General features: G+C 38.6%; 16 protein-coding genes, 4 long non-coding RNA genes, 2 other non-coding genes and 2 pseudogenes across 43 annotated transcripts; 16 read left to right on the plus strand and 8 right to left on the minus strand.

Annotated features, from left to right (window-relative positions):
- Window positions 1-2,605: 2,605 nt before the first annotated feature.
- LOC133741568 (small nucleolar RNA Z101) lies at window positions 2,606-2,699 on the plus strand. The gene has a single exon (XR_009862013.1). It is a non-coding gene; the product is annotated as a small nucleolar RNA Z101 (small nucleolar RNA).
- Window positions 2,700-11,453: 8,754 nt separating this feature from the next.
- Window positions 11,454-11,526, plus strand: TRNAA-AGC (transfer RNA alanine (anticodon AGC)). The gene has a single exon. It is a non-coding gene; the product is annotated as a tRNA-Ala (tRNA).
- Window positions 11,527-12,059: 533 nt separating this feature from the next.
- LOC133739307 (protein RADIALIS-like 6) lies at window positions 12,060-13,938 on the minus strand. Its single transcript, XM_062167056.1, has 2 exons — window positions 13,503-13,938; window positions 12,060-12,267 (listed from the first exon to the last, which is right to left on the minus strand). The coding sequence occupies exons 1-2, from the start codon at window positions 13,775-13,777 to the stop codon at window positions 12,243-12,245; spliced, it is 300 nt and encodes a 99-aa protein (XP_062023040.1). The 5' UTR covers window positions 13,778-13,938; the 3' UTR covers window positions 12,060-12,242.
- Window positions 13,939-15,844: 1,906 nt separating this feature from the next.
- On the plus strand, window positions 15,845-16,710 carry LOC133735934 (uncharacterized). Of its 3 annotated transcripts, none has more exons than XR_009859348.1 (3): window positions 15,845-16,114; window positions 16,334-16,431; window positions 16,573-16,710. It is a non-coding gene; the product is annotated as an uncharacterized LOC133735934 (long non-coding RNA). The 3 variants fall into 3 exon arrangements; XR_009859350.1 differs by having other exon boundaries at window positions 16,354-16,431; XR_009859349.1 differs by having other exon boundaries at window positions 16,363-16,431.
- On the minus strand, window positions 16,344-17,885 carry LOC133735933 (CBS domain-containing protein CBSX3, mitochondrial-like). Its single transcript, XM_062163379.1, has 6 exons — window positions 17,749-17,885; window positions 17,359-17,615; window positions 17,184-17,265; window positions 17,006-17,079; window positions 16,858-16,918; window positions 16,344-16,752 (listed from the first exon to the last, which is right to left on the minus strand). The coding sequence occupies exons 2-6, from the start codon at window positions 17,605-17,607 to the stop codon at window positions 16,610-16,612; spliced, it is 609 nt and encodes a 202-aa protein (XP_062019363.1). The 5' UTR covers window positions 17,608-17,615; window positions 17,749-17,885; the 3' UTR covers window positions 16,344-16,609.
- Window positions 17,886-18,473: 588 nt separating this feature from the next.
- Window positions 18,474-20,420, plus strand: LOC133735931 (uncharacterized). Its single transcript, XM_062163377.1, has one exon. The coding sequence runs from the start codon at window positions 18,474-18,476 to the stop codon at window positions 20,268-20,270; it is 1,797 nt and encodes a 598-aa protein (XP_062019361.1). The 3' UTR covers window positions 20,271-20,420.
- A 30-nt stretch (window positions 20,421-20,450) lies between these two features.
- On the minus strand, window positions 20,451-23,061 carry LOC133735932 (tubby-like F-box protein 5). Its single transcript, XM_062163378.1, has 5 exons — window positions 22,604-23,061; window positions 21,954-22,483; window positions 21,762-21,849; window positions 21,508-21,640; window positions 20,451-21,403 (listed from the first exon to the last, which is right to left on the minus strand). Exons 2-5 carry the CDS (start codon window positions 22,323-22,325, stop codon window positions 20,734-20,736), a joined length of 1,263 nt encoding a protein of 420 aa, XP_062019362.1. The 5' UTR covers window positions 22,326-22,483; window positions 22,604-23,061; the 3' UTR covers window positions 20,451-20,733.
- Window positions 23,062-26,022: 2,961 nt separating this feature from the next.
- LOC133735579 (uncharacterized) lies at window positions 26,023-27,129 on the plus strand. 2 transcript variants are annotated; one of them, XR_009859139.1, is made up of 3 exons: window positions 26,023-26,231; window positions 26,322-26,417; window positions 26,573-27,129. It is a non-coding gene; the product is annotated as an uncharacterized LOC133735579 (long non-coding RNA). The 2 variants fall into 2 exon arrangements; XR_009859138.1 differs by having other exon boundaries at window positions 26,023-26,417.
- A 3,114-nt stretch (window positions 27,130-30,243) lies between these two features.
- Window positions 30,244-31,403, plus strand: LOC133735132 (uncharacterized). Its single transcript, XM_062162549.1, has 4 exons — window positions 30,244-30,403; window positions 30,490-30,605; window positions 30,722-30,882; window positions 30,987-31,403. Exons 1-4 carry the CDS (start codon window positions 30,367-30,369, stop codon window positions 31,018-31,020), a joined length of 348 nt encoding a protein of 115 aa, XP_062018533.1. The 5' UTR covers window positions 30,244-30,366; the 3' UTR covers window positions 31,021-31,403.
- A 6,858-nt stretch (window positions 31,404-38,261) lies between these two features.
- On the plus strand, window positions 38,262-39,450 carry LOC133738667 (uncharacterized). 2 transcript variants are annotated; one of them, XR_009860197.1, is made up of 5 exons: window positions 38,262-38,424; window positions 38,511-38,626; window positions 38,739-38,899; window positions 39,004-39,273; window positions 39,375-39,450. XR_009860197.1 is itself a non-coding variant. In XM_062166247.1 (4 exons), the coding sequence occupies exons 1-4, from the start codon at window positions 38,388-38,390 to the stop codon at window positions 39,158-39,160; spliced, it is 471 nt and encodes a 156-aa protein (XP_062022231.1). In that variant the 5' UTR covers window positions 38,262-38,387; the 3' UTR covers window positions 39,161-39,450. The 2 variants fall into 2 exon arrangements, 1 of the variants encoding a protein (XP_062022231.1); XM_062166247.1 differs by having other exon boundaries at window positions 39,004-39,450.
- A 6,361-nt stretch (window positions 39,451-45,811) lies between these two features.
- LOC133741022 (phenylcoumaran benzylic ether reductase Betv6) lies at window positions 45,812-48,839 on the plus strand. The gene is made up of 5 exons (XM_062168954.1): window positions 45,812-46,107; window positions 46,197-46,331; window positions 46,463-46,700; window positions 46,872-47,075; window positions 48,461-48,839. The coding sequence occupies exons 1-5, from the start codon at window positions 45,922-45,924 to the stop codon at window positions 48,625-48,627; spliced, it is 930 nt and encodes a 309-aa protein (XP_062024938.1). The 5' UTR covers window positions 45,812-45,921; the 3' UTR covers window positions 48,628-48,839.
- Window positions 48,840-54,912: 6,073 nt separating this feature from the next.
- On the plus strand, window positions 54,913-56,922 carry LOC133740774 (phenylcoumaran benzylic ether reductase Betv6-like; annotated as a pseudogene).
- An 841-nt stretch (window positions 56,923-57,763) lies between these two features.
- On the minus strand, window positions 57,764-59,998 carry LOC133740773 (protein RER1B-like). Its single transcript, XM_062168723.1, has 4 exons — window positions 59,841-59,998; window positions 59,173-59,545; window positions 58,202-58,382; window positions 57,764-58,013 (listed from the first exon to the last, which is right to left on the minus strand). The coding sequence occupies exons 2-4, from the start codon at window positions 59,520-59,522 to the stop codon at window positions 57,966-57,968; spliced, it is 579 nt and encodes a 192-aa protein (XP_062024707.1). The 5' UTR covers window positions 59,523-59,545; window positions 59,841-59,998; the 3' UTR covers window positions 57,764-57,965.
- Window positions 59,999-60,399: 401 nt separating this feature from the next.
- LOC133740396 (gamma carbonic anhydrase 1, mitochondrial) lies at window positions 60,400-63,556 on the plus strand. Its single transcript, XM_062168344.1, has 5 exons — window positions 60,400-60,604; window positions 61,221-61,364; window positions 61,934-62,059; window positions 62,152-62,303; window positions 63,019-63,556. The coding sequence occupies exons 1-5, from the start codon at window positions 60,490-60,492 to the stop codon at window positions 63,298-63,300; spliced, it is 819 nt and encodes a 272-aa protein (XP_062024328.1). The 5' UTR covers window positions 60,400-60,489; the 3' UTR covers window positions 63,301-63,556.
- A 3,026-nt stretch (window positions 63,557-66,582) lies between these two features.
- LOC133737935 (uncharacterized) lies at window positions 66,583-69,372 on the plus strand. The gene is made up of 8 exons (XM_062165394.1): window positions 66,583-66,876; window positions 67,056-67,319; window positions 67,421-67,498; window positions 67,626-67,664; window positions 67,751-67,858; window positions 68,381-68,478; window positions 68,649-68,769; window positions 68,878-69,372. Exons 1-8 carry the CDS (start codon window positions 66,718-66,720, stop codon window positions 69,124-69,126), a joined length of 1,116 nt encoding a protein of 371 aa, XP_062021378.1. The 5' UTR covers window positions 66,583-66,717; the 3' UTR covers window positions 69,127-69,372.
- Window positions 69,373-69,776: 404 nt separating this feature from the next.
- LOC133739254 (proteasome subunit alpha type-1-B-like) lies at window positions 69,777-72,713 on the minus strand. Its single transcript, XM_062166999.1, has 2 exons — window positions 72,194-72,713; window positions 69,777-70,514 (listed from the first exon to the last, which is right to left on the minus strand). The coding sequence occupies exons 1-2, from the start codon at window positions 72,542-72,544 to the stop codon at window positions 70,008-70,010; spliced, it is 858 nt and encodes a 285-aa protein (XP_062022983.1). The 5' UTR covers window positions 72,545-72,713; the 3' UTR covers window positions 69,777-70,007.
- A 3,914-nt stretch (window positions 72,714-76,627) lies between these two features.
- LOC133739688 (protein OXIDATIVE STRESS 3 LIKE 2-like) lies at window positions 76,628-79,113 on the plus strand. Of its 10 annotated transcripts, none has more exons than XM_062167466.1 (3): window positions 76,628-77,152; window positions 77,263-77,597; window positions 78,654-79,113. In XM_062167466.1, exons 2-3 carry the CDS (start codon window positions 77,311-77,313, stop codon window positions 78,898-78,900), a joined length of 534 nt encoding a protein of 177 aa, XP_062023450.1. In that variant the 5' UTR covers window positions 76,628-77,152; window positions 77,263-77,310; the 3' UTR covers window positions 78,901-79,113. The 10 variants fall into 10 exon arrangements, with proteins under 10 accessions (XP_062023450.1, XP_062023452.1, XP_062023457.1 ...); XM_062167468.1 differs by having other exon boundaries at window positions 78,676-79,113; XM_062167473.1 differs by having other exon boundaries at window positions 77,331-77,597.
- Window positions 79,114-79,816: 703 nt separating this feature from the next.
- LOC133738117 (auxilin-like protein 1) lies at window positions 79,817-86,757 on the plus strand. The gene is made up of 8 exons (XM_062165566.1): window positions 79,817-80,433; window positions 80,625-84,981; window positions 85,075-85,135; window positions 85,251-85,348; window positions 85,461-85,526; window positions 85,607-85,696; window positions 85,922-86,098; window positions 86,460-86,757. Exons 1-8 carry the CDS (start codon window positions 80,084-80,086, stop codon window positions 86,493-86,495), a joined length of 5,235 nt encoding a protein of 1,744 aa, XP_062021550.1. The 5' UTR covers window positions 79,817-80,083; the 3' UTR covers window positions 86,496-86,757.
- Window positions 86,758-86,804: 47 nt separating this feature from the next.
- Window positions 86,805-89,578, minus strand: LOC133738118 (ornithine transcarbamylase, chloroplastic). The gene is made up of 5 exons (XM_062165567.1): window positions 89,293-89,578; window positions 88,356-88,690; window positions 88,074-88,205; window positions 87,701-87,976; window positions 86,805-87,184 (listed from the first exon to the last, which is right to left on the minus strand). The coding sequence occupies exons 1-5, from the start codon at window positions 89,504-89,506 to the stop codon at window positions 87,002-87,004; spliced, it is 1,140 nt and encodes a 379-aa protein (XP_062021551.1). The 5' UTR covers window positions 89,507-89,578; the 3' UTR covers window positions 86,805-87,001.
- Window positions 89,579-92,241: 2,663 nt separating this feature from the next.
- On the minus strand, window positions 92,242-94,356 carry LOC133739521 (bifunctional dihydroflavonol 4-reductase/flavanone 4-reductase-like; annotated as a pseudogene).
- Window positions 94,357-97,939: 3,583 nt separating this feature from the next.
- Window positions 97,940-100,184, minus strand: LOC133739207 (bifunctional dihydroflavonol 4-reductase/flavanone 4-reductase). The gene is made up of 6 exons (XM_062166944.1): window positions 99,964-100,184; window positions 99,721-99,890; window positions 98,945-99,139; window positions 98,681-98,840; window positions 98,406-98,598; window positions 97,940-98,323 (listed from the first exon to the last, which is right to left on the minus strand). Exons 1-6 carry the CDS (start codon window positions 100,079-100,081, stop codon window positions 98,110-98,112), a joined length of 1,050 nt encoding a protein of 349 aa, XP_062022928.1. The 5' UTR covers window positions 100,082-100,184; the 3' UTR covers window positions 97,940-98,109.
- A 5,918-nt stretch (window positions 100,185-106,102) lies between these two features.
- Window positions 106,103-106,924, plus strand: LOC133737012 (uncharacterized). The gene is made up of 3 exons (XR_009859792.1): window positions 106,103-106,188; window positions 106,426-106,490; window positions 106,863-106,924. It is a non-coding gene; the product is annotated as an uncharacterized LOC133737012 (long non-coding RNA).
- A 205-nt stretch (window positions 106,925-107,129) lies between these two features.
- Window positions 107,130-108,560, plus strand: LOC133740867 (uncharacterized). The gene is made up of 4 exons (XR_009861479.1): window positions 107,130-107,735; window positions 107,810-107,924; window positions 108,027-108,136; window positions 108,472-108,560. It is a non-coding gene; the product is annotated as an uncharacterized LOC133740867 (long non-coding RNA).
- A 9,450-nt stretch (window positions 108,561-118,010) lies between these two features.
- On the plus strand, window positions 118,011-120,942 carry LOC133741021 (uncharacterized). Of its 9 annotated transcripts, none has more exons than XM_062168951.1 (7): window positions 118,011-118,210; window positions 118,281-118,369; window positions 119,234-119,288; window positions 119,431-119,467; window positions 119,793-119,837; window positions 120,481-120,597; window positions 120,766-120,942. In XM_062168951.1, the coding sequence occupies exons 3-7, from the start codon at window positions 119,261-119,263 to the stop codon at window positions 120,911-120,913; spliced, it is 375 nt and encodes a 124-aa protein (XP_062024935.1). In that variant the 5' UTR covers window positions 118,011-118,210; window positions 118,281-118,369; window positions 119,234-119,260; the 3' UTR covers window positions 120,914-120,942. The 9 variants fall into 9 exon arrangements, 3 of the variants coding, with proteins under 3 accessions (XP_062024935.1, XP_062024934.1, XP_062024936.1); XR_009861554.1 differs by adding an exon at window positions 119,952-120,015 and having other exon boundaries at window positions 118,017-118,369; window positions 119,793-119,841; XR_009861555.1 differs by adding an exon at window positions 119,952-120,015 and having other exon boundaries at window positions 118,017-118,369.
- The last annotated feature ends 3,783 nt before the right edge of the window (window positions 120,943-124,725 follow it).

The raw sequence follows: 124,725 nt of genomic DNA on the forward strand, positions 1-124,725 counted from the left end.
ATGAGTGTCATCAACAGATGACGTAGAGGGGAGACCGATACTTGCCGCCATGGCGAAGGACTAGGGTTTAGGCTTCTATGAGTATTTTATCATCATAGCAATGCTTGAATATTTGTGGGATGAAAAAAGATGGAGGAAAAAAAATTGAAATTATTGAGTTTTCATTTTTGATGCAATTCCTAATTGCTAGCAAGGTTTATCATCTAAGTGACAATTATATTCATTCTAATAATTAAATTGCTTATACCAAAATCTCTCACACGAACCTTAGAGCTTCTCATTTTTTTCGGGAATGAAATAAAATAGTTGATGCCTTGACAAATCATAGAACGTCTTGTTCTAATTTAGTGTGCTGGGATGATCCTCCACCTTTTATAGTATCGTATTGTAATAACGATATTAGAGGTCTGCTTAAATTTCGTTTTTGTTCATTTATTGTTATTGTTGTTGTTTTTTTTTTTATTGGTTTTGATCCCCCTCTTTCATTCTTCTTCTTTTGACTAATAAAATGGTGCGATAGGAAGACTTTATTCCTCTCCTATCTGCGATCTTTTAGCCAAAAAAAAAATTATTTGAAATTTTCTTTTTTTACTTCTATATAATAGTTTTTTTTTTCTAGAAGGAAAATAATAAATTAAAGCTCAAAACCTCTTACAACACTACACCAGTAGGGCTGTCAATGGGTCGTGTCGGGTCAAGGTATTTGTCGTGTCACAAGAAACAAACTCAAACCCAACTCATTTAATAATCGTGTCGAAAATTTAAACTCAAATCCAACTTATTTATTAAACGGGTTACCCATTTCTAACCCATTTAATAAATAGATCGTGTCGTGTTAGACAAAATGACTCATTTAAGGGTTTGCAGTGTTACACATTTAACTAAAAAAAATGCATAAATTCATTAAAAACTCCATAAGACGAAGAATATAAATAATTATATATAATTCATAAATAATTAAATCCAATAATGATGAACAAAATATTTCAAATTGTCTAATCCTAGGATCAAATACTCCCAATGTCTAAAATTTCAAGAAGAAGTATAGCATAATCGGGTTATACGGGTTCACTTCGTGTTGGCAGGTTGACCCGCGGCCGACCTGTTTATTAAATGGGTCATGACGGGTTGACCCGCGACCGACCCAATTTTTAATCGTGCGGGTTTCGAGTTGTGTGATCGGGTCGTGTCGGAATTGACAGCCCTAACCACCACTAATGTCAAAAGTAAAAATAGAAGAGACTGAAATAGGGAGCTCATTTCGCCAAATACTCCACTCAGGAGAGAAAGGCCCTGTGCAGTAATTGTATCTGCAAGGAAATTAGCTTCACGTGGGATGTGAGTGAAAGAAATAGACTCAAAAAATCAACAAGACGCTGAATGTCTTTAGCCAGCATCTTGATTTTCCAAGGAGGGTCGCAAAGCTTGTTGATACAATCAATAACAAGCTTGAAATCGCCTTCCACCAACAACCTGTTACAGTTGCATTGCAGTGCATGGATTAAACCATATTTGAGGGCACTACATTCTACAACTGTAATAGTAGTCGTCCCAAACTTTTTAGCCCCAGCAATGATTGTATTTCCCAAATGATTAAAGGTAACAAAGCCAACAGCAGCCATCTCGGAACTGTTGACCAAACCATCGAAGTTAAGCTTCAAGCAATTTTCTAGTGGCGGAATCCGCTTTATCAAGCCATAATCCATTTAAGAACCTTGGCTGTTGGGCTGATTGTGAGTTTTGTAGTTTCTCCAAGCTGCAATGGCATAATAAAGTAGGGCTAGGCATCCAAAACCAAAGGCCCGGTCCCGTTCCGAAACCGTCCCAAAAACCACGGATACGGGCTGGTATAAAAATCTGAAATTCATTGTTTAGGCCCGTCCCATCCCGAGAAAACGGGCCCGGTACCGGTACTAGCCCAATAGATACCGATTGGTCTCGTCCCATCCCGTTTAAATTAATTAAATTAAATCTTTAATTTTTTACATTACTTGGCTGAGTTTGATTTGATTGGATAGTTTAGTTGGGAACACAAAGGAATGACCACAGCTGATCACTAACCTTTAACCTAATCGACTAAACCGCTAAACGAAGACGGAAGACCTCGATCACCAATTCACTCTCTTCTCCACTCGATCTCCAGATATTCTTCTGTTCTTCATCTAAATCCCAGATCCCCTCCCCGTCAACGACGGGCTCGTCTGGGACAACGGCACGCCGTTTCCCGAGCCCTGCATCGATCGCATCGCTGACACCGTCGGAAGGTACGGTGACTAATGTGTGATGTTACAGTGAATCCCGACAGGTTTCGATCGCTTTCAATCCGTTTTCCACTTCCAATTCCCCCCACTTTCATGTTTCTGTATTTGGTTGTAGTTGAATTGGTTTTAAGAATTTGTGGACAGATGAAAGAAAGTTAAGTGACGATAAAAATTCATATCTTCAATTCGTTGTCTTACTTTGAATTGGCTGTGGTTCTGATCACAACCAATTGGCTGTGATGTTACTCTGAATTGGTTGTGGTTCTGATCACTTTCTTTCTCATTTTTCCATAACATTCACGCACACATATGGATCTCAAGTTTCTGTCTAGTTTTTCTTTCAATCTGGGCAGCTGATGAGTCTCATGGTATTGTGGGTAATTTGCGTCTGAATATTCAATGATGTTTTACTTTCACCTTGGAGAACTGATGCCCAAGTTTTTTTTTTTGGTTTCCAAGTTCTATCAAGTTTCTGTTATTTTTGGCTCAATTTTGTGGGATTATCTTTGTTGTACTACTCAATTTTGATTTATCAAGTCATTGTTTGCTTTGTTGGCCAAAGTTTTGATCGTCACAGCTGCATCCTGGAATGATTGAAATCTGGAAATTTTGGATACCTGTTAAGTGTTAAGTAATTGAGTACTTAAGTGTGGGCAAAAAAAAAAACAGAGAGAGAGAGAGAGAGAGAGAGAGAGAGAGAGTCGGGTATCCCGAATTGGGCCCGGGCCCGACCCGATCCCGCTCGGTTTCGGTACCTTCAGTACCAACTTTAAAAAAACGTAATCCCGTCCTGGCCCGTCCTGAATAATATTTTTCGTACCGGGCTCGGTATCACTCAGTAACCAGGCCGTACCCAGCCCTATAATAAAGCATAGAGCTTTAAGAAGTATGGGTGTTCCTGAACACCCCATTATTCCTGGCATCCCATAATTTCTAGCAGATCATTAGAGTGATTTCAATCCACATAGAATCTTTAGAAATATTAACCATAAACTCCAACCAATTTGTAATCCTAGTAAAGATAGTTCGGACCATGGTACACCCATTAGTTCAGAACTATAAAATAAATTTTCAAATGATTGTATGTGACATTTTTTTTTTCAATTAGTAAAAGAAATTACAAATAAAATCTCCTAATATGATCTAAACCATGAAAATCAAAATTAAAGGCTTGAGCAGCAGATAGAGGTATAACTTTGTTCCAGCTAACAATATTGACAGTGTTCTAGATTGGCAAGTGCAATTTTAACAAAGTTCGCCGCTCTCCGAACATGCTTGAATTCAATGAATTGAAATTGATTTGCCAGGTAATTAATGTCATGTACAAATAACTTGATACGTCAAGGGACTGATATGACGTTATTTATACAATCAATAAGGATCTTCAAAGATCCTTCTACCTAAATTTTAGAATGACCATGAATATGGGTAACATGAAGGCCTACTCTAAGGGCCAAGGCTTTTGTATGAAGGGCATTTGAGTGACCAATCTTTTTAGAAGAAGTTAATAGAGGAAATCCGTGATCATCTCTTATAACAAATCCAACAAAATTTTGAGGTTGAAGATTCCATTGAATGATATTAGTAGAAGAGAGCTTCCTTATAGTATGTCTATCTATGTAAGAATCATGAGATGATAATTTATTAATTCTAATTAATAAATAATAAAAATAATAAAAAATCAAAATAATAAAAGTGAATATAGATGCTTATCGTTTATTAATGAGAGGTGAACCTTATAATTATGGAGAAAAAGAACAGAAAGCCGAACCAATATACAGAAGTAGCCGCTTCAGGCCAACATATATGCATTTCTGCTCACAAAGCGAGAAGAGTAATCATATTTGAATGATGGTTATGTGAGTGATTTCATAAAAAGATAAATAAGAAGATACATTTCTTTGTGACAATATTAATGACTTTAGGTTTGTGGAAATGTGGTGAAAATTTAAGAGGACATCAAGGTTGTTAAAGAGTTTATGTTGTGCTACCGTATTAAATATGTTGAAATATGCACAATTAAGTACGATTCAATTTAAACACGTTGGGGAATTCAAACTCAACCTGTCCATTAACGGGTTACCCACTTGATCCACACTATCCCGACATTGAAAAGTTGTACTAATATAAATTACAGTCAACCAGCATCACACATATAAATAATTAATGCATTGACTAACTTTGTCATAAAATTACATGAAAAGACTTCTCAAAAAGTATTAGGTACTTGTATTGAAAAAAAAATCCATACAAAAATAAAGGGCTAATCGAGTCATTTTCGAGTTGGGGGTAAACCCAACCGTTTATAAAATGTGTCTTGGAGGTTTGACACGCAAATAACATATTCTTTGAGGGTGGCTTTTTATTTATTTATTTATTATTATTATTATTTTTATGGAAATAGGTCAGCCATTTCATTATAATTTAGCAAGCAGTACAAAAACGAAACACCCTTTTGGGGTCGAAAGAAAGAATCGTTCCTTAGAACCTCATGAAACCCTATTCTAGAAGAATAAAATCCCAAAAAATCCCGAGTACACCCACCTTTTGGTAAATTTACACACCTTTATTCTAACAAAAACCAAGAAGCCTCGAAGCTTACATAAAAAGATTCCAACTAAGCCACTGGTTTTTCCGACCCAAAACAGAATTAAACTAAAGCATTGGTAGAATGTGAGCCATCACATTCCACCGATCCCTCCACAGCAGTAGACGCTGACGAATGAGTAGTCCCATTCACCCCCTCCAGCACTAGAGCATGTTCACCTACCCTGTTAGGATCAGAATCTTCAAGGTTTGAGTCAAAACTCAAAGCTTTTCCCCGACGCTTATACTTATGCAGCTTTTTCACATTCTACTTACTCCCTTTGGGGCGCCCAACCTTCTTCTTCTTCGGTGAAACCCAACTGAAGCTCAAAACCCAGCAGGCCAAAAGGACCTAGTTGAATCCAGATCCAGATTGTGCATCAATGGAAGCTGCCAGAACCCTGTAGCTACCGTCGTTGACACCATACCTCCAAATTTAATATTTAGACCTCCTCTAATTTTTGAACTATTTTATTTCCATTTTCACCATTAATTTGCACCATTTTGCAAAAAAAAAAAAAGGAAAAAAAAAAACCAACTGCTATAATTCTATCCCTTTCTCTCCCTATGGCATTCAACCATTTCTCTGTTCTTCACCCCGTGACTCCCTCTCTCCCTCCCTCCATCACCATTTGATCTGATCTAAAGAAAGGAAAAAAAAAAGAAAAAGGAAGAAACAAAGTAACAAACTTTGATATGAAATTGAAAAGAAAAACGAACCACCATGTGCTCTAAGGTCTCGTTTGGTTCACATAAGGGAAATCAAATCCTTTGTCTTTCCCGTGGGGAAGAGAAACTAAAGTTCCTGTCAGGTATCCTTTCCTGTGTTTGGTAAAGCAGGGAAAGCATCCAGGAAAGACCATTTGATTTCCCTTCCGATGTTTAGTTGGTGCAGGAAAGGAAAGTAAAAATATATCAATGTTTCAATAATACCCTTCTATTTTAAAATAAAAACAACAACCTTGATAGTCAAGTTTCTGGAGCAGTTTACTAGTCATAGTCTTGTTTACATTATCATCATTTGCTACTGCAACACATCTCTCCCTAAAGAATGAAGAGCAGTTCAAAATAGATAATAGCCTTACATTGGTCAAAAGTTCAAAATAGATCATAGTCTTTAATAAAAGTTCAAAATATCTAGATCATTTCTTGAGTCATCATGCTATCCTAGAAGAAAAACAAAAGAAAACTGGGCTGGGAATTCCAAACCGAGATCCCGAAACTGATCCCGTCCGATCTGAGCCGAAACCGATCGGGTCGGTATGATGAGTCGTTTCGCCGGAATCCCGATCCGAACCGTACCGAAACCTCTACAAACGGGTCGGCACCAGTATGGGTGAAAAACATACAGTATTGACCGAATCGAGCCGAAACCAGATCATGACGGCGGTTCCTGTGGCGATCTGTCTCGGATTGAGTTGCTGGGATTCGTGGTGAGTCATGGGTACGGGTTGACGGAAACGGCGGGGTGGTGGTGTCGTGCGCGTGGAAGCCCGGGTGGAATAAGTTGCCGGCGACGGAGAGGGCGAGGCTGAAGTCGAGGCAGGGAGTCAGATCCAACACCAGAAACAAAGCGAAAAACAGCTACCTGAATCGAAAGTGATAAGCACACCAGGATCCACTTGCGCTTCCCATTCCTAACGCTCGTCATCCTCCATCAACACCACAGACTCAGTCCTCCTACTCACTGACGTCGGCGTCGCTTAGCCGCTCGAAAGCCCCTTCAGCCTGCTTTTCATCTCCATCTGCGAACTGTTGAAACCAATTGGTACCGAAACTGTACCGAATCGATCGGTTTCGGGACCAATCGGTATCCCTGCTAAAATTCCGGCATCCCGAACCGATCCGAGCCGACTATAAAGTCGGTATAGGTCTCGGTATAGGCTCATTCCCGAGCCGAGCCAAACCGATCCCACCCCGAGGAAAATCAATCCCATGGAGTTTGAGTGGAATGAGTTTACCCCCAACTTTCCCCTATGTCAGGAAAGCATTTCCGGGCTTTGCGGTTACCAAACAAAGGAAAGGAATAACTTTCCTTTCCGGATCTCTCAAATCCGCGAAACAAACGAGGCCTAAGATTCACAAGCTCAGTTGGGCAATAATCATAAATGCTGATATTCTCAAGACCTCTTTATTAACTAATTTGCTGTAGAAAAAAAATTCAAATTCAAAATTCAACTTCAATTGTGCCCAAGTAATTTCAAAATTCTTGAGGAAGAACACAAAATTAGTTTTGAAACTGAGAGTTTAAAATCTCATCCGATCGTGAAATTGTTTGTGCGTAGTTGTTCTTTTTAATTTCATTTTTGTTGTTGTTTTTCATTGTAGAGATTTAATTTTTTTCTTTGAACAACCATTGTAGAGATTGATATATAGAAGAAACAGGTTCAGAGGTATAACATATAAAAATGGGTAAAACAAGAAGTTTAGTGAAGAAAAAGGGTCCTTAACCCAAAGCACCAAAATAGTCAAAAATCATCCCACTTACGTACGCCAGCAAGAGATTTGTATTCCCACCGACCCAATTTAAAATAAAATGACGATATTACCCTTGACCCAATTAAAAAACTACCATGTGCCACTCAATCATCCTCCTCTCTCTCTCTCTCTCTCCTCGCTCTCTGTGTGCAGACCGGTGACAGCTCTCTCTCTCTCTCGGCCAGCGCTCTCATCCCTCTCCGATCCGGCGATATCTCTCTCAATCTGTGCAGACCGGCAGAATTTCTCTCTCTCTCTCTCTCTCTCTCTCTCTCTCAGCTAGCGCTCTCATCCAACTCTGATCCGGCGACATCTCTCTCTCTCCCTCTCACGCTCTCGGCCAGTGTTCTCATCCCACTCCGATCCGACGACATCTCTCTCTCTCCCCGCCGCTGTCTTCCATTGATGGACCTCCACCGTCTTCTGTCTCTGATCTACTGCTGGAAACAGAGTTTTTCCGGAGCGGTCCGTTTGGTTTTGTGAGAGAGTTTGCTTCGTAGGACTATTTTGTGATTATTTCGGCTTGTTTTCGTTGCTGAGAGAGTTTTCTCCAGCCGGACTAGCGGCTTCACCGACAAGAATTTCATCTTTTGGCTATGTTTCGTTGACGAAGTTTTTTTTTTTTGTAATTTTCACCAAAAAAAATTGCACTTCTTTGTTTTACAAATTAAGCTGTGTTTTTTTTTGGTCAGTTACAAATTAAGCTGCTTGATTGAAGTGAAATGGTAGAAGTAGGCATTTCGGAGTTGGAGCTCCAAATCACCCGCGAGAAACTCTTGACATGGGTGCCCAAATCAATTTTTTTTTTGGTAAAATGTGGGCAGAAGTCCCAGAAGGAAATGTCTATTGGGGGGCAATAGACGTCTATTGGGGACCAACAGAAGTTTTGAATTCATGTAATATTTCCTAAATCAAAGTTTTATTTGTCTAATTTTACAGAGATTAGTTTCCATTTCGGCGACCGAAAGTTTTATTGGGAGCAATAGATGTCTATTGGGGGGCAATAGAGGTTTATTGCCTCTCTATTGGGGGCAATACACGTCTATTGAGGGGCAATAGATCTCTATTGCCCTTTTATTGGGGGACAATAAACTTTTCCGGCAACCTATGAGATCTAAGACGACCTCTTTGGGGACCTCCGACAAGGTTTTCAAAAAAGTCCTGTGGGCGGCAGCCGGTGATCGGAATCGGGCGACCGGTTACCAAATTCCGGCGAAAGTTGGCTAGAATCCGGCGACCGTTAACTAGATTCCGGCGACCGGTGACCTGGCTCCGGCAAAGTCTCTTATGGTTTCTCTTTCTTCCATTTTCTCTCGCTCTCTCTCTCTCTCTAAGTAACAAAGGGGTGAGGATAAAATGGACAAAAACCCGAAGAAAAAAGTGCAAGGAGGTCCAAATATTAAATTGGGAGGTATGAATAGAACCACCCATTCTTTAATCATGTAGATCCGATCATTTTAATTTCGTGAGAGATCTGAATCATTATTAGGCCATATCAAAAATTAATTTCTAGTTGTCAAAGTTAACAACATGTTAATTTCTAGTTGTCAGCTTGTCACATTTAGTACCCTCGTTTATGCACAGTGAAATCTCACCACCTGGAAAATACCCAACAGTAACATCTCTTGACTAGTTCCTTCCCTAATTAAACCATCTTAAAACCCTACCAATCCCATTCCAACCCCTTCTAAAACCCTCCACCATTCTCCAGCCACCCAATCTCAACTTTCCTCTCTCTCACTTCCATGGCCGCCTCTGTTAACAACATCGCAGCAACATTCGCCACCGTCCCAGTTACGTCGTCTTCATCTTCCTCAAATCCTCACCAAACAAACTTCTCAATTTCAACGTCTCACAAAACCATCTCCGCCTCTTGTAACCTCCGCAAACCCAATTTCAGGGCCCAATCGTCCCCCCTTCTCAGCCTTTATGGCCCACCCGGCCCACGACCCGATCGGTCCATCTCGACCAGAACGATCACCAAGCCAACCAAACTCCCATTCTCAGCAGGCGATAAGCTCCCGAATGCATCCCTCTCGTACCTCAACCGAAACGACGTCGTTAAATCCGTCACTCTCTCCAGCCTCTGCAAGGGAAAGAGAGTCGTTTTGGTGGGCGTAACGGCGCCGTTCTCGCCGGGTTGCACTCGGTTCGTCAAACGAGTTAAATCGGCGAGGGAGAAAACTGCGGAGGTGATCGCCTGCTTTGCGGTCAGCGACGTTTTCGAGATGCGTGCCTGGGGAGAGATCCTGGCCGTTGGTGAGAGAGTGATGATGTTGTGCGACGGTCTAGGAGAGCTGACCAGGGCACTTGGCGTCTCTCTCAACGGAGCCGTTAAAGCTTGTCTCGGCTTAGGTGTACGGTCCAGGAGGTTTTGCCTGGCTTCTTTCAACGGCGTGATCACAAACGTTGACTTTGACGAAGAAGAGGAAGAAGACGCCCTGATTGGCTGATTTCTTCCCAGTAATTGTTCATTGAGTCCAGTGGGCCTAAACCCAAACCACTAAATTGCTATGGTATCGCCCATTCGTTTGCATCACCTTGATTTAAATAATTTTGTTTTCTTGTTTTGTCAGAGGATTTAATTATGCTTACATATTCACATATTCACATATTCAGTAAACTGAGCAAGATAATTATGCTTAATCACCATTGGATGTAAATTTAAGGGTGGAAAATAAAACAACTCAATTTAAAATTAATTTTTTGCACTATTAAATTTATATCTATAGATAATTGAGCATAATTTTCTTCGTCAGTTACTAACGTAGTGAAAACCACCGATTGTTGTATTGAGATATTATTCATGCTATTAAACTAAATAAATATTCTTGTAATGAATTTTTTTTTTCTTCTCTTAAAATTAAAAAATGTATTTAAATATGGAATTGAGAGCTTGTTGAATATTGTAGAGCATTGCACTAGCAGATCATTGTATATTATATATCTTCATAATTACAATAATATATCTTCAATCTTTATGCCAATTTGCTACGAGAGTCGAGAGACTCTGAGCAATGTTCTTCAATCTTATTGCTACTCCTAAGACCAATGGGATATCCCAACTCGTTATTCAGTTCTAAACGAGGTTTTACTTGGGCCGGACAGAAAAAACGAAACATAATAGACTATATTGTATGTATCTAAGTTGTCATAGCAACGAGATTAGTTTCCGGAAGGTGAATCTGCATCATCGTCTCCGCCCATATCTCTGAAAAAGAAGAAGAGCGAAACAAGGGTAGACGTAAGTTAGTTGTCAGTATAATAATGCGATTAGGCGTAAATACTTGAATATAATGTTGCACCAAAAGAGTAGGGAAGCAATTAACTTACGAGAATTTGCCTTTAAACCAATCAGCCCATGATGAACCGGTTTCCCTAGCTTCTTGGGCGGCATTGGAAGCCTTGTGTCCAAAATTCTCCGCTGCATTCTTTGCCTTTCCCGCAGCGTCGCTTGCTTTGTCAATCATGTCTTTGTCTTCATCACCAAACACCGAATGAATGTGAACCGATATGATCAGCACCAATGCGAAAATGAACACGAACGAGGTCTTTGCCATCTTTTCTGATATTTGATTAGAGTTTCTTCCCAAATACAATACACAAGGCAATTAAGTTATCTGAACTACTTGCTACGGTGGAAATGGTGCTTGATTTATAGTCTTCGGGTTACTAATCCTGGGGTTATAATTAGTCAATGGCTGGTGTGGAGGTGATAACAAATAGGGAGTTGAGAGGCCACCTTCACTTGCCCATCTCTCGCAAATATTTGTGTCAACAGGAATGTTCCCGTTTTAGAAGTAAAAATGGTAAGAAAAACGAAAAGTCGGGCGTGCAAATGTGATGGGAAGAAATTATTTAAATTATTTTAAAACTACTACGTGTTCATAATTTCTAATAATTTGATTGGTTCATGTGGTCTTGCCTTGATGGTGATAGGTTATTATTATTATTTTTTTTCTTTTTTTTTCCTGATACACGTGGTCATGACTTTATAACCGGGACTATGGAACGTGGTTGTTTCAAACCGCACAATAGTTACTCTCCGGTAGAGACCCTATGATTTGGTTATTGTCACATATTAACCTAAATAAGTTAGTTAAAGTAATTTGACACTGTTCATTGTCAGGGGATGTAGCTCAGATGGTAGAGCGCTCGCTTAGCATGCGAGAGGTACGGGGATCGATACCCCGCATCTCCATAGTTTTGTTCCCTCTTTTTCTTAAGTGTTTTTTTTTTTTTTTGTTCCCGCCTTTCCTGATTCCTCACACTCTTCTCTTCCAATTCAAAAGAAAAACCAGTTGGAGGTTCAGATCTAAATAATACCTGCTTTATTTGTGGCCCTTAAATCTACAAATTTCAAAGTTTCCTTCTCCAGGTAGATGATGACGACCCCAGTGACTGATTCATCCCAATGGAACAATTTGATTTTCTTGATGCTTGTGTTTCACCTTTCCAATTAAAGGTCAGTGGATGGAGGAGAAACCACTTAATTTAATACTGTTTAATTGCCAATTACACTTTTGATAGTGAATCTGATGCGTTCTAATTACCTATTTAATTATATGCTTGATCAGATTCAATGTATTAGTTGTCGATGAAAGATCGACGAATTGTCGGACGCGTACTTTTTCAGTGGATATGTTAGTATATTTACTGGATTTTGTTTTAGTCCATGTAGGATTTCGTTTTATAACAGAGAAAAAAAAAAAAAAAATTCAAACTACACAGAGAGACAGAAACACATAATATATTGCTTAATTTCTTGTAGAAATTCATGCATAACCATAGATAATAAACACAGTGGTTAGTCCTTGAAACTCGCAACACATTCACACTTGGTACTTGGTAGGAAGCAGGAGAAACTAATAGGCAGCATGACAGGGCAATATTGCATATGGTTTTTACATTTCTTCATCAGATCTTCAGATTTTTCATAAGCCTGTATAGATTAGAAGGAATTAGCATTATAAAAAAACTTTAAAACTTTAAGTACGCATAAAAGAAGCTTGTAGAGTAATATAGAAACTTCTAGTTGTCTTAGCTGACTTAACTAACATTATCTTAAACACATCCCATTAATTAGCTAAGGAGACACATGCAATTAGCCAGTTTCTTCTGGGAGCTTCCTTTTGAAGTAAGCTGTCCAATTTAAAAATGATTTGCCCGACTCGATCGTGGTTATTGTATTGTGTGTGATTCTTTAAATCTCTTGAACTACAAAAGCTGCAGAGTGCCTTAGCTAAGATCCAACAATCAGTGTCGCTAGCAAGCCTCTGGGGATCAATGAAGGAATCTGATAATTAAGTAACTTAAAAGGTCATGTATGGCGTCACACGACGGTCCTCATCATCTGTTTTAGAAGAACTGGCTGAGCTAGAGTATATAAATTAAACTAGTTTACTCATAGGAAACCATGTGCATTGAGAACTAACATAAGTAAGGATTAGATTTCATGTGGTGTTTTTCTTAGAAGCGGAAGTTAAATATAGTATGGAGTGTGGATATACTATAAAAAATTATTAGGGAAAAAACATATAAAAATTAAAGAGATATTGAACTGTCGCTGCCAGAATGGGGATGACATAACATAATCGGGAGGGATTACGTGGAAGGGTTATGCTCCCCTAGAGTTTTCTCACCTAATAATGCTGGAAATTAAGCTACCGAAACCCTGTTCATTTTCTTATGATTTGTTAACGAGTTAAGCTGCACGTGTCTTGAATAGACAAGGAGGGTGTCCTATACCTAATGACTATTCTTGATGTAGAAGCTAGATCCTATTCTTGATGTAGAAGCTAGATCCTATTGTACGTGCACCATCTTAATTAGAAATTCTCGATCAAATTACAGTGGATGCTTTCAAACCTTCTGAACTTGGTTTGAAATTTTCATGCATTTTCATACTCGGAAATCCCAAGCCAGAACATCGATCCCCATAACAAAGTTCATATACTGGGGTACCTATTGTGAACCTCCTACTTTATCAAGTCGTTTTTGGATCCATATATAACTTGGTAGAGCGATGACATAAAGGCACTTAAAAGAAGATTCTGACACATGCACTATCTTCTATGCTTAGACACAAAGGGATCGATATCATTACCATGGTTGCTTAAGAAATGAACAAATATATATACCAGAAAATGAAGGAGTTATTAAAGTAGAACTCGATACCTCTGTTCATAATCAGCAATTCCTCTAGAGCTGCTTCCAGTGGCCCTGTAATTGGGTATAGCGACTTGACCAGATTCTATATGCATGAGATCCTGCACCAGAATCTCATAGTGCCTCTTGACTTCCTCAGCTGATTTTCCACCCACAGCCTTGGCCACATTGTGCCACCGGTCCTGCGTGTCCTTGTCGTACACAGCCAGGGCCTTCTCGAACCGCTTGTTCTGCTTCGGCGTCCAGGAGGAGTTGGAATTCCGCGACGAACTCAGGGATGCCATAACTTGATTAGGCAAAGAAATTAAGCAAAAATGAGAGGAGCTGGGATGATGCTGTGGAGTTTGAGAGTGGGGAAGTGAAGGAATGCAGAAAAGGGCTTTGGCTAGAGTCAATGAGTTAGAAGACTGAAGTCAAGGGGAGATGATGGTATGCGAAAGAGATTGCCATGCTGCCTTTATAAGCAGGAGGAAAAGGGCTGTGGGATTGTGCAAGTTGGCGAATATTTTAGGACACAAACAAGATGTGATTCGCTTACCTTGTAGATCAACGCTATGAAGGACAATAAGCAAAAAGTAGATAGATAGCAATAGCTTGTATATTTTCAAACCTCAGTTGTCTTCTCCTTACTGCAAGTGGGATTTTGAGAATTTACAGCCTGGTTGGATTAGATCCCAATTAGTGTAGGTACGTAAGAGCTAGCTTCTAAGTTCCTTACCATTTGGACATCTTGTTATCTTTAATGTACCGTATTTAGACATGGCAAGATGCTATGCACGTAGGTATGATGAAAATCTTGAATGTGCATTATGGCTACGTCATATGTCCGCTCCACTAGTTACGTTTCAGAAACTTAAAACTCTATACACCCAAAATACATATTTTGTACGCGAAATACTTTTGTTTTCTATTAACTTATTACACATAGATTTTGATTCTTAGACAAGTCTATTGGTTGGACCAATTAAGTCTCTTGTAAGCATGACATATAGATAAGTGCTAGGACTTGGGAGTTTGAAGATAGATAAGATACACAATTTAGATGACGATGATTTGAATGAAACGCAAGAAGAAGAAAATGTTGTGTTGTCTTGCATTCATCATCATTCAGACCATGTACTGCGTGCATGAAGGAAATTTATGACGTTTTGTTTTTGTCAATTGCGCGCTTGTTCCATTTACTCTTCCATATCTTTTATCATGTCAGAATCGAACAGCAAGTTTCAAAAAAGCAGCAGATCAGTGGGACCTCATAGTCATAGGGAAAGAAAGACAGTAAAGGAGGTATAGATTTGGACGTAATTGTAAACATTGGTACTTGGAGATAGTGTGTTTGTGATGAGCAACATTCCAAAATGGTTAATTACTTGCGGGATGGTCAATCTGAATTACCAAGTGTAAGGTGTTTGCCCTCTAGATTCTGTGTCAGTTTACTTGCTGCAGTAGTCAAATGAAGAAGATCGATGCATGCATGAAATCTTTTTGTTTGCTAGGGAAGATTGTTTGCCTTGCCCACAGTAATTACCCAGTCTACCATTTACTGTCGGCAAAACAAAAGAACAACCTTTGCCAACATGCACGAACGCTAGCCAGCAACACAAACAATCGAGTGGAGCCAAACCCGCACCGTTAAACACGACAAGAAACCCATGGAATCAACAACTTTCGACCTAGGATCAAATTTCTGAACGTATTAGCTAATTACTTTTGCTCGACTACTTGGTAATATATGTTTGGCCATAATACTTGTGTACCGGGACGGATCCACTTGAGAGGCTAGCCCAAGCCAAGATTCTTAAAGTATTTTAGCTACTATATGTATAAGCATCCACAAATGTAGGTTTGGTTCAGCTGGCAAAATGTAGTGTTGTTTTGCTTTTGCCTTTGTCTTCAGGCTTTCCTTGGTTCGAATCTCCATGGATGTAATTCCTAAAAGCCAATTCTCTCTTTTGACATCATCAGATTGGAAATGTTAAATTTCTCAGTGGAAAAAAACGAAGAAATTCGTTATTTAAATTCATCACTTCAATTTCCATCAAAACAGGTGTCATTTACGAATTCATGTGCAGTATTCAATTTTTATTTCCAAAACAAGACTTTTTTCTATTTTATCTTTTTATTTGTTTTAAACTTTCTTCATTTATTACACATTTCAAATCCTAAATAGATGCAACCAAACAATAGAAATTGCAATTAATTGAATTTTAGATTGATGGAGTTAAAGATTCCATCATTTATAAATTCCTACAGATTTTATAATTTTCTCATTCAAATGCACCCCTATAGTAGTCCTCTGTATTAGCTGGACCAATATGTATTTAGTCTAAAGATGGGCACTAGCAGAACAAGAACCTAAAGCTTTTGATGAACGGGGTCCAATCATATGCCCCCCCCAAAAAGCTGTGAGCTTTGAGGAATTGAGGAGGACCACTCGATGAGGGGAATTTCTGAATAAAGGGATCATATCTAGAATGAGTGAGTATTCTTTTGATTGCTGAATCTACTTGGAGAAAGAATCCTTTGGTGGTAGAATGTTCGAAAAGATAAGGAGGAGAAGAATGATCTCATCTTCGAACCAATGGGAATTATGAAATCTTTATGCTTAAAAGAGGTGATATACGGTTAGTTGAATATGATGCTGGAATTGAAGAATTGAAATTGAATCTACAACTAATCTTTGGTTGAATTCCATGATAGAGTATATATGTTGCTTTCTACTTTGGAGGCAAAGAGTATAACGAATAGTGTTTGCTTGATACTCTTTATTTTTATTTTTCGATGGAACTTGATACTCACTAATTACGACCATATGATCTAGACATTTTCTTTTGCTTGAACAGTGACTACAAGTTGCATGCAGGTTCTTCAGAACCATTCGGCTGATTTGCAGAGATTGGATTGGGCGCTTTGAAATGTGGTCTGGAAAATGAAAAACAAGGTGAGCCCATCACATAATTGCTGGAAACCATTTTTCCTATTCTGCACTTCACTATCTAAAATAGAAGTCCACTGTATGTGTTGAACTAGAAAACTTTTATGTGGGAAGTAGCTTCAAGTTTGTGCTTATGTTTTATTACAGTGATCTTGGTGAACATAAAATGAAATTGCTATGAGCTTCAATAGTAATCTCCTCTAATGTACTCATTTAGTTGCTTCAATTCCCCGCTTTGCTGCTCCACTACTGCTCGAACAACATCTTTGATCGAAATCATGCCAACTAGCTTGCCATCTATGACCGGTACATGCCGAATTTGATTCTCTGTTAGAGTTAAGAGATCATCATTTATTTTGCTTCAAAATTTTCTTATATTCAACCAAATGCTAGGTGACTCTAATTTATGTGGTAATTACAGTATAGAAATACCTGTCATAAGTTGCATTGCCTGAAGAATGTTTGTGTCAGATGTCACTGTTATTAATTTGTTCTGTCAAAAGAAAAGACTTTCTTGAACTTATTGGTAAAAAAATGATTCTATATAGAATAGTGTGTAGAAGGTAAACTTCAAATATACCTCATTAGTCATAATCTCTCCAACCCTAGTGTACATGGGTGATCTGTCCTGTGCAACTATTTTCCTCACATAATCTGCTCAGTTATGCCACCATCAATAGGATCAGTAAAAATTCAATATCAGGTTGGATTCGACAAATTGATAAAACTATATGAAGTTAGTTCTGTAACTAATTTACCTCTTTCTGTGATGATTCCTGCAATATATTGTTGCTCTCCAGGCTTTAGTACAACTAATGACCCGATATTGTTTTTAGCCATCTGTAATTTCATTCTCATCGATATATAAATTAGAAATGGGTTCAGATTTTCCTACTACAGAATACAATACATTGACAGGAGACTCGAACGTACATTTTTTATAGCATCAATAACAGTGTCATTTGTGTGGCACCAGAGCCAAGGTCCAGTTTCTTCGCTCTTTTTCATCAGTACATCTTCCACAGTCACGTTCTCCAATCCTTTTAGGGCTGGAGAGGTAACCCATTTACAACTTGAACCTAACCTTTCTACCCAAGCAATTCGTCTCCTGCAGGAATGCTCCAAAGCTGCAGCTTTGAGTATCTCATGGCATGATCTCACAGCCCTAGCAATTCCTTGCATTTTTATTCCTGATTTACAGAAGTGTTATGAAACTTAATCTTGCTCATTATGATAAGCAGACTTTGCATATGTACAAGTTTATGAATTGAACTCGAAGAAAAATAAAAATAAAACTGCTGGAAATTTTTTGGTAAAACAGACCTTTTGGCAAACAAGAAAGCTGCGGAAAAATGATTGAAACTTCCCCGATGAAGGATGATGGGGTAAGGTTATGAAGCAGAGGATGTAGCAGCAAGTCATGTTATCATACGGTCATCTCTTACTTGACAAAACCTACTTTCCTCATATTCTTTTCTTGAATAACTTCAGGAAGGAAATTTCATTTCTTTCGAGATTAGTTTCTTCTTTGCATCAGATTACTTGTTCAGGTGGGGACTGGATTTGATGTGCCTAAGTTTACTTCTTGCTTGATGAGGAAAGTGAAGTATTCTGATGACTTCAATTTTCAATTTCATAACAATGGGAATCATTTGTTGAAATAGTAGCAACCCATCTTAACACGTGCACTAAGCCGATGCTTTTGAAGGCAGCGTTCCGGCAAGTATATATACTTTGCATGCCTTTTGGAGATCTGCTAAAACAAGGTGGAGAAGCAGAATAAAATCCAAACATGAAGTAATTGAAGCCAAGAGATGCTAGACCTATTAGATAAGGAAAATCTGCCTTAAGCAATTGCTTAATTTCCCATTTAAGTCATAAACGATGCGTTAGGAAATACTTAATTGTAAGAGAGGGTAACGAAGCAGAAAGACCAGGAAAAGGTAAGGTATCAGATTCAACTTTAATATATACCAGACTTTACATGCTAAGCATCCATCAACTTCTTAAACAAAGCCAACCTTTTCATATCTCATTCCAAACAATTCATGGCAGACAAAAGGCTATCCTTTCGCTTCCGGTTCCCTTGGCGTAATAGTCCCCGTTCTAAAGAAGAACCAGAGCCACGCCCAACACCTAAAACCCAAAACCCTGCCCAGTCAACCACCACAGTAGCCCCTGAGAGGCCACCATTTCGGCCAGCAGGAAAAACTTCGGTAAAGGGCTCTCCATCGCAAGCTCAGGGGCCACAAAAAACTGATCTTCCACCATCTCGTGCAGCCAGTGAGTCCCCAAAGACTCAATCCCCGTCTCGTTTATCTCCATCAAAGAACTCACATCCCACCACTCAACAAAGCTCTCCCCCATCAGCTGCCTCGTCTCAATCTCAACTATTACAAGAGGAAGCAATATCTCAGCCACAGAAACCTCGACGAAAAATACAAATCATATCTGAAACTGATTCCAGTGCTGAGGACAGTACTCCTAGAGAAACAACCTCTCATACTCGTGAAACTTCCCCTAAGAGTATAAAGGTATATGCTTCATCTGATAAATCAGATTCTGATACCCTCATTGGAGATCACAAGCAGCTTTCGGAATCAGAGGCAGAGTCAAAAGAGCACAAAGAAGCGGAGAAAGTAGTGCAGGTACCGGCAGTAGAAGAAAAGACCGATGATCCAGGTTACACAGAACCATTGCAAGAAAGGGTCACTCAACTTCCTGCTGCAGCAAAAGACTCGGGAAATCAGGCCAAAGACCCACTTGGAGATGCATTGCAAGCAGACCAGCGAAAGGAGAAGCAAGAAAAGGTCACTGAACTTCATGCTGGAGCAACAGACCCAGGAAATCACACCAAAGACCCACTTGGAGTTGCATTGCAAGCAGATCAGCAACACGAGAAGCAAGAAAGGGTTGCTGAACTTCATGCTGCAGCAACAGACTCAGGACATCACACCAAAGACCAACTTGGAGTTGCATCGCAAGCAGATCAGCAACACGAGAAGCAAGAAAGGGTCGCTGAACTTCATACTGCAGCAACAGACTCAGGAAATCACACCAAAGACCAACTTGGAGCTGCATTGCAAGCAGATCAGCAACAGGAGAAGAAAGAAAATTTTGACAGAAAGGAGATGCTGGCCACCACCAGCTCTGATAAGAAACCTATCAAAACTGAGAGGAGCTCCTCAAGGGTGTATATTCGAAAGATGGTTGCATCGACTGGGGAACGACCTCCCCCAAATAAAGAAATCAGGGAAGATGTTTCCAAGGTTGATAAGCTGGCCATCGGGCAGCAAATGCTTGATAAGCCAGTTGGTGTTGTGACCTTAACTGGCAAAAACAGAGGAGCAGTAATGCTCTTCAGCTCAGAACCAGAAAAACGAGAAGAACCAGTCCACATACGCCGCGGTTACAAGCTCAATCCAGATGATAATGAAGCTACTACTGATGGAGAGGTAAGCAATGAGGAAGAAATTTTCGAGGACCAGATATTCGAAGGAGATCAACAATACATCAACAGCAATGTCCAGAGCATCAATAACTCTATTGTGTGCAGTAGTTCTGTCACGGAAAGGAATCCAGGTGTTGCTGTTTTTTCTTCAAACCCACCAGAATCCATCGATTCAAATAAAGAATCAGACTCCCTCCAAACACACAAGGCTCAAGTCATCCAAACACCTGCTGATAAGCTTACTCATGAATCCACTGTAAGACGGCGATGCCTTGGAGGGTTATTCATGGAATCCAGTGACTCAGAACCAGATAATCCCGCCAAGCCTCGACGTCATGGCTGCCGCTATATTTGCAGGAAGGAAAGCAAGGAAACAGAGATTGGTATTGTCTAATTAGGTACTATCTGGGCTCATAAGATCTACCAGAGAGATGTAAAAAGAAATGGCATAAATAACAGCAACCATGTTTGTACAAATTGAAAATAATAAGTTTATTGTGTCATCCTCCAGGCATACTATGATGAATCCATGCTAATGATCATAAAAAACATGCATTTGAGTATCAAGATTCACTCACACGAAGTTTCAAATATATAGCTTAACAGGGTCATTATATATAGTCTCTGGAAAGTGAAACACTGGAAGTGGTCGAACAACTAACTGCTTTCATCTAAACAAACAAATTGGCAACTTACATTAATACTGCCATTACACAACCTCGTGCGACTTCAGGTAACGCACTAGCTAATCACCAAAAAGGCATAGCCTACAGTGCTTCGATCCAAAAGAATATTTACAGTTCACGTTAAGGGAAGATGAACATGATAGTCACATGATAAGAATTAATAGACAGTAATCATTCACAGGCTGGTTTTGTGTCAAAGCAGCTCAAGCAAATTGCGAAGGCTTGGAAAGTAGAGAGAGGGTATCGATAATCCATTGTGAAAATGTCTTTACCAATTTTCCCGAATTGCAGTATTACTTTCTCTTGTTCAGCCTCTGAGACATTCTGGGAAGGCTCTGCAGCAGCCACCAATTGGAAATTCTTTACCGAAGCCACCGTAACACGGCCCCTAAAATTTAGACACCAACACTGCAGCTGCTCATGCCATCTAGGAGCTTTGTTTTTCAAAATGAGTGGGTCACTCATGTCATCATACTCCAGATCCAGTCTGGGGCTACCACAGCTCAAATTATCAAGCAGCTTCTTTCCTTGTGAAACTGGCGACAGGGAGGTTTGCTGATTTAGACAATCTTTTAAATCAGTTGGAGTAGGCGCAACACCCCCTTCCTGAACTGCTGAGATGGGGATCGATTGCATGATGCACTGCATTCTTCTTGGTCCCCTTGTTCGAAGGATATTGAGCTCATAAGATACTGTAGCAACATTATAACTACCGGCAGGTATCCTTGAAATTGCATGCTTTGAATTCATTTTTTTATGTGACTTGTGATTTGTTTGGATTGGAGAGCCATGTGGAGGCTGACTATCATATATGGTAAACTTGGATCCCAGAAAATTAGACCTGTTCATCATTTACCAATCAATCGCATAAAAAGAAGAAAAGAATGAGTCCTGTCAGTAAAAAAAGAATCAATCATGGCAATAATAAAGATGCATTGAGCTTGCCTTAGTTTTCCGACATAAGTAGTGCTTGCTCGAGAGAAATCATCTGCAGCCAAGGATATCACAAACTCTGTACTTGTTGCCCGTCTAATTTTCCTGGCTGTCAACAGTAGCTTACTCATGTCCCCGGAGAGAGCTGTAGGTTTATAAAGACAGTAAGTCACATGGATTTAACAGCTAGAGGCCTAGATAACCTTTTACAAAGTCTAAAGGATACTCTTGGAGCAATCAAAAGTTTCTAGCATTGAAACAATTACCAGGGCTTAGACCAAGAAACAGGCGATATGTCGAAGTTTCTCTTTCCCTCTGAATAAAGCACTGGATCAGAGAATCTCTCGGCCCCGGCTAGAAGAAGATTATATGCAATGCAAGTAAAGAGGAAAGTAAATAATCTTCAGTAGGTACATGGCAGACCTAAACGAAGAAACTAAGACTATATATATATATACCTGCTTGAGTGAGATGGGGAAGGTAAGCAAGCCACATTGCTCCGGAGTCTTGACAATCTCGTTTGTAATCTCCCTCCATGATCTGCAAACGGAAGCACAAGCAACGACATCCCTCCGAGCAGGCCAGGAGATCTCGGCTTGTTCCACGCGTTGGATTATGTCATGAAGCAACTCAGGAGGCATGTCTGCCCATTGACTCTGCGGCACAGTTGATGATGGCAATGAAAATGGCTGTTCAGGTGCAATATATGCTTTGGTTCGGCGACGACGACGCATCTGCTTTCTCTCTTCTGCTGCCCCTCCAGCCTTGGGCTTCTTCCTCATCTCATCTCTTATGATCCAGAGATCGCGGATTATGCTTTTCAATGACATTTATGACCGCTTAACAATAATGTGGCCACCGATCAATTGTTTCTCTTTCGAGCTTAAGAAATTCCAATTCACCTGGTAACAAATCGGCGCGCTACACAGTGATTTATTTAGTTACTGAAACTCCACGCTGCACTTTTTTCAGATTTCAGCACAACAATCTGCTCCATCATACGAAATGAAATTAGATCAGAACCATGAAGAAGAATAGGGCAATGTTCATCACGACAACACTAGATCCGATGTCAAAATCTAACACATCGCAGAGAAAAATAATGTACCCGGCCAAATGCGTCTCCGAGGCTTTTGGGAGGGAATGAAAGCCTCGGGAATGTGTGGGAGAGAGAGTAAGTGAAATCTTGTTATGAATGCGAGGGAATGGATCTCTGAGCAACTCTCCTTCTTCTTTCTCCCTCTGTGTCAAAAACAAAGCCTCCTTTTATGGTTATGGAGCGAAACAGTTGGGCCGCATCGGCGGTCAGGCCCTCACCACCTGAGCCACCACCGCCGCTGTGACGTCCCTCACCGCTGCAAACAAAAAAAAAAAAAAAAAAGCAAAAGCAAAAGGCCTTTTCTCTCTCTTGCTCTGTATCTCAATCCCAAAGCCTCTCAAAGCCTCTGTCTTTCTATTAAAACGCCATTTTCTTAACGACCTCTATTTTCGCCGGTTAAATTCCGCGGCTCCGCTCCCGTGATTGCGCTTCCACTATTCCTAATTTGCGCCCCCGTTGTGATCTCTGTGACCCTCTCCTCTATTTATAGCCGTGGCAACATACGGCTGTACCAGGCATATAAATTATCTGAAATTCAAATGGATATTTTTTTTTTATCAAAAAAATAATGTAATGTTAAAAAAAAAAAAAAAGTTAATACAATAATGTTGATTGGCCAGTAATATCGCCATGCATCTCCATTTTTTCTTAAAATTATTTTTGTATTACACGATATTTTTTTCTCAGTGAGTCATTTGTGATTGCACTTACAACTTTTCACTTACAAATAAAACTTGTGTCACTATCTAATGTGAGTTACTTTCTTCTCGTTTTTAAAGGAGCTACTATCAAAGGAAAAAGTTGCCAACTATGAGGCGCTATGAAATGTAAATATAAAAAAAAAAACTATAAATTGAGACGGTGTGTGATTTTAAATTTGAAAATTTTAAGTATCGATAAGGGTTTATATTCGTTATGAAAAGTTATCAGAAACAAAAAATAATAATGACACAATCAAATAATATATAATTTAATAATAAGATAATTTCCTATAATGTATGAGCGAAATTTTAAATTCGATGAAACTATTATGCTAAATAGATAAAAAAAAAAAAAAAAAGAGATAAAGATTTGGTTATAACTTAATTTTTTTTTTATCATTATTTCTAGGGCTGGGATTTGGAACCGTAAAACCGGAGAAACCGCACCGAAAGTCTCGGTTCGGTTCGGTTCTACGACATTTTTGTTTGCATTTTTCTCGGTTCGGTTCCTGGGGTTGTCTATTCGGTTCGGTTCCGGTGCTTGGTTTTAAAACCTCTTTGGAACCGAAATACATATGTCAGTGTATAATAGACCCTTTCTCATGTGATCAGGTCTTCCAAATGCGATCAGAACCTTCCATCCTATATCATAATCTCCCATCCATTCGATCAAAACCCTAAAAATTATCTCTTCCCTCAAACTCTCAGTCTCTTACTCTCTCAGTCTCCATCCTAGATCAGATTCGGAGACGACTCTGACTCTTTCACTCTCTCAGCCCTAATTCAGCAATCCTATGATCAAAACCCAGACGAGCTAGACGAACCCAGAAACATCGCGTCTGCGATTTGGTTGATGCAGCCCCGTCTGGGATTTGGTTGATGATCCGTCTTCGATTTGGGCCATGGCTCAATGTAAGCTTTCAATCCTTTCATTTTTCTCGCTATAGTCTCATCACTCTGCAATTTCCCGTGAATTCTGACCACTTTTTCGGTTTTTCCTTTTCATTTGAACCCAGTCTTGCAGTGAGTGCAGTCCAACGACCATAGCCTGTGATTTCGAGTGAAATTGTTAAGCTCCAGAGTCCATAGCCTGTGATGCCCGTGATCACTTCGAGTGAAATTGGTAAGCTCCAGAGTCCCTTGAAAGCTGTGGTCCTTGAAGTGGGTTTATCGAATCCCTAGTGAAATTTGAGATTTGATGCCCTAGAGTTAATTCTGCTACTTTAATTTGTGTTTAGTTCTTGTTATGTGCCAATTGGGTCTCTGGTTTATATAAATATATGTTCTTTGTATAGTTTTCGAGAAAAATTTAATTTCTTGGAATTGTGATGATTATAACTGAATGTGGTTTGAATCACTGTGGTGGTTAATTTTGTTGATTGCATATTTGCATTGCTTATACTAGTATTAAACTCTTACTGCTGATGTCGGGTTTTAACTAGTTGAGTGGGCACAGTTAGGAAAATGGATACAGTTATTGTTATCCTCATTTTTGTGATTTGTGGGTTGTTGAATCTCTCACAGATCTGAGCTGAAGTACCAATCGCACATTCTCACCTATACTAGCTTGACAGTTGCGGGATGATCATGACTTGCAGATCAAAGGATAGTTTTCTTGTAGAAGCCTTCATTAATTTGGTTTCTATTCATCCAGTAGGAGGCTCCCTTTGGTAGAGGTTATCAAAGTCAAATACCTTAGGGTGTGTCCTGTAACATTTTATGAAACTATTTTGTAATACTGGATTGTAGAATGAAAACAGGGAATTAAACTACAAGTTTTTAAGATGTAAATACATGTTCGGCACAAGTATTTCAAAATTTGAAATATTAAAAACATATCTATCATTCCAAAATATATATATATATATATATATATATATATATATATATATATATATATATATATATATATGTAGCACTCAGTTTATACAATCTGAAGCTCTATTTTTTTTCTTCAAAGAGAAAAAATCATTTTTAGTTTTTCCTCAGTAATCATGAAAGATTGACTATTTTGTTTGTATTGATCATGAATCCTTTATTAGTTGTTATGAGAAAAGAAACAGAGTATTGTGAAGGAGATTGAACAAGAATAACCAAATCCCTCAATTTTGTTTATAAAATATATCATATGAAATTGCAAGCTCCTGAATTTTTAGTTCAAAACGATAATTCAATCAAATGGCTCAACCTTAGTTGTTAATTCCTCTAGCCCATAAGATAATCTAATTATATTGAAGCATAAAATGCCGAAACTTTCACCCTAAATCATCCATATAAATTAGATCTGACACATGAAAGAGGAATTTTCTAAATCCTTCATTCTTCTCCACTGCATGATTCTGCAAGTTTCAATTGATTGAAAAAGACGGGGAAGAAGAAAGTTAAAACAACAAATAAAGTAGATGAGATCATGAGAAGAGAGGATAAGTCTCAATGGAAATTGTGGGAGAGAAAGAGAGAAAGATCGAAAGAGAGGAGAAGAGTTTGTGGATCTATGTGCTTAAAAGTAAAAAAATTAAAATAAATCACTTTCTCTAATTGCAGGGCGGATTGTTTTCAAGAAACAAGGAAAACGTCAAAAAGTCATTTCCTATATTTATTCATAGTTCCTGAATTGTTTCCTAAAATTTGTTTTCTCTGTTTTTCAAATTTAATGCACCGAACGCAAATTACATAAGTTTTTGAATTCGTAAAAATCGCAAAATGATACCGAACGAGCCCATTGCCACAGAATCTGGGTTTCATCCAGTAATAATGGTGCGAATAACAAATGTATTCATTATATTGCATAAAATAGGTTCTTTTGAATAATTAATTGTCGTAGTGCTGTTGAACCACAAGTGTTGTCTAATATGATTTTACTTCTTTTGCTGTTATTCTAGGTGAGAAACAGTGATGGAATTCACTAGGAATCTATCACAGATACTTAGATTTCCGTAAGATGCTCCAAGGCTTATGACCAATATTATCAAATTGGTGTTGTCTTTTGTACCAAATATTTGAGTGATTCAAGGGTATTTTGTCAGCTGTTTGCAGGGAGGAGATTGAAAAACAAAAGGCTCATGAGCGATACATGAGGTTGCAGGAGCAGGGAAAAACTGAACAAGCAAAGAAAGATTTAGGTAATATGCAAAATTGACAAATTATAGCTTCATTTTTTACACTTCATTTTTGTCTATAACAGAAAAATAAGTAAAGATGGTTTAATATGATTTTAAGAAGATGATTGTTGTTCCCAGTTTTGTCTATAACAGAACTGTTTGGATTTTTCTTACAGATTGCTTCTTGCTTATTGCTTTGGAGATCTACTACCATGTCAGAAGCATCTGCTGCTGCATCTGGATCTGCACCAAGTGGCAGAGCAACCAAGAGTTTTGAAGCTTCGGCTTCAGCCCCTACAACCAAGAAAAAAAAGCAGAAAAAATGATCCAATTCACTCAACAATCAAGGCTGCATAAAGGTCTGAACATTTTTGCTTCATTTGAAGTTCAATTTTTTTTAACTGTCCTAATATCATTGATTGCAGCTTCAAATTCTGTATGCATATTTAATATTGATGGAAGCCTTGTTGCATTGAGGAAGCCATGCTGGAAATTTGTTTGAAGTTGTGCACTTTGATGAAATGTTGATGAACTGTTTTAATTTTAAGTTATTTGTTTCCGTTTGAGACTTTCAATTCATTTTAGTTTACTGCAAATTGATGCAGCTGCATTGTTCTGGACTATGGACAATCTATTGCTTATTTTTATTTGCTGCAGTTTGCTGGAATATGTATAATTGTATATTGTTGCATACTTGCAGCTTTGCATTGTTCTACAGTTTTTCAGTTTGTTACTTGGTTCTATTGAACTGTTGTTTGACAGTTAGTTGCTTTCATGAGTTTCATGCTTTGATAGTTTGAGAATTGTTGGAAATTGCTGATTTGCAATTATGATGTTGAATTGTTGATTGTTGAATATGTAGATAATGTTGAGCATGAATGAGTGAATAGATTGTGGCATTGTGCAATGTTGAGTGTATGTCTGGAAAACAGGAAACAGGAAACTAAAAATGGCTAGAAAGTAGTATTTCATGCCAAACTGACAGTTTGGTTAACATAGGAACCGAAGAACTGAAGTACCGAACTAGGAACCGAAAACCGACCCGAACATAGTCGGTTCGGTTCTACCTCGGTTCTTGATCCCAAAAACAGCAAATCCGAACCGATAAGCAATAGTCGGTTTCGGTTCCGGGTTGAGTACTACAAACTGCAGAACCGACCCGAGGCTAGCCCTAATTATTTCCGAGTTTGGGTGGAAAGTGATTCTAAGATATTTATCAATAGTTACTTGGACAAAATAGTAACTCCATGAAGGATCAGAATTATAGTCAATGATATAAAACTATTTGCCCTTAATTTTGATTTTATTCATTTTCGACGTGTTTTTTGAGAGGTTAAACTTGTAACTAATAAGTAAGCAAGTTTAGATAAAAATAGAGATGTTTCTATATGATTTTATTGTCTCTTGTTTTCTATTTTCTCAGCGTTCTATTTCAATCAACTAAAAGAAGGTTGTTGTAGGGGTGTTATTTTGAAAGTTACTTATTTATTTTTTACTTTTCTTGATTAAGAGTTATGTAATGTTTTTTATTTAGTATAAATATTATTATTATTATTTTTTTGCATAAAACCATTTAAGGGGGAAAAGGAAAGAAAAGAAAAGAAATGCTAGAACTGGGCCCAACATTAGTAATTGGATCAACATCGTCCGGTCCACGAAGAGGTTGACAGGGAGCCGAAAGCACACACCAGGAGTCCAACACGTGGGAGCAGATCACGTGGAGGCACTAGTCCCAAGTGTAAGACCCTCGTTTTGTAAATTTCAAATATTTTAAAAATAACAAATTATTTATTCATTTTGCACCCCGAAACAAAAAAAGAAAAAAGAAAAAATTGGCATTTGATCGTGTTGGGAAACCAGGCGAGGAATAATAATGGAATATTACTTGGCAGGCGAGTTCGTGTGAGCCAAATCGCCGGCAACAGTCACGCTCACACGTGTGGACGTCTTTTATCTCCGAGCTTTCCTCAAATCAAAGTGTTTCGCATACAGTGGGAGGGACATGCATGCATGGCTGAAGCTGTGGAGGTTTATCAAATTAAAAGAGCAATCATTGGACCAGATTAGGTCACTAATTGTGCGGAAACACCGTTTGATAATCTCTTTCACTTTCGGTCTTTCGGATAAATTAGATGAAAACTACCAGTAATATCAAAAATGACTAGAGATGGTTTTCGTTATTAACTATTGCATGACGGAAGATAAACATCTCATCTTTCTTTCTTTTTTCTTTTAATTTGCGAAAGATAGAGATCTATAAAAGAAGCGATTAAGCATACATGTGATTAGACATGTGGTAGTGGTTCCTATCTTTTTCTTTGGTTTTAATTCCCTTGAATTGACTGGAATGAATCGATTTTATGGGGATTGCTTGGAAGCTTATCAAACACAAGGGTCCACTCACCAGCTGATCGAATTATAAGTCAGATCTCATGAGTTGGTTGCAACTTGCAACATGGGGTGGGCATCCCATGAATAGGTAGAAGGAAGTATATGTTTGTATGTTTAGGTTACTAGAGTGTCTCTCATTATATCAAACCAAATCTGCATGTCATTTCAAATTATGAAATGGAAACAAGTAGGAGTAACCAAAACACTAAGTCTACGTAGACGCATGTATGCCATATATGTACAAATGAGTATTCAACTGTCAATCTAATTTATATCTTGTTGCAAGTTGTTTTTGAGTCGAACTCGATTCTCTTATTTTTAAGAATGAAACTTAAGTTATCAGATCAAACGATAATTAATGACAATATAATTAAAGATCTGCAGTCGAAAAGTACTAGAGCATGAGTTTTAACTTAAAAGTTATATAAACTTGTTACGACTAAAGTCTTGCCGACGAATTTAGTGAAAGTTGTATACTACATATATATGGAGTTGATTTGTGTCTCGAGATAGATTAGGTTGGGTAGCCATGACCCAATTAGAGTTTCCTCCTACATAGACAGATCTCTGTCCATTTCTCTAATTATATTCGTCGGCACCTTTAGAATCATAAACAATGCCAGCTACATGCGTACGCTTTATGTTAATGGATTTTTGTTAGGTCCTACTAAATAACTACATGCATGGATTATATGTTCAGGATCCAACTTTATGTCCCCTATTAGATCTTGCCTCTCTCCTTTTATCTGCCTTGAAGATTAAAACAGACCGATCGATAGGGAAGCCACAGATATTTAACAAGAAATTTCGTTCAAATTAAAGTTAATTTTCGTTCTCAATTGTTCTTAATTGTTTTTAGATTTAGATTCAAGGGCAAAGATTAACTTGCCTCTGTTAATTCTCTGTCCTTGAATTGTTGGACCCGAATAATAAAGTATGAAATCAGTTAACCACAACATGACTCATCGGACTAGTCCAGCTCATCCTTACCCTTCACAGGCACTATAGTCATGGGCCTAGCGCGTCTTTGTACAAATGAGACCTGAAATCACCGCCTCGTAAGTCTCTCATTCAGGTAGTTAACTAATTTCGTACTCTGATGAAAACTAATTTCATACTCAGTTGTACTCGTCTCTACCTAATCTGCAACGACACCGGTATTGACATCACGCAGCAGATCGCTATGATCGAGTTATCAGTCCTAATGGGACTCGTGTCACATGACTAGTGGACTGTATATTGGTCACCAGCCCATCTATTCCATTTGGGCCTTTGGACCTATCCCAATTATAGAGATAAAAACTTTAACAAAAATCAAAATATCATGGTTTTGGCTGTGCCGACATAAATCTAAAAACTGTGGGCTAGCTACCCGCTATAGCTTTCATTCATACAGTGGAAACATTTAAAAATTTGATCAGAGATAAGAACAGAGTGGAAAAAGATAAAGATATTGAGATAAGACCAGGCCAAAAGGGTTCGATCGTATCATATATAAAGGGGAAAGATTAGTTTGTAAACAAAGTATACATTACAGTGAAGGCCTGTGTTTGCTTGAAGCAATAGATTGGAGGCGGAAATGGGCTCACTAATGCCAGGATGGGAATCAAAGTCAGGTAATTGTTAATCTTAAATCTTTGCTTGCTTCCCCAGCTAGCATGTACATATTTGCTTAGTTATTACGAAACTAATTGGTTTTCAGATATATACGAGAGGAATCATTCACTCACAAACGACGAGATTGAAGCCTTCTGGAGATCAAATAAGAAACCAGACGAGAAACAACATATCATCGATGGTGATACCATCATCTGTGAGGTATACATATATATACTTGTCTTACGTGTGCTTTGTTATATAGTACTTGTACGTGCATCTTTTAATTCGTAAGAACATCTCCAAGTTCTCCAACGGCTTTATTAAACCTACAACAGGGAAAGGCCGCTACCGATAGTAAGTCCGGCAAAAAATTTGAAAAATCAAGCTCTATGCCTCTGGCTAGAACCAAATTTGAGCAGGATCAGAAATACTTCAAGCACGGGGAGACTGAAACCATGGCCAGCACCACTGACAAACTCGTAGATAACAACGGCTGGTAACCTTCTTTTATTGATTTTCTTTTTCATTATATATATTTTTTCAATTTATTTGATTCCTCGTGCATAATCTGGTGATGATCCGGTCAATTAATTTGGTCAGGTGGACTAGGAGCAACTGGGCATTTCTGAATTAAAACTAGTTACGCATCACAGTTTCACGTAGCCAGCTCCTCCGATCCGGCAGGGTCGACGGAATTAGTACTTAATTCATCAGTCCTTCTCCATAGCCTCGTCCCCAAAACCATGGGTTAGTTCGTATGATCAAGATAATGAATTGTATAAACGTACTATACGTAGTAGTGATGAACTGATGATCGACATTGTATGTATATATAGTATAGTACGTAGTGAATACTAAATAGTAATGTATGTATAAGAAATAGTAGGTACGAGCTGTGTCTGATTTAGTGCTTCACCACGAGCTTCTTTCTTGATTTCTAGGTTTTGTTGGGACTAATCATCAGCTACTCTGCATATGAGGGTTGTGTTAATTAAGTGCTCTGTCCTTTCTTCTTTATGCGCATATGTACATATCGTGGAGAATAATAAGGGGTATGGTGTTCTCACTACAATATAGTTCATGTTAATTTGGTAATATGAACTATTTAAGTCGTTGATGAGCAGTCACGACTGATATTTTTTTTTTTTTTTTCATGAAGAATACAAATAATGGTTAAATATAACATCTCTGAAGACAGCTAAAATTTAAAAGATCATGATATAAGGTATTAGAAACTGAAAGAGGAACGAGAGTTTGTAACATTCTGTGTATGTCCAATATTTATAATTTCATTTATTAGGAAGTTTGTTTTTCTCCAAAAATGCTTGCAAGTAATGTGATGAAAATGAGGAGAGCTTCGAACGTATCTTGAAGGAGCTTTTTAATTCTCCATGGTGAAGAAATTCTATTATCTATGTTGTTAATCAAGATTTCGGAATCAACTTTAACTTAGATAAATTCGTATCTATGAATTAGAGCTGCATGATAACCTGCTCTAGAGGCTAGAGTTTATGTAATAAGAAAAATTGACCAATTAAATTGACCAATATGTTCTGAAGAAGCCAGAATCAGTTTATCGATTATATCCATCTCTAATAACAAATGCACCATTATGAACTGAACCATCAAAATACATTTACATAATTAGATGAAGGAGGGAACCATCTAATAAGGTTATGAGCTTTTTTGCACTTGGGTCTTTGATTGGTTGTTATCCACGGTGATTTTGTTTTATGTTAACCTGCACAAAATTAGTGCTCAATTTAAAACTCTATTAATGTAGTAAGAATAAGTAGGGATCGTTCTCAACCTGGGATTAAGACTTAATTAATTTCTGAAAAATAAAACGTTAGTAAAACAAATTAAAGAATATATATATATACAATTTACAATTTACACTTAGGGGATTTAGGATTTTTTATTTTTTAATTTAACAACCAAGTAATTATATACATGTGATACATCAAAACACAGAATCAAGTAGAAATATGAATAGGATGAAATCAGATAGGATTAACCACTATTAACACGTTGGCAATGTTTCAAACATCAAATCACGAATCAAAATATGTCAAAACATAGAATTAATCAAGAACAAAGATGAATGCATACAAAATTCTTTTTACTTCCCTTAATTAAATTAACTAGATGAACGCACCATATATAGTTAATCATATTAATCATGCAATCACTAGTAGTAGCTAATCACTAACAAAAACACTTTTAACGCATTAAGAATCATGGAAGTTTGATTAATTCAAGTTAAGAACACAAGTTAGAACGCTAATCAAGCATGCAAGACTCATTGTTAATTTACCTAAGAAATTTTAGGTTTTCCACCGAAATTATCAAAGCCTAAAACGCTAGCACCTTAATATGGATTCAATTACATGTTCATCAACCTAAATATGCATCCAAAGATCAATTAACACACAAAAGATGGGATTGAAGCTCGAAATTAACAATCATGCAAGAACATATAGAAATTGCAATTTTTCAATTTAAAAACCTAAATCCTAAAACATGCTTCATAGTATTCGAAAATCACATATCTAAAATCAACACTTCATCAACCATAGACATCGCAAATCATAGAACCAAGAAAGAAAACCAAATCGCAATTTATTCAAAAACCCGAAATAGTTTACAATCTAAAACCAAAAACAAAAATAGAGTTTCATGGTTACACTTTTTGATCTTCAAGGACGCAAGAAGCTTCAAAAGGTGGTGGAATGGATGAGAATCACGGCAAGGATGTTTGAGTGGAGAGGAGGATGCTTCACTGACAAGACCCGCCTTGGATTTCACCTTGAAATCCAAAGTGGCCCTGCGGGGCCCACCTTAGAAGAAATTCTACCAACAATTTGGCGAAACTTCCTCTAAAAGTGGACTACCCAAAACCTGTAGAAAGACGTTTACACTTCTAAAATAATCCACCCTTCATCTTCTGGAGCCACCCTGCTCCCTAAATCACAACATCTCCCATTTCACAAAACAATTCTGAACTTAAAAATATAAATCTCATGGGTTATCAGAGCAATCTAATGCACAGGCGTACAAGAAGATAGAATACAAGATAAATGACCGATACTTTTATAATGCGGAAGCTATGACAGCTATGCCTCAACCCCATGTACGCTCGACCTCAAGCTAAACTGGCCTGCAAACTGGGCATTTGAAACCGAAGGGCCCAGGGAAAAAACATTTGAAAATCATTAGAGTGAGTAGACGAAAAATAAGTAATTTCTAATGAAGAAGTGAAACTTAATGCTTTCCCAAGTTATTCTCTAAAACCTCGCATGCAGTAAAAATCTTATAAACACTCTTAATTATCATCTTTATTGAAATCTCAATTATGTAATGTTGATCATCTCGAAATCTCTTTAAAATCTCAAATCCCTCAAATACATAATGATATTTCAAACATCTCGTTAAATTACTCATATCTCAAAACATATCTCAAAATAGACGATGACTAAAGGGGACTGCCGATTAATCATCTCATGCCACCTGGAGGGGACTGCCAACCAGTGACGCATTGGAGGGGACTGCCGACCGGACGAGGAGGTGATGGTTAGAGGGGACTGCCGACTAACTACCTCATGTCATCTGGAGGGAACTGCCGACTAGATGACGCATTGGAGGGGATTGCCGACCGGAATATTCTGGAGGGGACTGCCGACCAGAATATTGTCTGGAGGGGACTGCCGCCCAGACTATTACCTGGAGGGGACTGCCGATCAGGTAATGCATGCATGCACTGACTTATTTACCTCCTCAATGAACTGGAATCGATCTCTTTAAAATAATTGCTTTAAAAAAGAAACCCGATATTAATCCAATAAATCATCAATAATTCACCGAAAACATAACTTAAGAATATCTCGATAACTCAAAGCTCAATGTCTCAATAAATCCTCGAAAGCATAAGTCAAATACTCGATAAATCAATAAATGCTTTCGGAAAGAAATCTCTCAATATAGCTTCAAAGCTGATAAATTCGGAGCTCAAAACTCAAGAAATCTCGATAATTCAATCATGCTCAAATATTTGCTAAATCATTTGTACTCCCATATCATCATAAAAAATCGATATTTGAAATTAATAATTCTCACAATATTTTCTTAATCAATCACTTCCCGAAAATCATTTCCCAACTCAATAACTCATAAATAACTATCTCGAAAATCTACTAAAAGCCCTCGGGAAGGAATTTCAATACTAATCTCGTAATTCATAAATAAATCTCAATAAATCAAAACTCAATAAAACCATAAAACTCAATAATTCAAATCATAAATTAAATCTCAATTGGAAAATAATAATAATACTGCATGCACAATTTATGTAAAATAAATGTCCACTCACAGTACTATTTAGGCGACCACGCGACCGGTTTCCTACGTCGAGCAATAGTCGGCACGATGCCCTGTACACAATTATAATTCGTGAATAACAATCCGGAAATTAAATACGATTCCCACATCAAATCCTCATAAATCAACATTTCTATTTCTTCTCCGATTTAACCAAACCTTCATCATTAACACCAATTCTTTAATTCAAAGTTTATAGGGCAGAATTGAGAGAAATCCGACGGTGGAATTCTCATAAATCAATAACCAAACTATTGAACTTCGGAAATTCCGATCGATACCAAATCTCTTCTGATTCCCACCAAACTCATATCTATAAATTCGTAACAACAAGTACTATCCAACAGACCAAAACAACTCACCAGGAAAGGCCGGACGCGCCCCCACAAGCGGCTACACTTGGGCCCCACGCGCCGCCGGTCAACCACCATATCTAGCTACCAAATTTCATCCACAGCATCGTCTCATCATCCTAAACATCTTTCATAACTGTGGCCAAGCTCAATTTCAAGTTTAAGTAGTCGAAATTACCTCAAATCTGTGAGATCGTTCCCGCCGTCGATTCGTCGTAATCCGGCGAAATTGAGGTTACCCACTGGTATGGGTCCAACCACGAAGATGAGGACTCCATGCTACGGGTGGTGGAACGGCCGGAAAACGCAAAATCGCCAGAGACCAGAAATGCCACCTCGGTCACCACCTTGCTGCACCTCCTACGGCCCAAATCGCGCCACCAAAATACCACAGACGTGAATAGGAGGAAGAGAGGATTCCATAGCCGCCAGCCTTGTCCAAATCCGTTGCCGGACGAGGGAGAAACCGCAGGCCAAAGCCGACGAGGTCGGGGGGGGGGGGGGGGAGAGAGAGAGAGTGGTAGAATCTGATCTACCACAGTAAATTTTTGAATATATACTAATTTACCATGAACAGTAACTTTACATTTTCGCTTATAACTTTCACATACGAACTCCGATTTTTACGTACAACATATGCACACGTTCGGTTTAACGTTCTCTACGACTTTCATGATTGAGAAAATTTTCTCAAATTTTGACCCAAACAAAAAGTCAACTTTTAGGGCCCCCCAAAAGGTCGAAACGGAGCCGAAAATAAAAATAACTCTCGTTTACCGTCCGAAAGACTAGTAAAACGGTAACTTGAGATCTGGGACGTAACATTCACGACCTTGAACTTGGAACTTCTTGAAATTGCCGAAACTTGGAAGAGAAGGGGAAATGTTTGTGGTTTTTGACTCTGAATTCTAGAAGAGCTTCACAAACCTCATTTATATAGTGAACGGAAAGAGCTAGGGTTCCCTTGAATTTCTCTTTAATTGCATCACTAAGCCAATAAGAAAATTTCTTGAGAAGTAGAGAACAAGTCACCTCCTTGTTTGCCGAATTATTCCATGTATGTAGACCTAATTTCGGCCTCCTTGGAATTAGGAATCATATTTCAATACTTATTCCTATATTTTCTTCTCCAAAATTCCATAGAAATCCAAGAATATCCCAAAAATATATTTGCCGAAAATCCCTTGATATTTATTTTAATTATCACGGAAAAAAACAATTAGAATGGGCCATGGACTCCTCAAGACGTAAAGAAGGCTCTAGAGACTCATGTGCAAGTCACATGCTTCAAACTTTGGGCCAGGCTTCCCCAAATTGGGCCAATTCGAAATCCATATACATTGTTGCTGAAATTCTTCTATAATCTAGAACATTCTTGAACTATCTTGAGTCATCTTGAAGACACAGCATCTCCTAGTCTCACCAGGTCTCCTAAAGCATCAGGACTCCTAGTGTCATCAGGTTTCCTAGTCCAATTGGGACTCTGTCATTTCTTCATTTCCAAACATCATTTTTCCGAGTTCTTTCCTAGTTACATTAGGATTCCTACTTCGACTGGAATTCATTTTCCTGGTAGAACTGGGAAAACTTCATTTCTCCATTTCTTCTCATTTCTGCGCAAATAACTCATTGCCTTTCATTTCCAGACTCAAAACTACCTAAAAACACAAAACAAGTTAGAAATGACATTGTTAAGGAGATAACTAAGCAAAATGTAAAGAGAAATGTAGTAGAAATTAGTCTCAACATATGTTAAACAAAATCTTGAGGTCAAGTTCCACGTTGTCAGTTTAGAAGTGGACTCGGCTCTTGTTCTTTTATTTCTTCATTCTCTTTACTTGGTACCTTGGCAGCTACGAATTTAGTGGCATAATTGTTTGCATTGTATCTCTCAGATACATTTCCGTTCTTCACACATCTATCGTGAAGGAAACTAAACTGTAGATCCTCTTGCTAACATGGGTCTCTATTCTAATAGTTTAATGTGGTGGGATATACTCCCGGATCTTATTTTCTCTTATTGTTGGAAGGATTACTTGGGGTTGCCCAATTTTCGATTTCGATAGTTTCACTTTCTTCTTGTATTTATCATTTGTTTTCTTTTCTGATTTATTTCTTTTGAGGAGTTTGATTTTATGTCCTCTTCTCTTTCTTGTACTTTTTTATTTTCTTTTTGTCGGAATAAAATTCAATAAGGGATGAGCCGTCTAGGCTACTCCTCTGTTTATTCAAAAAAAAAAAAAAAAAAATCCACGTTGTCAATAGCACTCGAGTTAAAGGAATTGTATGCAATGAGGCTCCACCTTTTATGTTAATGGATTTTTGTTAGGTCCTACTAAATAACTACATGCATGGATTATATGTTCAGGATCCAACTTCATGTCCCCTATTAGATCTTGCCTCTCTCCTTTTATCTGCCTTGAAGATAAAAAGAGACCGATCGATAGGGAAGCCACAGATATTTAACAAGAAATTTCGTTCAAATTAAAGTTAATTTTCATTCTCAATTGTTCTTAATTGTCTTTAGATTTAGATTCAAGGGCAAAGAATAACAAGCATTGTTTGCCTCTGTTATTCTCTGTCCTAGAATTGTCAAGTATGAAATCAGTTAACCACAACATGACTCATCGGACTAGTCCAGCGCATCCTTACCCTTCACAGGCACTATAGTCATGGGCCTAGCGCATCTTTGTACCCATGAGACCTGAAATCACCGCCTCGTAAGTTTCTCATTCTTTTTTTTTTTTGGCAAAGTCGTATAGTTTTTTTTTTTTTGGTCTGATCTCATTCAGATAGTTAACTAATTTCGTACTCGTACTCTGATAAAAACTAATTTCATACTCAGTTGTACTTATCTGTACCTAATCTGCAACGACACCGGTATTGACATCACGTAGCAGATCACTATGATCGAGTTATCAGTCCTAATGGACTCGTGTCACATGCAAAAACAAGACTAGTGGACCCAGCCCATCTTTTCCATTTGGGCCTTCGGACCTATCCCAATTACAGAGATAAAAACAAAAATTTGGATATCATGGTTTTGGCTGTGCCGACGTAAATCTAAAAACTGTGGGCTAGCTACCCGCTATAGCTTTCATTCATATAGTGGAAACATTTAAAAATTTGATCAGAGATAAGAACAAAGTGGAAAAAGATAAAGATATTGAGATAAGACCAGGCCAAACTTATCATATATAAAAGATTAGTTTGTAAACAAAGTATACAGTGAAGGCCTGTGTTTGCTTGAAGCAATAGATTGGAGGAGGAAATGGGTTCACTAATGGCAGGATGGAAATCAAAGTCAGGTAATTGTTAATCTTAAATCTTTGCTTGCTTCCCCAGCTAGCATGTACATATTTGCTTAGTTATTACGAAACTAATTGGTTTTCAGATATATACAAGAGGAATCATTCACTCACAAAAGAGGAGATTGAAGCCTTCTGGAGATCAAATAAGAAACCATACGAGAAACAACATATCATCGATGGTGATACCATCATCTGTGAGGTATACATATATATACTTGTCTTACGTGTGCTTTGTTAGTACTTGTACGTGCATCTTTTAATTCGTAAGAACATCTCCAAGTTCTCCAACGGCTTTATTAAACCAACAACAGGGAAAGGCCGCTACCGATAGTAAGTCCGGCAAAAAATTTGAAAAATCAAGCTCTATGCCTCTGGCTAGAAGCAAACTTGAGCAGGATCAGAAATACTTCATGCACGGCGAGACTGAAACCATGGCCAGCACCACTGACAAACTCGTAGATAACAACGGCTGGTAACCTTCTTTTATTGATTTTCTTTTTCATTATATATATTTTTTCAATTTATTTGATTACTCGTGCATAATCTGGCGATGATCCGGTCAATTAATTTGGTCAGGTGGACTAGGAGCAACTGGGCATTTCTGAATGAACCGCCTCCATCTGAAGGCGCTCCTAAAACTGGTTACGCATCACAGTTTCACGTAGCCAGCTCCTCCGATCCGGCAGGGTCGACGGAATTAGCTCTTAATTCATCAGTCCTTCTCCATATATAGCCTCATCCCCAAAACCGTGGGTTAGTTCGTATGATCAAGATAATGAACTGTATAAACGTACTATACGTAGTAGTGATGAACTGATGATCGACATTGTATGTATATATAGTATGGTACGTAGTGAATACTAAATAGTAATGTATGTATAAGAAATAGTAGGTACGAGCTGTGTCTGATTTAGTGCTTCACCACGAACTTCTTTCTTGATTTCTAGGTTTTGTTGGGACTAATCATCAGCTACTCTGCATATGAGGGTTGTGTTAATTAAGTGCTCTGTCCTTTCTTCTTCATGCGCATATGTATATATCGTGGAGAATAATAAGGGGTATGGTGTTCTCACTAGTCACTACAATATATATAGTTCATGTTAATTTGGTAATATATATGAACTATTTAAGTTGTTGATGAGCACTCACGACCGATATTTTTTTTTTTTAATGAAGAATGGTTAAATATAACATCTCTTAAGACAGTTAAAATTTATAAGATCATGATATAATGTATTAGAAACTGAAAGAGGAACGAGAGTTTGTAACATTCTGTGTATGTCCAATATTTATAATTGCATTTATTAGGAAGTTTGTTTTTCTCTAAAAATGCTTGTAAGTAATGTGGTGAAAATGAGAAGAGAGATTCGAACGTATCTTGAATGAGCTTTTTAATTCTCCATGGTGAAGAAATTCTATTATCTATGTTGTTAATCAAGATTTTGGAATCACCTTTAACTTAGATAAATTTGCATCTATGAATTAGAGCTGCATGATAACCTGCTCTAGAGGCTAGAGTTTATGTAATAAGAAAATTAAATTGACCAATATGTTCTGAAGAAGCCAGAATCAGTTTATCGATTATATCCATCTCTAATAACAAATGCACCATTATGAACTGAACCATCCCTTTCAAAAAAAAAAAATGAACTGAACCATCAAAATACATTTACATAATTAGATGAAGGAGGGATTCATCTAATAAGGTTATGAGCTTTTTAGCACTTGGGTCTTTGATTGGTTGTTATCCACGGTGATTTTGTTGAGCTACAGACTAAAGAAAGAGAGAAGAGCAGAAATTGAAAGTTCAATTCATTTCATCCATGCCAAAAGTGGCTGAAGTTGACAGCATATAAAGTTGAGATATTTCCGTTACAATCGTGGTTGTCAACACGTGGTCAGGGACCACAACAGCTGTACTACATGATGCTGCAACTATTACTTGGGCTACTGTTAATGGGTCTACTACAAAAGATGGGCCTTATGCTACTGCTACTGGACTACTAAGGAAAATAGAAGTAGGTTGATGTGGTGACCGCAACAAGTGCTTCCCCCAGGAAGAGAGCTTGTCCTCAGGCACAAAAGTCAGGGTATCGAGCTGCAATTGATTGTGCATCTTCCCAGGTAGCATCTGCCTCAGGTAAGCCTTCCCAGTGAATTAACCAAGAAACAGCTTGACATCCCTTCTCATTTTGGGCCATGAAAAATTGCGAGAAAGCCGGATTAAGGTTCGGAGATAACCTGAATGACCAGCCTGCAAAGAGGAGTGGAATTCATGTAGGATTTTCGACCGCCATGGAAGTTTCAGGTACAAAAATTTTGCCTTTATGCATCAATCTGCCATTGAGCACAGAGAATTTCTTGTGTGTTGTGGCACCTTGTTTTAGTGAATGAACAATGTGTTGTGCTTCAGGATCACTCAGGCATGCTTTATCAATAAGGGAGATGCTGTCAAAGATTGGAGCGATCACTGTGTTGATAGCAAAAAGCTCATGTCGTCTTGATAAGAGATCCGGTACAGTGTTTTCACTACCAGCCTTGTACTCAATAGTGTAGTTGTAACCCAAAAGCTTTGCTAGCCACTTGTGTTGTGTTGGAGTGGAAATCCTTTGATCTAGGAGATGCTTTAGGGTTTGATGATCAGTAACAATCTTGAAAGTGTTGCCCAAAAGATATGGCCTCCATTTGTCGATGGAATACATTATAGCAAACATTTCCCTGTCGTATGTAGACATTGCTTGATGCTTAGGAGAGAGGGCTTTGCTAAGAAACGCTACAGGATGTTTGTTTTGAGTTAACACGGCACCAATGCCGAGACCACTTGCATCTGTTTCCACTGCAAATGGTTGTGTAAAATCAGGGAGAGCTAATACTGGTGCCGTTGTCACTGCTTGTTTCAAGAGTTCAAATGCTTGTTCAGATGCAGGGGACCAATGAAACCCATTTGACTTGAGCATATCAGCAAGTGGCCTGGCAATCACACTAAAGGATTTCACAAATCTGCGATAATACCCTGTTAAACCGAGAAAACCTCTCAGCCCTTTAATTGTGGTGGGCTTGGGCCAATCCAGAATACATTTGACCTTGCTTGGATCAACTGTCACACCTTTAGCATTAATAACATGTCCCAAATAATGGACTTCCGGCTGAGCAAAAGAACATTTGGACATCTTGACCTTCAAATTGTTAGCCCTCAATAATTGAAAAACAATTTCAAGATGTTGCAGATGGGTATGCAAATCATTGCTATAAATAAGAATGTCATCAAAAAATACCAAAACAAACTTACGAAGCAATGGCTTGAAGATGTGATTCATTAGGGCTTGGAATGTGGATGGTGCATTTGTTAGGCCAAAAGGCATAACAACAAATTCGTAATGCCCTTTATGTGTCCGAAACGCTGTTTTCTCTATATTGCCCTTGTGCATTCGTATTTGGTGATAACCCGATCGGAGGTCTAATTTAGAGAAATACTTTGCTCCATGTAGCTCATCTAACAACTCATTAACCACCGGAATGGGAAACCGATCTTTGACCGTTACGGCATTAAGATTTCGATAATCCACACAAAAACGCCAAGTCCCCTCCTTTTTTTTTTACTAAAAGCACTGGTGAGGAATATGAGCTATTGCTGGGCCGAATGAGACCCGAAGATAACATATCCCTCACTTGGGCTTCTAACTCGGATTTCTGTGAATGAGCATATCGGTAAGGACAAACGTTGACTGGCCCAGAATGTGGAATAAGATTAATTTTGTGGTCAATGGGCCTCTGTGGTGGAAGCCCAACTGGAGGTTGAAACAGATCATTGAACTTTTGAATGAGAGCTTGAACACAATGAGGTTGGCCTACAAGTGGGTCTGGATTGGGCCCTGGAGAAGTGGGTAAGGTATAGTCCAACTGAGCTGACTGAACCAAAGCAAGGATATCAGGAGTGTCGCCGGTACGGCGTTGGGAACTAATGCCGTGCAAAGTATAGCAGTGCCCATCCACAATAAAAGCCATTATCTTTTCTGCAAAATGCCATCCAATGAATCTCAATTGGTCTAGCCATTTAGCCCCAAGCACCAAGTCACAGCCAGCCACCGGTAAGAGAAGGAAGTCATCTGTGAATGAGTAGCCTTGCATATGGACTGTTACGCTTGAGACAGTACCGAAAGGAATGAGCGTTTGACCTGAAGCCGACGTAAATTGCAACTTTGACTTTGCAGAGATAGGCAAGTTCAATCTCTGGGCCACGGCGGGATTGAGGAAGTTCATCGCGGATCCACAATTGATAAAGACTCGAATTGGGCACCCTTCGATTGACCCATCGAGGCGCATCATGTCGCCGATCTTGGTTTGAGTGATGGCATGTAGAGGAAGTATTTCCTCCGACTCTGACAGAGGATCTTCCAAGGAGGTGGCGGCGTCGTGGAATTCCGGTAATGGTTCTGCAGATTCCGGTGTTGGAGCCTCCAAGATAGCCATAAAGGGCTTTTTGCAGACATGGTATTTGGTGTAGGGCTCATTACACGTATAGCATAGACCTTTTTCCCGTCGATCGCGCTGCTCAGCTGTCGACCACCTTCTATAGGGCCCCGCAGGCCTACCGGTCACAAGGTTTGAATTTGGGTCGGGTTGTACTGAATTCGGTTGCTGGGTTGTCAGGGTGGGGCCATTGGGAACAGCTGGCATTGAAGGATAGTGTGGACCAGTCAGTGGTTTGGCTGTGGACGACCACGATAGTGGCCTGGAATACCGGCTCGAAGTAGTGCGTTGATCCTTGACCTTGGCCTCGTAACGCCGGGCAAGGCGGTGGGCATGGGTAAGGGAACGTGGCTCCATGGCCATCACATCATGGCGTATCTAAGGTTTTAGGCCACCAAGAAAGATGGGAAGTAGGTGCTCGTAGGACCAGTCCGGAGCTTGGCAGGAGAGCTTTGTGAACTCATTAATGAAGTCCTCCACTGAATGTTATTGTTGCAGGTGGGCAAGCTGCGATTTGAGATCTGTGGTGCTGCCGGCGCCGAAATGTTCCAGGAAGGCCTTCGTGAACTGCTCCCAGGTGGAATATGGGTGCCGCTGTTCAAAAGCATTCATCCAGACGGATGCAACAGTACCAAAATGTGAAGAAACAATGGCTACGCGTTCGGTTGCTGGAATCCGATTCACTCTCAGGTAACGTTCAGCCATAGCTATCCAGCCGACGGCGTCGTCACCCGTGAAGCGTGGTAAGTCTATTTTGGGAGGTTTAAAGGTGTGGTCGGTGTGATGTTGGGGTGGTTGCTGCAGGCGATAAGGTGGGAGGGGTTGAAAGGTGAGCTGGTGGGAGGAAGGTGGAGTAAGCACCGAGTTGGGGACGGATGTAATGGTGGAGTGGGCGGGTTCGGTGGTGTAGTAAAAACCAGGAGGGGGTAGAGAAGAGTGGGGTGGTGGCAATGGGTAAAAATGAGGAGGGTATGGCCAGGAGTATTGCGGCTGTGGTGTAGGGGAAGGTGATGTGGTGTTGGGTTGTGAAAGGTTTGGGATGATGGTGGTGGTTGGGGGCAGGGTGGTGGAGGGAGTCATTGTAGAGTCAGAAGAGGCTGATATGGGTGAAGAGGAGTTGAGGGATCCAAAGGTGATCTGCGGGGAGCTAGAGGTAGCAGGCGCTGGTGGCTGTTGACGATGCACCAAGGAGGCGACAATGGTGTTTTGGAGAGCAGCAAATTGGGCGGACAACCGATTCTGAAGAGTATCAAAGGAGTTGTGAAGCTCATCGTTCTGATTTTGGAGAAATTCGATGGTGTTTTGGAAGTTGATGGCCTGGGTCTCGAAGGCAGTGGAGGAGGAAGAGGGTTGGGCTAGTGATGAGGTAGATGGTTTTGGAGGAGGGTCGACGAGGGCGGAGGAGGGTCGACGAGGGCGGAGGAGAAGGGGACGGATGGGGTGAGATTTTGCAGGCCACGAAGGGTCATGGCTTTGATACCAAATGTTGAGCTACAGACTAAAGAAAGAGAGAAGAGCAGAAATTGAAAATGCAGAAATTGAAAGTTCAATTCATTTCATCCATGCCAAAAGTGGCTGAAGTTGACAGCATATAAAGTTGAGATATTTCCGTTACAATCGTGGTTGTCAACACGTGGTCAGGGACCACAACAGCTGTACTACATGATGCTGCAACTATTACTTGGGCTACTGTTAATGGGTCTACTACAAAAGATGGGCCTTATGCTACTGCTACTGGACTAATAAGGAAAATAGAAGTAGGTTGATGTGGTGACTGCAACAGATTTTGTTCTATGTTAAAGTTTAGAAGTGGACTCGCTCTTGTTCTTTTATTTCTTCATTCTCTTTACTTGGTACCTTGGCAGCTACGTATTTAGTGGCATAATTGTTTGCATTGTATCTCTCATATGCATTTCCGTTCTTCACATATCTATCGTGAAGGAAACTAAACTGTAGATGCTCTTGCTAACTTGAGTCTCTATTCTAATAGTTTAATGTGGTGGGATATACTCCCGGATCTTATTTGCTCTTATTGTTGGAAGGACTACTTGGGGTTGCCCAATTTTCGATTTCGTTAGTTTCACTTTCTTCTTGTATTTATCATTTGTTTTCTTTTCTGATTTATTTCTTTTGAGGAGTTTGATTTTATGTCCTCTCCTTTTTCTTGCACTTTTTTTTTTCTTTTTGTCAGAATAAAATTCAATAGGGGATGAGCCGTCTAAGCTACTCCTCTGTTTATTAAAAAAAAAAAAAAAATCCACGTTGTCAATACTCAATAGCACTCGAGTTAAAGGAATTGTATACAATGAGGCTCCACCTTTAGATTAGATTATTAGAACCTACTAGGTATAGCATTTGATCAAAAAGAAAATAGACTAAGCAGAACTTGCGGATGTGCATGGGCAGCGTGGCAAATATTGAATGAATCTGAAGTTGTGAACAAACATATGGAATCATGCTCCCTTGCGCTTCACACTATACTCAATGGGCCCTAAATCCTAAATTCTTATTATTTTAATGGGCCTACCTCGTCCTTGTACCCATGAGGTTGAACTCACCTTTTGGATTGTTGTAAGTCTTCCAGACTGCTCTCTTAAGCTGGAATAATAACAACACACTTTTGCCCCTCACCAAACCCTTCCCCAGCCCTTATATGCGGGTAATACTGACCAAAGCTCCACCTAAAATTGCCTTCAAAATGAAGCGAAAGTATAATCAATAGATTTCCCAACCATACCTTTGCCATGTTAGGTAGATAATGCCATAATGGTGAAGAGTGTTCTCTTTAAAAAGTCATGAGATAAGACTAAAAGGTAAACGGTCTCACCATCATTGTCACCATCAAGCACTTCAGCACCACCAACAATGCAATTACCATTTCCTACAGTTTCTTCCATAAAATGGGCTCCTATATAGAGCACTTTGAGCACTAGCTCAGAAACAAATAAGCAAAAAAAAAAGTTCGACATTCTCTTTGATTCAATCTTCTATATCTCACATTGTTTCAAGTCCAAATTTCCTGCAATGGCCGCTCAGAAAAGCAAGATCTTGATCATCGGAGGCACCGGCTATATTGGCAAGTTCATCGTCGAAGCGAGCGCAAAGGCTAGCCATCCCACCTTTCTTCTTGTTAGGGAGACCACAGTCAATGACCCTGCCAAGGGAGCTCTCATTCAGAACTTCAAGAACTTGGGGGTCACTTTGCTCTATGTATATATCCTAAGCTATACGATTCGCACTTTTTGGATCATTTTGTAGTGTTTCCAATCGGTGTTAACTTTGTACTTTGAATTACATAGGGGGATCTTTATGATCATGAGAGCTTGGTGAAGGCGATCAAACAGGTCGATGTGGTGATATCAGCGGTGGGCCACATGCAGATAGCAGATCAAACCAAGATCATTGCGGCCATCAAAGAAGCTGGTAATGTCAAGGTTGGTGTCTCTATAGCTTATAACTCAAATTAAGCTAATAAAAATTTAGTTTCGTCGAGGCATTTCATCGAGCACCAGTTTTTTAGGCATTATTGATTATTACCTCAATTAACGTGTTTATTGATCTTCAGAGATTCTTCCCCTCGGAATTTGGAAACGATGTGGATCGTGTACATGCGGTTGAGCCAGCAAAATCTGCATTTGCAATGAAAGCCCAAATCCGCCGAGCTATAGAGGCTGAGGGGATACCCTACACTTACGTCTCCAGCAACTGCTTTGCAGCCTATTTTCTGCCCACATTGGCACAGCCAGGAGCCACTTCTCCACCCAGAGACAAAGTCATCATCTTAGGGGATGGAAATGCAAAGGGTATGTTGCCAAAATACTCATCAAATTAAGTTCCTTTATACCCACATTCAGCTCCCAGATTCATGAAGTTTTTATAGTTGGGCCAATATGTAGAAGCTTAAGTTCGTTGAGGCATTTCGGTGGGGTACTAGAAATTTTTGTAGTAAATGTTTCAATGTATTTTTGGTACAGCAATCTTTAACAAGGAAGACGACATTGGCACCTATACGATCCGAGCGGTTGATGATCCAAGAACACTGAACAAGGTCCTCTACCTCAAGCCTCCCAGAAACATTTACTCCTTCAATGAACTCGTTGCCTTGTGGGAGAAGAAAATTGGCAAAGTTCTTGAGAAGGTCTATGTTCCAGAGGACAAACTCCTCAGCGACATTCTTGGTCAGTTATATATATTAAAATTAATTTCAGTTTACCCTCCTGAAGTATGAGGGTGTTATCATTTCACCCCCTCTACTTTCAATTTTGAATTTTTACCCCCTAAACTTTTCAATTTCAATCAGCCGTGTCCAATTTCTCATATTCCGTCCAAAGTCAACGTTAACTTTGACTTTTGAGGGGTAAAATGGTCATTTCAAAATAAAAAAATATATAAAATAAAAATCTTTTTTTTTTTTTTTTTTTTTTTTTTTCTATTTCTTCATTTTTTATATATATATTTTTTTGTCTTCAAACTATACACCAAAAATTATAATAGGTTTATAAAAACAAAAAAAATACTCTAGGTGGTTGAAAGTCACTCGCTGGTCTACGATATTTGTGATATATCTCCGATAAAGTGAAGAATTTTAGGATATATCCCCAATAAAGTGAAGAAATATCTGTAAAAAATAATTTTACACTTTATCTATAAATAAATATCTGTAAAAAATCATTTTACACACTCGCTGGTCTACGATATTTGTGATATATCTCTGATAAAGTGAAGAATTTTAGGATACATCCCCAATAAAGTGAAGATATATCTGTAAAAAATAATTTTACACTTTATCTGTAAATAAATATCTGTAAAAAATGATTTTACACAGATATTTCTTCACTTTATTGGGGATATACAGATATTTACAGATAAATTGTAAAATCATTTTTACAGATATTGCTTCACTTTATTGAGGATATATCCTAAATTTTTTCACTTTATTGGAGATATATCACAAATATTGTATACCGAAAATGATTTTACACAGATATTTCTTCACTTTATTGGGGATATATAGATATTTATTTACAGATAAAGTGTAAAATTATTTTTTACAGATATTTCTTCACTTTATTGGGGATATATCCTAAAATTCTTCACTTTATCGGAGATATATCACAAATATCGTAGACCAGCGAGTGGTTTTTAACCACCTAATGTAATTTTTTTGTTTTTATAAACCTATTATAACTTGTGGTGTATAGGTTGAAAAAAAAAAAAAAAAAAAAAAATTAAAAATGAAGAAACAGAAAAAAAAAAAAAAAAAAATTATTTTTTTGGTCTTGAAATGACCATTTTACCCCTCAAAAGTCAAAGTTAACGTTGACTTTGGACGGAATAGGAGAAATTGACACGGCTGATTGAAATTGGAAAGTTTAGGGGGTAAAAATTCAAAATTGAAAGTAGAGGGGGTGAAATGATGACACCCCCAAACCTCAGGGGGGTAAACTGAAATTAATCCTATATATTATAAGTTTTTAACATTGAAAGCGACCCTTAAACAAATAATGAAAACGAAACTACATGACAACATTGAATGATTCAATTTTTTTCCTTTTTCTTTCAGAGGCTCCAATTCCGATCAATGTGATATTGGCAATCAACCACTCTGTGTTCGTGAAAGGAGATCATACCAACTTCGAGATCGAGCCGTCTTTCGGAGTCGAAGCCTCCGAGCTGTACCCGGATGTTAAGTACACCACTGTGGAGGAGTATCTCGACCAATTTGTTTAAGCATTATTAGGTTGCTGATTAAGATGTTTGCTAAATAAAAGTACTAGCTAGCTTCTTGTGCGAGCGGAAGAGCTGTTGTGCTTTCTAATTATAATTGTTGTATGTTTTCTTTTATGAGGATTTGTACTAAGCTTGAATTCACCTCTTGGATTGTTTCGGAAGCCAAAGTTTTGGCCGACATCAAACAACTTCTCTTGTGCAGTGTTGTATAATGTTTCTTCTAACTTTATTTTCCGAGGTAAGTACGAGAGAGTTGAGGAGAGAAATGTGAGAAAAAAATGACTTTTCCAAACGCTAAAGTTTAAACTCTAAATAATATCGGTAAATTGAATATGAAGTTAAAATTATGTTTTTCGCTCTGACTCTTGCGCGAGAGGCTTCTCGACGGTGGCTAGCCTTGGTTGGTGGCGGTCTTGTACCTGTGACGGTGAAGGGTGTCGTCTCTCTCTTCTCTCATCTACTCCACGGTGGTGACGGGCTTGCTCGATTGCTATCTGTGTCCATAGGCTGTGGCCTTTTTCTTCTTGCTATTATCAAGGTCAATGATGGCAGGGGTCGAGGTTTTATGATTGAAGATTCTCAAGGTGTGGGGACTGAAGATGGTCTGCTGGTTGGGGCGGTGTCGGAGTCTGGAAATCCGCCTTTGGTTGGTGGTGACAGGCTGGTGTTTAGTTGCAGCGATGGAGGCACTTTTAGGCAGCTTTCTTTGATCTGCGGAGGCGACGACTCTGGCATTATTGTTGCTGGAAGTCTTGGACGGACCAGGATCGTAGCGCGGCTGCCGGAAGTGAGGGTGGTGCGGGTTTGCTCGGGGAAAGAACCAACTACGGGTTCCCTACCTTCGTTGGTGGGTTACACCGCTGTTGCTTTCACAAGTAGTGGCGGCGGCGCCGAGTTGGGCATAGGTGCATACATGGTCGAGTTCCGACGTCAAGGGCTGCGGTGGATTACGGCGATGGAGGCGGCAGCATTGTGGAGGAGGTTGGTTTTCTCCCTAGGGTTGCCCTAGTTTGGATGTTTGGGCCTAGCATTGGGATGCTAGGGTTTCTCTGCATTGGGCCTTGTTGGAAATTGCCTATTTGGGTCAGGCTATGGGTCCATTTAGGACTGGTGTTTTTACTTTTTAGTTTAGTGTTGGGCTTTTCTGTTTTTGTAAAAAAAAAGGATAAGGTCCAAACTATTGTGGAGAAGGAGACATGCAAGGATCCTGTCATCCTTAGACTGAACAAATGGAGGAGCTGCATGCAGATGGTGGAACTGTAGGGGAAGCAGGTGCAGCATCCTCAACTAGCAATGTTTAATTTCTCCTTGGGTCGCAAGATCTAGTTGCTCGGTTGTCACATTTATTTTATTTGCTTCTGAGTTTCTAGGTTTTGTTAGAATAAAGGTGCTTGATTGTCCTTAAAAGGTGGGTGTACCCGGAAGTGCAAGACTCTGTTTTCTTAGAATAGGTCATTTGTATGTCTTAAAGGACGGCTCTATCTGTCAGCCTCTCAGGGGTGTGTCGTTTCTAGTACTGCTTGCTGAATTATAAAACTGACTGACCTCATTCGATTCAAAAAAATTTAATATAAAGAAATGACTTCTCCAAATATTGGAGTCAGTTAGCCAATACTAGTCTACTATCCTCTTATTGGAATATATGAAAATGAGCTGCTTATAAATTTACTTAATTTAGTTCTCTTCTAACACAAAACTAAAAATGAAAAAAATGTCTCTATTTTCCGTTCCACTTGTTATTAGCAAATCACTTCATTATGAATTTCTCGACCATATATACGTATGCGTTTTCCGTCGATGTTAGGTGAAAAGTATGCACTAATTAAATAAAATGTCCTAAGATAAGAGACCACGTCGGGAACAGATCAACCGTCATAGCATACGTATGGACATACAGCTTCGCCATTTTAATGTTAGGAAGATGATGATGGTGAAAAGCATCATTAAAGATGTCACAACATAACTAAGACGTGAAGTAGTCCACCATCAAATAATTTAGTTCCATAAAGTAGTACAGCAATATATTTTTATTTTCATATAGTCCGCTCCTATATATATATATATATATATATATGAGGGCAGGCACGGACATAGGGGTGGGCTGAGGTGTGCTGCAGCACACCCCAGTTTTAAAAATGATTATATGTATCTGACCCCAGCATATCTCCCCTTAAAAAAAAAAAAGTCAAACACCTATAAAAGATAACTAAAGTACATGCATCTGACCATATTTCTTCACTGCCTCTTGCCTCGAAAACGAGTGCTGGCACTAGTATAATTAATGTATCGAAGTCTCTCATTTTCTTCTCTTTTCTCCCCTTTTCTGTCCTCTCCTCCTCACCTCTGCCCACTGCTCAGTTCTACGTTTCTCAACTTCTCAAGTTCAGACAGTCAGACTCTCACCTCTCTCTAGTATCTACCAAGTCACTCTATCTCCTCTCCTCAACAATCTGCTCTCATCTCTCAACCTTGTTCATGTATTACATTTTAACTTCTCTTCTATAATGAATTTTTTTTGACGAAATTAGAATGTAATTTAGGTTAGAATTTGAGTATTTCTAGATTTCTTGATGTAATTAATCAAATCTATTGATTCCTAGAAAAAGATATTGAATTTCTATTTTTAATACCCAAATGCCCAATTGCCCATGAGAGTGGCAATTTCTTTATTGTGTTGATTGTTTGAGAGTTGAGTTGATTATAATTTTGATTGGGTGTTTTTTAGCTTTTGAGTAAGTTAAATTTATTTTCCCTTGTGGTGGGGAGAGGTGTGGTGGCCTGGTAGTTGAATTTGTATTGACATTGAATAAAAATTTGGGTGACAAAATGCATTTTGTGGATGATATTTTGATAAGCGCTATGCAATTGAGATATTTCATCAAAACAAAATAGACTCTACCAAATTTTTGAGAATAATTTTTCTTGCCAGCATAAGGTAAATTTTTAGCCCACCTCAAATTTAATTCCTGGTTCGGTGCCTGTATGAGGGCCCTTCCACTAAGGGATCTCTTTTTTTAGTCTTTTCTAGGGATAGACATTAAACAAACTTTTTGATTACATTTCGGCATCTCAACCGTTCAGTTTTTAGATCATAATATGTAGATCATTTCTGTAAATTTTCAGCCAAATCGGTGATCGTTAAGATATCAAACTAGATTAAATCAATGGACGAACTAAATCTGTCAAACCTGAACCGTTCATACTTATAATTTTAAATCGCAGTTTTGAATACCTTAACGATAATCAATTTGGCTAAAAATTTGCAGAAGTGATCTGCACATTAGGACCTAAAAACTGAACGGTTGAGATGCCAAAATATGATCTAAAGTTGATCTAATGCCCTATCTATAGAAAATACCAAAAAAAAAGGATCCCTTACTAGAAATGCCCTATATATATATATAGAGGCCGGATCGAGAGCGGACGTATGCAACCCAGAAAAAGTGCGGACGTCTCTCCTCCGACGTTGGGAAGGAGGCGATCGCTGCGCTGCAGGTGCCGGACGCACCCTCTGGACATCCCGGACAGCCTCGAGCAAGCGGCGAAGGCGAAGGCGATCGGAAACTCAGCGGTGTGCGAAAAGCTCGCCGGAAACCATGGAAGCCCATCGAGCTCGACGTCGAACCCTTCGTCGACGACTCCAGCCGCTTCTGAACTGCTCCACGTCGTGGTCTGGTTCCGTCCGACAACAGAAACGCCGCCGTCGCTGCTCGATCGAGGCCAGAGGAGAGACGTCCGCACTTTTTCTGGGTTGCCGACGTCCGCTCTCGAACGGTTTTGTATATATATATACTATTATTAAGAGAAGTAGAGAACCCACCTTTTTTTTTGAAAAGGAAAAGTTCATTGAATTAGCAATAGAAATCGCTTAAAGGGGCATCCCAATGGGGAGCATACAAAGACCAAACCTGGCTTGATCCTAGAGCTAAGATAGCACAAATCGGAAGGTGTACTACACCAACAATTTGTCCATTTACAATAAAACCCTGCTCTGAAACACTTGTAGAAAAACTAGCAAAAACTGAAGGTAAAACCCCAGTCTCCTCAAGATAATTACCAACAATAGGACTATTGTCATGACCTTGAGATTTGTAAATTAAACCATCAGAATCTGCAATCCGGGCATGCAAGAAGTTGGCAAACCAATCATATCTAAACTCGTCCCCAGCCTAAAATACACTGCTCGCCAAGGCACACAATTGTGGTACTCACAGCGCGATTATACTAAGACTCTTTATAGAGTGTAGAAATAAATAATCTACCTGAAATTAGAATCAGCACACCCAAAGAAGAGATAATTGAACAATCGAACAGAATGTCAACGAACATATCCCCAGGATCCCAAATCCAGCCCCCTGGAGAAGTTAAGCCCAATAGAGGGGTCCTGATTTGGGCCCGAAGGTAGCCCAAGGAGGTGGTCCTATTTGATCTGGACACCCAACCCCTATTACGCACCCAAACACGGCGTCTCCACGCTAGCACCAGCCATAACCGCTGCCACTTCAGAGAGATTCTGTCATCAACGATCTGAACACCCAACCCCTATTGCGCCCACTCAAGCAACATCAACGATCTGAACACCCAAGCCCAGGACATCCAGATGCCACGTCTGACCGCCGCCTGTTCTGGAGACATCTGCAATTCAGGCAAAGACGCCAGCAATAGCGAAACTCTAGATCCCTCGCCCGACATCACCACTGATACCAGTACTAACAAGGCAATCCCAGTACTACCAGTGAAAGTCACCGCAAGATTACTTGGACCTGGATCCCACAAGCCTCTTGGAGCAATAACCAACATGATTTGCATCCACATTTCGGCAAGTATCACTGAAATCAGGTGGAAGCAAAGTGAAATTGTCAAGGAGAGGTACAGGATTGCTTTCACCGTAAACCGACGATCACCTCCAGAGATAAGGAAGCCATGAGGCCTCCTCCTATGCGCCACCAACGAAGGCAAGCAAATACGCGTGCGGTGATGGAGGGTAGAGGAGCGGCGGCCATGGCCGTGCTCCTAAGACTCGACGCTCTGCATAGCGCCGATAGGGTTTTTTTTTTTTAAGAGAACCCACCTTGTTAGCCAAAGTGGGTGTGAATTTACGTAAATATCCTTAATATTAAAATGGTGAAGAGTTTTTCCTCTGGGACATCTTTAATGAACTCGTTGGGTTACTCCTTCAATGAACTTGTTGCCTTGTGGGAGAAGAAAATTGGCAAAGTACTTGACAAGGTCTATGTCCCAGAAGAAAAACTCCTCGACGATATTATAGGTCAGTTTAGTAAGATTTCGAGATTGAGAGAAGGACCTTTGCACAATGAAAATGTAAGTTGTCGATGACATTTTTTGATTCACTATTTTTTTGCAGCGACCCCATTTCCAGAAAATGTGATTTTGGGAATCAACCACTCTGTGTTTGTGAAAGGAGATCTTACTAACTTTGAGATTGAGCCATCGATCGGAGTCGAAGCTTTCGAGCTATACCCAGATGTTGAATACACCACTGTTGAGGACTACCTCGACCGATTTGTTTAAGCATTATTAAGTTAAAGATCGATGTTCGATCGCTAAATAAATTACTTGCTTCTTTTATGAGGACATATATTCAACTTAAACTAGATGTTAATCAATACTTAGGACAATAATGGAATATTGTAAAGTATGATAATAAATTTTGTATGAAAAAATTGACTTCTTCAAGCAGTGGAATCACTACCTATCCTCTTAATCGAATAAATAAAATTTGTTCACTCCAAATTTTCCTTGTGATGAACTTCTTGCAACTTTAATTCTCCTTGAACACCAAGTTGGGAAGTGAATGAAAATAACTCTCTACTTTTAGTTCAACTTTTAGTGAATGACTCCTTTATAAATTTCTCAAATACATAGACAAATTAATTAAACCTTCTTTTGTGAAAAGTAGGCATGAAAATTGTCATAAGATAATTGGCCTAGAAAAAAAAATCTCATAAGATTCGAGTTGATAAAAGGTGAACAGTGCAACATCATTGCATATGTTCTTGATTATACCTTTGCCATGCTAATATTAGGAAGATGATGGTGAAAAGCATCATAAAAAATATCATAAGATTAAGACGTGAGAACAGTCCATCAATAATTTAATTTTTTTCGATGATTTCCATCAATAATTTAATTAGTTTTACCAACTGTACGATTACGATGCCATAGAGATTTTTTTTTTTTTTTTTTTCAATTGCGACTCCTATATAGAGCAGTTGACCCCGTACAACTCAGAGACAAAGAAACTCCCTTATATAGTCTCCTAATTCATTCTTCTGTCTCCACTTGTTGTAATTCCAAGAGTTTGCAATGGCTGATCCTCAGAAAAGCAAGATTTTGGTAATTGGAGGCACCGGCTACATCGGCAAGTTCATCATCGAAGCGAGCGCAAAGGCTAACCATCCTAGCTTTGTTCTTGTTAGGGAAACCAATGTGCCAAGGGAAAACTCATTCAAAATTTCAAGAACTTGGGTGTCAGTTGTCACTGTATATACGGCTATCTGTTTCTGACCGAATTACTTTGTTCTTACATTCAGTTAATTGCTCCACTTTGATCTCATAGGGAGATCTTCATGATGGACATGACTGTTTGGCGAAGGTGATCAAACAGGTAGACGTGGTGATTGCAGCTGTGAATCGCATGCAGTTAGTAGATCAAACCAAGATCATTGCCGCCATTAAAGAAGCCGGTAATGTCAAGGTAGGTTTCTCACTAGCTAAAGGTGGAAGAATTATTTTTGAGTTTGAGTTGTATTTTCACCCTTAAATATTGATTTAAGAGTGAATGACCGTGACTTTTTTTTTAAGACACTGATTAGGAGAACATGACTACTCACTGATTTATTATCCCATTTGATATTATATTCATTGATCATCAGAGATTCTTCCCCTCGGAGTTTGGAAATGATGCTGATCGTGTTCATGCAGTTGAGCCAGCCAAATCTGCATTTGCGACCAAAGCGCAATTCCGGCGTGCTATAGAGGCTGAGGGGATACCCTACACATATGTCTCGAGCAACTGCTTTGCAGGCTATTTTCTACCCACATTGGCACAGCCAGGTGCTACTTCTCCACCAAGAGACAAAGTCATCATCGTAGGGGATAGAAATCCAAAGGGTAATTAACCAAAATACACAACAAATCCAGCTCCTTTATGCCCACATTCAGCGGCAAGATTCATTGGGTCCATATATATAACCTCTCATACAATCTGTGAGAAGAAAATGGAAGTTCAGTGAGGCATTCTATCGAACATGCTGAATGCAGAAATTTGAGTCCTCAATGTCTGACCTTGTTTACTTAATCTTGGTACAGCAATCTTTGTCAAGGAAGAGGACATCGGCACCTACACAATCCGAGCAGTTGATGACCCAAGAACACTGAACAAGGTCCTCTACCTCAAGCCTCCCAAAAACATTTACTCATTCAATGAACTGGTTGCCTTGTGGGAGAAGAAATTTGGCAAAGCCCTCGGGAAGGTCTATGTTCCAGAGGACAAACTCCTCAACGATATTATAGGTCAGTTTAGTAAGATCCAAGATTGAGAGAAGGACCTTTACACAATGAAAATGTGGATGACATATTTTGATTCACTATTTTTCCAGAGACCCCATTTCCCCAAAATGTGATATTGGCGATCAACCACTCTGTGTTTGTGAAAGGAGATCAAACCAACTTCGAGATTGAACCATCGTTCGGAGTCGAAGCTTCCGAGCTATACCCGGATGTTGAATACACAACTGTGGAGGACTACCTCGACCAATTTGTTTAAGGAATATTAGGTTATTGATTAACATGTTTATTGAATATGTAGCCAAATGAAACTACTTGTAATATTCGCAGCTTATGCTTATATATCCTTTGTTTTGTCTCGGTACAATTGATGCCCCAGAAATGAAAATAACACCCAGCTACCTATTTACTTGAAAACCAGGGCAGTTGTTTTCCTTCCCCTTCACATTTACAATTTTCAAAGATGATCATGAGGCTAAAACCATGTGAGCAGCTTGAAGAAGCTTTCATGCATCAACAAAATACTAAACTAATTAAAAGACTCACGTCAACCGGAGTTTAGTCTTTCTGATCACCATTCTCAATGATTCCGAGAAGACTTTTGCAAGATCGATTGGACTAATCACCGAACCTGACTCTGAAATTGGAGTTGGTGCCGGTGCAGGTGAAGGTGAAGGTGAAGAATCTTGTGCAGTTGTTGTGCTCATTCGATGTTTCACAGCATATCCTATCAATCTTCTAGCCTTGATTCCTTCACTTCCCTCATCTGCTAATTACGAAGCAGAAGATGAACAGGTTACATTGATTTCAAGCTACCAAGAAACCAATATGAGAGCAGAAAGGGTAAGACAAAATTTGGATATGTCAGTGGTTCTTACCTTGTAATTCCGAGTAGGGTTTCGAAGTCTCCGACAAGAAAATGAGCGTGGGGGTGATGATAGTAAGGGCAGCCCAGCAGAAGAATATCACAACATAAATTCTCCCACTCATTTGTGGAGAGAGAGCTAAAAAACTGGTTCAATGGGACGGAATGTTATGCTTGGCTTTGAGGGTTTTAAACTTTTTAATGCAATCATTTAGAAGAGAGAAAGAAGAGGGAAGACGACCTTGAGCAAATTAGCTGGCCCTGTCCAAATAATATTGTCATTATAAAATGCTAAACTTCTTTTCATGTGAAATATTCTTATTGAATGATATCATATAAAGTCAAGTAATAACAAATTAACAACCAAACTTGTGCCATCGTTATTAAGTTGTTGGAGGGTTGTTATACCAATTCTGTGTCTGATTAGACATCTATCTGGCACCTAAAGCCCAGGTCAGAATCTCCCCCCTAACCCACTTGGAAATGCTTCCAGGAATTTTATACCATATGAATAATATGATCAGAATTGCTATTCGGAGATCATGTAAAGCTCAACGGCAGACAAGTTGGGGTTATTGTCATTGACTATTTCGATGTTTTTGTTTGAATAAATTTTAACACAAGTTGCTGCTGGAATTGAAAACCATACCATGTGTCTACAGAAACTGACAGCAAGAGCATGCGCAAATAGGCAGTAAGATGTCCTCAACATTCAGAAGTAACGCAGAAAGAGAACGGTAATTACAGGACAAGATCAAGAAAAATCAGATTAAAAAGAGGCGAGGATCTCAAGTTATGCAAGTTACAACTGCTTGTTAAATCCTAATAGCATGCAAAATCGACATATCTATAACTTTTGCAAGAGTTGACAAGAAAGGTGTTTAGAATAACTATAAACATTTGAACACTGCACACACTTCTTCCCGTTCTGTTTTCCTAACTTTCAGTCCGCGGAGCCACTACTACTTGCAGCAGGCTTCCCTACATACCTCTGTAATAATCAAAGGAAATGAGTAAGTAGATTGCAGTTACATAAGATAAGCATGACAACTCTTAGCAACAGAAAAGATCTAGAAATTCTAAGCCACAAAGTGAATTCAAATGGACTTGGAAGGGGGAAGGAGATGGTTCAAGATAAAATAGGGTAATGTCGGGTGAACGATATTCTAGAGCTCTCACCTGCTTTCCAATGCTGAATGGAACATACTTGTACTTGATCATGTGCATGATTTGGCGCTTCATTGTAAGGACAAAAAGAACAATCCAATAACAGAGGAGTATGGGCCAGAAAACAGGGACATCAAATACAGAAAAGAAGGTCATCAGAAAGGCGACACAGAAAGCCTTTGTAATGGAATACCTGAAACCACATAAGTAAAACAATAAGTCATTTTGAGACTCAACTCATAGTCATGGAAACCCACCACACACATACATGCATACATTATTACGTATAAGCACAGATGCTAATGTGTTTAAGCACTGACAATTCATTCACCAAATAACCATCTTGACTACTGAAGTTATTCACACAGATCCTTATTTGCAGTTTAGCTCTATCTAGAGCCGCTTCAATCTCCCCACTATCCATCCTGCCTTATTCCACAATCTATTTTGTCACTCCCTTGTCCATGAGGTGTCTCATCAGCTTGAACCACGTAAATAATTAAATTTCTTGGTGAATTTATCAGGCTTACTATTTTTAGAACAAGGCCAAACAAACCTCAACTTGTGCAGGTCAAAATGTCTCATGAGTAATTAAATTGATGTGCAAAGATCAGCAAGTAACGGAAAGAGGATAAAAGCCTTGTCACTAGAAACAAAAATGTATTAACGACAATACAGAGGCCAGTCACATGACCTCCATCAGCAACATATAAGAATTCAATACTTACTACAGAAAACAAACTTCAGGCAAGGGGTAATGCGTATTCATTACCCAGACACAGAAATTCACCGTTTAATAAGAAAAAAATACTACCTTGTCAGACATTTCATAATAACAATGAAGGCCATAGCAACACAGCCAGTTCCTATTTAGTCAATATGTGCATATAACATTGTAAGTTAGCCAGGCTATATGTCATACTGCAAAAACCCAGAGAGCAGAAAAGGAATCACAACACTTTACAGGGGCATTTTTCAATTACCAGAACTTGAACTCAGGAAGGCGGCGGATGAATGGTTTAAACTCATCTGAGCCTCTCGTTGGCAATGCTGCCCCATCCAAGGCCTCAAGCTCCGGATCAACCTTTGGCGAGAGAAACCCAATCAACAGATTCAAGATATAAATTCCCAGGCCGTATGAGACAATGTAAAACCCCTGAACCAAGTAAAGTCGCAACAGATAAATCGCAGCCACAGCAAGTGTTCCCAGCCACCTATGGACCGGATTAGGAGTCGAACGGTCCAAATAGTACTGAAACGTCCTCGCAAACTCATCCCTCCACTTGGCAAGAGGCGCCACTGCTGAGCCTGCATCACTTGCCACTCCTTCCATGAAAGTATTAGCCTCTAAATTCCCTGATCAACCGAAAACTAGCTCAATTCGATAGATTACATTTCGGTATAGACTCTACACTAAATGAAAATGTCATTTATACAGAAACAAAAACATGCAAGTTCCTAATTCGGACCTTCCCCAATTCATATTCAGCTGAAGCAAAACCCTAGCACAAATGCACCTTGGTGGGATTACTACCAAAATAAGAAAAGCTAGGTTCGAATATTATGGCAACAAGATCAATAATTGAATTCTTGAATTTAAACCAGAGAGAAAAAAAAAAAAAAAAAGCGACGGGAAGACGAGCTGCTTTACCTTGGCGAAACGGCGACGTTTATGAGTCCGATGAGAGACGAATATCAATGGCGGATCTGTGCAAATTCGTAAATCTATATACTAGTTTCTAATAAGACCTCTCCAGTTTGGTTTTAATTTCTCAGAAATAAAAAAAAAAAAAGGAAAAGCTTGAGCATCGAAACGCACCGCTTCGTGCCTTTGCGGATTACCTATTGAAACCCAACACCCACTCATTATTTAAAAAAAAAAAAAAAAAACTCTTTTGCACACAATTGAGTCAAAAAATTGAATCCAGTTTTTACCTTATAACTTGGACGTGACTCGAGCCGAATTGAATCCAACATTTACCACATCAAAATCCGAATCGGTTGATGGGTTGGTGTATTTTCAACCCATTAAAAATCTTAACGGACGTGGACGAGTGGATTTTAAGGGGTCCAGGCCTGCTTTTCCTGACGGGCCTGGGCTGTAGCCGTTGTTAAATCAGGGAGGGATGCTATAGTAAATTTACTCTTTAACCAGGAGACCGAAAAGCCAAATATGCCCTCGCCCTCCCATGGAATATGGATGTGGGATTTTATACAGTGCCATCGCGGTAACCATTTCTTGATGTAGTTCTCATCTCGGAGACAGTGGCAGTGAGCTGGTGGGAGTAACAAAGAAGAAGATGGGGACTTTAGGAAGAGCGATATACACCGTCGGATTCTGGATTAGGGAGACCGGCCAGGCCGTCGATCGCCTCGGCAGCCGCCTCCAAGGAAGCTACTACTTCAAAGAGCAGCGTAAGCGACGCCGTTCTCTAACCCTAGATCCCTCTTTTTGTATGAATCTGTGTGAAATTCGTATCGATTCTGTTCATTACTGATTGTACGGAGTCTGTTTGGTTCTAAGATTTATGGCTTTGCTGAAATTAGGTTTAACATTTCCTTGTATTTTACCTGGACTGTTCTTGGTTTCGTGGGCTATAGATAATGTCTTAAATGTACGAGTGTGCTTCACTATTGGATTATAATCCACCAAAACTATACTTCTTTGATCGTTACCCTCTAGCGTTTACAGAACAAGTGATAGAAGACGGTTTCAATGTCAATAATTATACATGGGCTTTAGCGGGAATCGTGAATTTGGGAATGGTTTTTTTTTTAGTATTGGAAGCCATTAGGTCTTCTTCCTTGTGGTGGTGAAGTGGTGACGGGTTTGGGGTTGGATGAGCATTGAGCAATATGTTTCTTACTTCATAAGGGGGAGGAACTAGAAGACTGAGAATGATAATTTTATAACATGCACCGATTTTGCCAAGCACTTAGTTTTTTTGTGACATTTAGGATTTTTTTTTTTTTTTTGGTTTTGCCTTCTTCCTTCCATTCAAGAGGGCAGTGATGATGTTCTTTTGTGCAGTGTCTAGGCATCGGACTCTTATGAATGTATTCGATAAAGCTCCTGTTGTTGACAAGGATGCATTTGTGGCCCCAAGTGCCTCCGTCATTGGTGATGTTCAAGTGGGAAGAGGATCTTCTATTTGGTATGGATGTGTATTGAGAGGTAAGAACTTCTTTTGAGACGCAATGTCAGTTAAACAATATATGCTTTGGCACTTTTGAAAATTGCATGCTCTTTTTTGACGAGCTGATGTTTTGGATCAGTTCCATTATTTCAATTCGTCATTTATCCTCACTGGCTCAATGTCACACTAACTGCTGTACTTGTTTCATGTTTTTCATAGTTTACACTTGTATCCTTTTCTCATTTGACATGATTGCTATCACTGTTGGAGTTCTAACTATTTCAAAAATAGTTATGTGTACTTAGTTAATCCTAGAAAAAGAAGACCAGTAGCAACTTGGTAAGAATATATTGCTGTATTGTTCGAGGTATTGATACAACTACATAATCATTGAAATAACTTAGCACTTAGTTTGCTAGTCGAATAAGATGGATAAGGGTTAGGTTTAGAGCTTTAGCGTTTATGTCAATTAATAATCTTTGTAACTCGGGTTTATAGTCAATTTTGGGTGATCTCAGATGTATGGTTGCTTATGCATATTTATGTTCTATTCTATATCTATTGTGGACTTTTGTGATATTTATATATATATGTCTTTTGTGCTTAGGTGATGTGAACCACATTGTTATTGGAGCTGGAACTAACATACAGGACAACTCCCTTGTGCATGTGGCAAAGTCTAATTTAAGTGGGAAGGTGTTGCCAACCATTATTGGTGATAATGTCACCGTAGGTGAGTAATGTGCTGACACAGGATAAATGTTATCATAGGTCCATGTGATGTGAATTTCCCTGATGGTTTGTGAATACAATTTAATTGTCTAGGTCACAGTGCTGTTGTACATGGCTGTACGGTTGAGGATGAGTCCTTTGTTGGTATGGGAGCCACACTGCTTGATGGTGTCGTTGTTGAGAAACATGCTATGGTTGCTGCCGGAGCCCTTGTGAGACAGAATACAAGGATCCCCAGTGGAGAGGTATGGGCACCTACTGAACCCTCTTCTATATTTTGTTTATTTTCTCTTGGAAAGTATGATGATTTTAATAAGCATCCAAAGTAGCTCAGAATTTGGATATATTATAGATACCACCATCAGGATCACTGATCTACAACATATCATGCTTTGGATTCCAAAGAACAATAAAAATTAGTTGGCCAAAAATTCGTTATGTTTGTTTGAAAGAGAAGTCAGAGAATAACTACTATCTAGTTGAGGGTTTTAAAACACACACTCTATGTTGAAGTGGAGTTGCATAAAGTAACACAGGGATAGGTGGACTGGGGGTCTTTAAGCTTCTTTTCTTTCTTTCCCACCATTATGATCTGCCTTCATTTATCAACACTATGATCTGTTATTTACTTTATCAAATTGTTTGTTCTTGTTTTTAGTTTGTGAGAGCTATGCCTGGAGCAAATGTGTGATGTTTGATTATTATTTAAAAGTATACGAAGACATGCTAGTTATTTTGATTTTGAGTGCTAAGATTATGGTATAAATCTTTTGATTCAGCTGAAAATAAAAAAGAAAAAAGAAAAACAAAATAATGGCTTAATGATTTGGGTGTCATGCTGTCAGATGCAGCTTTATATGCAGTCTGAATTTAAGTTTTATTTCTAGTGTACCATATACAGTTATTGAACATTTTGCTTCACATAGATTAAGCAGTAAAATATTGTAAAATGTATCACAGGTATGGGCAGGGAATCCAGCTAAGTTCCTGAGGAAGCTCACAGATGAAGAAATAGCTTTCATCTCCCAGTCAGCCACTAATTACATTAACCTTGCACAAGTCCATGCGGCTGAGAATGGGAAGTCCTTTGATGAGATTGAGTTTGAGAAGGCCCTTCGTAAGAAGTTTGCTCATCGTGATGAGGAATATGACTCAATGCTGGGTGTTGTTCGTGAAATTCCCCCAGAACTTATTCTTCCAGATAATGTATTACCAGATAAAGCACTCAAGGCTGAAAAATGATTGCTTAAGTTGTTTTTTTCCTCCCTCAACTCAAATCTTGAGAGATTTGATATTAAGGAGTATTTGTTGTTAAGTGAAAATATGTGGAAAAGGTATCATTTCCTTTCCTAATAATACCCAACATGTTTTAGGGCAGAACGATGAATCTTTTCTAGCCATTGGATCCACTATTTCTGCGGCTTTTCAGAAACTATTATTGCTGCTTTGGCAGTTTGTATGTTGATGATAATTTTTGTATCCAATTACTTTTTCTAGATGCTGTAGTAGTGGATTTGTACATCTATGTGTCTAGTTCTATTGCAACATGCAAATCAAATTCATCCATCAACAAATGGTATAGAGCAATTTTGAGGGCTGCGCGCCAGTTTTTGCATCATCAAACTTCAAACCTTGACTCGACGCTTCGCACTTGAGATGTTGAATGGTATTGCCAGGTGAAAGTATTGTTGTGAAAGAACATTGTAGACTGAACGATCGCCTGCAGAAAACTTAACGTTAAGCCTACCAGCCCAAGGAAGAATCATCACTGTTAAGCATGTTGGAGCTACAATCTTGACCCCAAAACCTACTTTGCCTAGGCACCAAAAGCATCAGATGCTTTTGTTAGTTTAAGACAATCATTCATGGCAAAAGTATAAGCCGCCGCACAATGTGAGCCTATGAATCTTGTTGTACAATTCAATATAAGAAAAAGTTTTGGGGTATTGTAAACGAACATATTCTATTGCTAATGCTCCATTGATTTCAGGAAAAACAAAAAAAAAAAAATTTTGACTGATCGGAATCTTGGAAAGTTGAAAAACATAGTTTTTCGTGATTTCGGTTGAAAGCGACGAAAATAAAATCTGCCCTACCAATCAATCATAAACCCGGTGAAATGTGTGTTATCGGAACCGTTGTTTGTTTCCTTTGTCGCTTTCCTCCAACAATGGAATGTTTATATTCTTGTTTCTTTACGGCCACTTGCAATGCTAATGCTTTCTCACAACAAAAGCCGATGAATGTATGTTATCGGAATTAAGATTAGTAACTTGGAATAAAATTTTCAGAAATAATGTACTTATGCATTTTTAAATATCTAATCGTCCTTTCAAAAAAAAAAATATCTAATCGTTGATTTACCAAAATATGATCAAAATGCAACTATTGATTAAAAAATCTTTATTTTAAAAGTCTTCTTTAGAGTCTCTTCCTTCTTTGTTATATGTCACTCATAAAAAAGGTGACAAATTTTTGTGTGGATGAAAATTAGTGGTTTTTTTTTTTTTTTTTGAGTAAAAAAGTCATCCATTCATTATAATTTAGCAAGCAGTACAAAAACGACGTACCTCTAAAGGTCGTCATAAAACGTCGTTTACAGAGTACCAAAAAATCCTATTCTAAATATAGAATAAGAAGTCAAATACCCCAAGCACACCCACCTTTTAAAGTTACGCACTTTTATTCTAAACAAGAGCTAAAAACTTCGAAGGTTTGAAAAGAACAACAGAGTTAATAGTTCCTGCGAACTGAAGAAGAAGTTAAAGAGTACTAGGAGAAGAGGATGAAAAATCACCCTCAACTCCATCACCTTCTGTATCCAATGCCTCAGCCTCAGCAATAACCGCGTCCTTGGACAAGCTACCTGCGGACTCATGTGCAGCACCAGAGTCAATATGACTCTTCCATTTGCGAGATTTCCTCTCAGGCAGCTCCGGATCCAAAGTCCTAGCAGCCTTCGGCTTATTCTTGCTACCTCGAGGACCACCCAACTTCTTCTTTTTCTTGGGCGAGATTATAAGCTGCCCATTCTTATGTTGTAATACCAAAGCGATGTTTTCATCCACTCTAAGAGCAGGAGCTGGAAGCGACAACATCTTCTTACCCGCATTGAGCAAATCATAGCTCGCTTTTCTCTTGGTACCAGCAGCAACCAAACCAGTCGAACCCAAATCAACCCCCGGCTTCAGAAGGCCTTTCTTCGCAGTGGTCCAAACGTTGGTTGGCAGGGTGGCTGACTTAGCACCTTCTGGGAGTAGCTTCTGCCAATTCTTGAACTAGCCGACACCATTGTTCTCAATCAAACCTAAGGATGCACATATTGTACTTCCATCAAGCTTGGAGCCAGGCAGCACGTCACTACCTTGTGACGCATGGGCTTCCACCACTCCCAACAAATGGGAACCATGCAACTTACCAGCCAGTTGCACCTCCAGTTCCATAACCATTCCCCCAACCTCAGCAGAAGGCATCGGTTCCGTCATAGGAGCTGGCATTGGTTCCAGAGGGAGAACACCCACGTATAATGACAACCCGGCCATCGCCGTTGCTGGAGGCCCATTCTGAATCTCTGCCTTCTCTTTCAGCAAAAAGCCATCACACCCTGAAGCCTCATGCTCAAATAAATCGCAGTCCCTACAGAATCCCTTAACTTTCTCATAAATGAGAGTAATCTCAGGCTGCACCGTGGGAGAGAATTCAAAGAGCATCCAAGTGCGCACCCTCCGACGCGTATCCAAAACCAATCGGATCCTCTGCTCCTCCTCCTTCCTACGAAGAGCCGATTGATCAAATCGAATAACCTGACCAACCGCAGACCCAATTAGGGTTAAGGCATGCTTGTTGCGAAGGGCCAATGGCAAACCCTGGACCGCAGTCCAGATCTCCATCTTCCACAGAGGAACCCTCTCCACTGAGCCAACGCCATCATAATCCCCTACCAACAGCATCATGTTCCTGTAGAACCACGACCCGCCATGCAGCGCTCTATTACGATCAGCTTCATGAGTGAATTGGAAAAGGAATCGATCTCCGGCATCATGAACAGAGAGACCGGACTTGAGACGCCAGATCGAAGCAATGGTGCCCTTGAACCCAGGAAACCGCGACTTTGACCCCAGCAGTCGCCCAACCATATACCAGTTGTTGTCTTGCAGCGCTACCCGCCCCGCCTCGCCCAAAGACACCCTGGCGGAATCAGAAGGAGGACGAACAACCATAGTACCAATAGGAGTTTGCATCATAGAGTCCAGACAAAAGTTTTGGAGATTTTGGTCGAAGAAAATTTCTGCGAAAACCCTGAAAATTAGTGGTTAACAACCTCTAAATAGTTATTTGCCAACTGAATTTTGTCGGTGTAAAAGATAAAAAAAACAAGGAAACACAGTTGATAATGAATATCGTAATTGTCTACAATAAAAAAATAAAAAATGAAAACACTTTTGCGACGAAGTGTTTTTGTGGATGATCTACTTGTCTCATAGTTCTTTTAACCAATGAAAATACGTCGGCAAAAGCTTTCTCACAGCTGGACCGGACCTGCAGAAGAAGCAAGTCTCATGCTGCTTTTGGTCCCAGAGTCTATATATGGCTAAATACTGAGACACTGAAGTCCACCGAGTCCTAGGCATAGCCAAAAAAACCCAGAGGGGCCCAAAAATGGGAGCAGAAGCCACCTTAGTCACCACCACCAACTCCAACAGCGGCGAGGCTCCTCTGGTTCTGGGACTTCAAGCCGCCGCCCTCATCGATCACGTGGCTCGCGTAGACTGGTCCTTGCTCGACCAACTCCCCGGCGAGCGCGGTGGCTCCATCCCCGTAATCACTTTAACTCTGCTTCTTTCATGTTTAGCAAACTTGGGTCTTGTCAATTATGATGTTTTATGTCAATTTGGATTTCATGGCTTGCTTAGTTGCTACTCACTCTTGGTGGGTTTTGCCAAAAGATTCAAACTTTGTGAAGAAAGGTTCAAGCTTTAGCTTTTTGTGACATATAGGTTGCAATTGAAGAGCTTGAGCATATATTGAAAGAGGTGAAGACCCATGTTATATCATCCCCTGATGAATCTCTGCCTATGAAAACCATGGCTGGTGGGAGTGTGGCCAATACTATTAGAGGGTTGAGTGCAGGGTTTGGAGTCTCCTGTGGGATCATTGGCGCATGTGGGGATGATGAGCAAGGCCAGTTATTTGTTAGTAACATGAGCTCTCATGCTGTGAACCTTGAGAGGTTGAGGATGAAGAAGGGATCCACAGCTCAGGTTCGCTTTGCTTTCGGTTTTTGTTTATAACATTGGGTTACTGAGATTGTAGATTATTATTGCTAGGTGCTGAAAGTTTGTTGGTAATTGGTGTAATGCAGTGTGTTTGCTTGGTTGATGAGTCTGGCAATCGGACAATGCGGCCATGTCTCTCTAGTGCTGTGAAGCTTCACCCAAAGGTACATGCTTCTATTTGTGTCAATCTGTGTGGTGAGCTATCGTGTTTGCTTTGAATAGTTAGCTCTCGTTTTCTTTGAATACTTTTTTGAATGAGCTTACAATAATTATTTAAATTACGTTTCACAGGAGGATGACTTGACAAGGGCAGATTTTAAAGGATGTAAGGTTAGTCTCTTTCATACTCGGTACAATTTTGCCTCATTCAGTAATATCTTTCATGCCCTGAACTTGAACTGCCTCTTTTCTTTCAGTGGTTGTTGATGAGGTACGGCATATTTAACATTGAAGTGATTCAGGCAGCTATAAAGGTCGCCAAACAAGAGGGTCTTCTTGTGTCCTTGGATTTGGCCAGCTTTGAGGTACAAGTATTTCTCTTCCAATGCAAATCTTTCGAACAATGGATTTGGCCAGTTTTTGCTTTGAAACAAGTTCAGTTTATACACTTGACTTATTTCTTGGCTGAAGTTGTTATGACACAAGATGATGTCATCTCTCCATGAGTATTTTAGAGAGTATTCTAGACAACTTGCTTAATCAGAGAGCCATATCTTAAGGCTGTTTGACCAACAAACAAAAAACTAATGGAGGTTATTAAGCACTGTAGGACTCTTTGCAATCCTCAACCAAAAGGTTAACTAATGGAGGGAGGAGGGCAATCGAAACCAATCCCTGTCCATAACCTCCTGCTGCATTTCTATGCAAGTAATTGAAACAAATTTGTTTCATTTCTGAAATCAGAAGCAAATGCATTGTCTGTAAATTGTGTTCTACTTTTGAATACAAGTGAAAGCTATATCTTTGACTATTTTTTGTTTCTTACTTTCTCTTTCGTATATAATCTCAGGGATGTATATACTTATGTAGTTTCTTACGTTATCCAGATGGTTCGCAACTATAAATCACCGCTTCTACAGTTGCTGGAGTCAGGGAACATAGACCTCTGCTTTGCCAATGAGGATGAAGCAACAGAGCTGCTAAGGTGACTTTCATTTGCTACAATTTTAACCAGTTAATACAATTAACCTACTTTTTATGATATAAAGTCGAGATCAGGCAATTAAGGATTTTCCTACCAGTAGATACCATTCTGGTCCATTTTTCTGTTCCTTTTTTCCTTTTGGCCTTAATTTTGTTTATTTTGTCCTTCAGAGGTCGTAATGGTGAACATGATGCTGACCCTGAGGCTGCACTTGAATTTTTGGGGAAACACTGCCAGTGGGCAGTGGTAACATTAGGCAGTAATGGATGCATTGCAAAGCACGGAAAAGAGGTTGGTCACTTGGCAAATACTTGGCCCAATGTTGTACTGATTGAGGCATTGTTGCCATTCAATGGTCATTTCTGAATTTTATTTTTTTTCTTTTTCGTTTGGTAACAGATTGTGAGAGTGCCAGCCATTGGGCAATCCAATGCAATAGATGCCACAGGAGCAGGCGACTTGTTTGCCGGTGGGTTTTTGTACGGATTGGTGAAGGGATTATCTCTAGAGGAATGCTGCAAAGTTGGCTCATGCAGTGGGGGAACAGTTATTCGCTCTCTCGGTGGTGAGGTGCCACCTGAGAGTTGGCAATGGATGTACAAGCAGATGCAGATCAAGGGCCTCCCTCTTCCGGACATCCAACTATGATCTTTACAAAGAGATTGTTTTTTGAGACCATGGCTACTAAAAATTATCTTTTCAAAGCAAGGAGCCGATGTGGTTGCATTTTAGGGTCTGGCTCAAATTCATAGACCAGGCTCGGGCAAATCTAGAGTTGGGGGGGGGGGGGGGACTGCAATCCTCAGAGTAGCTTTCCATTTTATTTTTTGCTGCAATTCTGTTTGTTTACAAGTGTTGATTAATCTGTCTAGTAATGCAAGGTTATTCTCAATATCCCGAAAACTCTTGTTGGGCGTTCAAATGAAGGCCGTTGCCCAATGGTCTTGTCTTCAAATTTCAAATTTCAACTATGAAGTATAAAACATCACAGTGTGTATCTAATATAATCCAAGTTAACCTGCAACCTCTCTCTCGGATAAATCTGTTATAATCAAAGTGTAGTTGCCCATCACTGTTCGGCATTTGTGTACAGTTCTGCGTTTATGAGGCTGCCCAGTAGTGATTATGGTGCGTGGTAAATCCATCCACTTTTTAATTATATAAGACCTAGTTTTGGATTTTCCCATTATCAGTATTCCCTTGCTTCCTGGATCGAGTCCGGTGTTTTCTTAGCTCAAAAACCTTCTACATGTACAAAATAAAATATGATAAACTCAACCCAGACCAGATCAAATAACTGTATCTGAACGGTAAATATTAAGCATAAACTTGATCTAATCAGAGGCCACCGTTAAAATGTTTGCACAAATGAGACCAGGTAAACTGCATAGCCTTGTAAGAGAAAAGGAAAAGGAAAAAAGCAAAGGTCCAACAATAGATAGTTATCTTCCACAATACCATCCACAGTCTTAAGAAACACATGATAATATCTCATTGAAAGGATGGAACGACAACTGCTTCTAGCATCTTCAAATATCCATTGGAGCTACATCAACCTCAGGAGCAGCACCCGCGTCAGCTCCAGCTCCAGCACCAGCACCCCCTTCTGCAGGAGCACCCTGCTCGGCCGGAACAGCAGCATCAGGTTCAGCAGCAGGAGCTTCATCCTGCCCCACAATCTCGAAAGCATCAATCAGCTTCTGAACATTGTCCTGATCCAATATATGGAATGCCTCCCCAACTCCCATCACAGCAACCGTGCATATGGAACTTCTGAGTTTTTCCCCCTGCAAGGTTTCCCTTGTTGCAATGAGTGCATCCTTGATCAGATCCTCCCGTGTAGAATCTGTGAAGCTCTGAAACCTGCGTTCCAAGTATGTCTTTGCAGCTTGTGAGCGAGATCCAATTGCAAAAGCCTGGTATTCAAAGTAGTTTCCACTTGGGCAGTTGTAATATAGATGAGCTCCAGATTCATCCAACCCACCTACTAGAAGTCCAACACCGTATGGTCGTTTCCATGAGCGTTGAGTGCAAACCTGCCACCCACAAGAGTAGAAAACTAAGATGATGAAAATCTGTGTATAACATGTAGACCAACATTTGATTGGGAAGATCTTAAGTTGCAATGTTTGAAATTTGATTCAAATCAGTGCCTTCAGAAAAAAAAAATAGATTCACAATTTACTAATATCAAAAGATCACAGCACAGTTAAGTTCAGACTCCAGACAGAGGTTGCTAATACATGTATTTTTATGAGCTTGACATGATATAATGTGTAAGAATACCTAAATCACAATCAGTGATTAAGAGAAATATGGCAATTAAAATAATTTACTATTCTAATTAGTCCATCCACTTATATCCTTGTGTAGGTGGACATTACACATTAGAATAGCACAAAGTTAAGCTTAAGAAACTTGAGCAGACATCATGTTTTGAATATTTCACATACTGCAAGTGCATTTGTCTATCATGCTGAAAGATTAGAAGATTCAAACATTGGAATACAGAAATATCTGTGCATACACATGCACACAAAGATAACAAATGCCAGCATAGAGTATGCAGTGCAACATAAAACTCCACAAGTTCACCAACATGTGGCCAACATTGCAGCAGAAAATATAACAAAAGCTATAAAATGAAATCTTAAAACAATGAGACAATGGGAAACCCTTGATGTACAATATATGTTTTACCAAACACACTTTAACAAGTGCATTATCTGCGCAAGTCATGGAGCCATATTTTCGTTGAAAGATTACATAACAATGAGGAGTTCAAAGAAAGAGCCAGGCTCATGAATTGCTCCCATGTGATTTAGGTTTCAAACCTAGCTATTTGCTACTGTTTAAGATTCCAGGGTTCAGCAGGGGACCTAAGTTTCAAGCTTGAGTCCTCATAGCAAGTTGGGTGATTCTGGGTAAAATAAAGATTACATATTGTATATGTCTAACAAAGGACTACGGGTATCGTTTATTGATCACAAACAACCTTTCGATTAATGATGAACTTGGTTTACCTTGCTAGCACAAAAATTAGTTCAGTTTGTTTAGGTAGTTTACGAAAAAAGATAACACCTGTCAACTATTTCCAAAAGTTTATGAAAACAACATTCAGAATTATATGCATTGAGATAAATAAGTCTTCAGACTTTAAGCTTTTTTATAGTCTATATAATCCAAAAAATCACATTGAGAATTAAAATCACATGTGCATACACAACCAATGCAACAAAAGTCTGTAACAAATGCACAATCTGACACGACCAGCTATCCTACCAAACCCAGAAGTGTTCAACTTCTATAATCTACAAATGTAAAAGAGATAGATTATAAAACTTCAACCTTGCATATCTGTTAATTTGTACAAGCAGACCTTTGACACAACAAGTACTTAAAGTAGCGAACTTTATAACTAAAACCCCCAGTCCAAATCACTCATCTAATTTTTTGGCAATCTTATGTATTCAAGCTCTGGTTTTCCAGTGAGAACACTATAACCCTCCCAAAACCCGAGCAGAATGAAAGTCTACAATTGTATTAAAACACCAAATTTACACACTATATTTCCTTTCTCACCTATCAATTGTCCAAAAAAATAACCCCAATTCCCCGATCCAACAACCACCGCTGATACCGAAAACAACAACGAAATTACAGAAATTGACAACACAAAGATTCAAAATTTAGGGTTTCCGAACACGCAACGCACCTGCGCCTTATCGGCGAGCTGCACGACGAGTCGTCCGACGGGCAGAGGCGACTCATAAGTATAGTTATAGTTGATGCACTCGGATCGCATATACCGCGAGAGAACACGGCCGTCGGCGGTGAGTCCGGCAATGGCGACGCCGATGTGGTCGTCGACCTTGAAAATCTTCTTCTGGTGGGAAGAGAGCTCGGAGTTGGCCTTGTTGACGCAGGCCAAGACCACGTGGGTCTTAGATCGGAGGCCAATCGCCGCCGAGCCTTGCTTCACGGCCTCCATGGCGTACTCGACCTGGAAGAGCCGCCCGGCGGGGCTCCATGTAGTGACGTCAGTGTCGTACTGGTTCCTGAACATGGTTTAGGGTTTTCTTTTTTCTCTCTGCCCTAAATTTCTATTCTTTTTGCTTCACGAAAACCACACTGAGAGAAAAGCTTCGGATTTTATTGTGAGGTTTTTCTTTCTGTTCAAGGCAAGAGTGCGACTCTGACTTTCACTCTCTTCTCTCTATCGAGGGGTTTTTGTGTTTTGCTTTTTCACTCTATTTTACCAAGAAGAAAAGGATATTTCTACCAAAAAAAAAAAAGAAGAAAAGGATATGAATTTTTCTTCTTCTCGTGTTTGGCCCGGATTCAGACTTGGGCTGAGTTTTAAGTCTTGGCCCAAGTTTATTGTCTTTCGATCACAGAGTTTTATATAGTTCTTGGGCTTGTACTCCACACTCTTCTCAACCAAGTCTTCTTGGCCCAACTGCTCCACAAGTGAGAGATTTTTTTTTTTTATTATTATTTTTTTTTTTGAGGAAGCACAAGTGAAAGATTGGTAATTTGAAATTTGATTGAATGATCTTTAATTACATTTTATATTCTAATGCTGCATATTATTTAAAGTGCAAAAAAAAAAAAAAATACTAAAATTTGATGCATAGATGCATGCACTAAATCTGTTATCTTGTGATAATGTCCTATAATGTAGTTAGCAATCTGATACTTGAATTTATAGTACCAACCTTTATCTAATTCATTATTTAGCACGTTTTAATAACTCTACCAACGATTGAACATGATTAATTATATCGTATATATATTTAATCTACGTAATAGTTTTCTTATGCACACGATAAAAGATAAATTAGTGAGATCTGAAATGAAGAGTTAGAACGAGATTAAAACGTTGTTTGCATTAGTGACTATTTTTTTTATTTTTTTTTGAGAGATTGCATTAGTGACTATTGAAAGATCATGTACTTCTATATGTGATTCAAGAATCTTACAAAAATGAAAAGTGTAAGTGCTCATTTTAGTGTGTGATCTATGCATATGCCTAAATGTTAGCATGCACGTGCAGTCTCTTCACTTGTAATGATCACCAAGAATGAGAGTTAACAATGTTTCAATGACTGAAACAGTGAAACATCCCTATTAAACATATCTATCCCTTAATTATTTTCACTTTAAACAGCTCAAGAAGCACAGAGTCATCTTCTTCCTCTTGCAGAGTCCCCCACTTTTCCATTTCTTCAAATTTTCTATTCTACTTAGATCAAGTTCATTACATTTCCCTCCGATTGAGCACTGGGGTATCGTCAGATTCCACGAGCAAAGTTTGGTCTCTGCTGTGCCCAGTTGGTAGTCACCAAGTTAAAGAAAAAGCAAAAGAGCAAAGGGCGTAATATCTAGCTAATATAAGCCTAATGATCACATGCTTTATCCTTTTGTATTGTCGATCACATTATTTAAGTAATCATTTGATCTAAGATTTCTACAAGATTCCACTAAAGGTCTGTCTCCTCGATCCCAAATGGTGTATTAGTTTTTACCAGCCCTCTAATGAATAGTTAATATTGCCAAGACAATTGTTTACTTGTTGTAGCAGGAAATTGCTTGAAACTTTGCACATGTATTGTTGATCATATATATATATGGAATGCTATTCACGAAAATTAGAAAAACGTGCGATAAGTTATGAACGTTATGAAATTAAAACTTATGGATTTAACTTATTTATTTAATGAAATCAATCAAATCTTTTCATGTACCTCACGAAGCTCTTCTTTTCTCTCTTTGATGTGCAACGAAATCAGAAGTTCATTCTTCAATTTCTCACCAAAATGTCTCTTCCATATATAGCTTTGAACTCTTTGTATCGAGTGAGCTAAAATAAATTGCTCGAGTACAGTGCTGATCCGACTAGTTGTAGTTGTTTGAGCCAAACATGAACGAATTGGTAGCATCACAAAATATATCTCTAATCCCACTTCACTGTTGTCTTAGTTTCATTAATTTAGAAAAGTGAAATCCACACTCTTCATTTTACAATCTACACTCCTCATTTCATTTTTTAATAGAAGTTTATATAAAAGACAAACTTTTAAGTTACTAAAAACAAATATAGTTTGTTGATATCTTAATTGGAGTTCATAATATAGTTTGTTGGAAAGATCCTCTTAACTGTAATGATCTTACAGTTAAAATTCAGAAAAAGTTAGCAGGTTGGAAAGCTCATACTCTCTCCAGAGGAGGTACGTTGACCTTACTTAAATGTTAAATCTAATCTTTTTGGAATGCCTAATCATATTCTTTCTTGTTTTAAATGTCCTCGTAGTCTTTCTGACAGAATTAATAAAGAGTTCAGGCAGTTCTTATGAGGTAAGTCACAAGGTCATGTTGATTGGAATCAAATTTGTCTTCCCAAATCTAAAGGTGGTTTAGGGGTACGTTTACCTAGTCATTTTAATAAAGCTGCTTTAGCCAAATTAGGCTGGAAAATCTTAACTCAACCTCATAATTGGTGGGTTTAGTTAGTTACTAGAACTCAAAGTATTTGAAGCATAATCACTTTTTAACTGTTCATAAAAAAGCCTCGAACTCTTTAGCTTGGAAAGGTATTCTAGACGCTAGAGACTTAATTTCCCAGGGCATTAGATGGATTGTGGGAGATGGCCAGAGTATTTTATTTTGGTCTTTCAATTGGGTGTTTCCTTTTCCTTTATATCTCATCTTGCCAGAAGATCAACGAGCTCATCTTAACTGGAATCTTACTGTAGCACAATTCATTACTCATAACACTTGGGATATTACTACACTTCATAATTTATTACCTCAGGATATTGTTCAACAAATTTTAGCGATTCCTATTCCTATTCATCCTACACCTAATAGTTTTGTTTGGGGACCTTCATCTTCAGGGGACTTCTCAATCAAATCTGCCTCTTGGATCCAATCCCAGACTATTCAGTGTCATTCCAGAACTTCAGTTTTAACCAAAATGTGGAAGTTAAACATTTATCCTAAAGTTAAAATTTTTGATTGGACCCTACTTCGAAATGCTTTAAAGACTAGAGATAAGATTTCTTGTTATAATCATAATATTTCCCCACAGTGTCCATTTTGTCTAAACACAGTAGAATCCATTGATCATCTTTTTATGCATTGTCCTTTTGCTGTTCAAGTTTGGTCTTTAGCTCCATCTCCTAATCCTTTATCTTGGAATAACTCATTTTTGTCTTGGATTGAGCATATGAGTAAGAATTCTTCTTCTGCTGAGGCGCTGGCTTCAATTCTCTACACTGCTTGGGCTATTTGGAATTGCAGGAATAACTTAATCTTTAAGCAACGTCAAGTTTCTCCTTCTTCTTGTGTTTTTTCAGGCTTCTATGCTAAGCTCTAGCTATCTTAAAGCTAATCCTAGAACATCTCATCCAAAGGTTTCAAAATTCTTTCATATCAAATGGCAGCCTCCTAATGTGAATCAAGTTAAGTTGAACTTTGATGGTTCTGTCAGAAATGGGACGACCACTATTGGTTTTGTAATTCGCAATGAGGATGGTAATCCTCTGTTTGCAACTAATAGAAAACTTGGGCATACTTATGTACTTGTGGCGGAGGCAACAGCTTTACGAGCCGGTTTACACACTGCTCTTTTGCATCAGCATCCCAATTTAGTTGTGGAAGGGGATTCCAAGCTCTTATTGGATTGTGTTCAAGGCAGATGTCAGATACATTGGTGCATCAGGACTCTAATTAATGACATTAAGGAGCTCACTCTTCAATTTCAGTCAATCATTTTCTGCCATATTTATCGGGAGGCCAATTTTGTTGCAGATCACTTAGCTTCAGCAGCTCCTAATTCTGCTACTCCTTCTGTATGGTTCTTTTGTTTGCCCCTTTCGGTGTCTCCAGCGTTCCAGTTGGATCAGTTGGGAGGGGGTGTTTGTAGAGACTTTGTTTTTTAGTTGTTGTACTTTTTATGTCATTAAAAAAAAAAAAAACAAAATTTAAGTTATCAAAAATATATATATAAAGTGTAGATTTTTACAGTGTAAATTTCACTCCACTTATAAAAATATAAAGTGTAGATTGTAAAATGAAGAGTGCAAAATTCGAACTCACACCTTTTGTACGGTTGGAGATGTGTTCTCATCAACCTACACTAGGCTTAGTTTGGGATTGATTCCTGGAGTGCTTTTGGGACTGCTTCTGCTTTTGAACCAAGAGCATGGTGTTTGGTAAAATCTTTAAAAGCTGCTTTTGGTTGGAATTGCTTCTCCGTAAAGCCGAAGTTGGGAAGCTACAATTTGTAGCTTTTAAAAACTGCTTTGGGAAAACACGGAGGAGCTCTCCACTGTTGTTTAATGAAATTGAACTTCCTGCCAATTCTGTCCTCCTCATCTCTCTTTGCCGTCAGTATCATTATCATTCCACATATCCTCCTTCCTCTTCTTCGGTGCCTGGTTCTCCATCCTCTTCTCTCAGATCGCTTTCTTCTTCAGCTCGTCGCTGTTGACGTCCTTCAATTCCTGGATTCTCGCCGGCCTCGCCTCCTTCCTCTGCGCAGACTTTGGGTCTTCTGGGTTATGCTTCTTCTCTGCAGATAGTTAAAGTCCCTGAATTCGATTCAGATACAACTCCTAGTCACCAACCCATGTGGGTCTTCTCCCTCACCAGCTATTAATACCCAATTCCAGTAATTTTTTTCTCTCTATGTTGATTTTCAATCAAAGCTCTCAACTTTGAAACCAGCTATTAGTTCCCAATTGTCCTCATTTTTCTTCTCTGTTGTTTTTCAATCCAAAGTTTCAGTCTTTAAATCAAAGCTCGCAACTTTGAACCAAAACCCACATCATGTCTATTGCTTTGGACAGAAATGGGAATAGTGGGAATGGTATGATCCCACGGTCCGGGAGGTTCATCCATGGGATGCCTTGTATTTCGATCTACGACACAAAAGGGCTTGATCAGGATCGTCGTTTGGAGTTGGAGGAGGACTCTAGTAGCTCGAGGTCCTCGTCGGTTGGTAATAACAGTGACGAGTCTAATGGGTCATCGGAGGGTGAGGAGGGTGAGGTTCAGAGCTCGTTTAAAGGGCCTTTGGACACCATGGACCAGCTTGAGGAGGTTTTGCCTGTCAAGTAAGTTAGTTGGTACTTTGTTCTTAGTTGGGTTTTGATTTAATTTGGATTTTGATTGCTTGGTGTTGTTGGTTTGCTGAATTAGTGAATTGCGTTTTGGAATTTGGGTTAAAAGTTTGATGCTTTATTGGTTGCTTAGCATGTTAGAGGTGTTTGTTAGATACAGACCTGGTTTAAAAGAGTTACTAGCTTGTGGGTTTTCTTTGTTAGTGATTCCATATTATACAGAAAGCCCCAAATGGGATTTGAAACAAGAAAGAAAAGAAGTACCTACTGGCTAGTATTGGTTGGGGTAATAGTTTAATGCTTGCTTGCTTAGCATATTACTAGTTCTTATTGAATAAAAACTTGACTTCGAGGAATTATTAGCTGGTGTGTTTCTTTGTTCATGATCCAATATGTACTTAAACCCCAAATATTTGTATTGGATATTTAGAATAGAAAGCTCACAACTTCATCATAAATTTGGATTTGCTTGTTTATGCTTTGTTTAGTCTTCGTGAAACTAGAAGGAATGAGAAGAATTTTCTATGTTTGAGCCTTCTGGATGTGGTTGTTATTGTTGTGTTGTGAGAAGTCCCAAGGGAAGTTGATCAAAGCACATTATTGTTTCTGTCTAAGGTTCACTCGGGGTTTGTTTTTTATTTGACTTTTGTCTCTTCCTTGGGCTCTCTCTCCCTCTCTCTCTCTCTCTCTCCCTCCCCCTCACAAGTTGAGAGTGCTTTGGTTTGGTTTCAACTACTTCCTTTATATGATTTTACCAAATGTTAAGCCATTATATAAGTGGAGTTTGGGCGATTTTAGTTGTGTTATAGGCTATTGGGCTATGTATACATATGTATTTCTATTTTATTTAGGTTGCTGCCATTCCATACACTTCTGATTTGGAGGTTGAGCAAATGCATTATATGTTTAATTAGCAGGAGAACTATTCTGTTGGTCAAATTTTTTATCTTCTTAGCTAGCTGCTTTGTAATAAAGTGATTACAACAGGCTAATAGAGTGGATGACATAGGTCGCCTTGGCATAAATTATTTTGAAGCTTGACTGTCACAGTTTGTGTGCTTGTATGTGTCAGAGTATGACGAAGTTGAGGAAGCTAAACCGAACTATGGCTCATTGCCTGTCCATGCTGACGACACAGGTTTCGCAGTTGGTGAAGATCGAACGCATAGAAACCACGGTTGCCAAGATCGACGAGATATTGATTTTGATGAAAGTGGAAATTATTCAAGTGAAGAGACTAGTGAAGAGATGGAGGATAATGAACATGATGGAGATGGTCCAGGAAGACAAGAAATAGAGGTGTTAAGAAATGCAATTGCACAAAGTCTAATGAATGTATCTACTTAGCATTTAGTTGCAAATTTTAAGTGACTTTAATATATTTTGTGTAATGGTTCCCATTGAACTATGGTTGGAAAATTAATCCAAATATTCTAGATGAGATTTTGTGTAATAGTAAAACATAATATGCATATTGAAGGGTTTAAAGTAAATATTTTATTCAGTCCAACCAAGGTTTCAAGAATAATACATGAGAATTTTTTTTATTTGGTATGGTTACATAATCAAAAAATAAAATTATGTATTTTAGTAGCATATCTTAGCATGTATGACTATTTTGGTAATTATACCCAGCCAAAGCACTTTTGCCTTGCAACTTACCAAACACCTAGAAATTGTTTTTGGACCTCACAGCACTTTTAAAAACAGTTTACCAAACACCTCAGCTACTTCTCCTCACAGCAAGTTCGGAAGTGCTTCATCTCACAGCAAAAATGTAGATTTTTACAATGCAAATTTCACTCTACTTAAAAAAATATAAAGTGTAGATTGTAAAATGAAGAGTGCAAAATTCGAACTCACACCTTTTGTACGGTTGGAGATGTGTTCTCATCAACCTACATCTAGACTTCTCTGACGTTAGACTGTTCAAGCACGAAATAATGGCGTGCAAAACTGCTCTTGCAAGCAACCGTTGGGTCCTAATGATTCAATAATAATTCATAATTTCATCTTTTCTGTGTGGACCATAGTCCAATAAGTTCCTTACCCAAAAATATAAAAAGTAATTAATAAACAAAAATAAATGTCGAGGCCCCTCGTCATTTACTATTTATTTAACTTCCAAAACCACCCTCCAATTACAAGAATATTACCAATCCAACCCTGCGCACCGTGTCGGTGTCCTCGTGACAAGAGTCCCCAGGCTACACGACGGCACATTAGCCAGTCATTGTTTTTCGATGCAAGCGAGAGTCAAGCTCACACTCCTCGCCGATCTTTTGCTTCCCCCAAATCGCCGACTTAATCGATTTCCGTACTCCGACAGTTAAACCGCACCATTTTCCACAATTCACTCGCTAAAATTTATTCCCTCTCTTTCTTCTCCTCTCACTCTGTAAATTTTGGTCCGAAGAGAAAGAGAGAGAGAGAGAGGAGGAGGAGGAAGAATAGAAGAAGAAGTGAAGAAGTTCAATTCAATGGAGTACCAGACTTCATCTGTGGCTCTTTCGCAGAAGCTCTCTTCCGGCCACTCCATATACGACGGCGTTTTCACCTCTGCTCCCTCTAAGTTCACTGTGTCGTCTTTCTCGTCCCGCCTCGAAGACTACTGCGAGATTTTCGGCGGCTCCGGCGCCGCCGCCTCCTCGATTCCGGTTCTGGAAGTTCCGGAGCCGAATGAGCGAAAAGCTTCGGTGGATGTTCGGAGCTCGAAGCTTGATTACTCCAATGTCTTCGGTGGCTTTGGCGATTCCGAATTCGCAGTGCCGTATGAGGAGCTCTTTGCTGAGCCGAAGAAAAGGAGGACTAAATTGCACAAAGAAAGCAGGTACATTATATTTCAGAACTAATTTACTTTGAGTCTGCATTTTTTTTTTTTTTTTTTTAAGACTTGTTCTTTGGATTTGTTCTTACAATTAACTTGCTGCGGAAAATAGATCCGCACCTAGAAATGTCAATAGAATTAAGAGTTGTTAGAACGATTCTAGCCTAAATTGAATTTTTTTTTTTTTTTAATAGGAGACAAGCTGAAAGAGTGTCACCTCCAAAAGAGGCAAAACGATCATGTTCAGAGGAAAATATTGATTTACCAAATGAAGCAGCTTATGAGTCATTTGATGGTGTTAAGAAGTTCAGCATGTCATATAATCAAAGCAACAATAGAAGCAAGAGTTTTGCAGGTGTGCATTCTGTTCCAGCATATACCTGCTTGGTTGATGAGACCGCTCCCTTGCGCGCCACTGAAGGAGATAAATCGGTGTCAATGTCAATGTCGTCGGTAGCGAAAGAGAGAACAATGGAGGGCAACCGGTCCGCGAAAGCCATGAGAGACCAACCAGCTGGTGATGCCGGCAAACAGGGTTCTGGAGGAGGAGGTGTCAAGGCTCAGAACAATTCTAATTGGAAAAATTCAATTGATGAGTTATTTAACTCGAATAAAACAGGGCAAGGAACTCCTCCTTCAAGCAGTCCTCCATTAATTTCAAGTCAGGTTTCTGAAGGTGATAAACCAGTGTTGTTAGTAGCAAATGGTGCTAGCAGTGTTAATGGTGTCGAGAGAAAAATGGAGGGCAACCATCACATGAAAGCCGCAGGGGACCACCAAGCTACTGATGCAAGTAAACAGACCTCTGGAGGAGTTGCCAAGTTTCAGAACAATTCCAAGTGGAGAAGTTCCAGCTCAATCGATAAGTTATTTTATTCAGGGGAAATTGCGCAAGAAACTCGTCCTTCAAACGTGCCTCCATTTTCAAGCATGCGTTCTGATGGGAAGGGTGAATTTGAGAAACCAATGGCTTCTATGTTTGGGGTTTTTAATCGTGATACTTTTGAAGGTGCTGACGGTGTTTCCTCACCGCCATACTTTGATGAGGAAGTAGACACAAACTCTGTTGCAGCTGCATCTGTTGCTGCTTTGACAAAGGCAATAGAGGAGGCTCAAGCAAGTATACAAATGGCAAAGGAGTTGATGGATAGAAAGAAGTTTGGTCCTCAAAATCGAGTCAAATTGAGCTTTGACAACAGTATGAAACCTAAGTCGAGAAAGGGCGGTAGATTTGCAGACAAAGCTAGCATATCCAAAGAGACGAAGACTCAGGAACTGTATGACACAGTGGATGTTCCTGTCCATGTTTCCGCTGAGCCAGAACAAGTAACTCCAGTATTTGAAAATGCATCCATAATTAGTGATGTGATGGTAACTGGAGAGGAAGTACGTGAAAAGGAAATTGCTGATAATGCAAGCATATTTTCAAAGAAGAAGACTCAGGAATTACAAGAAGAGGTTCATGTCTCTGCTGGGCCAGAACAAGTATCTGTAGCACTTGAAGACACAGATAAACTTAGTGGTGTGATGGAAACTCGAGAGAAAGTACATGGACAGGAATTTAAACCAACTCCAACAGATCACAGGCATGAAGAAGCTGATGACTCAGAAGCAGCAGAACAGTTTTATGAATTTGCTGACACAAGTGAACAAGATGTATCAGAAGCAACAGAACAGTTCTATGAAGTTGCTGACAGCAGTGAACCTGATGTATCAGAAGCGACAGAAGAATTTTATGAATTTGCTGACTCAAACGGACAGCATGATACAGTATTAGAGAATCAAGAAGGCAACAATACAAGGAAAATGTTCCGATCTGTAGATAATGATGAACAGGAGAAGAAAACGGACATGGAAGCCTTCGAAAATTCAGAGCAAGTTGGCAAGACATTAAAAGCAGCTACAGAAGAAGAACAAAGAGAAGTAGAGAATATATTCAATATTGTTGGAGGGGTTTCTGAGTTTGATGAAAATGAGAATGGATTAGCATCATCTCAAGAGGGTTCTAATCAGGAAGATAATGAGAAGCCACAGGAAGCTCCCAGAGAGCATGAAGAAACTGCAAAGCTTACAACAACACATGTAAAGGAAACATGTGAAGAGAAACAAAATGGAGATGACAAGAGGTTTGAAACTCAGGAATTACAGGAGACTGAACATGTGGATATAAAATTGGTGGCTCAGGAGTGGGTCGAAAATGAGAAGATTGACAGGGAGGCTTGCATGCTGGAAGAAAATGAGACGGAACAAACATATGCCCAGAGTGAAGAAGACACTGACAGGAGTCTCAATGAAGATAACAAGGAAGAAATCATCGAGACAGTGAATGACTTATATGATAAGGAAGATTTTGAAAAGAGACTTAAAGATGACAGCAAGTCTGAAGGAAATGAGAAGCTTCAAGACACCAGACCGAATGAGAAGATACTTGAAGATGCTACTTGTCACAAGGAGTGTGAGAATTGCCAAGAAGAGAGTTTTGAATTTGTCGAAGCTGGGAGAATGCAAATACTGATGGATGAGAGCACAGAAAATGAGAAAGTGCAGGTGACTCAAGAGGATCAAAAGAACCTGGAATGCAATTTTGAGGCAGCAGATAACCTGTATGAGCAGGGTGTAAGTGGGGACCTAAACAGCAAACAGGGATCTGCTAGACATGTAGATTGCGACCATGTACTGATGGATGAGAGCACAGAAAATGAGAAACTGCAGGTGACTCAAGAGGATCAAAAGAACCTGGAGTGCAATTCTGAGGCAGCAGATAACCTGTATGAGCAGGGTGTAAGTGGGGACCTAAACAACAAACAGGGATCTGCTAGACATGTAGATTGCGATCAAGATGTAGAAGAAACTCAGAACTTACCAACAAACAAAGAGGATGGACGGGTGAGAGAAGTTGCTGAAACTTCGATTCAACTCGAAGAGAATGAGCACCAGACAGAACTGGTTGAAGAGGAGAATGGCATGGCAGAGAAAGAGATATGTGAAACAGATGGCTTGACTCCAAGTGTCAAACTTCCTGAGAGGCCGAAGAAAATGGAAGATGCAACAGAGATCCATTCTTTTGACAAAAATGGAATAAGCGCAAGTGAAAGTGACATGAGCTTTGTGCAAAAGCAAGATGACAAGCTTGCTGGAGAGTCCAATGTAGACTACAGTGTAGGAAGGCAGGTTGAAGAATGTGAAGAATTGGGAGATATCAATAGTGATATGATGGGAGCTGAAGTTGCTGTGAATCAGGAAAGGAACAAGAATGGTCCCAAATCTAGGAAAAGGTGGTTTGGTACTAAAGAAGTTTCGGAAACTTTCATTAAACTCGAGGAGGATGGGAATCAATCAGAATTAGTTGAAGAGGAGGATGTTATGGAAGAGAAAGTGATATGTGAAATAGAGGGCTTGGCTTCAGGTGTCAAACTTGCTGAGATACTGAAGCAAATGGAAGATGTAATAGAGATCCATTCTTCGGACAAAAATGGGACGAGTGTAGATGGGCAAAAGCAAGATGCCCAGCTTGCCAGAGAGCCTGAAGTAGCCTGCAACGTAGGAAAGCATGTTGAAGAATTGGGAGATATTAAAAAGAACATGATGGGACCTGAAGTTGCTGCTGTGAATCAGGAGGAGAACGTGAATATTACCAAGTCTTCTCACAGGAAAAGATGGTTTGACAATGGGAAGGATACAAAAGTAGCTCAGGCTCATATATTTGGTAGAAAAGCAGGAAGTGTGCTACTGGATAATGAGACGGACACAAGCCTGTATACAAAGATAGATAAGGAGAATCATCATAAAGTCATGACAAATCAAAGTACAGAAGTAAATGAGGACAGCCAACAAGCAACCTTGAGGCCGAAAGAGAGTGACGCCATTCATAGTTCACTGAAAGAATCGGAACAAGAAAACAATGAAAATCCACAAACAACCTTGTCTGCAGAAGAGAGTGAAACTGACCATAATTCGCAGGAAGTGGAACAAGAGGGTCAAGCAACCCTGACAGCAAAAGAGAGTGAAACGAACTACACTTCTCAAAAAGAAGTGGAACGAGAAAAGGAGAATCAACAAGAATCTCAGACTGCAAACGAGTTTGAAATTAGTGCTAGTTCACAAAAGGTAGTGGAGCTGGAGAAAGAGCACCTGATTCAGAAAGCAGAAAAACGAAGAGAAAGGGAAAGACAAAAAGAGAAAAGAGCTGTTGAACGAGCAATTCGTGAAGCTCGTGAAAGGTCATTTGCTGATGTCAAAGAAAGAGTGGCTGAAACTCGTCAAAAGGTAATGGCTGAGGCCCAAGGAAGGTTAGGGAAGACTTCTGTGCAGGCTAAAGATACTTCATTAGCTGAGCAGGCTTCAAAGGAAGCCAAACAAAAATGGGAACGTGCTGCTGTTGAAAGAGCAACCGCAGAGGCTCGGGATCGTTTCTTAGAAAAAGCATTATCTGCGAAAAAGTCGGTTCCAGAGAAATATTCTGGTGCTTCTACAGAAGGAAAGCAGGCTAAAAGATCTGCTTCTGAGAAATTTTCTGGCGCTTCTAGAGATAATGGGGCAAACCGGTCCTCTGTGAGTTTTCCTGTTAGAATACCCTATTCTTCATAAGCATCAAAAAGCTTTTCCTGTGGCATCATAAATTAATAATTTTTAAATTTCTTGCAGGATCTAGAGTCCAAAGTCTCTTCAAGCGCATCAAGATCCCCAAATTCTTCAAATCAGTCTGGTATGTGATATCCACTGTACATGCATGTAATTATATGCATTGACTTCATTATTGTAGGATTTTTTTAACCATGCAATTCTTTGCTATACTGAAAACTATATTTTTCTTAATGAAGATCCTTCCCCAGCTGAGCGGTCTGCTGGAACTAATGGTGAATCAGCTCAAAGGAGTCAAGCTAGGTTGGAGAGGAATCAACGGACAGCAGAACGTGCGGTATGCTTCCGGATCTTTGGTTGGATAAGAATAACCTGATATTGCTTGGATTTAAATATACATGGCAGATAAATAATGAGCTTTCTTCATGTACTCTTCTCGTCTCCTTCAGGCAAAAGCTCTCGCGGAGAAGAATAATCGTGATCTTCTTGTACAACAAGAGCAAGCTGAGAGAAATGTAATATATTTTTGTTAGGTAGTAATTTTTTTGCAAACACAAAGCTTGTTCTCACTATTGTGAGTTTAATTTTCTGGCAGAGATTAGCAGAAGTGCTTGATGCCGAGGTCAAAAGGTGGTCAAGTGGGAAGGAGAGAAATTTGCGTGCATTGCTCTCAACACTACAATATGTATGTGCTCCTTCTTTCAATTCATATTTTCAGTGATATTACTGTTACGAGTCCCGTTCACCTGCTTCTACGACTTCAAATCTTTTCAGGATATCATAGCATGTGGTTTTATTCTCTGTTATTTTCTTTTTCCCCTACATTTGAAATTCTTTAATAACCAACATAGAGACCGAGCAGATTAATTTTTCAGTTAGCTGGTTTTGACTGAATGGTTATAACTCGCAGATCCTTGGGCCTGATAGTGGTTGGCAGCCGGTTCCTCTTACCGATATTGTTACTGCTGTTGCTGTAAAGAAAGCTTATCGTAAAGCTGCACTCTTTGTTCATCCTGACAAGTTACAGCAACGGGGTGCAAGCATTCAGCAGAAGTACACTTGTGAGAAGGTGTTTGATCTTCTAAAGGTATGTTGCTGATCTGTCCTTGAATGTACAGTTGTACTATAGAAGCATGAAGTGATACAGATAGTAGGGTGTCACCGACATGATGTACAAGGAGATGGGAACCATAGATACCGTAGCTTTGTCCATGATTATTAAGTTACAGAAACACCGTAGCTTTGTCCATGATTATTAAGTTACAGAAACACCGTAGCTTTGTCCATGATTATTTAGTTACAGAAACACCATATCTTTTGAGATTTTATAGGAACTTTTGTTTCTTATTACAGGTCTCAACATCTTGAGATCTTATCTGCCTTTCAAAAGATTAAGATGAAGATTTTTAATCTCAGTTGTATTCTTTCTGGTTTCTGTTTGTCTCCAGGATGCTTGGAATAGATTCAGCACGGAAGAGCGATAAACTGTTTATTTTGTACATATGAAGAAAGACGAATAAAGCATACCATCTCCGGAGAACATGGCAAAATACTTCACCTCCCAAGCCAGCCGCAATTGTTCATCTTGGAATAAATAGTAATTAGGAAATGTATTCTAGGCATTCTTTTGTTTATGTAGCAGCTCTAGCTAGATTCATGCTGCAACTCCAAGAAGCAATTGCACCGAACAGGACTGGCACTGTTAAGCTTATCCTCTTTCAAAGAAATGAGAAATAGCTTATGCTCTGTGACTCTTTCCTTTTTTAGGTATATGCAGAGTAAGATTTAGCATGTGCTTAAAAGCTATTTCCATAACGTCACAAGTACCATAGTTCAAACTTCAGAGTAACCACAATGATTAAAGTTTGCATGTTCTCAAGCCACAGATACTAACAAACAACATTAGGGCTACACTCTTCCACTAAACTCAGAACCTAGTTGTGCTGAAATGCTCTTATATTCCTGTCAATACGACTGGGCTGATAGGCAATTACACACCAAGCAGATAAAGCATTATGGCATTCTGTGCGTGCATGCGATTCTCAGCTTGTGGAAAGACGATGGAATTTGAAGCCTCGATCACTCCATCAGTCACTTCCACTCCTCTTTCTGCTGGCAAGCAATGCATGAAATAAGCGTTTGGCCCTGCTAACTTCATAAGATTCTCATTGATCTGTAAAAACAAAGCATGCAATATTAGTCAAATAAAATACTCAACTACCAACCACTGAAATACTACAAAAAATGACACTTCATATGCAGTATGTAACCAACTTTTTATGCCAAACAAATAGAATGATGCATCCCTTCAAAGTTTTTATTTGCAGGGCCAAACCAATAATGTGAATCAAATTCAGACTAAAGCTGTGTTAAATGAAAAGTTCATGGCAAAGGATTCTTAGCACACAACAAATGTATCTCGGAACTTTTGGAACTTCAAGTTCCACGAAGAACTGTATATATATGTCAACCAAAAAAATTACTATCCCTGAAAGTAAATTTCCTTCTCTTGGATTTATGGCCCTCATCCCTTATGAAGTGAAAACACCTTGGCCTGAGCATCAAGTATTATTTATCAAGTATTCAAGTGAAAGCACAACCAAATTCTTCTCAACAGATACCAAAATGAAGGTTTAATATGACAAAATCACACACAATGTGATTGAAATGGTTTTGAGAAAGCATGTACCTGAAATCCTTGAAATACTTGGTGGCGATACGCAGCCTCTTCCTTTTGCCCCATGCTGGCCCACACATCTGAGTACACAACATCAGCTCCTTTGACTGCTTCCTTGGGATCATTTGTAATCTCAATCTTGCTGATACCAGCCTGTCGTGCCTTCTCAACAGTTTCCTTATCTGGTTCAAAACCTTTAGGGCAAGCACAAACAAAGTGGAAAGGAATAACAGAAGCCATCAACAGCCAAGAGTGCACAATGTTGTTTCCGTCTCCAACATAAACAACCTGAGAGTTGTGTAGAATTCACCACCAAAAAACTACATTCAGAATATATAAGCATGTTAAAAATAACCATATTTAGCAAGCAGATCAGTAGACCAACCTTAGTTCCTTCTAACTGGCCAATGTGTTCAATAATAGTGAGGACATCAGCCATAATTTGACATGGATGGTTGTAGTCTGTCAGGCCATTGACAACAGGCACAGATGCATATTTGGCCAAATCAAGGATGTCCTGCAATAGAACAGGTAAAGTAAAAAAAATTGTAAAAACATGCTTTATAAGGGCACAAGTTCACAAGTTTCCATCCTAAGAACGCTTGGCAAAGCAATTGCCATAGTATCACCTTTACTAAATTCCAAACATCAGAACTCACCAGCATACCTGATGAGCAAATACACGTGCCATAATAATGTCATTATAGCGAGATAAAACTCGTGCAACATCCCGAGTTTCCTCCCTCTTTCCCATCTGGATATCATTAGGTCCTAGGTATATAGCATGACCTCCTAGCCGGGAAAACCCAGTCTCAAATGAAACACGAGTTCTCATGGATGGCTTTGCAAAGATCATAGCCATTGTCTTCCCCTTAAACGGGAGATATGTCTTCTCTCCTGATTTTAGCAGTGCCTTCACTTCCGCTGCTCTATCTAAGATCTTTAGAACTGTGGATTTGTCAAAATCATTTATGTGCAAAAAATCCTTCTGTTCGGCTTTTGCTGGAAAACAAGAAAACACAGAGTCAGAAAAATACTATATCGCGTCTTTACTTGCAACATGTTCAAACAGATAGCGTGCTACAACATCTTTTCAAGTAATATCTGGCACCAATTCACCACTCATCTAAGACAGAGAGTCCGTAAGAGCTCAGAGATTTCTAAAATGAGTTTAATCTGAATCTATACATGGCAAAAATACAATTTGGTTTAACACAGTTGACTTACTTGGTATAAAATAACAGTAATCGCATGAGTACAAACTATCACTTACACATGATATTGGCAAAATCCTACCCAGCCACCCCCCATTTGTTTTACCTATCACTATCACTTACACTCAAAAAACCCTAATTTTCTAAACAAGCAAATCTTCCAACTAACATGACAGATACTCGCCCGAAATTATCCAAGAACAGCACCTACATTATTCAAAAACCCCTCGATTTAATTATCATTGAGTAATTCATGTCCATTCCCTAATCCAAGCACTTCACCATCGCAATTTTGTATCGTAAAAAACTGTGCATAAACCTCATACTAAACATTCATATCTTATTTAAGCAAGTAAGCAATCAGATTAAGAATCAGAGGCGAGACTCGACCTGTTCCAGTTGCCAAGGTTGAAGGCGAAGAGGCAGTAGAGGAGGCCTGGCACGAGATTCTTCGGAACGAGGACGAGGCCGGAGAAGAGACGGAAATGCTGGCGAACTTGCCGGAAAATGGAGGCGATCGTCGGAGGCTCTGGCCGGAGAAGGAGGAGGGAGAGGCTCTGTCTGATCGGAGTAAAAGATGAGAGGAAGAAATCGCCGCCGCCATTTGGTTTGAGTGAGAATTACCGAGTGTCTGCGCTGTTCAAGTTTTCAGGGGTTTTCAAGTTTCAACAGACCCGAATCAAATGAAGGGTTAGGATTTTATAGGGTGGCTCATGACATAGCCCGAGCTATGACCCGAGAGTGGAATTACTTATCCACCCTCAATCTAAACAAATTTCCGTCACACTAATACAAAACTGTTTATTTATTCTCATGATTAAACACTATTCATGCCTCTGGTCGAATTTTGATTTGAGTCCATATTTTCTTTTTATATCTTTGTAATTAGTGTAGAGTAATTGATCGAGATTTAAGATACATAGAAATATAACAGTATGTTTTTTTGAATGAATATCATGTTGATATATTGATAACTCAAGTCATAAATGGTCATTACCTAGTTATATGTAGGGGCGGGGGGGGGGGCGAAAAATGATGAAGTATTTTTGACAAAAAAATCTATTATAAATATTAATTTAACATATGATATATTTATCAATTGTAAATCAAGCTTTAATATTTTAAGTTACGTATTAATGTTTTCTTTTACAGCATTCATGTAGGTATTCTTTTTATTTTTTCACAAGCATTTATTAATAGATTAGATAAACAAATTGTGTGAAATATATTATTATTTCTTATTGCTTTCATCAGTTCATGCATAGCTGAGTAATTGAGGGGGCCAATCATGATGATTATGGTCTCAATCTCATTAAATCCACAACCAATTACAGATGCACACATGTACATTTTCAGAAGTTTGGGGGGGCCAGGGCCATCTCCCGCCCCCATGTAGTTCCGCCTCTGCCTCTACAGTCATAGGGTAGATAAAGACTTTGTGGTAGTAGCACAGTGATACATAGACTATGTCCAATCATTTAACGGTTCCATGCTCATAAATGAAGTCTATAGACTATTAACTACTACATAGTAAATAGGCAGAGTAAACTAGACTCGATAATGCTCACTAAAAAACTAGAAGCATAGTTTCTTAACAAAGTAGGGAATTATTGTAATTAAAAGACTGAACTAAAAAAAGGGCCTAAACCCAAGTTCATTGAGGCCCAATTGGTAGCAGCCCAAAGGAGAGTCCCACTCAAAACCAAGGGCGGATCCAGGAATTCAAGCTTGGTGGGGCTTGAATTTCTTAACAAATGAAAAAAAAAAATGGCTCTACACATCAGCAACATCCATGAACTCCATTCAAGTTTACACACAAATTCAGCAAACCCAACCCAGAAATCAAATTCACGTTTACACACACACAAAAATTCAACAAACCCACAAATTCACGTTTACACAATTTCAGATACCAAAAAACAACCCAGTACCCAGAAGGTCAGAAATCAAAAAGGGTTTAGCTAACTAGCTTTAACAATTTCAATTTGGTTTTATGAATTGGTTATCAGAATACCTATTTAAAATCGGTGATTAGGTATTTCGGTGGACTCACTGATCAAGCCATCAAGGGCCAAAGACAGAGCTAGAGGAGGAGGAGAATAAGAGAAGAGACCTGGAGCAGTAGTCGGTGGAGTGCCTGATCAAGCCATCAACGCATCGAGGGCCGAAGACGGAGAGGAGGAGAAGAAGAAAAGAAGAAACCTGGAGGCCTAGATCTCGGAGTCGAAGATGAGTAGAAGAAGACGAGAAGAATTGGTGGTGGGGCTTGAGAAAGGGAAAGAGACTTCAAAAAAAAAAAAAAACACAGATATATAGACTTAATTTTTTTTTCCGGCCCAACCGAAAAATGGCTGGATCCGCCCTTGCTCAAAACCCTAGCAAAATGGCCCACAAACCGACCCAAGTCTCCATCTCTGTGCATAGTGGTGACAACCACGATCCCGACCACAACGATGCCGCTGCGGCGCCACCATGACCACGTCATTCCGATCCCAGATGCCGCCGACGAAGCTTCTCTGACCATCCATGATCCCCTACTGAATCTCAAGCAAAACCCGAAACCAAAACAGGTTGGAGTTCACCCAAAAGCCAGTATGTCAGAATAGCAAGACATCGAGCAACTCTTTTATATGAGCTTGTGAGAATCTTTTATTTAATTGTAACCGATAGCGATTATGAGGCACCCAAAATCTGAGACATAAATGTTCCTGTGTTTAGGCATGTAGCCCACATTGAGAAATACCTCGTCAACTTTTATCAATTTTGTAGGGGTTATCTTCTCTCCTTTATATTTTTTTCGTTAAAAACATTACAAAATAATAAGATAAAAATAAAAGTTAAATGACAATATATATACACCAAAAAAAAAAGTTTCTAGCTCAATAATGAGTTACACAACTTAATATTTATACTTGATCACAAATTACATATTCAAAAGAAACATAAATAACATTTCTGAATGAATAAGCACACCCTAGCTCATCAAATCAAACAACAATTTATTTGAAATTCTCAACACTCTCACCAGCCCCGAGCTTTTCAGCTTCTTCTTCCTAAGCAGACCCTTTTCTCTACAGCATCAACAGCCCCTATAAACATGTCCTCCAAGCTGTATTTGAACTCAAACCCTATCTCTTTCAGCTTTTTTGAAGAAAAATGGATACTTGTCAACTTCTCCTCAATGCCCTCGCTCGAACCTGCATGTGTGCACATATATACAAAGATTAACAACTAATTAACCAGCTTAAGTAACGATATATACAGGGTAATCAGTGTCGATTGGTTACCTTTTAGGAACATTATACTCGGGGTATTTTTCTCTTAAACAATATCGCAATGTCATAAATTGTAGCAACATGTGATGAACAATGTAGCTGCCCTCGGCTTTCGGATGCTCGTACAGGAATATATGAGATTGGCAGAGGTCGTCCAGGTGAACGAATTGGCGTTGCTTTATATGATCCATAATGAGTTTCATTTCCTTTAATAGTTAATTAATGGTTAATAATGTGTGGTTAGTCACACTCACTTGTCATAATATCTTACTTGTTTAGGGCTGGGGTGGGGCTAATGGTCAAAGAAAAAGCAGTCACAATCCAAAAATACATTTTAAAAAACATATAACTGAAAGTTTTATAGTGAGTCAGAGTGTTGAAATTCTAGAGTCGGAACCTGAGAGCCATTAGATTAGTTATTCTTTTCAAAGCACTATCAAACATCCCATATATAACATGCATGTGACGGCATAGCAAGAGTGCCAGTGAGCGGTGAAAGTCCGGTTATGAGGCTTGGTGGCATAGATGGCATAGAGTTGGGGTAATCGTAATGAAGTCAATGTTGTATCCAATTTTCAAAAAAGTCAATGTTGTATTCTTTGGCAAACTCCCATGCTGCTTGCGCGGCCAGAGTTTTTGATGCAAAATACATCTAAACAGAACAACAAATCAAATCCAGAATTAGGGTTTGCAAATAAAATAAGAAACTATCGAATAGATAGATCAACTTTAGTCTTATTACTTACGCACCCAACCAGTCATCTTTACTTTCCGGCAAAAATCAACATCGCTCCAGTTGTTTTCGTCGTAAATTGCCTTACTCTGTTCTTCAACAACGACAGTTCCGGCCGACGATGTAAATAACATCCTCCGAACAGTCTTTGCTTTGAGACATGTTTTCATGATGTCTAACATCCCATTTATTATTGGCTTTATCACTTCATTCTGCCAATTAAGTGCCAACCATGTTAATTTTCACTTATATATATGTTTTACTCTCATAAAGAATGACCCCTAGCTAATATATAGTTCCTAGTCCAAAAGTACATGCAATTGAAGTATCGATAAAATATTAATATGTACGATCATTAATTTGCCTTCAGTACCTCCATTGGGGTTAACCATTAATTAGGTACGAAACGATATATATATATGTCTGCAAGCGCACGCCGCGCGCGCGCACACACACATACACACACATATCATATCCAGAGTGAGGCCTCACTCTGAAATTAATGTGTGAGGTTGGAGTTTAGGGTCACTTTTCGGTCTCATATCCACATCTCGACCGTTCATTTTTTAGGTACTAATGTATAGATCATCTCTGCAAAATTCAGCAAAATTGATGATAGTTAAGGCATTGATAACTGCCTTAAAGCTAGTACGGTTCATGGTGGACATATTCAGTTCGTACATTGGTTTAAGTGAGTTACATACCTTAAAGATCATCAAAGCTTTAAGGCAGTTATCAATGCCTTAACTGCCATCAATTTGGCTGAAATTTTGCAGAGATGATCTATACATTAGTACCTAAAAACTGAATGGTCGAGATGTGGATATGAGACAGAAAAGTGACCCTAAACTCCAACCTCACACGTTAATTTTAGAGTGAGGCCTCACTATATATATATGTGTGTGTGTGTGTGTGTGTGTGTGGATATGAGACCGAAAAGTGACTCTAAACTCCAACCTCACACGTTAATTTCAGAGTGAGGCCTCACTCTGGATAGGATATGTATATATATATATATGTATATGTATATGTACCTCTGTTTCCTCAGACTCGAAATCCATAGGCGTGGCGACATGAAACACTCCGACACAGCCCTTAATAGCTTCATCAAAGCTTCCCTCCACATCCAGGTCCGCCTAAGTCCAGTAGATGCTTCACCTTCTTCATGTTCGCTGTTACAGTACGTTAGAAACATTATTTCATTAACATGATATCCATCAAACTAACATATCCAATTATCCATACATAATACTACTACTCATTGACGGACCATGGTCTCGCACGGTAGCTCGGACAGTGCAGCTGCGCTCTAGAAGTCTCATGACGAGCCATGAGCCGACGATACCGGAGGTGCCTGTCACACAAACGGCTTCGGACTCTGATCCCAACCCCATGCCTCGGAGAATGATCGACTGTGTAGAGACTCCGGGATATATACATATATAGGGAAAATTTGAGAGGAAATTGTTCGATATGATCTTCTATATACTTGGTCTCCATGCCTATATACTTGGTCCGACTATGTTAGCTGCCTCTAACCGTTGTTCCACATGAGTGGTGCCGTGGTGGTTGTTAGCTGCTTCTAGGGCTAGCATTTTCAGTCGAGACAAACCAACCAACCGAATCCGAGCCGAACCAAAGAAGTTGGTAACCGACACTGTCGGTAACCGAACTCTTGGTACGGTACAACCGTTCCGACTCCACATACACGGTACGGTAATTGTTTCGATTTTCAAATATATATACACGGTATACCGTACCATACCAAAGTCATGTATAATTAGTTAATTACCCATATTTTTTAAAAAATTATTTTTTCTGGACTCTTTCTTCTTTCTTCTTCTTCTTCTCTCTTCTCTGAGCCTCTCAAACTATTCAAAGAAACACCGTCTCTCCTCTCTCTCTCTCTCTCTCTCTCTCTCTCTCTCTCTCTCTCTCTCTCTCTCTCTCTCTCTCTCTCTCTCTCTCTCTCTCTCTCTCTCTCTCTCTCTCTCTCCGGCCATGATGGGATTTCAGTAGCTCTGGTTAAACTGAACTTCCACTCTTCCAGCTCTCCCATGACTCTGGGTTTCTGGGTTCAGTAGCAAAAGTGGTAAGTCGAATTTCTGGTTTTTAGTATTTCAATCGAATTTCTGACTCTCACAATCTCACAATTTATGGGTTTTACACTTTTTAGTAGCAAAGCATAAATTTTGGGTTCGATTTCTGGGTTCAAGCTCGATTTCTGGGTTTTGGATTCAGTGATTCTTCAAACTCGGTGATTCTTCAACTCTTCACTCTTGTTAAAAACTCGGTTGGAGGCCCAACCAACCGATACCAACCGAGCCTCTCGGTATACCGATATGTTGGGATACCGACTTCTGTGGCTGATAATGGGAGAAGATTTTATGTACCAAACTAGTCCTTTACGGTAGCTGGTTTTGGGCATGCAGCTCCGGTACCGAACCGAACCCAGCCCTAGCTGCTTCCACCATTCACTTATCCCTTTTTTTTTTTTTTTTTGTTAATTCACTTGTCCATTTATTTTGGGAAATCACTCCTCATTTTCAATCCTCATAGTACTTGAATTTCCTAATTATATAGTAAACCCTCTGTCAAGAAATATGTCCTTCCACAACAATCGAACTATGCATTATGCACGTGAATCATGCCTTGTGATTTCACTGTTACATACTACATTAATATAGAGGGCCTCAATTTCAGGTGGGGCAAAGAAACGTTCAAACCAAAAGACCAAAAAACAGAAGAAGAAAAAGAAAAAGAAAAAGAAAAAAAACCCAAAAACCTACCAGTAGGAAATCTCGAATCCAAGACACCTAGCTACTGATTGGACAGGCATCCACTATGCTAGACTAGCTACATTGTCCTCACAAACTAACATGTGTATATTAATTTGTTAACTACATATTTCAGAATAAAAAAATAAAATAAAAACTCAAGTGGGTTTAGGGATCTACTTAGCCCCAATGTGGCTCCGCCATTGTTTGCAGGAACTCAATAAACTTTGAATTCATATATATGTGTTTATGCAAGAGATTTCATATATACCCCAAGATGTATATGCAAATCGATTGATCAAATTGCATGTGTATTGTTTTGCTTTTGCACCTTTTTTTTATTTGCATGTTTCAGAAATTTTTTAGAACTATGATTCAACACGATCTGATGTTGGGCAACAACCAATTGTAATCTAAGCATGAGTAGAATGAACAATTTTTTTCTTATCTTGACTGAAGAAAAAAGATTTGTTGTTTAAATTTAAGCATTAGTGTAATGAAAAGAAAAAAAAAAGTGAAATAATTTTTAACCATAAGATTTTGGAAGTGTAATCTGGTTTTTTTTTTTTTTGAGAAAAGTGTAATCTGGTATTTTTCTCAATAATTACATGGCATGATATGACAAATATGTAATGTGTGTACTTGACATGACATGACACTGAGAATTAAGACTACAAATCTTAGGCCTTATTTGAGGCCAACAATCATTTTCCTTTCTAGAATAAAGTCAACTTGCACAAAAAATATGAAGTTTAAAGCATAGAAAACGTTAAATGCACCTCATATGATTAAGGCAATGCTTATCATTGGAAGTAGGAAAATTCTCAACCAGAGTTGACATTAGATTTACCTTCTTAGGATGTAAATAATTTATCTATGTGATAAAAGATTTCTCACTTAACCATAACTTATCAAAACTAGAACAATTAGTAAGATGAAATAACTTGTGAGTTGCATCATTTGCTTATCGGAAGGTGTGTTGATTTTGGATAGAAGGAATAGCTTTAATATATATTTATAGGATGAAGAAATTTCTAAACAATGTTTAGAGACATGTGTTTCAGGGGCATTATTCGATCAGGAGCATCGGTCTCAACACAACGGACCATCTTTATGTAAACTATGTATTGCAACTTTAATCTGATACATTACATTCTTGTGGTCTATGACAAACTTCTGAAATAGTAGCAATTGCCAACAAGTCCCAAGTCCCAACTCTTTACGACATTTTAATTAAAAAAAAAATGTTCAAATGCTGAGATTATAATCGATGATATGTGTAGCGAATAAGGGAATTAGAGAATGACATGTTGAGTTGTCTTTTCAATTATGCTTTCATTGGATATAGAGAATGACAATGATATGTGATGAGTCATAAATTAGAGAGATCCCTCAATATATTTAGCAAATAGAGAAATTAGAGAATAATGCCCCGTTTAGTAGGAATTTAAACACGAAAATTTTTAGGTCCTGGTCTGCCTTTAGAATGGGGGTTGGTGGTGACATTATACCTTCCATTCCCCTTATGGATTGGGTCTTTATGGCCCATGGTATTGCTTAAATTTTGTTTGGGTCGCAAAAACCAGTACCTTAGTTGGAACCTTTTTATGTAAGCTTCGAGGTTTTTTGGTTTTTGTTAGAATAAAGGTGCGTAAATTTACCAAAAGGTGGGTGTACTCGGGATTTTTGGGATTTTATTCTTCTAGAATAGGGTTTCCGGAGGTTCTAAGGAACGATTCTTTCTGTCGACCCCAAAGGGGTGTTTCGTTTTTGTACTACTTGCTGAATTATAATGAAAGGGTTGACCTATTTCCATAAAAAAACACGAAAATTGTTAGCCCCAAATTTCATTTTTTTTTTCCTGCATAAAAATTGAATTTTCCTGTGCTAACTGTCCAAAATGGGGAAATATAATTCCTGAAAATTAAAATGCCGACATTTTCTCAAATTTCGTGATTTTTTTTCTCCGACATTAAAAATTGGAGTATGTGTGATAATGATATATATATTAGTCTTTCAGTCAGGTTTTGGATTTAGTTTGTAGACTCACAGTTATAGTCTTGAGAACTAGTATGGCATTAATGCAAGTAATTAAAAAAAAAAAACATAGGCTACGTGGCCTTATTCGACATGAGCATGCAATTCTTAGAGTAATTATTCGATGGTTTCGGACTACTCAGTGCTACTACACAGTGTCTTTTGGAACAAAATGAGAGCATCGACCTATATTAAGCGAACAATATATCTTCATGGATAGTGAGTCACGTACCCCCTAATATTCATACGTACGTTAATCTCAAATTACATAGAGAAAAGAAGAAGTTGCATTTCTCATTAGGCACACCTATAAAATCAAACAGTAATTTATTTGAAGTTCTCAAACAAAAGAGATACAAATGTAACCAAGACTGATAAAATTTAATTAGCCTGTGACTTTGACACGGACGACACTGCTCTCATCAACCTCCTGCTTTTCAACTCTTTCAGTAGGAGGAGGAAGCAAACCCTTTGCTTTACAAGCATCAACAGCTCCTACAAACATGTCCTCCAAGCTGTATTTGAACTCGAACCCTGTTTCCAATAATTTCTTTGAAGAAAAATGGACCTTTGGCAAGTTCTCCTCAATGCCCTTGAACCTGCACTCACACCAATTTGTCAATTCATAATGTTCATTAACATCTATATGGGGTTATTGAGGCCGGAATTACAATTACTTACGTTGTAGGAACATTGTACTCGGGGTACTTTTCCCTCAGCAATTTCGCAATTTCATGAATCGTAGCATCGTGCGATGAACAAATGTAGCGGCCCTCTGCTTTCGGATGCTCATACAAGTATATATGAGATTGGCAGAGGTCGTCTAGATGAATGAATTGGCCTTGCTTTATGATCGAATAATGACTTTCATTTCCTATTAAAAGTAATAACAGAATGTAAGTTAACTGATTGCCAATTAACAACAATGTGATGTAGTGGTACTGTAGTAGTAGTACCAGTGAGTGGCGAAAGTCCAGTAATGAGGCTCGGCGGCATGGCAGGCATGAGAAATGGACCGATTACGAGAGTTGGGATAATGGTGATGAAATCAATGTTATTTTCTTTGGCAAACTTCCATGCCTCTTGCTCAGCTAGAGTTTTGGATACAAAATACATCTGAAACAGAACAATAAACCCATCCACAGAATTAGAGTTTTGCAAACAAATTAAGAAATTATCTAAGACATTGATCAACATTCATGTTCTTAGTTAGTACTCACCCAACCAGTCATCTTCACTCTCCGGCAAAATTCGACATCACTCCAGTTGCTTTCGTTGTAGACCGGCTTTTGGGTCTCTTCAACATTGACAGATCCAGCCGAAGCTGTAAACACTAGCCTTCTTACAGTCTTTGCTTTTAGACATGCTTTCATGATGTCTAGCACCCCATTTATAGTAGGTTTGATCACTTCGTTCTGCCAAAGAAAACAAATGTCAAGTTTAAACCATGTTTAGTTATCATATAAAATCAAGAGCTACAACTAATAATTCTCAATAAGAACTACAATATTGTAAAAAGAACACTTGCTGATGTTCATCTTGTACAAAAAGAACATACTAATTAGTGATCCTATACTCAAAATTTCAATTTTTTTTTCTGGAAACAACTAAAAAATCTTCAATAAAACTCTCATATCATGTGACTGAAAAAAAAAAGATAAAAGACAGTCGTATCACATTGTGGTCTAGAGTTTTGTACTCATATCACATTATGGTCTAGTTTTTTTGTACCCATAACGTAGCACGACAGCTTCCTCAAAGATATTTAATTATCCACATTTATAATAGAACATGTGGAATGTCCATTATTGAATTTTTAATTGTATGATGGTGTTCATCTTTTGTCTCATCATAAGTTTGACTTTTTTGATCGAGTGCCTAACTTTTTGATGCTCTAACAAACAAGATATTCCGGCAACTAATTATAACTCCACCACCACCGTCAACGGTTGTGTTTTGATTTCTATTACTCTAGAGAGTAAGTTGATTTACATACCTCAGGGTCCTTGGACTCAAAATCCATAGGAGTGGCGACATGGAACACTCCGGTGCATCCCTTGATGGCTTCGTCGAAGCTTCCCTCCTCCGCCAAGTCTGCCTTCCACAGCGTCAAGTGAGTCGCCGCCTTTGGTAAGTCCAGCAGATGCTTCACCTTCTTCGAATTAGCTGTTAAAACAATTTACTTAATCAAACCATGATGAAATGATGAAAAACATTAAGCTATATAGGTTGCACGGACCAGGGTCTCGCACGGTGGCTCGGACAGTGTAGCCGCGCTCTAGGAGTCTCATGACGAGCCATGAACCTACGAAACCGGAGGCGCCTGTCACGCAAACGGACTCGGATTCCGATCCCATTGCTTGGAGATTAATCTTAGGATAGATAGAGGTGATGATCGGAGACTCCGGGAGAGAGGGAAGTTCGAAAAGGAGAATGTTTAATGCGATCTTCTTAAGGTGACTAAAAATATATTTATAATTTTATACTGATGAATGGAGAGGGAGTGTATTATTACCCAGCTAACATTAGCAGCCTAGCCTAACACGCTCGTGCTCCTGTTTTGGTTTAGGCTCAGCTTCCGAGCTCGATCACGTGGTCTCCTAACGGTTGATGCACGTGCGTGGTGGTTGATACTTGATAGCCACCCCAAATTAATCTCATCGTACTTACAAGTTGAAACCTTTGTAACAATCGGTTAGCTTTAAAGCAGTGATATAGGTATGTGACCTTCATAACATCCACACAACTAGTTATGTGGAATCATACTGTGTGATTCCAGATTTATATAGAATTACTTTGATTGTTTTGCGATACCACTTTTATAACGTAAAAATTGATTTACCAACTTAATCAGATATTTCGATTTCGGCAGCAGAGCTACTCACCTATGAGACAGTTTTTGAGAGACTGTGATAATATCATTAGCCAAAATATTGTTCCTAACACGCTTAGGATTTAGGACCAGTTTCAGTTTTTTTTTTTTTTTTTTTTAAACAACAGACTTATGAATTCGTGTCAAGACCACCATTGACTTCGTATTAGGTTTCGATTTCTTTCTTCTCTCTAATTTTGTGAGCTGCAACCCATTAATCCATTACCTAATCCATGCAATACCACCTACCACTTAAAAGTCAAGAATTTTAGTCATCTCAACAACCAGTTTTAGGGAGAAAGAATGATGACTACATAATACTATTCCCTAAAGGGAAAGTTCTATTGCAAAGTTGCAAACATATTCATTAGAGTTGGGCTTTTTGGTCACAAACTTCCAGAAGCAAATGATGGGATTTGCCTATGCCTATTATTTGAAATGCAAGTGTTGGATTTGTGTGTAGATCCAGAAGATAATTACACTGTGAATTCATTATGTAGAGAGGATCTAGTCTAGAGAATGCAAAAGATTCGGCCCAGAGGACGGGATGGCCCAAATACTGTTCGTAACATGCTAAAAAGCAAAGGTGAGCCAAGTATCTGTTGAGTTTTGGGTCTAGGACTTTAGGGTATGGTTACATAGGCGATTGTCCAGGGTTGCAACTGGTAATATGAAAAAATTGTAGTAAACAATGAACAAAATTAGAGAGAAGAAAGATAATCGAAATCTAATACGAAGTCGATAGAGGTCTTGACATGAATTTCATAAATCTGTCATTGAAAAAAAAAAAAAAGTAAACTGAAACTGATAGTGATGCTCATTTAAGGAACAATTTTAAGAGGCTATAACGGTGCGTTTGGATGAGAAAATTATGAAATCCATAGGAATTTATAAATGATGGAATCTTTAACTCCATCAATCTAAAATTCCATTAATTGCAATTTCTGTTGTTTGGTTGTATCCATTTAGGATTTGAAATGTGTAATAAATTAAGAAAGTTTAAAACAAATAAAAAAATAAAATAGAAAAAAACCTTGTTTTGGAAATGAAAATTGAATACTGCAAGGGAATTCGTAAATGACACCTATTTTGGTGGAAATTGAAGTGGGGAATTTAAATGATGAATTCCTTCGTTTTTTTCCACAGAGAAATTTAAAATTTCCAGTTTGATAATGTCAAACGAGGGAATTAGCTTGTAGGAATTATGAAATTCTCACTTTCAATTAAATTCCATCATATTTTCCCTCATCCAAACACACTCTAAGGGATAAATAAATCTCAGCCACATGTATTAATTTCAAAAACATAAATTATAATTACATAAAACTGTGCATTTATTCTCAGCTGTTAGATTCACTTCTCCTTTACAAAGTGATTAATTCAGACAATGCATCAATCTTATAATGAAAAGGGCAATGATATAGGGCCTCAATGAGGCTTAAGATTTATGGCCTCAAATCCTGTGTGTCATGCCATGTAAGCAAATACAAATTTTATTTTCAATTCCACATAATATATCTTGCCACATCATACTATTACAACACCAACTTTACCCTTTTATATTTCCTTTAAGGTGTTAGGGGGTGAACCAATTACATAAATGAATTTAATTAAGTGACGAAAAAAACCAGCTATTAATTATGTATTAATTTAAGAGATATGTCTACAAAGACCAATACTTTTCTACATTTAATTAAATACTTTCCTATAATTTTTCTTTCCAAATACCATTAATATATTGAATTAGGTGTCAAAAAATAGGCATTAACTTTTCTTTCCAAATATTGATTAATTTCACCCAAAAAAATAGCACTAATAAATTGAATTTGGAAAATACGTGTTTCTAAATTAAGAGGTAAGAAAAAAATTTCATGTTAGTAGTAGTCATTAATTATCATCCGCAACCTAAATATAAGAGAAAAAACAAACAAAAAATAATTAATTCAAATATAGCGTTTAAACCCTAGATAAATAGAAAAAATGAACAAAAGAATATATATAATCATAAGTATTTCACATTATATTTTTAAAATTTACAGAAACCCAATAAAGGTTGAATTCATATACGCAAATCTATTGATCGAATGTATGTGCAAATCTATTGACTAAATTACATGAAATTTTTTTATTCATGATTGAAGAAAAAAAAATTGTTGTTTAAATCTAAGCATGAGTGTAATGAAAAGAAAAAATGAAGGAAAAAAAAAACCAAAATAATTTTTTAACTTGGAGTCATTAGATTATGGAAGGATAAGATGGTATTTTTCTCAAGAATTACATGGCATGATTTAACAAATAGGTGATGTATGTAGGTGACATGGCATGACACCTAAGATTGAGGCCACAAATCTTAGGCCTCATTGAGGCCACAAATCATTTTCCACGCTTTTATTTCTACGCACACATGATTTTAGATGAATCTCATTGAAGATATTCAAGTCGAACATTATCTAATATGTGGCTTTGAATTAATCTCTCTCGTATTCGTCGACATTTTTGGACCTGTGGGAAACATGATGTTGCTCCTCCAAATCCAAAATCGAAAATGGGTCCTCAAAAACCTCAGTTGGCAACTTCAGGAGCTAGCTTTCATGCACAATATCTACAAACTTGACTTAAATAGGAAACCGACCTCTATCTTCTTCTCATTCGCACGTCCATGTTCCCTTTTTCAGATTCCGGATCCCGTAATCTAGCTATTGTATTTATATATAAGGTCAGAATGCCGCCTTCTGGATTTTGCTTCACATGCATTGTTAACGAAGCTCACGGCACTACTGTGAAGAGTGGGGGCACTCTGCTTCCTGCCTAGCTCTAATCACATTCCGACCATTCCGACTTCATTAAGAACATATTTGGGGATTATCTGATTTATCTCATTGGGATTTAGCATGTAATGTTTGAAAACTTTTTTTATCATGTAAATTGAGAATTGAAATAATTAGTCTTTCGTTAGTCGAACTTACGACTTCTAATTTATTAAGAGAAGACTTATACCTCTAGACCAATTAATACTGAATTATTATTATTATTATTATTATTATTATTTATTGGGGTGAGGTAGTAAGCCACTTCGGTTATGTTAGTGAATTAGTAACACATCCACTTAGCAAAACCAGATTAATCCCTCAATGTAAACGCAAGAATCTGAATACCCCTTAAATCTGCTGACTACAAAATGCTGGGAGTTGAGACTCGAACGCTAAACATATAAATTTCATGCTACACCGTATCATACCAGGTGATTTAGTACTGGACTATAGTTTAAATTTTGTGTAACGAATCTCAGGAAAAAAAATGGTCGGGAATGTTATAGTATGAGAACGTGGTATGAGGATCAAAGATTCATAGAGGAATAAAGATAAGGAAAACTTGAAGCTTAATTTGTTTCTTTCTTTATTCTTTGCTTTGCAATTGCATTTGCTTATTCTATTGTTAATTATGCGTTTGAACTTCGAATCTAGGGTTTGTCTCCATAATCCAAACTCAGATACCAAAACAAACAAAAGTATTATATATAAAACAACCAAAAGGCACACTACAAAAAATAATTGCAATGGCCACCCCAGTTAGCGTCGGCGCAAAAATGCCGTAGCTAATGGTCCTAGATTTGCTACGGGAAACAAGGCGTCGCAAAAAAAAAAAAAATTTGCGACGGCAAAGGGGAGCCGTAGCATAAAAATTAAAAATTTTGCGACGGCAAAGGAGAGCCGTAGCATGAAAATGCTTAAATGGCAACGGCATTAAAAATGCCATAGTAAAATTTTTCCTAATACATGCTTCGCTGCAATTGCCGTAGCCTTTATTTACAAACTTAACCTAGCTCCAAGGCACCAATAGACGAAAATTAGGCGCGTCTAGATTTTAGTTCCCTGTGAACTAAACACAAACTCCCCTGAGATCTGAAACCTAAACACAAACTCTCTTCTTTTCTTTCTGGCTAGGCGGATTTAGGCCTTTTTTTTTTTAAGCTCTTTTCTTTTGATCGCAAAACAGATCGATTCATTCGATCCCCAAAACCAGCAAAACAGACCCAAAAGCGACCGCAGCTCTTCGCTCTTCACCATCCCCCAAGCCATCGCAGCTCCACCGCAGCTCTTCGCTCGTCGCCTTCCCCCAAGCCACCGCAGAACAGATCGATTCATTCGATCCCCAAAACCAGCAAAACAGACCCAGCCACCGCAGCTCTTTGCTCTTCGCCCTCCCCCAAGCCACCGCAGAACAGATCGATTCATTCGATCCCCAAAACCAGCAAAACAGACCCAAGCCACTGCAGCTCTTCGCTCTTCGCCCTCCCCCAAGCCACCGCAGCTCTTCGCTCTTCGTACTCCCCCAAGCCACCGCAGCTCTTCGGCCTTCGCCTTCCCCCAAGCCACCACAGCTCCACCGCAGGTCTTCGCTCTCCGCCCTCCCCCAAGCCACCGCAGCTCCACCGCGTCTCTTCCTCAGACTCCCTCTGCTCCGTGCCTCTGCCTCGAAACGGTAAGTTCTAATTTCTAAACTTCAACCGCAATGAATCTTCAGTCTGCTAAAATCAATCCCAAAACCATGTCATTACTTGATACCCTTTGAAACCATGATGATCTTCTGTACAAAGGAAACTAATTTCATTGTAAAGATTCTACCTTTAATTCATTTTCTTACAAATTCCATTCAAATCGACGGAAATTTCGATACGATTGGAAGTTTGAATTTGTATTTCATTATTTTGGTTAGTGGGTAGTTGGGTACTGACTACTGAATCTACTGATCTATTTTGGATACATGAATTGGTGTTGATTGTTGAAACATTGATTATTGGTGTTGGTGTTGATGTTGATTATTCTTCAGTTCTTCGCATTGTTCTTCTGTTTGAAGAGTAGAATTAACTGTTGATTGTTAATTAATTAATTACTAATTATGCTTTTACTTCTAAGTTTACTGTGAATGTGTGATTGTGTGATTTAGTCTTGATTGAGTGAAATTCCTTCAATTATTCATGTTACTGCATTGAGTGCATTCTGTTAATGAATAATGACTAAATTAACAGGTGCAGCAGAAAGTTGAATTGAATCATTCTTGTTGTTATATGTGTGTGTGTGCTCAATTCTTATATATATGTTTCTTCTTTGAACTAGCTTTCAATCTTCAGACATAATTATACACTCTCTTCCTTGAGAAGAATCAGTGCTGGGGATCAATCCCTGGTGAGACTGATGTTTATCTAGCCAAAATAAATAAATTGAGACCTATGGTGCTTCAGAAATATTAGATATTATTTAGTTGAGTTTGCAGATAGTGAATTGGAGATTAAGGTTTTGAGTTGAGAAAAAGTTCATGGCCGGTGATATGAATGAATTGAGAAGCCTATACCTACTATTCTGCTAAGCTGGTTTCTTTTCAGTTCCCTTGTAGATAGTAGGCAATATGTATGTATGTTTTGTTTATTTTATGTTTCCCCCTGTGATACTTGGTGGTTTTAATTTTAAGTTGGTCAATTTTAACTTATTATATGTTCAATGGAGGGTCGCAGAAATAATCAAGAGAAGTAGTACATGGTGGAGAGATGGGTTCAGCCTTGGCAACAGAGGGATCAAATGAATATAATTCAAGGTAAGAAGGCAGTGAGTGATGGAAGTCTTATTCATGCATTTTTCTGCACTGTTATTGTTTTGCAGTATAATTAGAAAATTCACTCTAAGGTAGCGAGTTACTACTTATTAGTTTCTCTTGTAATTTTCAAATGAAACTCGGGTTCACTTTCCCGGGTTTTCTCTTAATAATATATTTTAGGCCCTAGCTAACTTGCTGGAAATATGTACAGGTTCTAAACATTTTTTCTGCTTATAGGAAGAAAGACAAGCTTGGTGAACCAATAGCAGCTCCACGACGGCTTGTTTCTTCTTTGTGGAAAGGTACACAATGAGCCCTATTATGTCTCAATCACCTTATTCAAATTATAGGTCTTCATTGATCATTTTATGAATATTGTTTTTGAGCACAAGGTTCTTAGAATTGCAATTAGTAAATGCATTGTCATTTATGCAACTCATTTGGAGTTCGACTTTAATTTAAATAGAGTAAGGATCTTTGTCATTCAATTTGAGGACAGTTGTAACTTGTATTATTAGTTTCTTATTTCCCCAATTTTCTTGTTTCTTCTCGTGCAACTTGTAAGTTGGGACTTTGGTCCTTGTAGTCTTTTGTTGATGGTTGGTTAGTCCATTTTAGATGTTAATGCTTAATATTAATTAATTTTTTTGTGTTGGCATGTGATTTTGATATAGATCAGCTATTGCTTCCAATGATGAAGTGAAATCATAGGAAAGGTACTTAAGTTCACTATTATTCAATTTTTCTTTTCTTTTCTAGTTCTGTTTGAGAGTGTTTACTTATGCTTGTTTTTCGTTGAGACCTCAATAAAAAGGCTAATAATCGGTTTTGGTTTTTTGGATTGCTTCTGGGATCAGCATCTTGAACAGGGAATGGAAGATCCATAGCTTGATAGAAATCTAAAGACACAAAAAGAAGAAGGTAACTTTTGTCTAGTATTCGGTTTTTTGTCATTTATGTAAATTTTGTTTTCAAATGTTGTGACATGTATTGTTTGTTGGTTTTTATCATAGAAATTGCAAAGTATTTGCAGTAAAGGGATGGTTTAGATTGTGCATATAAATGGTTGGAATTGCAGCTTTGTGCATCAAGGTTCGGTTTGACTGCAGCTATTGTGGGTTAATCCTTTATCTGTGTTTGGTACTTTGTGTAGTCAAATTTAAGTTATTTATGTATTTGTTTTAGTTTGGTTTGAAGACGTGTTTGAATCAATTTTCTTTGTAACGTTTTGTGGTGTCGTTTGTTATCTTTTGTTTCATCATTCAAAGAGCGAGTAAGCCTTTCAGAGCTGAAGTTCCTCTTAAAGTATGTGAATGATACTGTAATTTCTGACTGTTGTTAGCATCGGGTTTGTGTTGCTTCTAATAATTGTTGTTTTGTTTATGTTTTCTAGATTCTATGCAAAAAAGTGTTTAATAATATCATAGAGCTCTAGCTTTATTAAATCGTCAGTAAACTTATCTTGCAGGAAAGACAGAGAGTTCAAGGTCTGCATCAAGTTGGCGAACAAACCTGGCCTGTATCAACCAATTTAATTTGTAGACGCCGTATGTACATTTTGGTTCCTTTCAAATAATAACTTATACAAATTGGTTGGTTCTAACTTGATATCCTTTTACAGTTACTGTGTAATTGGTAGGTTGTTCTTAAACCCTGATTTGGTCCCCAAGATGACCTTGGATATGGCTTGGAATACTGGAGAGGCTTTTACCAAAGCCTAAGGCCAACCCAATTTGGTCTGTCCCTAAGTTTTTTCACTTAATTTTTTCCTTCCTTCTCTTTAAACTAGGCCATGTAGTAGGATGTCTCAACTCCAAGTTTAATGTAATTTCTTGCAGATTTCTCAGCAAGGGCTTTTTATGAGCCGATTCTGGTGAGAGAGTTTCTTGAGAAACATTTTGGGTACAGAGATTTGCTCAAGCCTCTGTTGGATCGTGATTGTCTTAAGGTATGTTAATGATTTTTGTTTCCTTCTATTGATTGTCAAGGGCATTACCAATAGATGGTGCTAATGCTAATTGTTGTCCATTCATAAAGTTATGCGATGAACTTTTGACCCACATATGTTAGTTTGTTAATTTTCATTATTAGGAATGAATTATATAATGATGTTGTGAATGCTGTTTAATAATGTTGTGGTCATATCTCTGACCTAGACATTGGGCTTACGGAAAGACTTCTCTGTAACAGTAAAGCAACTGTTTTCCACTTGATGGTCCTTTAGTTAGTTATCTTCTATAGCTTATTTTCAGTTTTTGATTAAATTGAAATGTTGCATTGCAGGGAAAGCCATGGCCTTTTGCTGAGTGGAAGTTTTGTAGCATTTTCTTTATTTTGTGGCACATCAATTTATGCAGAACTGGCCAGGCCAAAAAATTTCAGGTATCTTGCAATACAGTAAAGCCATAAGTTGATTAAGTTCTTATAGAATTATTTGTTATCTTTTCTTTGCTCTGCACAACACATACAAAATTATTCTCTTTGCTAATTTGAAAGGCGATAGAAAAGATTAAATGCTTACATGAACATCTTTTATATGTATGTAGTATGTTCATTAATAAGAAAACTGTTTTACACTTTAGAGCACTAATCTCAATCAATCTTATTCAAGAAGGCATTACAAATTGGGTATTAAACCTGGTGAAAAAACTATTCCCTCTTCATTTTTTAATTGAAAGTCTATTTATGTTTGACAAAGCCAAATTCATTGCTTTCTTGAATTCCCAATGTTGAAACTGAAGTTTGGTTCTGTAGTGCCCTTGGCTCAACACATTGTCATGCTGATAGGCACTTTAAGGATAATTTTAGATATAGCTGTAGTGATATAAATGAGAATGCCCTGGTTTTTGCTGCATTTTTTGGCGGTGGCTATCTACAGGAGTATAATTCTATTTAGAGCAGAGAACTAAACTGCAGTTGGAGCCTTATACTTATAGTTTCGATCTGGTTATAATCCTGCATTTTTCAATCCTGATATTTACTTTTTTGAGTTCTTGGGTTGCTTTTTTTCAATCCTATTGTCAGGCCTACAAATAATACATTGTACTTTGTTGGATACATTAAAAACTGAGGTTTACATAAGAAAATTAACCTGCCAATAATTTGTATTACAATACTTCTCTTCAATCATGTTAACAGTGTTGTTAGTTATCTACTTTTGCAGGTCAACAGTAGGAAATCAAATCGTCCAAGGAAAATTCTTTTTGGAAGTTGAAGACTATCGTGGTGGTTAATGGTTGACAATCACTTAGATTTGTGTTTTTCAGTTCGATTGTGAAGTACAAATTTTATGCATAGAAAGAAACAATAACAAGTTTTCTTATACTTTGCAATGAAGTTCTATGTTTCTCTACCTATGGCCTTAGTTGCTAATTTGCTATACTTTGTAGGTTCATATACTTCTGAGATTCCTCTTATTTCTCATTGCACCTCTGTTTCTGCTAAATTTCAAGTCTCGCGGCAACGCGCGGGGTGCTATTTCTAGTATAACTTAATTTGTACTTCTTCTAATTACCTATACTGACACTGCAACAATTTAATTACATTGCGATGAAATAGATGAGCTAATGAACAATATATGTGTTGTGTATTCATGATATTTTTATCCCATTTTTGGATATTGCAAAAATACAGGTTTTATTAAAAAAAAAATATTGGTTGGCTACTAACATCAGTGAATTGCCGTAGCCAAGAATATATTTCTATATAACACCACACCGAAGCTACGGCAACGAGACCGTAGTAAAATTTCCTATTGAAAAATTGGCGGGAAGCAAATTAGTTTGGCAGCCAAAAAAAAATTGGCGGGAAAAAAATTTAGTAGGAAACAAATTTTGGCGGGAAGTAATATAATTATCTTAATATTAATTATGCTGCGACGGCAATTTGCCGTAGTATATTTTGTAATGGCGACGGCATTAGGGGTAGCATAAAACCGTTGCAGAGTAAGTGTCGCAAAAATTTTGCCGTTGCAAAAGTGGTCTGCTACGGCAAAATGCCGTGGCAAAAGATATTGGCGACGCCACCAACGGCGTCGGAAGCTTTGCCGTCGCAAATGCTTTTTTGCTACGGCAAAATAGCTTTTCGCTACGGCAAGGCGCCGTGGCTATTGCAATTTTTTTTTGTAGTGGCAATCTAAGACCAAAACCTGAGAAGGAAGTGACTTGACTCATATACTCTCGCAAGCGTACGAATCGTGTCAAGATAGGGAAGTATTAAACCCAAAATTATCGTACCACGGGGATTAGTGGCTAACCTACAATCCTTGGATAGTCGGAACTAAAGACATTTAGCATGCAAAAGAAGAACAAAATCAACAAAAATTCTACTCTAAGGCACCAAGCCTTAGTAATGCTTGGCTTTAATTTTCACCAAAGCCTAATAAAAACTAAGAGCCTAGTGGTGGATATGCACAAATGAGTGGAAGAGTTTAATGTTTGGGGGTTGATTCTAACTTAACAAAAAGTAATGAAATGTAAAGCAATAAAAATAAAAATGTAACCAAATAAATGGGAATGTCGGGTGTTAGGGAGGTTCTTTCACTCAAATTCTATGTGTCAGAAGCTAATATAATGTAGATGCAAATCTCCTACTTTGGCGGTAGTCGTATCCAAGGCGGTTCAAGGCTCAAGGACCGAAATTCCATTTCATGGTATTCCTACTCCGGTTTAATGGTCGTAGGAACTCACTTGACATAAATTAGAGCCGGTTCATGGGTCCCTAATTCACATCAAGAGGCCTAGAGATCGAGGAATTAGACTACTAAGCGACCCGTCCGAGCAATCACGCAACGGGTGTAAATCACCATGTTTATAACCCCTCGAATACAAAATTGAAGGTTTATAGCTTAGGAATTAGAGGGGGTCAAGCCTCTAATTCTGTCCTAGACATGCTCAAAATACACACCCTAGAGTTGACTAGGCTCCTAGACATGCATTTTAACCCTAACAAAAATAGATATAAGCATCCATCATATGAAAAATGCATCATTACATTAAATTAAACATCTTTTGCACAAAATTTGGGTTAGGGCACACACTCCTAAACCCCAACAAGAAAATTACTCATAACCCATAATTATAAACATCAAAGATACAAAAATCAAAGGGAAAAGAGTATAGAAGCAGTGTAGGAGAAGAAAAAGGTAGCCACAATTAGCTAGGAAGCTAATATGACTTCCCTTGAATTACAACTCTAAAAAATACCTAAATCTTGAATCTTGTAGAGGAGAAACCTTTGATGAATCCTTGAAGTTTTTGGGTGAGTAAATCCTCTAAATGCCCAAAAGAAAAGTAAAGAAATAAGAAAAATGGAAGGGTGGAGAGGAGAGGGCAGCATCCCTCCCCCTTTGAAAATGGTGAGTGCGGCGCTGCTGTAGGTCGATATAAAGTATGAACAGAGGGCAAGGAGTATATATAGGAGTATACTAACAAGATTGCCCGCGCATTGCTGCGGGGTTCGTTATTATGAATGAAATGAAAAAGAAGTGTTGCTTGAGGTGGAGAAGATGTTTGTATATTGTCAATATTGTTTAGGCCAATTTCTTTTGACGGTCACTGGACTTGATATCACCAGTGTAAGGCTTGGAATAAAAATCTAAAAATTAGTCTTTTTTTATAGAGCATTTTTCAGTCCCCTAGAACAATTGTAATTAGGAAGTGTTTTATGTTACTTGATATCTTCCAGACATAGAATAAAAGATCAACCATGTGTAGGACTGTAAAGTAGAGCTGGTTCCCAGAGTGGATGGATACAATCAACTTCCCCATAATCACTCTCTACAAAGTTGTCAAAAGCACCAGCAGCTTCAAAAGATCTGGAGACAATAGGACGCATATGATCTTTACCTAAGTATTGAGCTAATATCATGCATATATATGAATAGCATGAAGAAATGAGTAGTATGTCTTAATTTGATAGGAGCAGAATTGTGTTTGTTTTGCATTCAACTGAAATGCAGTACAGCTCAACACCGTATATGCAATTCTTTAAATTAATTTATAGACTCTGTTTCTGAAACTGTGTGTCACGGAATGAAATTATGCAGTATATAGCAACACTTCTTTCTTCCGAATTGAAACAGAAACATAAGAAGAACTTGTCCTAGAGAAATTTCTAGTATACTTGCCCTACTCATTGATGTCATGTTGGAAATTTTATGATTTAAAATTAATATATATTTTATTTATTTATTTATTTATTTTGGGGGTTATTTTCATTTTGTGTTTATTTCTCTATTTACGGTTTTAACGGTTTTATGTTTTAAATATTTGATTATTATTTGACCGTTATATGATTAATGAGGCTATTGATGGTATGGTAAGTGTGCCCTATATAAGGGTACGTGGCTATGGTTGGAAGGCATATGGTGAGGCATGAAACATGCACATGTGTGGGAGTTTAGATTGTCGGATAATGAGGGTATACATGACGGTATAATCCACCATAATGCAACCACTCTAGCCAAATACGTCTACTAAAGATATTCTTACAAACTATACATATACATACTTTACTTATACACCGTTTTGAGTGCACGGGTGATAAAGGTTCAATGAGGCTTCTTAGCTGCACGACGGAGCTCGAAGAGTTATTGTATCTTGGGGGAAGTTCGTCATTCAACCTTGTGCAGTAGGGGACGAATCTTCTCTTAGGACAGTGCGCTTGCACGCCTCGACTCGATAAGTTTTCCTATATAAAAATCTATATATTATATTATTTTCTTACTTTATTTTATTCTCTCATCTATATCATTATTCTTATTTCCCAAGATATTACCATATTATTTTGTGTTTTATTTTTACAAGAATTCCGTCCCATATTTTTTACAACAATCTAAGAGAAGATTCGAGCAAAATTTCTGACAATGACGGACAATGTGAAGTTCGAGGAGTCACAATCAATATCACATATTTGGTTTCTTCTTTATTTCTCAACTTATGAATACCTTAATAATTTTCTTCCAATTATTAAGTTATATTGGCCTTGAATATGCTAATTGCTTTTGCTTTGCATGTACTAATTAATAATTTAATATCAACTAACTCTTGGTAGAAAAAATCTCTCAAAGGCTAAAGTTGATGGAGGAATTAGTTACGCAATATGCATGCACTTGCCTAAGTTGCCTCCAACACAACAGAGGAATTCTAAGTCACTTCTATGAAATAACTAGATTCTATTCTGTAAGAAATATATATTTATATTTTATTATATTCATGAGATCGTTCAGTCACGTATTCTTAGTCTCACTCCTTCTCAATCATGCACATTGATTACTTAACATTTTGTAGTTACAATTATATCATTTGGCATATAAATTCATATTCAATTAATGCATATGAGTTATTCCATACATATGCAAATTATAAAATCGTGATTAAATTATATAAGTGCTAGTAGCCAGCAAGCAGGTACATACATATGCATGTTACAGTTAATTGATTTATATACATAAGCCTATTTTCTATCAAATCATCTTTACAAATTAAATTTGCTTTCAATGAAAATTATTCTGCCATGATATCAGGTTGGCTATTCTTGATTTATGACTAGTTTACCGTTATATGAAACTAATATTTCCTATAATATATAAAATGTTGCTACTCGAGGTATGTACATTTTGATTACTGGTTTTATGAGTTATTCTATTGTATTTACATACATATAATAATTGATTGCATACAATTAAATATGTTAACAATTATGTTATGAATGTGATTGACCTTAAAGTCTATTGCGGCTCTTTATATGTTGTTAGGTCAGTTACAAATGACTTTTTGTTTCTAGAAGTCTATATATTGTTGCAGTTACAGATTATTATTAATGATTATTTATCATTTCTTTCATATCTAAAATGATGCTATTCCAAGTTTTGGTGATAAGTATTAATTTTTCTCATTATTAGTTTTAATAGAGTTATTTGTAGTAATATTTATTGAGTTCTTGAGTTATTGTAGAGAAAGAAAATAGTGATGGTATGTTCTCTTTTACTCTCAAAAATTAATTTATATATACATTATAAGATTTATATATGAGATTTATACATTATGAGATTTATGAAATTGGACTTTGCTCCATTGGGAACAACTGGCTCTGGATATCACAGGTGGGTTCGTGATGTCCGCCAGCATCTCAAGGCCGATGGAATCCTAGAAACGATTCTCGTGCCTAGCCAGGACGTGCTAACTGTTGAGCAAACTCAAGCTTTGGAAGCAAATAGAGCATCCTTAGAGGCAAATAAGGTGAAAGCCATCATCATAATGACTCGTCATATGGATGATTCGCTCCAATACGAGTGTATGAATGAAGAAGACCCCAGAAGGCTGTGGGTCTCACTCGAAGAAAGATTTGGTAATGTTCGTGACTCCCTGCTTCCTGACCTAGAAGTGAGATGGTATAACCTCCGCTTCTGTGATTTCAAGTCAGTTCTTGACTACAACTCGGAAGCATTTCGCATCAAATCCTTAATGGAATTCTGTGGTAAAGAGATCACAAATGCGATGTTGATTGAGAAGACTCTCTCTACCTTCCCCGTCTCTGCATTGATGGTTGCTAAGAACTATCGAATCGATATTACTGCAGGACGGATCACAAGGTTTCATGAGCTCATTGGAGCTATGAATGTCGCTGAAAAGCATGACAACATTCTTGTGAAGAACTATAATTCGAGATCCATGGAAACAGAGCATATTCCGGAATCCAATTATAGTCGCGCCCCTAAGAGAGGGCGCCAAGAGCGAAACCCTAATCTTAGGGATACTTCTGGACGTTCTGGTCCATATAATCGCTCTAATTGAGAAGGTAACCGCCAAAATAGGTGAACACGGAACCAAAGAGGTCAACGTGGAAAGAGAGAGGGAGGCAACGCCTCTGGCCATGTTGGTGGCGCCACCAACACTAAGAGCCATCTAAATGACGCTTTCAAAGCGCCTCAATCAATGGAGTTTGAGCAAAGAGATGTATGTTCTCGATGTGGAGTGTCTAATCATTGGGCACACATTTGTAGAGCTCGTGAAGAAATTGTCACCGCCTACAAAGCATATTGTGAAGCAAGAGAAGCTCACTATGTGGAACAAGAAGATCAAGAAGATGATCTAGAGTGAAGGGTTGAAGACTACAAATTTGGCTGGGATCAATAGATCGCCAATTTTGTTTAAATCTTTATTTTTCCAAGAGATGTAATAGACAATTGCCATATACTTTGTAGTAAATATCATTGGTCTAGTTTTTCTTCACATAGGCTCATCCAAAATGAGTATGATGTCTAGGAAGGTTTTGAGATAAGTGGTACTTAAGCGAGCTTTGCTCCACCGACATCTCTCTACTCACCTGGTCATATTTATTTTGGAATTACTGAAAGAAGTTAGACGACTACAATTGTTTTGCATTAGCTACCATTTTGGATTAGATTTTTTTTGGTCAAAGAGACAATGATGTAACTCCGTTGGCTTATGAATAAAATTTCGAGTTCTTTTCATTATGACTCCATTTTGATTCTGAGCATATTACTTTGTGACTACGATGGCTGGGCCATCAATATTAATTCAAGGACATGGAATAGCCCAAGTTCCCCTTGCCAAATGGCACCTTGATTATTGTCACAGAAACTCTCTACGCTCCTAGGGAAAATCGCACATATGAATAGCCAACGGATTCGATGCGAAAACGCATGTAGAGAACAGAAATGAGTTCATTTGCAATACCTCTAACGATTGCGAACAAAGGCTCATCTTAGAGAAGTTTATGTGTCTCTCTAGTGGACTCTGTGTCACTATTCGAGCTATTAAATCCAATGAAGTTATGAGAGAAGATCTCTTGGATTTAGACACATATTGGCTTTGTCACGGGATAGGTCATCCTAGTCATGATATGATGATCCGTCTACTAAAGACTTCACATGGACATCCTTTCTCTCGAGCGAAACGAAGCATGAATCAAAAGTTGATTCCTGGACTAAGTGTGACCGACACTGCTGCCTAGGGCACCGCCGCAGTCCACCACTAGCCTAGGGCTGGCACAGTCCCTATCCATGACTCCATGGCTAGGTGATGCTGCAATCACCAACTTTGCTTCAAATAGTGTTTCAGACGCTCAGGCCCAACCAAAATCCTCATTGGTTGCTTTTAAAGCCTCTCGCTCGCTTTATAAAGCCTGTTCCTTAGGGAAATTAGGACTGAGACAGTCCTATGAAAAGGATATGAAAATACTCATTCTGTTCTTACATAGAATCCATGGGGATTCTATGGACTGATTCAACCAACTTGCGGACGTTTAAATATCTCATAATGTTGGTTGACACGCAAATACGCTGGTCACGTGTTGTGCCATTGTCCACTTGTAAATGCTGCTTATGCTACACTCCTAGCACATATCATATGACAACGGGCTCACTCCACGGATCATCCTATTCCGTCAATTGGACTTGACGATGCTAGAGAGTTTACATCAAAGACTTTCGATGGTTATTGCATTGAGACTGATGTTGGACATCATATTCCCATGAACACACCCAGATAGTTTCGCGGAAACGACTACGATGGTAGTCAGGACATTGGTAATACACACCAATCTCCTTATATCCGCTTGGGGTGATGCAATATGGCATGCAGCTATGCTAATTCGTCTACGACCCACTGCCACTCAATCTACCTCTGCGTTACAGCTAGTGACTGGGTGCAAGTACCGTACTTAAGCATATTTGAGTGTGCTATTTATGTGCCAATTGCGCCGCCACAACACTCTATGATGGGTCCTTACTGACGAATGGGCAACTACGTTGGATTTGAGACTCCAACAATCGTCTGCCACTTAATGTCCTTGCAAAGCGATCTCCTTACCTCTAGATTTGCGGATGTCACTTTGATGAGACAGTCTTCCCGTCGTTAGGGGGAGATAAGAACACGAATGTTCAGCAGGAATGACAGGAATTGCCGTGGTCTGTCCCCACTATGTCTCATCTCGATCCTTACTAAAGCGACGAGATCACACACCTGCTGCAAATATGCCTGCAAGGAAGTACGTCCCTACGAGAGGACATAGCGCCACCCTACACGGAGGTAGGCATGGCGCCAACGCCAAAGAGAGTGACACTCTAGCGTTATAGGCCATGGCCCCAGCTAGGATGCGTGGGAGGCTCGTGGGTTCGAATGATACTTTGGCACAACTCAATCATTTGATCATCAAAATCTGTGTCATGAGTATCTTCCGGATTATGGTTATCGTTGGGGGACGCCTCAACATCAGAACCTATTCCTGAGAATATAGAGCTCTATGAAAATTACACTAGTGTACATGAGACGTGGGATAGAAACTCCATCATAATTGATGATTTCGTTGCCCATGAGTTTGTTGAGTCTGATGATATCAAACCACACTCCGTTGATGAATGAATGCCAACGTAGAGAAATTTGGCCTAAATGGAAAGATGCGATCCAGGTTAAGTTGAATTCTCTAACGAAGATGAAAGTTTTTGAGCCAGTGATGCCAACACCTCCAGACGTAAAACCTATTGACTAATGAGTCTTTGTTAGAAAGCGTGATGAGAAAAAGAGATGGCAATCTCGCCTTATGGCGCAAGGCTTCTCACAAAGAACCCTGGAATCGACTACGACACTACTAGAATTTTGCTCTTAGACATCACGACAATTACATCAGTGAGGAATTCACGCGATGTAAAAAAAGTTCATTAACATCGATTTCTCAAAATCCGATTTATATTTATACAATTAACATCGTTTATTACTGTTCACTGATGTTTATACTTTGATTTCAAAATTTCAAAAAACACGGAAAGCCTATGTTAAAAATTTTCGTACACGGGGGAACAAATTTACACTTAATCAGTTTTCCCACTTTTACCTAAATAAAAACTAGATAGCTCCCCCCTCCTCCTCCTTCTCGTCCATCTTCCTTTTCCAATCCATGTCTCTCTCTTCTTCATTGGCTCGCCGGCCTCACTTCCATGGTTTCTCCTCCTTCCTCTACTCAAACCCTCAGCGACAGATCTGATTTCAAGCCAACCGAAGTACTATATTTCACGTCTTTTTCATCTTTACATAATCGATCTGATTTGCTTTACTTGCTTTCAATTTCAGAAGGTAACTTTCTACGATTGGTGGTTGGTCAAATCCAAAGAGAATGACCAAAAAGGGAGACTTGCCGTCGCCGGTGTTTCTTCTGCCCCGTGAGTCAAATTCCCCTAATTTCTTTTCTAGGGTTTAATTTCATTTGCCCGTACTGCTTGTGATTGTTAATTTTAGGGCTTGATTGCAAATTCGTCAGTACTTCTCTACATCTTCAATTAAAATTTGAACTTGGATTGAACTGACCTTCTCGATTTAACCCTTGTTGTTTGACAGCAGCTTCCAGTTGAACTTGAATAGATGTGTAGTATGGAATTGTTTATGGGTTTGTTTTAATTTGAATGCAATTTTGTTTTGGTTAGGCAGCTTCCAGTTTGATGCCTTGTTTTAATTTGATGTGGGTTTGGAGTTTGTAGAGGTGTATCAATTGGGAAAGTTGGGAAAAGTTATAAAATTTGGTTAGGCAGGTCAGGTAATCAATTACGTTTGGTTTGATGGGAAGTTTGTTTGCATGTAAGCATTGTTATCATTGATGGTTTGTTATGAATGAGACTGATTGTTACTTTAAATTGTTGTCATTTGTTAAACTATTCTCTTATACAGAAAGTTAGAAACTAGTTTATTGTATTGCTTTGAATTGTCTATATGTTTAATTGTTTTTAACCTATAGACTAATTGCTTTGAATTATCTTTATGTTATAGATTGATTGTTGTTTAATTGTATCCTAAGTGGGAAATACCATAAGTTATGGGATTACAATATGGTCTTCTGATATCTCTATGATAGTTTTATCAAACAAAAATGACTGTGTTCTGTATGTTTTATGGGTGCACATATAGAGAGTCAAGATTTTGGTTAGTACTCCAAGCAGCTTAGTTTCTACTTTTCTGGGCAGTTGTGTGTTTCTGACATTTGGTAGTTTTACTTGCTACTTAATGTGATTTGTTCAATTTGTTCATGACAGGTTCTTGTAGTTAGACGAGACTTGAAGATGACAACTAGAAAAATTGCATCTCAGTGTGAGTACCTTAAAATCTATGAAAATTAGTTTTATTCTAATATTGATTTCTTATAATAAGTCCCCCTTTCCTAGCCTCAACATTCTATCGTTGATTACTTTTGCTAAATAATTTTGATGAAATGTCTTTTACAAACTTGCAGATGCTGCAACTGGCATGTATGCAGAACTGATGCAAAGGTGATTATGAGTACCATCGTTTGATTATGAGTACCTCTATGCTTTACCCAAGAACCATCTCAACTTGCCCTCTCCATTTTCCCCAGCTTTCCTAAAAAATTCAACCTTTCCCGGAAAATGTCTCCACTTTCATCGCTTCACTGCTTCCAGTTCACCTACTTCTTGTCCTAAAAGTTTAATGATTGGCCTAAAGACTTAAGCTGATATGCAACTTGCATTAGGATTCTGTTCTGTATTCTTGTTTAGATTCTAACATTATCATGCTTATTAATTTGATGTTGGTGCTGCGCGAAGACTTTTTCTTGATGAAATTTGTTTCTTTCAGGGTTCTTATGGATGCGTATCATTTGGGTAACCTCCAACCTTCAATGTAGGTGCGCAGATGCAGTAATTATGTGAAAATTTCATGGAAGGTTTCAGTATATATGTATGATGTATGCAATTATGTGTTTATCCCACGCTATTATCTTCTTGATACTGTCAGCATTTAAAAAGCTCGGGCTTGACTGTGCAAACTTGACCGAACCTGTTTATTTGGATCTCCTAAGGTGTGAAATGAAAGTTATGAGCAATTTCTTCCACAACATGTTTTTCTTTTTCTTTTGGGAAGTTGTCAATTTTTCTTTGCCATTGGAAACTCCTAAAGTTGAAAACAAGACTTGCTTGAGTATTGCCATGTGATATCAATCCCATTTAACTTGTGGAACTTTACTCTGAATTCAATATTCTTTGTGTACTATTTTAGTGATCAGCTTCCTGTAAGTACGAAATTTGATATGATAAGTGATCTAGAGTGGTAAGGAATTATGAGAGGCTGTTGCTGGAGATGGTTTCTGTTGTTCTTGGAGGCCTTCGTCTCCATCTTGCTTTCTACTATTTTCTTCCTTAAATAATGGTTTATGTTTCTTATCAGATAAAACTCTCAGTTTACTAATACTTCACCAATCATTAGTAACCATCATCATAATTATTATTTATGCTATTCATGACTAACAGTTAGATTTTGTCTGCAGGAAAGATATAATTCCATGGTTTCCATGGATGGTAATGCAGAACTTCAAATATTATCATTCAAAGCCACTAAGATTAGGCTTTTACGTAGCCTATGTATTCACACTCAAACAATGCAGGTGTACACTTTGGCCTATGTCACCCATGTACTATATATTTTAGCTATAGATCAATGATACTGTTAAGTCATTGCCCTCTACTTTAATTACTTTTTGTGATTTGAAGTTGCAATTTAAGTGGATATCTGTGAAACTAGTTCTCAATTCATTGGCACATGTTTTTGCTAGGTTCATTCGCAGCTACACCAAGGACTGGAAATTCAAGTTACAAGTATTTTTATCTTATAACAAACTGCTACTTTTGTTTTGTATATGGAGAAGTATAGGCCATATGTCCCCTTCTCCCTACTCTTTGTACTCTTTTTATCAGAAATAGTATTAATGAGAATTTTCTTTTGGTTACCACTTATATTCTTATTGTGATAATTTTCTAGTGAAGAAACTGATTTATGCACATAAGAAGCAAACCACTTTTAAATTAGAAATTGAAGCACAAAGAACAAAAACTAAACAACTTAATATAACAAACTGATGTCATAAATGACTAAGAACATCAGTTCTATCTATAGAACAGATGTCTAATATTGATATATAAATCAATTTCTTTTGTAAAACGATGTCACAAGAGGAAACGAAATCAGTTTTTTATAAACCAACCGATGTCTGGAGTCATTTTATACATCGAGACGTTATAAGAAACTGATGTCTAGAGTTATTTTTAACATCGGCTAAAAACCGATGTCTGGGTTTTCATGATCTTTAACATCTCCCACTAAGACATCGGACGATTTTTTTTTTAACATCGGTTTTTTGCCGATGTCAAAGGCCAAAATTCTAGTAGTGCGATGAGACATATCGTAATGGATGTCATTGCACTCCACTACCCTGTCAGTTTGGTAGTTTCCGAATAACTGAACATGCAGCTTACAAATGTGGTCACTACGTATCTTGAAACGCTCACTAAAGTGACTACTTGATTGGGAAGGGATATGCCCACGCGTTTCCATAACAAGTTTCGGATTCTATCGCGGTTCATGTTCGACATGATCTTCATTGGAAGCCCTTAAAGAGTTAAGGAAAACCGTTGAACACTTGAAATCCGAGTTTGAGATGAAGGATTTTGGGAGAACACGATTATGTCTCGGTTTGGAACTTGAGCATCGTGTTGATAGATGTTTAGGCATTTTGACAAGGTCAAGCCTTCAAGCACCCCCATGATCGTCCGTAGTCTTGGTCCTGAAAAGAATCCTCTTCGTCCGAAGGATGATGATGAAGATGTGCTAGAGGCGGAAGTGCCCTACATAAGTACAATAGGCGCATGATTGTACTTAGCTCAATGCACAAGACCAAAGATCTCATTTTCCATGAACTTGTAAGCTAGATATAGCTTTGCGCCAACGCGATGCCATTGGATTGGTGTAAAAGATATCTTTCGATACTTGAGATGTATAATTGATATGGGCTTGTTCTATCTCTACAGAGAGACGATGGATTTAGACCCATCACACACCAGAAACGCCGCCAACACTGGCCTGCGTCCACTATCCCCATCCCAAAACAACATGTGTTTTGGAAGGTTTTGTTGATGTTGGGTATCTCTCTGACCCACACAAAAGTCTTCCCAAATTGGTTATGTGTTCACCATGGGTAAGACCGTGATATCTTGGAAGTCTACAGAATAGACCCTAGTCGCTATATCTTCGAACAATTCAGAGACTATTGCTCTTCACGAAGAGGTTCATGAATGTATATGGATTGGATCTATAATTACACATGTTCAAACAGATAATGTGCTACAACATCTTTTCAAGTAATATCTGGCACCAATTCACCACTCATCTAAGACAGAGAGTCCGAAAGAGCTCAGAGATTTCTAAAATGAGTTTAATCTGAATCTATACATGGCAAAAATACAATTTTGTTTAACACAGTTGACTTACTTGGTATAAAATAATAGTAATCGCATGAGTACAAACTATCACTTACACATGATATTGGCAAAATCCTACCCCAGCCACCCATTTGTTTTACCTATCACTATCACTTACACTCAAATTTTCACTAAAAAAACCCTAATTTTCTAAACAAGCAAATCTTCCAACTAACATGACAGATATGTTAAACAGCGACAAGCGTGGCCCGTGGTCCACCATTGTACCGATACTGTCCCAACTTAACCACCCGTTAGGTGTTGGGTTTTAATCACAAAATGCCTCGGTACAATTGGGTAAGAGTCACCCACTTATAAGTTATATTTTATTTGTCAACTTCCAATATGGGATCTTTCCTCTCCAACACGCCCCCTCACGTGCAACCTAACTCTAGGTCTGCACGTGAAATTAATTAATTCAATTCCCACATTGGAAATTGGGACACAAGTCTCATATCGGAGACTTGGTCAATACAATCTAAGGCCCACATTGGACACTTCGTAATAATCCAATCGGAATATTTTCGATGGCAATACAAGGAACCCCAATTTGGGCTCATGATACATGCCTACGTGGAGACGCAATTGGAGAAGGACCCGCTCTGATACCATGTTAAACATCGACAAGCGTGGCCCGTGGTCCACCATTGTACCGATACTGTCCCAACTTAACCACCCGTTAGGTGTTGGGTTTTAATCACAAAAGGCCTCGGTACAATTGGGTAAGAGCCACCCACTTATAAGTTATATTTTATTTGTCACTTTTCCAATGTGGGATCTGTCCTCTCCAACAAGATACTCGTCGAAATTATCCAAGAACAGCACCTACATTATTCAAAAACCCCTCGATTTAATTATCATTGAGTAATTCATGTCCATTACCTAATCCAAGCACTTCACCATCGCAATTTTGTATCGTAAAAAACTGTGCATAAACCTTATACTAAACATTCATATCTTATTTATGCAAGTAAGAAATCAAATTAAGAATCAGAGGCGAGACTCGACTTGTTCCAGTTGCCAAGGTTGAAGGCGAAGAGGCAGTAGAGGAGGCCTGGCACGAGATTCGTCAGAACGAGGCCGGAGAAGAGACAGAAATGCTGGCGAACTTGCCCAAAAATGGAGGCGATCGTCGGAGGCTCTGGCCGGAGAAGGAGGAGGGAGAGGCTCTGTTTGATCGGAGTAAAAGATGAGAGGAAGAAATCGCCGCCGCCATTTGGTTTGAGTGAGAATTACCGAGTGTCTGCGCTGTTCAAGTTTTCAGGGGTTTTCAAGTTTCAACAGACCCGAATCAAATGAAGGGTTAGGATTTTATAGGGTGGCTCATGACATAGCCCGAGCTATGACCCGAGTGGGATTACTTATCAACCCGCAATCTAAATAAATTTCCGTCACACTAATACAAAACTGTTTATTTATTCTCATGATTAAACACTATAATTTATAGTTCATGCCTCTGGTCGAATTTTGATTTGAGTCCATATTTTCTTTTTATATCTTTGTAATTAGTGTAGAGTAATTGATCGAGATTTAAGATACATAGAAATATAACAGTATGTTTTTTTGAATGAATATCATGTCGATATATTGATAACTCAAGTCAGAAATGGCCATTTCTATCGTCATAGGGTAGAGAAAGACTTTGTGGTAGTAGCACAGTGATACATATATAGACTAGATCCAATCATTTAACGGTTCCATGCTCATAAATTAAGGAAGCATATAGATTATTAACTACTACATAGTAAATAGGCAGAGTAAACTAGACTCGATAACGCTCACTAAAAAACTAGAAGCATAGCTCCTTAACAAAGTAGGGAATTATTGTAATTAAAAGACTAAACTAAAAAAAGGGCCCAAACCCAAGTTCATTGAGGCCCAATTGGTAGCAGCCCAAAGGAGAGTCCCACTCAAAACCCTAGCAAAATGGCCCACAAACTGGCCCAAGTCTCCATCTCTGTGCACAGTGGCGACAGCCACGATCCTGACCACAACGATGCCGCTGCGGCGCCACCATGACCACGTCATTCCGATCCCAAATGCCGCCGACGAAGCTTCTCTGACCATCCATGATCCCCTAACACTGAATCTCAAGCAAAACCCGAAACCAAAACAGGTTGGAGTTCACCCAAAAGCCAGTATGTCAGAATAGCAAAACATCGAGCAACTCTTTTATATGAGCTTGTGAGAGTCTTTTATTTAATTGTAACCGATAGCGATTATGAGGCACCCAAAATCTGAGACATAAATGTTCTTGT

Source organism: Rosa rugosa, chromosome 3, assembly GCF_958449725.1.
Source record: "Rosa rugosa chromosome 3, drRosRugo1.1, whole genome shotgun sequence".
In the NCBI taxonomy this organism is placed as follows: Eukaryota; Viridiplantae; Streptophyta; class Magnoliopsida; order Rosales; family Rosaceae; genus Rosa; species Rosa rugosa.

Coding starts and splice junctions, on each gene's coding strand:
- LOC133739307 (XM_062167056.1), bottom strand. CDS start 13,777: ATGGCATCCCTGAGTTCGTCGCGGAATTCCAACTCCTCCTGGACGCCG. Junction 12,268..13,502: donor ATTGCTGATTATGAACAGAG/GTATCGAGTTCT, acceptor TAATCTATACAG/GCTTATGAAAAATCTGAAGA.
- LOC133735933 (XM_062163379.1), bottom strand. CDS start 17,607: ATGCAAGGAATTGCTAGGGCTGTGAGATCATGCCATGAGATACTCAAA. Junction 17,080..17,183: donor AGGAATCATCACAGAAAGAG/GTAAATTAGTTA, acceptor ATAACTGAGCAG/ATTATGTGAGGAAAATAGTT. Junction 16,919..17,005: donor GAGAGATTATGACTAATGAG/GTATATTTGAAG, acceptor TTCTTTTGACAG/AACAAATTAATAACAGTGAC.
- LOC133735931 (XM_062163377.1), top strand. CDS start 18,474: ATGGCAGACAAAAGGCTATCCTTTCGCTTCCGGTTCCCTTGGCGTAAT.
- LOC133735932 (XM_062163378.1), bottom strand. CDS start 22,325: ATGTCATTGAAAAGCATAATCCGCGATCTCTGGATCATAAGAGATGAG. Junction 21,641..21,761: donor GTTTCTTGGTCTAAGCCCTG/GTAATTGTTTCA, acceptor ATAAACCTACAG/CTCTCTCCGGGGACATGAGT. Junction 21,404..21,507: donor ACTTATGTCGGAAAACTAAG/GCAAGCTCAATG, acceptor AATGATGAACAG/GTCTAATTTTCTGGGATCCA.
- LOC133735132 (XM_062162549.1), top strand. CDS start 30,367: ATGGGCTCACTAATGCCAGGATGGGAATCAAAGTCAG. Junction 30,404..30,489: donor AGGATGGGAATCAAAGTCAG/GTAATTGTTAAT, acceptor ATTGGTTTTCAG/ATATATACGAGAGGAATCAT. Junction 30,606..30,721: donor GTGATACCATCATCTGTGAG/GTATACATATAT, acceptor AACCTACAACAG/GGAAAGGCCGCTACCGATAG.
- LOC133738667 (XM_062166247.1), top strand. CDS start 38,388: ATGGGTTCACTAATGGCAGGATGGAAATCAAAGTCAG. Junction 38,627..38,738: donor GTGATACCATCATCTGTGAG/GTATACATATAT, acceptor AACCAACAACAG/GGAAAGGCCGCTACCGATAG. Junction 38,900..39,003: donor CTCGTAGATAACAACGGCTG/GTAACCTTCTTT, acceptor TAATTTGGTCAG/GTGGACTAGGAGCAACTGGG.
- LOC133741022 (XM_062168954.1), top strand. CDS start 45,922: ATGGCCGCTCAGAAAAGCAAGATCTTGATCATCGGAGGCACCGGCTAT. Junction 46,108..46,196: donor TGGGGGTCACTTTGCTCTAT/GTATATATCCTA, acceptor TGAATTACATAG/GGGGATCTTTATGATCATGA. Junction 46,701..46,871: donor AGGGGATGGAAATGCAAAGG/GTATGTTGCCAA, acceptor TTTTTGGTACAG/CAATCTTTAACAAGGAAGAC.
- LOC133740773 (XM_062168723.1), bottom strand. CDS start 59,522: ATGGAAGGAGTGGCAAGTGATGCAGGCTCAGCAGTGGCGCCTCTTGCC. Junction 58,383..59,172: donor CTTCCTGAGTTCAAGTTCTG/GTAATTGAAAAA, acceptor ATGTGGTTTCAG/GTATTCCATTACAAAGGCTT. Junction 58,014..58,201: donor CATTCAGCATTGGAAAGCAG/GTGAGAGCTCTA, acceptor TGATTATTACAG/AGGTATGTAGGGAAGCCTGC.
- LOC133740396 (XM_062168344.1), top strand. CDS start 60,490: ATGGGGACTTTAGGAAGAGCGATATACACCGTCGGATTCTGGATTAGG. Junction 60,605..61,220: donor CTACTACTTCAAAGAGCAGC/GTAAGCGACGCC, acceptor TCTTTTGTGCAG/TGTCTAGGCATCGGACTCTT. Junction 62,060..62,151: donor TGGTGATAATGTCACCGTAG/GTGAGTAATGTG, acceptor TTAATTGTCTAG/GTCACAGTGCTGTTGTACAT.
- LOC133737935 (XM_062165394.1), top strand. CDS start 66,718: ATGGGAGCAGAAGCCACCTTAGTCACCACCACCAACTCCAACAGCGGC. Junction 66,877..67,055: donor AGCGCGGTGGCTCCATCCCC/GTAATCACTTTA, acceptor TGTGACATATAG/GTTGCAATTGAAGAGCTTGA. Junction 68,770..68,877: donor TTGCAAAGCACGGAAAAGAG/GTTGGTCACTTG, acceptor GTTTGGTAACAG/ATTGTGAGAGTGCCAGCCAT.
- LOC133739254 (XM_062166999.1), bottom strand. CDS start 72,544: ATGTTCAGGAACCAGTACGACACTGACGTCACTACATGGAGCCCCGCC. Junction 70,515..72,193: donor AGCTCGCCGATAAGGCGCAG/GTGCGTTGCGTG, acceptor TGTGGGTGGCAG/GTTTGCACTCAACGCTCATG.
- LOC133739688 (XM_062167465.1), top strand. CDS start 77,311: ATGTCTATTGCTTTGGACAGAAATGGGAATAGTGGGAATGGTATGATC. Junction 77,598..78,653: donor GAGGAGGTTTTGCCTGTCAA/GTAAGTTAGTTG, acceptor TGACTGTCACAG/TTTGTGTGCTTGTATGTGTC.
- LOC133738117 (XM_062165566.1), top strand. CDS start 80,084: ATGGAGTACCAGACTTCATCTGTGGCTCTTTCGCAGAAGCTCTCTTCC. Junction 80,434..80,624: donor AAATTGCACAAAGAAAGCAG/GTACATTATATT, acceptor TTTTTTTAATAG/GAGACAAGCTGAAAGAGTGT. Junction 84,982..85,074: donor ATGGGGCAAACCGGTCCTCT/GTGAGTTTTCCT, acceptor AATTTCTTGCAG/GATCTAGAGTCCAAAGTCTC.
- LOC133738118 (XM_062165567.1), bottom strand. CDS start 89,506: ATGGCGGCGGCGATTTCTTCCTCTCATCTTTTACTCCGATCAGACAGA. Junction 87,977..88,073: donor GCCAGTTAGAAGGAACTAAG/GTTGGTCTACTG, acceptor CACAACTCTCAG/GTTGTTTATGTTGGAGACGG. Junction 87,185..87,700: donor AAGTATTTCAAGGATTTCAG/GTACATGCTTTC, acceptor TTGTTTTTACAG/ATCAATGAGAATCTTATGAA.
- LOC133739207 (XM_062166944.1), bottom strand. CDS start 100,081: ATGGGATCGGAATCCGAGTCCGTTTGCGTGACAGGCGCCTCCGGTTTC. Junction 98,841..98,944: donor GAGTGAAGATGACTGGTTGG/GTGAGTACTAAC, acceptor GTTCTGTTTCAG/ATGTATTTTGTATCCAAAAC. Junction 98,599..98,680: donor TGGACTTTCGCCACTCACTG/GTACTACTACTA, acceptor TACTTTTAATAG/GAAATGAAAGTCATTATTCG.
- LOC133741021 (XM_062168951.1), top strand. CDS start 119,261: ATGACAACTAGAAAAATTGCATCTCAGT. Junction 119,838..120,480: donor GGTAACCTCCAACCTTCAAT/GTAGGTGCGCAG, acceptor TTTTGTCTGCAG/GAAAGATATAATTCCATGGT. Junction 120,598..120,765: donor TTCACACTCAAACAATGCAG/GTGTACACTTTG, acceptor TGTTTTTGCTAG/GTTCATTCGCAGCTACACCA.